Here is a 144,179-nt window from a genome sequence, read left to right as displayed (position 1 = left end):
AAATTTGTTGTATTATTCAGGCCATAAAAGCAGTGCAAGCGAGTCTAAAAGAGCAATAATTGGCATAATCTACGCGTAATGTTCAAATGCTAACTTGCAGGAGATTCTTTCCTTTGAGAAAAACCATGCAAATTGGACTAATTACCTCATTAATTAACTGTGGTAATCAGCATAGGAGAATGACCTCGGTAAACCTTATACAGCGACACCTAGATCAGTGCTCAGGTTTACAACAAATTCGTTTTATCTTCATTTAGAAAAATGCGAAATTTTTTGTCGTATCGAGATCCTGAGTTCTTTGCGTTATAGTTATTTGTTTAATCCTCGTGTATTTTTGTTAATTGCTCACTTTAATTATGTTTCAGCTTTTCTTAGCTTCATTAGTCAAATTGAGCCAAGCATCGTGTTTTCCGTCTCGTGTTTATCAAGCAGCATAGTTATGAACAATTTGTGCCATGTTTGCAAACAATGTTTTTCCTGTTTCTAAACATGAGACATATTTATACTAATTGTGACTCAAGTTTGTAAAATTCACCAAAATTGGTGGGACTTCGAAATCCCAAAAATAAATTAATGCACAAATTATTTGAGGGCCAGTTAAACAAAAACGAAATTTTTGGTGCTTGTAGATAAATTTCTCGCCGCCTCAGATGGAATTATGGGAACGAGTACTACTATTTCGGAGTTACAATAGGTACAGTTGGCACAGCCCTGTAGGCAGATATCCACAACAGAAACAGGATGGCATTTAAAGTGATGGGAGTATCCGGTATGTATCTCAGTGTAATGTGATTCGGTTTCTTGCAGCGGACATCACTTATGCATTTTCCTATGCCGAAAATACTTTCTTTGATCGTACACAAGAACGTATGTAACAATTATGAACTGGAGGACCAATGACACAGTGTACGTGGAAATGCTGTCAACAGAACAGAAATAATTTAAAAAGAAGTATTTGTTGGACTAGTGAACACATAACAGTTGCTACTTCTTTTTGAAGCGTCAATAAAATAACTTACTGTTTTTTTTTTTTTTTTTTGATAAACATATGCTGAATATGCGCTACCTTTCCTTCTCACAATTATCTTGGAAAACGGTATCTCTGTTGACTGTTTCCTTGTGATTTTGAAGCAAGTTATATTATTAATGAAAGATGAGATGTGCGAATGTATCCCCCAATTCACAAGGGTGATCAAAGAGTGGCACGATAATTGCAGACCGGTTAACTTACCTTCTATTGGGGAGTTGAGCTAAAGTCAGTAATGGAATAACTGGACTTGGGAGTTACGATACTGTCAGACATGCAGTTCTCCGATCATTCTAGACAAGTTGCAAGGAAGGCCCATAGTGTCATATCAATAATTTATTGAATATTTTCTAGCAGAGATAAGGACGTCATAATCCCATTATATATGACTGTTGTTAGACCATACTTGGAATACTGTGTTCATTGTGTGGAGACCGCACCTAAAAAAAGATATCGAGCTTCTTGAAAGGGTCCAAAGACGGGTAACTCGCTTGGTGAGATCGCCAAAAGCGCATCCATACGAGGAAAGACTTCGAATATGTGGGTTGCACAGCTTGGAAACTAGGCACCTTAGAGGAGACTTGATTGAGGTGTTTAAGGCTCTGAGTGGCAAAAGTAAAATGAATGAGGACGAAATTTTCACAGTTATAAATGATTCTAGAACTAGGGGCCGTAAATTCAAGTTACGGGGGGAGATATTTAGACTGGATTGCAGGGAATTATTATTTTAGCCAGCTAGTTATAAATAACTGGTATAAGTTATCTACAATGGGTGGTTGAGGCTGATAGTTTGGGGAAATTCAAAGGCCAGCTAGATAGTTACCTACGGAAGGAGGAAAATGTGCACAGATTGTCTATTTCCTTTTCTTTTATTATTTATTAGTTATTTATTTTATTTAATTGTATTATTATTATTATTATTTTACTCTTTTTTTTTTCTTTTTATTTTTGGCTGGTGCAGCATAAGCCTTACACTTCCTTGCACCATATGGCCATTACTAATACTAATACTAATACACTGAGCGGACAGAAATCACGAGATACCTACTTAGTAACGTGTAGGTCCACCTTTTGCCCTCATAAGGGCAGTCACACGGCGAGGCATTGAGTCCACTAGTTCAACAAGTCTCATTACTTCTCTCCCCCCCCCATATACAGTACTTTTCATTTATCAGTGTTAAACCTCATTTGCCATTTCTCAACACAACTACCTAATTTTGATAGTTCTTATCGTCACTCAGGTTTGACCATGAAAATAAAAATCTTTTACTGTCTTTTACACCTTGGAACCTGCACTTTGTAATACATAATTAACTGATTGTAAAGAATTGTTGGCTGGCTCGAGTATGACGTCATTTTTGCGAGTCGGACAAATCTCAGCATACTTAGGAGCATACACCCATGTTTCTTCTTACTACCGTTAAATCCACTCTCTTAAGCAAAAAAATAAAAAATAAAAAAAAAGCAGTTTTTACACCCACCTCGTCTTATTGATCATGAGGACAGGTCTAGCGGGTGGTGCAAAGGAGATTCATCCACTCTCAGTGGTTACTAAACTTTTGTCACCAGTCACTTGGCGTTAAAAGACACTATACTGTATTTGCGGCACACATAATGAGTGATTGCCATTGAATTCAGCGGAGCTTCCCTATCTGGTGGTATACTCGAAGAAGATTTTGGCAAATCAAGGTGCCGGGACACAGTCTGGGAATGGCAAGCTGTCTGTCAGTGACGCCAGTTATATATAATTCATATTTTTTGCTGACATTCAGATATTCGCTGACTTATTTGGACTTGCTTTCTGAACAAAATTACTGTTTCTGGGTAAATGAAGATATAACCTGGGAGGATAATCTACATTTTGTATATGTGTGAGAGAGCACTGCAGGCGACATTACTAAATGACACGCTTCTCAGTGACACATCCAACGGTTTCGAAGTAAACTGCAAATGATTTAGCATATTTCATTCTGCGGCCACCTAGATGGTTAACTTTGTACCCTGAATGGACAGAAATCATGGGATACCTACCTAGTAACGGGTATGCCCACCTTTAGCCTGGATAAGGGCAGTCACACGGCGAAGCCTTGAGTCCCCTAGTTCACGAAAGCATTCCACAGGTATTTCCATCCATGCTTGCTGCACCGCTGTCCATAATTCCGTCGCATTCCTGGGTGGAGGATCCAAAGTTCGAATGGACCTTTCCAGAGCATCCCAAAGATGCTCCACAGGGTTCATGCCCAGTGAACAGAGAGGCCATTCCATGGTGGTAAAATCTGCGGAATGCTCTTAGAACCATATTTTAGTCACCACGGCTCTGTTGGGAGTGGACTCTTCCAACATTGTCCTGCTGGAACGGTCCACTGCCCTGTGTGTGTACGATAACCATGAAGGGATACGGATGGTCTACAAGGATGGACACGTAACCTGGACGACCGTTCAGCGATGCGTCTTGACGTACCAGAGGTCCCGACATGTTTGTTTGTTTGTTATTTGGTTTTTAGGAGCATTAGCAACTAAAGCCATATTGCTCCGGGATATGCGGTGGTCATTCCCTGACCTTTCCGCATCCTCCGTATTTGGTGGTGACGGGCTCGAACCTCGGTCTAATCAAAAAGCGTGTGCTACGCACTGCTGCTCCTTCCCACCTGGCTACGGAGGCGCCGTCCCGACATGTGCCAGTTGAACACGCCCCACACCATTACCGACTGTCCACCTGCCTGAACAGTTCCTTGTTGACATGACGGTTCCGCGCGGTAGCACAGTGGTATCGTCACCGTCCTCCCTACACCGTGTGGAAAAGGCCGGAGTTCGAACCGCGTCGATGACGCGAGGAATTTTAATGGGCTTTTTTCACTCCTTAGCTGAGTTAGTCGATCTCAGGCGTAGATGTCAAGGTTTTTCCCCCAGAAACTGGGATTTTTCGTCTATCAAAACAGACAAATCGACCATAGAACCCGCGCAATTAGACATAAGACACACAGCACGGCAGATGAATTTAAATATTCTGGTGGCCTAATATAATAGTTTTAATAGACATGACCGTTGCATAGCTTCCTGCGATTTCCGCCAGATACGTACCCTCTCGCCCACTCGAAAAAACTGTCTGAAAAATTTTCTATCATACCTCCTTTAAAAATTAAATAGAAACTAAGTATTTAAATGTGCATGCGATGTGGTTAATGCATTTTGGCAGTACTGTGTTTATTAATGACCATTTATGAGTTTATCCCTTATTAATGACCACTTTTCAGTTTTCGCTTAATCCCCAGATTAAGCGAGATTAAACCAGGATTAGGGCAACTTGGTAACTTTAGTAGGTGCTAAAGCGAGAGAGAGAGAGTACTGTATATCTATAGATAAAAATTTATTTTGGAAGATATAATGATTACTGTGAAATTTGAATCTGCTTATTTTGCATAAAGATTAATATTTTTCTTTCATCACTCAAGGTGATAACGTGATTGTTCCTGGTTTTATGGTGGTACTAAGTTTTCACATATTTAAAGTAAACTGAAATGCTTGAAATATTATTGATTATTATTACTGATTAGTTTTATTGGTGAGTAAGTGAAAGCTATACATTTATGAATTGGTAATATTTATTAATGAATTTGTAAAGCTTATGACAAAAGCTTAGGACTTTGGGAAACGCTGCTATAAGGTAGCGTTTCCCAAACATTTTTAGTCACTAAACACTTTTGATCTCCCAACATATTCGCGGAATTACGAAATACAAGTTTAGCGGGAGCCAAAGAACTGTTTACTAATATTTTATTACATATGGCGCACTGTGCATCAGGAGCATGTTTATTTACAACACATGTACAGCCGAAATTCAAATAACTGTCATTATACTTTCGTTTTGGTCTTTTATTAGTTGGTTCTTATTTTTTCACTTCTGATTTCTGGGGAACAAAACGCTGTATTTTTCATTCTCACTTTGAAGTGTGACAGTATTGTGTTCGTTTTCATCGACCACAGTTGCACTACTAGAAGTATTTTGCTTCTCGTTTAAAAGTTCCTTTTTTCAACCACAAATCCATGGTCATTTATTTTAATAATAATATTTCAAAATACTAATAATTATCAAAAAAAATTATACGTTTAGTTATGATATCGGTTCGCTTCCTCCTCTCCTTCAACCCGTGTACTCAAGGCTAAATCGCATAGGAATGCCATACTTGCCATAAATCGCATAGGAATGCCATAGATCACTACATTGCTACCTTTTCGTAGGTGTCATTACCGCTAAGCATATTTCTCTATGCAAAGCCCGCCAAAATAACGCGTTCCGCGGTCTATGCCAGTATATTAATAACCGAAAAAAAAGTATGTTCTAATGATACAAAAGTGGTGTATGCTACAAATATGCAAAATTTATTTTATTATATTTTTTAATTATTTATTTACGATTTTTCGCGGAACACAGTTTGAGAAACGCTGCCTTACAGTATAAAGTGATTAATAGAAGAATCTATGATAATGATACGTCTCAAGTAAAGATTATGAATTTATGACTAAAACGGGAATTAAAAACCTCTAGAATAGTCGTATCCTTCGCATAAATGAATTGCGCATTTTGTACAGTTTGTAATAAGCGCTTATATTCAGTTAACATTCCTTCTGAATGAATTAATAGTTTGAATAATATTTAATAACAGATTGATTTCCCATAAATGAATTAATAAGAAATACTCTGTTTTCAGTACTGAATTTTATGCATCGCTCCTATCAGTTGTTATAGGCAGCACACTTTTTATTAACTGAAATTGAGTGTTGATTACTGACTTATTTTCATTTCATTTGAACCAGATGTGTTTAATGGTTGGTTGTATAATCATTAATGGTTGGTTGTATCATGTACACCGAAATTGAGAGTCTTCTAGATGAACAGAAAACTCACTACACTATCATTATGGGGGACTTCAATGCTAAGGTTGGAAAGAAACAAAACAGCACAGAAAGGAGAACTATAGGAAATTTTGGAATTGGTGAAAGAAATGAAAGAGGTGAAAGACTTGTGGAATTTGCAGAATCTCGAAGAATGTCAGTAATAAACACTTTTTTCAAGGAAAGGGTGAACAGAAAGAGGACATGGAAGGGCCCAAATGGATTAACAACTAATGAAATCGACTTCATCCTCACTAACAGATATATCGTGAATGATATTACTGTCCTGAACAAAGTAAATGTTGGAAGTGATCACAGAATGGTAAGATGCGCACTTGATATAGATGTAAGACAAGAAAAAAAAAACTGACTCGAGTAAATAATACGAAGATCTTTGAGATAACAGAAGAGGAGAAAAAGCAGTATGTACTGGAACTTAAGAACAAGTTCGAGCTTCTGCAGACTGCTCAGGGCCAAGATATCGACGAGGAATATTACAGCTTTCTGGAAGTGATAAAGCCCAAGAAACTTATAGGTAAAAAGAAATCCAAAGAAGAAAAAATTAGTCAAGAAACACTTGTCATGATGAACCGAAGACGACAAAGGAAGAGCAAGAAAAATACTGACAACGAGAAAATTGAGTATACTGAGTTATGCAAAGCCATTAGAAAGAGGCTCAGAGAGGACATAAGAAAATTTAACACAAGAAAAGTAGAACGAGAATTAAGGGAAAACAAAGGACTTAAATCAGCAGCCATGAGCAGTAATACCGAAAGATAAATGTTACTGAAACTGAAGAATAGCGATGGTGTACTTACAAATAGCAAAGAAGAAATAATTCAAATAGCAGAAGACTACTATAAACAGTTTTACAAGAAGCATACAAGAAGCAAGGGAATGATGCCTGCAGTATGGAAGATGGATCGCAAATTAGTAACACATACAACATACCTAATATCCTTCCTAATGAGGTAGAATATGCGTTGAAGAAAATGAAGAATCTGAAAGCCCCGGGGGAAGATGAAGTTACTGTAGAGTTGTTAAAATTGGGAAGAAGAGATATGACACAAAAACTGGCAATACTCTTCACAAAATGCAATCATAGTTTTGCTGCATAAGAAAGGAGATAATCAAAAATTGGAAATTATAGACCAGTTAGCTTGTTATCCCACATCTACAAGTTGTTCACAAGGGTCATTACTAACAGATTAGAAAGAATGCATGATGAGAATCAACCGAAAGAGCAAGCTGGCTTTAGGACAGGATTCTCAACTATGGATCACCTTCACGTAATATCACAGCTAATGGAGAAAACAAATAAATATAAAACACCATTATGCATGGCATTTGTGGATTATGAAAAGGCATTTGACTCCATACAGCATAAGGCAATGTTTCGGGCAATGGAAAGACAAGGCATAGATACCCCATATATTATGATTTTGAAGAAATATATGAGAATGCTACCTCCTTTATTAGACTAGAGAAAAACAGTAGTAAATTTAAAATTGAGAAAGGAGTTCGATAAGGAGACACAGTATCTCCGAAGTTGTTTACTGCTGCCCTTGAGGAAGCTTTCAGAAGATTAGACTAGTCGCAGAAAGGAGTCAATGTGAACGGAGAGTACCTAAACCATTTACGATTTGCAGATGACATTGTGGTCATAAGCCACTATCCCAAACAATTAGAGGAAAATCCTTACTAACTCTGCATAACTTTAATCAGTTATGCCGAGTTAGTAAGGATTTTGGATTAAAGATGAATATGGCTAAAACAAAAGTAATGATGAACAAGTATGCCACAGAAAGGGATATAATGATTGAAGGAGCAGTAGTTGAAAAGGTGGAGTCATATACTTATCTGGGACAAGTCATTAACTGTAATAATGATAAATGGCTGGAAGTCAAGAGAAGAATAGATTTTGGATCGATATAATTCAGGAAATATAGTCACATACTGAAGAGCAATATCCCAATTCGTCTGAAACGTAAAATAATAAACCAATGTATACTCCCCACCATGACTCTGGAAGTGAAACTTGGGTACTCACCAAAAGAATGGAAGAGAAACTGAGAACTGCACAGCGAAGAATAGAATGGAACGAATTATATTGGTAACCAGACTGTTAGATAAGAAGAGAAACACATGGATTAGGCAGCAAACTCAAGTAAAGGACATTCTTATCAAAACTAAAGAACTAAAATGGTCTTGGGCAGGACACATAGCTCGAAGACATGATGACAGATGGACTAAGAAAATAACAGAATGATACCAAAGAGCAGCTAGAAGAAAACCTGGAAGACAAAGGCGGAGATTGATAGATGAAATTCATGAGTTTGTGGGTAGTAAATGAATGGCCAGTGCTCAAAACAGAAGGAACTGGAAAGTTGCTGGAGAGGCCTTCGTCCTGCACAGGATTGAAAATGGCTGATGATGATGATGATGATGATGATGTATAATCAAATCTTTATTTAACTTGTTTGTTTCTTTTGTTTTTATTTTCCTTCTTTTTTTACTATTCCAGAATTACCGAATAACTGTAGTTTACTTGATGTTTCTTTATTATTCGAAAATAACACTGACCTTAGATGATGTCAGTGAAGAGATCAAGATATGTAAGATATAGCGTGTAATGTGACTCTCATTCTCGTACCATTATTTCCAAACTCTTGTATCTAGCTGAAAATGCTTGCTGATTGCTTAATATTCACACAAGTACAGCAAACTACTGATGGATTAAAATCTAAATTCCTACTTAAGTAACTAAAATCATTTAGGAATGAGTTTCCATTATACAGGGCTGGCTTTCCTGTATGCTCCATCTCTCTAACAACTTGCTATGTCTTAATCTTTAAGCTAATGGGTTTTCAAACGATTTTCGATAAATTGAGGTAAAATTGTTGATGTAAAGTAACGAAAAAAGAAATAAGTGTGACTGGAATGGGTCTCAGAACATATCATTATGATTATTACTCTGCTCTGCCGTCTTAATAGGGAATATCTTGCAATCATTCAAGCGTTTCGAGAATACAGTATGTATAATCGTTCGCGACTCGAACTTCCAGATCAATGACGATATGCTTATTTTATATACATATCTGCATGCACATGGTAGCATCCCGCGCAGGCAAAAATCATCAGAAAAGATCTCTCAAGATAATAAGGGATATCCTTTTCCTAACTTTACTTCGTTGTCATAGTTGTGCGTTTCCTTTAGGCACTACTGAACGATGGATCTAGCTAGCGATATAACGACGTCGTGTTCCCATCAGTACTTTTCTTTTTATTTTATTCTTTTTTCTTTTTTTTTTTTTAGCGAGTCTAATTTTTAATTTACAACGTTGCCACCAACATGGCTGAATAAATGTAGCAAATGATGACTTGTATTTCAATGCTTCTTCATTCGGGACTGTAGTTAGCCGATGTCAGGCAGCGACAATATGGTTCCCTAATGAGTTATACTGAATTTGTCATCCCACACAGCATGCAGATCATCTCGAAACGCACTTGAGACAGACATAATATTGTACACAAAACCCGCATGAATTACAGTACCATTGAAACTGGCACTATGTTCTCAGTAGCCGATGCCCAAAAAAATTCCTCAGAACAAGAACAAACTGCGCATCAATTCAGTTTGTTCTTATTCTGGGGAATTTTTCCGTGACATAGACGAGTACTCCGGGGCAGTTTTCAAGGAATTTGCTGTTTCTGGATAGCCAAGTGGCCAAAACAACACAACAGCACAACACATTATAAACACAAACTACACTAATCACTTATCTGACCCACTTACAGTTGTACTGTATCACTTCTAACATTGTAAAGTACTGTACTTCTCAGTGAAAGGGGGCAGATTTGTACTAACGTTCTAGGAGCCACCCTAACAAAGATACATATTAGATTTTGCTAATTGATATAAAGCAGATGAGCAGATAAATTGGGATGCTGTGTGTGTGTGTGTGTGTGTGTGTGTGTGTGTGTGTGTGTGTGTGTGTGTGTGTGTGTGTGTGTGTGTGTGTGTGTGTTCAATTCTCCGCAAAAATGGGAGGACGAAAGATTTAACTGACTTTTAACATGGCATGATAGCTGGCTCCTTTCGCGCTGGCATGCGTGTATCAGAAACTGCAGCCCTGCTCGGGTTTTCATGTACGACTGTGGCTCGGGTGTATAAAGTTTGATCTAATAACCAAAAGTATTTAGCCAACGGCAATCCTCTGGTCGGGAACAGCTCGTTCATGCGAGAGAAGCTGACATGGCTTGTACAAAGTAATACTCTTTATTAACAAAAAAAAAAAAAAAAAGCGTCCCCTAGCCAGAAACTAGCAAATCCGCTGGGTACATACATAGATATACAGGGTGTCTCAAAAATATTGGCACGAACGTTTAGGGGAGGTAGGCAACATCTAAAGGAATGTGAATCGCATAGGAACCCATAACTGGAAACTTCACCGTAAGTCGGTAGACGTCGCTGTTCATCAGTTCACGAGAGAGAAAATTTCTGGTTTACTCATTCAAGCAGTAGTCGCCGCACGAAGAGCATGCATCGATATACGAACTGTGAGCTGGCAGACATGCACCTAATGTATGTGTTAGCAGAGGGCAATGGACGAGCCGCTCAACGAATTTATGGAGACCGCTTCCCAGACAGACACGTACCGGACCACCCTTTGTTTGCGCGTGTGCATCAAAATTTGTGTGATTATGGGTCATTTAGAGGTAACAGGAGGTGCGGGCAGACCACGTTAGACGCGAACTCCCGCCATGGAACAAAGTGTGTTGAATGCCGTCCAGAATAATCCTACTACCAGGACATGTGCCGTTGCCTCTGCCTTAGGAGTGACTCGTTGCAGTGTACAGCGTGTCTGGCACTACGATTCCTTACGCCCCTCTCAACTCCAAAGGGTTCAGTTACTGCTCCCCCAGGATCATCCTGCACATGTGGTTTTGCGCAGTGGTTTCTCCAAGAAAGTGTCCAAGATTTGAATTTTCCAGCCTATGTTTTGTTCACAGATGAGGCTTATTTCACTCGGGAAGACTAATTCAATCAGCACAATGCTCATGTCTGGGCACACGACAACCCACACGGTGTGCGCCCCCATGTGGCACAACATCGCTTCGCAATAAATTTATCGGGAGGTATGGTCGGTGACTGCTTAGTCGGTCCATACCTGTTACCATCCCGCATGAACTCCGCTAAATATTGGATCTTTCTTGAACAAGTTCTACCAGAGTTACTTGATGATGTTCCAGCAAATGTGAGACGCAACATTTGGTTTCAACATGACGGAGCGCCTGCCCATTATGGAAGGTGTGTTCGTGACCAGGCGTTTGAACAGGCGTTTTGGGCGTCGATGGATTGGCTGTGGTGGACCCGTTGCCTGGCCCCCACGCTCACCTGATTTATCGAGCCCTGATTTCTTTCTGTGGGGGGCCCTCAAATCTATCGTGTATGAATCGCCTGTGGAGACGGAAATGGATCTCGTGCCGGAACTCGTCTGCGTTGCTGCTACTGTCAAAGAAACTCTAGGTGTGTTCGACCGTGTCTGCCATTCCATGCTGCATCGGTGTCACGCATGCATCGCGTCTCTTGGTGGATCCTTCGAGCATCTATTGTAACATCATGAAATGCATCGATCTCGTACTCCATTGTTAATATTATGTCAAATAAATGTTTGCCCCTGATTACTGTCTTGTGTCATTTCTGCTTCTTGTGCCCCTGCTACTACTTTCCCGTGACGTTTCCGATTATGGGTTCCTATTCGATTCGCATTCTTTTAGATGTTACCTACCTCCAATAAATGTTTGTACCAATATTTTTTAAACACGCTGTATATAAAAAGATATATATATGATACATACAATGATATATACATATAATCGTGTTAATTACAATGTTATAAGTGTAATGAACATGTAACATGTTCACACAGCAAATCACATCACGCAACTAATCAGAAGTATAAATTTTGGCGCAGGAACCACAAGACAGCAGTCTATTTTTGTCTTAGGAAGAACGAAACCCGCATCCACTAGAGGTAGTGCTATACCACTGGGTATTAGCTAATCCTGTATCCACAACTGCCTAAACTGGGGTACCAGCTTAAAAAAAAAGAAGTAATTGACACGCGATATCAGTTTTAAGAAATATCGATAGACATTGCAGTTATTGGATTGGTTCCTTGTTGTTGATATGTTGATAAACTTGAGAAGAGTTGCTTTCTTTTGTTGAAAACAGCAGAGCAGAGCAGAACTGTTGTAGAGCTGAGAACGATTGAGACCTTTCAGTCAGCGCCACTTCATTTCCTTCAGGGAAGTTGCTGACAGCAGCTTGTAGTGTAGATCTGTCATCGTGGTACAGGCTGCAGTGATACAGAATGTGCGTCCAGGTTTCCTCAACACACACACACAAGCAGAGATTGGTGTCAGACAAGCCAAATTGAAATAGTTTAGAGTTGATGGAGCCGTGCCCAGTAAGTATATACGATGTTCTTACGATGTTAATACCCAGTGTGTTAGGGTTAGAGCCAATAACTGCATCACGATTCTGAGCTGCTTGGGTGAAGAAGGTCTCCTTGTCTTGCTTGGAAGTAACTTTACTTCTGATAGGTGCTGATTTCATCCTCCATGCTCTTGGTTCAACTGTCTTCTTGGAGCTACTTTCAAGCCGCACGCTGTGACCATCAGATGTATTTGTTGCATTACTGTTCGTTGTTGTCGGAAGTAATGCTGTTGTACGTTCACTTCAGCAGTGTTTTTCTGCAGATAGCTTGATTTGGGCTGTTTGGATTTTTTGTAGTACAGTTCTGAATCTCTGACGGCCGCTTTAGTTGGTCTTCTGGTGTTCTGATGCATTATTTCTCCTTGTGCAGCTAGTAACTGGTGTGTAGTCTTGTTCGGTCTATTTAGCCGAGAGGATCTGTCACTTCTTAATAAGGAATCTGGAGTTTTTCTTTGTGTCATATTTTTGATAAATTCTATATAATCAGAGTTACTTAGCATTTCTTCAAGAAGACTAGAGACCTCAAGAGCAGGTTTATTATTATTATTAATCGGCACCTTAGGTTGCTGCGGTACAGTCTCACTAGCCGCGGAAGATACAGGATCTGACGTTTGAGTACCCACTTCCCTTTTGAGTATGGCTTCCTTTTCTTTAGTTGAGCTATTCGGGATTCTTAGGCAAGAGTATTGGCTATTCTGTTAATACCTTCAAGAATCATCTCAAATCCATTTGTTTCCTGCCCTTCTCTGTGCAATATTAAATCCTCAATTTTCTCGAGACGTTGTACCCAGTTTTCTAGTTTTTTCCCATTGGCCGATATATATATATTTTAAATTATTTATCTCGCTATACAAGTGGCATGCAATTCTGATTTTTTTCTTTTTATAACTCTGTTTTTTGCTACCGGGTTCAAAGATCGCAACATATTGTGGTTTATGGTCTTCTGTGTGGGTTGCTGCTCTGGGCCTCCTCGGTTCAGGTATGGCCGTCCGAATCAGGCGGTCCAATAATTGTAATGTTATTTCGCATATTCTTTGCTTTTCTAAGTGTTTTCTTCATTGTGGTTTTCCTGTACGGAAATCTAAAAGTGCCTGTCGGGGAGTTATTCCTAGAAACGATAGAGCTACATTTAGTTGGCTGAACACCTGAGGCACGTATTGGCCTGTCACTTAGACGTTTTAATTGTGCACATTCCTTTCGTGGGCAGGTAGCGGATTTAGATTTCTTCATTGTTAGGCCAAATGGAAATTTCCAAACAATTGTTTACAAGCCCTAAGGATACTTGTAGGGTAGATCTATACTTGGACGGAGTAAGAATTTGAATTGGGGGAAAGTTCCTAAGGGAATTGATTGAATTATCCCAACAGCAGGGTCGATACTAGCACTTTTGACCTTGGAAGTCTATTGTTCCAGAATTCTGGCAATCAGCAGTAACTATATCGGCCGTCTAATATTAATTTTAAAACTGAAAATTGCACTGTACCTGTTACTTGTGGAATGAAATGGAAAGGATTGATGTACACTTCCTGGATTCCGTAGATGCCAAATATGGATCAGTTTGGTGAAGATAATACAAGAACATAGTAACTAAACTGGTAGCACACAAACATGCGACCTGACGCTGGCAAGCAGTTTAAATGGTTGTACAAAGTAATAGAAAGACCAAAGTCAGTGAAATAACAACTCATTACAACAGTTTTAACCAAAGAGGAATTTCAGAGCGCAAATCATTGATAGTATCGCAGTCGAACTTGGTTTTTACTGGCAGTAGTGTAACGATTTCACTAGTGCCAGTAAAAACCAAGGAGTTATGGTTAATTGGACTCAAACACTGCAGAGTCAAGGATTAGAAAAACGTTGTCTCCTCTGACCAGTGGTGGATTCAGGGTAGGGACACCGGGGCACGTGTCCCCTGTCGTTTTCGGAAAATATACACCAATCGTTTAAATTACCTTTAGCTACAAAAAATTTTTTTTTTCTTTGGTAATATAGGATTTTATCTATTTTGCATTGTGGCTCAGTTATTTTTAAATGACTACACTTGGCAACACTGATGCTAATGTGATCGCCATTCTAGTGCACAAAATGGTACCCCCCTGTCACAAATCGTGCCCCTCCTGTCATTTTTTTCTGGATCCGCCACTGCCTCTGACCTCTGGTTCCTACTCTATCACGTTAATGAGAGGACCAGAATATGGCGAAGACGGACAAAGTCCATGGGCCTATTCTACCAGGTGCGACTAAAGCAGGCTGGCGGAAGCAGTGTAATGGTGCCAAAGAGTGTTTTCGTGGTGCATATTGGGCCTATTGACAAAAGAGGATCAATATTTAGTTGCCACAGGAGAAAAAAAAACTTGATAACCTCGCCTGAGACAGACTAACTCAGCTACTGTGTGAAAAAAAGATAAATAAAAATTCCTCCTATCATTGACAGAATTCGACCCATATCTTTTCCACGGTTTGAGGAAGACGGTGATTATAGTCACTGTGCTACCGCAAGGACCATGTCTAAGGTTATCTAGAAATTGTTTCCGACAGGTGGAATCCCTCATGGCCTGCAGTTTCTCCATTCACAAATGGGTTTTTCCAGCAGGATAATACACTATGTTACAAAGCTAGAATTGCAGAACTGTTTACAGTAATGTATGAGTGAATTTATCTTGCGATGGTCCTCCTCCAGTCAACAGATTCAATCTAATTGAGCAACTATGAGAAGAGGTGGAACGATTTCTTCGGCGCAGAGATTCGCACCCATCCAATTTGCAAAAACTGTGTGAAGCAGTTGAGTCAACATGAACCAGCATTCTCTGGCACGCTTTCGACACCTGGTAGCGTTCATGCCAGAAGCGATCATCCGGGCTCTCGCCTTCCGCTTCGGATAACCCAAGTAATGCTAAATCCCAGCCAGTAACCTAGAAACCTTCCCGAAATCCGGGCCAGGACACTCGAAACCTTCAATAAATTAGGTGTATAACCTGTTAGATACTGGAGGATAATGTTTTAAAGAAAGAAAACCGTAGAGAGCTCTTATTAGATGATGAATCTGGGAATGGATAGCTCCAACCTAGAGAACAAACAGTTTCCATAAAAATATTGATAAACTTCTCTACCGGAAGGCCTGGATAATACATAGGAAGCTAGCGCAAAAATACCAGTTGATCGAAGAAAGTGTACCGTATTACAAGTCTGAACTTCCAGGCTGTAGGCTGTATAAGATACCTCTACTCATAAACTACACTGGGACCGTGTCATAATAACGGACACAGTAATTCTACACAACAGACCAGACATAACCCTCCTCCACAAAAAGAAAAGGGATCTTTTCTTCTTGTTGGCACAACTATGTAGATCTACCTGATCTACATAGTTGTTGTGCCAACACCAGCAACCTCCAGAAAACCTACGAGGAAAATATCAGGAGGTATACAGACCTAAGACACGAAGTCAAAGAAATGTGGCACATGGAACAAGTAATGAATCCCGATCACTGTGTCAGCCACCAGCATAATGCCAAAGAGCCTCCATATGAACCTAGCGACGATAGACCTCCCAAAGAACACTTACATGGAACTTCAGAAGGCTACGATTCTAAACACATGTAGGATAGTAAGAGAGTTCTTCGACTAACAGTAATAACAATAATAATAGTAACAGGACACAACTAACCACCCCATGCACTTGGTACCAGTACCTGTCACCGGGCGGAAAAAAATCCCATAAGAAAAGGAGAAAAAATTTATTATAATAATAGTAATAATAAAAATACAATACAATTCAATATTTATTCCTCTTCATCAAGTACACTGCATCACAAACTCATTAAGGATTTTAGAATCGTTATCAACAAGTTATTGTTATAAAATTGCTCAAACACAAATTTGAGTATACAGTTCTCAGTCCCACTTCCTGAAACAAAAAAAGGAAAAGAAAAAAAAAAAACGCACGAAGGGAAAGGAGGAAAAAAGATCATACATTAGTTGATTCCACCAAACCAAGAAAGAGATCAAGTAACGAGAACAATTAAAATTCTAATGGTAACTCATTGAATTTTAAAACTCTTCGTAAATAAAATTTCATCTCAGTGCATGTCAGTCATTGCCTAATCTTAAAGTCCAACTCTGACAAACAGTTATTTATAATGTAATAAGGATGTCTTGTTCTATATTTATTTAATGGCTTAGGATGTTGGAATACATAAGCCCTTTTGTGACGTAAACTGTAATTTGTTGCTTCTAGAGAATTTCTAGCACTCTTTATTGCATTAAACTTTTTTAAAATCAGATTTACGAATAATTTCTGAGTAGGAAACAGTATATTATATTGTAATAAAACACCTTTCCTTTTTTTAGTGCCATTCCATATATCACTTCCAATAACTAGTTTTAACATCCTTTGTATAATTTTATTCATCATAAGTAATTCTGAAGTATTGGCTCTCTTGCCCAAATATTTACAACATAATTTAGAACTCAATCAACCAATGCAAAATATATAGATACTCGTTGCTAAAGTAAATTTATGTCTAATATGATTAAAAAATATATAGAGAAAATTTTATCTTACTGATCAAATAATTAATATGTGTATATTCCGGTTTAGAGAATGATCAATCCATAATCCAAGATATTTATACTCAGAGACAGTTTCAATAGTTTGACAAGAACATGATTCAAAGTCATTTTTATGTAAACAACAATATGAATGTAACTTGATAGCAGATGTGATACCAGGTAGTTGATGTGGGACATTTATAAGTAATAATGCAGTTTTAGAAAAGCTTATTGATAACTGATTGTTATGAATCCAGTTTTGTATTTGATTCAGGTCACATTACAAATCTGAATTCATTCTCTTTAAGTCTCCCAGTTGTATACAAAATTATATCATCAGCATGAACTTGGTTAAAGAATCTGAACAACACTAAATATATCATTTATATAAATATTAAATGATAGGGGGCATGTGTGAGTTCCTTGTGGAAGATTTCTTTTAATACCTACTTTATTACTGTTCTGATTATCAGTATTAACAGAAATCTTGCGGTGGTTCAAATAATAATACAATTCTATCCGAAAAATTTGTTTACAATATGTAAACTTGTTAAGAAAATTAAATTTCTTGACAAGTTATAAATCATCACATAAAACAGTTTTCAAAACAAATTTATTATTTAACAGAAAAGATAAAGAAATTATTACACATAATACATTCCACTCTGTAAACAGCGAGTAATATTTACAGATATTAATATTTACTCTAATCTATTGAATCATTTAAGTGTCAAAAATTTTCTTATTAAAATTTTCAATTTGAAAATAGTATAACTTCTCCCAAATCTTAAATCAAACACTTACTAACAAATTGTTAATTATATTCATTGCATGCCGTTCTCCAAATCTATTCAACACCCTAGGATGAGGTAAAACAATTGCTTTTGGATTCCTTAAATTATGTGAAAAATTCCTTTGCTCATTCAACTCATCAAAAATAATGTCCAAATTTTTCAAAATTAAATTTAATTTCAGTGTTTGAACTGGATAGAGCAATTTATATTTTAACAAAAATTTCCAAGTCATTTCAAATATTTTTTTCCCATTATAAGTCTCAAAATCCTGTTAATTAAGTTGTTTATTACCCTTACTTCGGATTGATTTGCTCGTGCCCGTGCCTCAACTAAATAATTGAGTTGGAAATCCACTAATGCATAATATAAGGTAACTTTTGTTCTAAGATTTAACTTATTCTTAATGTAGTAAAAAAAATTACACCTAAAATCTTATTTTTTTTACAAATTTATTATATGAATTGCCCAAATAAGACTGTAGTCAATCCATAACCCAAGGTAATGGATTGAGTACAATGATTTGAAATTTCTTCCACAGTTTGACATTCGCAATTCTGGAAATTCTGATCATGAAGGCGTTCATGTTTATATAATTTAATAGAAGGGTGCTTGTCTAAAATTTGATGAACAGGTTTAATTACCAAAAAAAAACATTTTTTTTTTTTTCAAAACTGAGTGCCAATTTATTGTCATGTAGCCAACTCTGCAAATCAATGAGGTCCTACTTTAAATCATATCATATATATATTTTTTTTGTTGTTCTTGTTTTTCAACTGTATATAAAGATTACCTCATCTGCATAATTTTTTATAAAAGATCTATTAATTACTTCAAATATGCCATTTATATAGATATTGAACATTATTGGCCCTGTGTGAGTGGTTTGAGGTACCCGTATCTTTAAATTAAATGATTTTTCTTTTATATTTTCTACTTCAACTGTTATTTTTCTTTTGTGTAAATAACATGCTAATAGATGATTGATTCTTCCCCTTTGACCATATTTCCGTAATGTTTTTTGTGATGTAGGGATATCAATTAAGCAATATTGGTCAAATTTACAAATAAAATCATGTTGAAATTATTATTATTTAAATGTAAGTTAAAAGAATCCATTAATTTGTCTAATAAGGTCTGTGTACTCCTACCCCTCTGTTATGAGAATAGAGAGTTGTTTAGCAATCCGTATTGATGTAAGTACTAAGGTATATAATTATAATAATCATCTGGTGAGCCTTTTTATATATTGGAATTACCCTTAATGAAAGTAAATTAGTTGTATAGCACCCTGTCTCTAACATCCGAGCTATAAGCTCCACTAAGAGTACAGCGAACTGTTTCTTATTCCTTTTAACTTCGGCTACTGTAATAAATACTACTGTAATAATCCAATCCATAATATTTCTTGTTCTGTAATAATCCAATCCATAATATTTCTTGTTCTGTAATAATCCTAAATGTCCTAAATAATAAGGTAACCTAAAGATAAAATTCAATCTATTTGAAAAATTAAAATTGAAATTTCAAATTATTATTTTAACGACACCGGAGGTTGTTGCTCATATCCTATCGCATACAATATGTATTTGTCTCCAGAAGTGTGTGTTTACTGGTTAATTTGTGCCGACTGAAAAACAGAATAACTCACTAGTTAAACTCTCCTCCCTTTCCCTGAGCTCTTTTGACTGCCTCGATTGAAGAGGATTGAAGACGACGATGTATCGCGTTGATTAACCTGTCATGGAGACCTGACCGACCTATTTGATAGGTGCAACTAACACTAATCAGGACTCACCTCCCAATGTCAAGTTTAAGGATGCAAAACTTGGAACTTCAGGATTTGTGACCCCCACCATTTAGTCCTTTGATACAGCGGACATTCAGATCGAAACAGCCTATCAATTAGCAAAATCCATTTAATGGAGATTAATGAAATAGCCTTAATTTAACTGCAGCTTGAGAGTAGATAGAGGTTATCAGAACTGAAACTGCCCCTTCAGGGATTTGCTGCCACGGACCAGCACAAGCATGTGTTGCTAGCTTTTGAACAGTTTGCTGAGCCCACTGTTGACTGACTAGCGGTATACCGTAGCTCCAATCTTTAGCAAAGTCTCACCATGACCGCTGTTCCCAACCATCAGACTTTCTACAGAAGAATCAGGACAAACCACAACTGTGATATGAAAAGAATTCTGTGAGGAAGAAGTTTCAATCCTGAATGCTTCATTACATCACCATTCGCAGCTGCTGGCAGGGGGAGGCTTTTCAATAGACTATGATGAAATTTTTCCTCATTGGACTAAATTACTTTCTCAGTCCGTAAGATATACCTCTGGACAATACATTTGCAATAAACGGTATTCTCTCCATCGGTTTTCAAAAAATTCATTTCGCAGAGAACGATGTACAGTGGTGCTGTTTATTTTATCACCTTCACAGTAGTTTGCTATAACTTGAGCAGAAGATTCTGCTGTCCCACTCATTTATAAAAATTTCACTGATCTTTGATTGTATATACAATATCTACACAAGTATATAATTATATTTTGGCCCGTCTCTGACAAGAATTTATCAATTCATCATCCACCATTCAGTTCATAGAAAACCCTGAGGCGTTATCTGATATATATGATTTGATTAAATCGAAATTTTCTATAGAGAAACCTTCCGGTGCAGAAAGATATGAGAGACACCCCGGGAAAGCCAAAGATATCAAAAGCTATGGCTTTCCAGGGGTATAACCTACCCGTCTCGGTTGATTGTGAAGAACTACAGACTGACAAGATAGATCATTTTCATCTTTCTCCAAACCTGGATTGAGAAGGAAAGGGTAGGGCTTCTTTTTTCGTATGTGATTTATGCGGCTGTACGACGAACGGACCATCCATTTGGTTTCTCCATTTCCCTGGCCATTTCTCATCCACTCATAACAGAACACTCGGAGGAAATGACGTTCGGGAGAACATTTGTCTGAAAGGGCGGAACAACGTAATAATGCCTATAGCCGTCAGAAACACGTGTTCATATGTCATACTTATCCTCACGACACCAATACCTCGGCCGAGTTGTCGTTTGTAGCTGCAGACACTGGATATTTTCAATAAATACAGTCTTTTCTCCATCGGCTGTCAGAAGATGGTGTATTTCGCTAGAGAAATATTGGCTGTACAATGGCTCTGTTTTATTTTATCCACCGTCGTAGTAGTTTCAACTATTACTTGAACAGAACGTTCTTCTTTCCCATCCATTCTCCCCCCCCCATCTCTCCAAAAAAATCTACGATATCTGAGATTAATCTCGAAGATTTGCACTCGAAGATATGCAAGCTGAAAGCCAATTTTTCTTAATTTCTTTCCCGAATTTTTCTAAAGCGATTTTAAAGTCTTGGAGAAATCACACGAATGAAAAATGGAGACCCTCGCTTTTAAAAACAGGGTCCATATCGCAAGTAAAATATTACTTTGGCAGTCAAGAGATCTTATTGAAGGGCTACACTGCAAGAATTATTGATTTTAGAAGTGCTTTATATACACACACACACGTCCTCCACGTTGGTATTGCCCACCCACTACTTTTATATGCATCTCTTTCCGGAGGAAGATAGTACAAGAAGAAATAGGTTTTTTCTTGTTGTTTTTTTCTTCCTTTTTTTTTTTCGTTCGTTAAATTGAACGCCACAAGGCGGTCAATAAATTGTCCACCTTGCAGCACTTATGATTATTATCTTTCAAAGAATCCAGGATGTTTCCTTAGATTAGGGAATAAATGAGATAAAATAGATAAATGTGTTTGATTAAGACGATATTTAAGTAATTGTAAAAGTAACTGAAATTTAACCTAATATATATATACACACACACAATAAAACTTTGACAGCATCCTTAATATTTCATCAGAAAATTTAGCCCATAAAGAAGTTTGGTACAAATACGTGAAATTTGGTTATACAGTATTCTTAAGTTCAAGCCTTATCTTGATATTTTTATTCATATCTTTCAATTTAATTTTTACTAATCTGTGCTAATATTTTTCTGTCGTTGTAGTATCCCTTCTAAAATGAGTTGAACTATTCCTTGCAAGCACTGCTTGAATTGAAGAATTCTCTGTTTACAGAAAAGCTTAAAACAATCCATATTATCACTAGGTGTCGCTAGTAACACCTTGCTTTTGACAAGCGCAATAATACACATGGCGCAAGGAATTTTCCAGTATTTCTTGTTAGTTGTTACTAAGAATAGCTGCACGGTAATCAGCCCTCATTTCAAGATAGTAGTTTGTTATTAAATTAGAAGCGAGGAACAACATTAAGTTAATGATTAAGTTCAGCATAATTAAATCCTCAAAGCGCGAGAGTTAAATGAGAAGTAACTTTGCTCGAATCAATTAGTAGGATTATAAAGTGTCATAGACAATATTTAGCCTTTGGCAACCTTCCTGTGGCACATCTGGGAGGTTGTGTTATTTCTGAAGACGAACTTTAAAATTACACTAATCGTAATATGGCGAGGTTAGTTCGGGAAGATTCGACTAGCGTGAGAATAAGGTGCTAAAATTAGAGGCCAACCTTACTTTTACATGGTGATACTTTATCCCTTCCTCCCGCAGTTTCAATCCATTTCGAATTTTAAAATTCCATTTCAAAATATAATTAATATACAGAGTGGTTATAAAGTCCTTTCCCACTTTCAGAAATTTAACTCAAAAGCTATAGATCGTACCGAAAAACGTCTTTTTGCATTGTGATCAGTTTTGCGGGGTTTTAATTTTTTTTTTTTTAACAATAAAAAGATTAGTTCGAAATGTAACCACTGCAGGGCTAAGCGAGTTATTCACAAAGTAAAAAAAAATAACTTGTGTTCATTATAAAAAGAAATGACTCTGAAATCGTTTAATTCAGTGTTTGCTTGTCTTGGTCTTATTAGTCGTCGTCAAGATGAAAAGCATGAAGCTATTGCCTTTAATTTGATCAGTAATCATATTCAGTCAGGTTCGTTTTTAAAATTTTGAGTAAAAGATAAAGCACTTTTAAAGGGCTTGTGACTGATTGGTCAGGCGCGGGGGTACATAAATACACGTTCTTCAAGTGACCGTGGTTCAAGCCTACGTGACTACTAAATACGGTGCTGTTTTTGTATATTCGTTGTCTTGTGAACTCCTCTGACCGTGCATCTCGGATATACTCCGGGCTGCACGGAATGATCTGGTTATAACCAGAAAATTTATTTTATTGATTTATTACAAGAATAATTATAATATCGTGGCAGTTTTGAAGCGTATCAAAAAAAAAAAAAAATCTAAGGCCTCCTTTTCGGCAAGAACAGTATTAAATATTGTAAGACATTTCGAAGAAGGCTTCGATATGATTCCATATGATAATCATATTATCATATGATTCCTAACTCTAGAAATGGTTGTCCGTCAGCATGACAAGAAGTAGAAATAATCCAAATAACTGATGAGGTGCAATGACATCATCATCAACTTGATAAGGGCAGATTCGGGCACTCTGAAGAACTACTTCTCCATATTTTCCTATACTCAGCCCTCTTCTTCATCTCTCCATATCCAACATTCCCTCTCATAGTTTTCAGTGCCTGGTTAAAGCAACTGGAGACTGGGTTAGGAGACCTTGGGAGGCCCAAAATTAATAGCATCTGATCATGAGAAACAAAACCTCGTTCTATTCTTTATCTAAATTTTTGTTTATACTCCGGCACGACAACCAAGTCAGTAGAGTTTACAATAAATCGCCAATACAAATATTTATCGTATTTAGTAGTCACGGGCTTGAACCCCGGTCTACTCAAGGAGCGCGTGCTATGCACTCTCGCTCCTGACCACTGGGCTACGTCAGGCCTAAAAATTTTCTGTTTATACTCCGGCACGACAACCAAGTCAGTAGAGTTTACAATAAATTGTCAAAACAAATATTTATCGTATTTAGTAGTCACGGGTTGAACCCCGGTCCACTCAAGGAACGCGTGCTATGCACTCTCGCTCCTGACCACTGGGCTACGTCAGGCCTGAGTGAAAGTAGAACATTGCTGAAATTTTAGTATTGATAAAAAGATTGTTTATAAAATCATAACCTTTAATAAGTTTACAAAAGTATGGAATTAATAAAGACGTTCACACAGAACATTCATAAGGGAATCAGCTATGTTATAACATTACACTATATACAAAGTCAGAACAGTTTCTTTCGAGTTTTTTGGATGCAAACTTATCAATTATATCATTAAAATCAGTAAGTCGCAGTTTATCATTTTCTATGCAGAGAATGCTTAGATCAGACAACCGATCTTGGGACATTGTTGACCGTAGATCATTCTTTATCCTTTTTAGTCTAGAAAATGATCTTTCGCCAGTACAGTTAGTAACCATTAAACACAAGAACAATCTGAAAATTGTTTCTACATTTGGAAAAGCTGTCCGAATTTTCTCCTGAAATATTATTTGATACATATATTAGTGACTGAAATTTCCTTTTTCATTGTGAGCTTGTTTGACGTACAGGTAGAAGTGCAAGAGTTCATCGACTAGACTAAGGTCAACATCCTTTGGATACTCTTGCATCAACATCTCGACGCCATTGTGAATCCGTTCCTTGGTTGCTTGCAGCTTCACCAAATATGAAAAATTGCCAGCTACACTCCTATACACTGTTGCACTTCTGTCTAGGTTGGCTTCAAGAGCATCCATGACAGGGATACTGTAAATAAATTCACCCTAACCTTGTCTCTTGGGAGAAAATTTGTCTAAGGCTTCGGGTGCTGTCCCATCATTGTTTTGTTTTTTTCGTACTCTCTGCCTTCTTTTGACAGTTTTGTACTCTACATCCGGTAGAGTAAATTTTGCTTGCTGTTCAATTTCACCAAAATTAGCCCGAGTGTTTGATACGAACTGCAATAGTGAGCTGTAAATATTTGCACCTGTGCTCAATGAAATTTGCGAACTTTGGAGTACCTTGTTAAACTTTATGAAATTGATCTAACAAATGTATCCAAAGGTGAAGCATGAAAATGAATTCAAATTCTTCCATTTTCTGCAGAAGATTTTCAGCCTGTCTGCTAGCATCTCCTTTTTCAGTTTCATCACAGTAAATATGACTGAGGGCTTCAACAATGTTAGCATAACTTTCGCTAATAGCTTTGGCGTGAACCTCCCATCTTGTGTCTGATAAATGTTCAGGAACTTTTGACTCAGGAGGCAAGGAATTTTTTAGCACTGCCCATCTTTTTGTAGAAGCTGAGAAAAAAACAATAAAGCTCATTTATCGTGCCAAAAAATGAAGTGAATGCACAATAAATAAAGCTCATGTATTGTGCATTCACTGCATCCAGGCACGAGTCAACTGCGGTTCTTCCAGCTAGATTTAGGGAATGTCCAGCGCATGGAATAAACTTTGCAAACTTGTTCCTTTCCAGAATTTTTTGTTGAATGCCATTATACTTTCCAGCCATATTGCCTGCATTGTCATGTGATTGTCCTCTACATTTACTGAAATCTATTTCAAGTTCACTGAAGTAGTTCACTATCAGCTCAGTCATACTTTCACCGGTGTGATCTTTCAGTTCAAAAAAACTCAGAAAGTGTTCAACTGGTAATCCATCACTAGGAGAAACATGTCTAACAGTGACAGTAAGTTGACCAACATGGGAAACATCAGGGGTTGAATCGACTGATAAACTAAAATAACTTGCTTGTTTGATGTCGCTCATTATTGATTCTCGAACTTTATTAGCCATCAACTGGATAACCTCTTCGCATATGGTTTTGGATAAGTACGATGGCTGACCAGAGCCTTTACCTCCATACTGATTTATGTGAGACACAGGAAGGAATCAAATTTGGCAATTAATTCAAGCAATCCAAGAAAGTTACCATTGTTTGGTGAACCAAATGTTTCATCATCTCACCTAAATACCAAGCCACGTTCTGCCAAAAGGGAAATCACTGCAATAATTCGCTGAAGTACGTGCCTCCAGTAATCCTGCTCTGCTTTGATTTGCTCTTTGAGTTTTGATGTGAGCGTTTGACCACACTTCCTTGTTAAGTATGTTAGCATAGAGTTCATATGAGTTTTAGTTTTCGTGGGTTTGAACAAGATAGGCGTGATGCCAATCATCAAATCCAGTAGAAGCTAAATCTGTAGTTGAGGTAGTTTGGTTAGAGAAAAGTTTACACACAAAACAGTACACCTTTTGTGGGAGAATACACTAGCCATTCTCGAGGGTAGGTTTCTCCATTTACTTTGGTGGAATGGAATAAATTCTTTGAGCAGAACCGAGCTTGGTTTTTGTATGTTTGCTTCGAATTGGTAAAAGGTCCATCCCAGTGCTGACATTCCGATGCACCTTTCTCAATCCAGAATGATATTTCCTCGTTATTCAATGTGGTCTATAAACCTACGTCATTGTCTCTGAAATCACTAGTAGCATGAACAGTTGCTATTTTTGTGTCTGCAATGCTAAGGTTTTCGCTGAGATCATTTGCTTTGTTTTCCAAGTCTTTAAGAAGATAGTGAGCTTGAACTGCTTCTTTTGGTGTAACTATCTCGTGGCATGTTCTTTCAGTGCCTTGTGTTAATTCTTTGGCTGTAGGTCCTGTCACTTCATTGTCACTTCTACAGAAGTTTCTGTACTTGTAGTGGTAGTTACTGACAACAGTTCTCCTTGAAGTTCTTGGGAAGCTGTGTTCTGTGTATAAACTGGTTGTTCTTCAGTCTGCTCAGCCTGCCCAGTGTAGTCTACTTGATTTTCTTCTGTTTATAAACACGAATGTGCTGTATCTGATTGATTATGTAGGGCTGTTTCTGCCTGTAATACAAAGCCATATGACGTGATTGGCTTTAAACGCTTGAGTATTTCCTTCTGTTATTTTTGTCGCTTTCGTTTACTAACACCACTTTCATATCGCTTACTCATTATTATTTTCACAAAAAGTCAAAATTAAATATAATTGTGATTCACAATGATATAAAAGAATCCTCAAAACGCACACTATAATGATAGACAGTGGTCTGAACACTTGTATTGCTTCATAGCTGACTTTATCATTTGATTCTGGGTAGCTTTAAAGCCTCCACGAACTTTACTAAACAGTAAGTACGCACTTGTGTAACTGTTATACAGTCATAGACTCATACGTTACGTGTTTAATGTTACTAAGCAACTGGGCCTAGATAGTAAAATCAAGGATTCAAGAGAGAGTGCGTTTCGGCACTCCCATCAATCTGTTCCTGAATTTTGGATTTGTGCTTACCCATTATTTTGGCCTAGATACGCCCCTGATTTTTATCGTTACAAATGAAATTAAATTAATGGTAAATGTTTTAAATTTGTTTTGGCAGGAGGCCGAGGCCCTGGACTGCAGCCCGCTCAGCCCATATGTAAATCGGTCACTGATAGTTTTACTGAGTTTCTGGGCCTCCTCCTTTCAGCTTTTCCCTCCATCATATCCTTAATCAATCCTTCACCTCACAACACATGTCCAGTTCAATTTCTCGTCCTTCTTCTCTGATTATTTCAGTCAAACACCTCGTCTACCCTTCTCGTAACCTCCTTTCTCATATCATCGACCCATCTTGTCTTTTCCGTCCTCCTCCATACCCACATTTCAAAACTTTCCAATCTTTTAATATCTTCTATTTTCAGTGCCATGTCTGTGCTCCATAAAGTACCACGCTCCATACCAGACATCTTGCCAGAGTTTCCTTAAAAAAAATTCCTAATCTCCCGCATAATATTCGCCATCGCTTCTCAAAACTAATAACAAGGCCGATCAAATTCGCAAGGATTATTTAGTGCCTGCTATATGTGTGGCGGACAGTATAAAATATGGCTAGGTTAGTTCGGGAAGATTCAACTAGAGTGAGAATAAGGTGCTAAAATTAGCACCTTAAATGTGACTAGTATTGCCTGAAGCACGAGGCATAAGGCCTTAAAGGTAGGCCTCCGCCTATTTCCCTACAAAACCAAACATCTAGGAACCACAAGACTATCAAAGTCGTTGTCATTTCGTTTAATGGATGATTAACGTTGCACGGCATTCAGATTAGTTATTTGACAACGGATGAAGTGCACCTTTACTTTGATGAATATGCTGAATCTGTGATTAGCTGATGCAAAAATTCTGTATCCGAAAGTTATTTAATGACTATCAGGTATGGGATATTTGCATCATTCAAGCGGAACAGTCTTTACTCTCGAAGCATTCCTTCGAGATATTAACCACAGAAAATGGATAAAAGGAGAAATTAAGGATATAGTTTATATCAGTTAATTGAGAAATAATAGAATAATAAATCGCAGTTGAGGTCATGTCTTACACGAACTGTTAAGTAGGTTTGATCAAACACCGTGTTATACGTGTCTTCAGACTGAAGGCACTGAGTTTGATAGCAGAGACAACACTAATTCACTAATATAAAGTTTTTCAACTTCCTGCTTCTGTTGACTTCCTCTTGAGAAAAATTCCAAAACCGGCTACTCTTCTGTGACCTCTTCAGTGATAATAAGAAGCTTAGTTCTTTTTATTTAGTACTGCATCACAACCATCCAAAGTAAAGAAGGTCATTATAACCCACGGTTGCGAACCACTATATTAATAATGCAACAGTTTCGCACTGGAAAGTCATGACGTCATTACTATCTATTACAACTAAAATATAACTCATCCGTTTTGTAGTAATTTCCTTTGTGTGGTATTATTTTAGATACTGAAAGGAGTATCGAATTTGATCGATTCTTATTGATAAAAATTTCATTCTCAAATCATTAAGGCCAACGTGGATATTAGATTTCCCCTTATTGTTTACGTCTACAGTAAGACTAAGAGAATCCAATAACTGGACACATCAATAAATGTTGAGCTATAGTTTTCTGAATGGCAAATAATCACCGACGAGACACTAAATTATAAGTTTCACATGAATCATTTATTGAGAGTATAGGAACTAATGCACTTATACAGGATAATAATTTTAAATGAAAATCCATGAAAATGCAAATAACTTCGAGGAAGAGTACTAGTCACATGAAATTTACAAGAACATTATTTTCTTTGTGCATTTTTTCATAATCTGTCAGCACCCTGTAAAACTACGAATGAGCATGCTCAGTGAAAGCAGTATATGATGCGGTGTTCAGCATACAGGAATATGCTTATTCATGGTGGAACATTACCTGAAAACAGTTAAGCACTCGTCATGGTTTTTATGGGCAGTTTCGATGTCTTAAGTCACCATGAAAATCGCAATATAGAAGCTTGTAAAAATGTTCAAATGTTCAAGATGGTTGAGTTAGTCAATTTCAAGGAATGGTTTTCACATGGTTTTTCCCTCCAGGAAACTGAGTTTTCTTCCAGCAAACAGCAAACCGATCGAAGGATACACGCTATTAGAGGCACAATATACTGACGCTTCATAGTTTTAGTTGCTTTGGCGCACTCCTAACGTAACATAACCTAACCACGGAGACTGGGAATGTGAATATTGAATCGCGTTGGCACATCAACTGTTGTAATTGAGTCCACATAATGCACTACGGAAACTTGTACAAAAAATTACACCTAAAGGAATGTCTTACGAGTTGGCAGCAGCGTTTGCCACCACACTGTGGAAAATGAAGCCATTACTGTGAATAGTTACTGGAAAAACTGGTTGAAGACTCTCAGATGCTAGATCGATGAGGTCTAGCATCTGAAGAGGCCCTGGTTTCATCTGAGTGGCTATGTAAACTCTCAGAATATTCATGTTTGGCGTACAGAAAATCCACATGCAGCACCTGAAGCTCGCCAGCACCCTGGGAAAATTGTGATGTGGTGTGCAATGACCAGCTGCAAGATTGGTGAACCCATCTTTTCACCAAAAAGAAAACCACTATTAACATAGTCCATGAATTCCTGATGAAGAGATTGTTATAGCGTGGTTTCAGAAAGATAGAAAAACAAATCACATCACATTCATCTTAGGCCAAGCTTTCCCCATTTTTCGAAGGTCACATAATTCGGAAAGGAAATCGCCTCCATGCTCATCATATTTGTTTCTATTGGACTTCTTTTTATGGAGCTGTATCAAAGAACATGCCTACAACAATAATCCTCGCACTTTGGAAGAATTTAAAAGCAACACATCTAACATCACTCTCGACATGCAACTGGTAGTGTTTTCGAACATCCTTCGTAGTGGTTAGTGATGTTCTAGTCACAGTAGTAATAATTTTCAAAATTTTTTATGATAAAGTAACGACATCTAATAATGTTACTTGTAAATATGTTCCTAGCACTCTTTTACTCAAAGTTATTAGCATTTAAAATAAACACCCTAAAGTGCAACTTATATAAAAGTTGTACTTCAGGGTGTTTATTTTAAATTCTAATAACTTCGAAAGAAATAAAATAATGGGATTACTAAGCTATTCTTTTTTTTTTTTTGGAGTTACGGTTAATTTATCTTGAATAACAGAATTTACTTCAAACTGTAGTAGTTGCGACTTTCCACGGGTCACTATAATAGGTACTTTGCAACGATCTTTGCAATTGAAAGATTGCACAGACCACTAGAATCACGAGGAAACAGTGACAAGGAATCAGACCGCCATAAATTATGATATAGCAATCTCGGAGAAGAGTGTATGGGAAGAACTACTGAGCTCAGTGAAGGTAAGGCTGCAGAAGAGGACGATAAACATCATGTTATACTAAAAAAAGCTGCATGTGAGCGCATCACTCCATTGAAAATGTCAGTATGATCACTAGACTCCCGGACGATCATCTAAACTTTGAGAAGCGTTGATATCTCTCCAATTCACAAAGATGGTGCGAAAGAAGTGATTAGCCTCTATATACTAGTGAGCTTGACTTCAGTGATGAATAAGATCGTGAAGGGTATCATTAAGGATATAATATAGGATCATAATCGATAGGAATGGTATCTTTAATGAATTAGTGATACGATTCCCGTGAATGACTATTAAGAGAAAAAACAATTCTTGTTTATGCTCCCTGGCACTACCACCACGTCTGAGGAGTTTATAATAAATCATGAATACAGTCGGTAATCGTATTTAACAGTCACGGGCTTGAACCACCATTCACTCAGAAAGCGTGTTTGCGCCTTTAAAAAGTCCTGGGATAACTCACAAGGAAAAATCTTATTTATTCCCCCCACCAAGAGACCGATTAACTGCAGCCTCGATTAAAAGCCTTTCAAGGATTTCACAAGCATCTGGTGGAATATGAATACAATTCTTTTCAAATGAGTGATAAGTGCCGCACACACTGTACCAAGGATCGACAACTTATGGGCGCCTCCGTAGCCAGGTGGGCAGGAGCAGCAGTGCGTAGCACACACTTCTTGATTAGACCGGGGTTCGAGCCCGTGCCCACCAAATACGGAGGATGCGGAAAGGTCAGGGAATGACCACCGCATATTTCCGGGGCAATATGGCCTCAGTTGCTAATGCTCCTAAAAAAAACCAAATAACAACAAATAACAACAACTTATGGTGCATAGGGCTCCGATGTGCAAGTGCAAGAAAAGATTTGAAATGGCACTTTCATCCATTCACGAAAATGCAAAACACGTGCATTTTTAAAATCATTTTGAAATGTTGAACTTTACCAAGCTCTCTGACTCGATTTAATCCAATTTATTTTAAACAATTTTCCCGATAATTTCCTTCAATGATCTACAATACATTGGCCAGTGATAAACTTCATGAGATCCAGCCTTTTGTTTACTCCTAAAACTTTATATTTGTAACCCGTGGTTCCTGTTTTTCCTACCAGTCAAAATATATCTCCCTCATTCATTTTACTGATTCCTTTCAGGAAATCCACATCAGATTGAGGTGCGTAAGGCCCATTAAGGCCTTATATATATCCGAGCCACAACTTATTATATCTTGTAATGTCTTTAAACTGTCCTACACTCTTTATTTTTATTTCTCCGAAATTATTAGGGCAATCCGAGGACGTAGGAGAAACTATTTCTTATCTATACCACTATTTTTCGCCTTCGTGGAGTTCAGGTTCTATTATTCCTACTCCTTTAGTTTTTCTTCTTACTATCTGCATGTTTCTCTATGCGTTAATTTAATTATTTATTTATTTTTACCGTATCCATCGCATAGGGGGCACCACATATTATTTTGACGACTATTACATTATGTCCTAGATACGGTCAATATGTAGTATGTATTATATATTTAATCTTATTTTAATCATTAAATTACGTTCTCTGTCGGGTCAACGATGATTAATATATGCTTACATTTATATTTTACTTATATTTCTTATCTTTGATTCTAATATTTCTAAATTTTCTTAACTTTTATCAACATTCGATTTATTTGTATTCGATTTATATTTGGTTTAGATTTAAATTACTTAGCATATATTGATCATCACAGAAACAGAGAACCTCTTGACTTCAGTGATTTGTTGGCTTCTGTGGTTGGCCCCAGTTGAAGTCATCTAGATTGTCGGTAAAAAGCGATAATAATTTTTTTTTTTTTTTTTTTTTTTTTTGCGTTTTGTTAGGTCCCTGATGGTATTATTATTGGATTGATTTACTTTTTCTAATAATTCTTTATATTATCCTTAATATTCTATAGACATTATGGGTGTATTGCATGATTGCTTTCAACTGCATTGACTCATAAATTTTAGTTACATATTAGTTACAGTTATTGTCGTTTTAACTTTCTTTCTTTACTTTTTTATCAATAATTATATATATATATCGTGTTCTTATTGAAGAACACAATATATTGCTAACTTGGTAGCCTGATCGATATACACCTAATTCCCTACAGATTAATAACATTTAATTAAATAAAATCGACCAATATATATAGTAGACTTTCAGAATAACGGCACCTTCTGGGAATGAAAGTGGGTGCCGTTATCTAGAAAGTTTTATTTTTAATATATTTAATGCAGAAATAGAGGCTAAATAAGAAATAGAGATTAAGAATGCAATTTTATTAACTGCCCATAAAAAAAAAATAAACATGTTAACGATCCAATGTTATAATCTGCCGTACACTCCTACCCACGCCCCGTTTGTCTACGCGCGTGGTACAGTAGCACAGCGGGGAGCACAGTGCCTTTTCCATCCGATCTGGGGAGCGGGTGGAAAAGGCCCGGGTTCGAATTCCGTCGATGACGCGAGGAACTTTTATGGGCTTTTTTCACTTCGTCGCTGAGTTAGTCGGTCTCAGGCATAAATAGCAAGGTTTTTCATCCAGCAAAACAGGCAAATCGACCAGAGAACACACGAAATTTACAGACACACAATGTAAAACCGGTATATGAATTAACTTTCCGGGTGAACCTAATCTAATAGTTTGGATTATATCAAGTTTGTCACTAAGCTTTAATGTTGTTGTTCTTTTCTTCTCTGTATGAGATGTATTAACTTTAGGAGCCATACCATAGTAAAGGGGTTTTTAATTTAAAATAAATGTAAAACAGCGGTATAATCAATGATATCAGTACAGAAATCACTTTAAAAATGGCGAACGTAAACAAATACAGTAATCACGTGACGCCGTTTTCTTGTTTTGCGGCACTGCAAGACATCTGCGCTGTATGCAAACGTTCCGATCTTAATGTGCCGTTAGCTCGAATGTTCCTTTAATTGGGATGCCGTTATTTCTACAGTCTATTTTGTGTATATATACATATATTAAATTTTTAAATTCGCACGTTCTAAGCCGTTCTTCATTTGGAGATCGATTAGCACCCCTCACAACTGATTGCCCTTTGAACATTTTATAGGAGCTCTTTGTCATTCTTCAAGTGTGGGATCCACACCTGAACATAGTATTCTAAATGAGATCTCACCATGTCATATATAAACGGACAATCTTTTTCCCTGATCACGAAGGTCCTATATATCTCAGATAGGACACCATTTTTTTCAATGGCCAATTATTATTATTATTACTATTATTATTATTATTATTTTCTTTTATAAAATGATTGTTGTTGTTCACTGCTACCCTACTGAAATCACGGGCGGAAATAAATCGCAACTTTGACTGCAATTTTCAGAAAATTCCAAATTCTAGGGTGTGTAAAGCGGTGATTAGTAGAACATGAAGACGACACAAATTTTTCATAAATAACAAACTTTTAATAAGCACTATATAACAAAATTTACACAAATAACAAAATTTTTTTATGAAACTTGTAAAAACCAAAATTTACATATATACATACAAATTCCAAATTAAATTTTTTTACATAAGTAGCAACTGTGATACAAGAAAATTTGCCATCTCACACACATCATCTACTCTTCTCAAATATTCCTCATATGTATACATTATTTTCTTTGGTTAACACAACCCTTCCTTTCCTCTTTCCTTATTGGTAATCTCTCATACACAATTTATAAATTTCAACTATTGCTTAGGAAAAGGTACTTCTCTTCCCTTACAGGTTAGCACCCCTCACACTGGTTGCACATCATATATCACTTTACATCAGTTCTCTTACTTAATGCGAATTACCAATGTCTATTAATTCACCTATCTTTCAAACCTTTTTTTTTTTTTTTAGGCTGATGCTGCACAAACTCATACATTTGCTTTCTTGCATCACATGCCACTACTACTACTACTACTACCAATTACTATTTTCATCACTTGCCTCATTAGTACTTATTAGAAATGACTTATTTCTATCAAATCACCTATCTATCAACACATATCAAGTCAATTACTATTTTCATCACTTGCCTCAGTATTACAAATCACTTATTTCTACAAAATCACCTATCTATCAACACATCAAATCAATTGCAGTACTATTTTTCATTGCCCTACAGTATACTGTACATACCGCCGATCACTTATTTCTATCTTAGTTACTCCCTTAGTTAGCATCTCAGTTACTCTCCCTTTCTTATCCCCCTTTCCATAAAAAAGAAAGGTTCCCCTTTTCTCTCAAGGTCTCTGAATACAATAAAATTTTTGTTCTTCCCTTCATACATTGACTCATTACCTAGAATCTTATCCGTTAACGCATTGTCTAGGATAATAATACAAATTATCACATTCTCATCCTTTTACGCTTATGATTTATTCTATTATTAATTCCCTTATATTCTTTTCTTATTTACCTCTTTAGTCCCCTTACATCATTTCATGATCATGAACTTTATCTATAATCTAACCCAACTTAGTAACTTAATTTTACATTACAAAAAAAAAAAAAATTATTTCCCTTTGAAAGAAACTATCTAATAATTTCTCACAGAGTTTAGCTTATCAGTCTATGAATTCGGGCTTCAGTAAAAACTGGAACAGACTTACGTTCCGAAATGGTCCCCTACTTTCAATTCTTTGCACCCTGGTTTCCTCCATGGCAGACAGGCTTCTCACATCCGTTTAAAATCTTTCTGGCGGTCTATCTCTTCTTCGGGGGCTCGTGGACTGGACACTCTTTTTCTCGTAGATTTCTCGACTCACATATCTGCATACCTGATCTAGACGCACTTAAAGGCATGACGTAGCCGAGTGGTCAGGAGCGAAATGCATAGCATACGTTCTTTGAGTACACCGAGGTTCAAGCCCGTGACTACTAAACACGATAAATATTTGTATTGACGATTTATTGCAAACTCTACTGACTTGGTTGTCGTGCCGGAGTATAAACAAAAAAATATTTATTTATTTATAGCTTCCTACCCATTTTTAACTTCGGAAATACAGCATGGGATTTCGTTGCTAGACACACCGATCAACCGACTGATGGCCAAATCTACTTTTTCTTTATACTCCAGTATGTTTCCCAAAAAAAAAAAAAACTCTCCACGTTCTTCCATAACTCTCTCGTTCTTTACCTCTCTTTTCTCACCTCTCTAACTCGAAGTCATCATGTCCTCACCTCTTATCGGCCTCGTTACGTTTTGTTTTCTTTTTATTTTTCATCTCGCTTCCACGAATTCCGAACGCTGAACTCAAAAAAAAAAAAAAAAAACGCTTACTTCAACTTCAGCTCACGACTCGCCCACAAAAACTTTCCCCCAAACCCTTTTTCCTCAGCAGTTTGAATCTCTTCCCATAGGACTGTTAACCAATCCAAATTCTCTACTAATTTCTCACTCTTTCCTATTTGTTAAAAAAACAAAACAAAAAAACCTACAACTCTCTCCCTCGGGAACAAACTCAAAGTATTGTATTAGGGCCACCCGTAATTTCTTACATATACTCATTTTATGTATTATGTCTGTAAATTGCGTGTGTTCTCTGATCGATTTGCCTATTTTGCTGTACGAAAAAACAGATTTTCTGGGGGGGGGGGGAACCTTCCTATCTACGCCTGAGACCGACTAACTCGGCCACGGAGTGAAAAAAGCCCATTAAAGTTCCTCGTGTCATCGACGGGATTAGAACCCGGGCCTTTCCCACCCGGTGTGAGGAGGACGGTGATGATACCACTTGCTACCGCGCAAAACTCTCCCGAACAAACCAAACCCCCTCTCTTGTAATTTTCTTGTTTACTACATTTATTTAGCTCTCCTACAACATAACCCTTTTATGTTAGCCAATTGCCTTCATTTTCGGGTTTACACCTACCTTGCTAAATATCGCCAACTTACCATAAAAATTGCCACACTGATGCTGTCTTCTTTTGATGAGAACGCCAGACTATGGATTCCTGTATCCAAATTCGGTTTAGATAAAACGTTCTTGATTACCTGTATCCACGGTTCCATTGTTTTGTCCTTAGTAACCCTTTCTCGCCCGTTCGAAAATGACCATTCCTTCCCTAGTTCTGGCCACTGTTTTGTTTACCCTCAGTTCACCCTCTTCGTATTAATTGTTATTTTTGTCTCCATGGCGCCTTCGTATCCAGGTGGGCAGGAGCAGCAGTGCGTAGCACACGCTTCTTGATTAGATCGGGGTTCGAGCCCGTGACCACCCAATACGGAGGATGCGGAAAGGTCAGGGAATGACCATCGCATATCCCCGGAGCAATATGGCCTTAGTTGCTAATGCTCCTAAGAACCAAATAACAAACATCTTGTCTCCATTTAGCTGATATTTACTTCACAAAATTATAACTCCTATTTCTAAAACCATTAATTTCGAACCTTAATATTTATCATATTCAAACTAAATATTCAACCTTAATATTTACCATATTCAAGCTAAATATTCAAACCTTAATAATTATTCTCACTTTTCATTGCCCATCATGCATTTATTTCACATAAATAATATTTTCGTTTAATTTGTAAGCGTGTACTCTTACACCACGAACTCTTGAATTTTATCTGTCCATCTCCGTTGATGTTTTCTAGGTTTTCTTTTAGCTCCTCTTGGGTATCATTCTGTTATTTTTTTAGTCCATCTGTCATCATGTCTTCGAGCTATGTGTCCTTCGCAAAACCATTTTAGTTCTTTAGTTTTGATAAGAATGTCCTTTACTTGAGTTTGCTGCCTAATCCATGTGTTTCTCTTCTTATCTAACAGTCTGATTCCCAATATAATTCGTTCCATTCTTCGCTGTGTAGTTCTCAGCTTCTCTTCTATTCTTTTGGTGAGTGCCCAAGTTTCACTTCCATAAGTCATGGTGGGGAGCATACGTGGTTCATTTTTTTACGTTTCAGACAAATTGGGATATTGCTCCTCAGTATGTGACTATATTTCCTGAATGCTATCGATCCAAAATCTATTCTTCTCTTGACTTCCAGCCATTTATCATTGTTACAGCTAATGACTTGTCCAAGATAAGTACTGTATACGTTGTGAACGACTTGTAGATGTAGGACAACAAGCTAATTGGTCTATAATTTCCAATTTATGATTTGTCTCCTTTCTTATGCAGCAAAATTGGGATTGCATTATTCCACTCTTTAGGGGTCAAGCCTTTTGTAATGTATTTTTTGAAGACAGTTTTCAATAGTGGTTCTCAACTGGTGGGTTGTGATAACATTTCCCTTCGGTGGAAGGGTCCCGACACAAAATAATAAATTAAAAACACAGACAACTAAGCTTGTTATGCTAGCTACCTAAAATCAAGACCATCTAACAGCTGAAAACTGATCAATATTACAAGTTTTACAAGATATCACTTTCACAAAACAGTAAAAAGTTGAAATTTTTTAAATAAATTTTTCCATAGCCATCAACATTTTTGTGCAGTTATAATTTATACACTTGATCAATTCAAGACCGTCAAACCACTGAAAACTGATACGCATTCCATCTTCAACGCCTTCTTTTCAGATGATATCATTTGGTGATGATATATCCTTACGATCTGAAAACTTGAAATTTTTTGGTATTTTACTAAAAAATACCTGTACGTTATACACCGAAAACCTGTATAACAAACAAAATTTTCTTCAAAACATTAAATTTTAATGCCACCAAGGCTAGAAAAGATTTTGCGAAAAACTATGGGAAAGCAGTTTTTCTGTGTGAATACGAACGTCATTCCTTTGTTCACACTTTGTAAGAAAATTTAAAAAAATGAAGAATTCTCCTACCATTTTACTCCGCCCTGGTCTCGCAAGCGGGACTCGACGTCCATTATCTCCTTGAGTATCTTTTTAGAGGTGAAAAAAAAAATTAATATTGCGAATTAGAAGAGAAAACAAAAATGAATATATACAGAATATTGCGAATTCTTTATTCGCAATATTCGAATACATATTGCGAAAAAATAAATATTTTCAAACTTTCACAGTCAGGAACTTTATAATTTCTCCACACATAAAGGAAGTTCATTAAATAGCTTTGAGTGAAGGTCAATGCAACAAGGCATCATATGTTTAAGAGTATAAATATTTTATGTACACCTTTTGGTATCTCTCATATTGTGTAATTATCTTCACAACTGGATTGTCATGTCTGCAATACCAGGGTACCTGCCCACCCACCGATGAAGGGCTAACAAGCTTTGAACGGCGCCGCCCGAGGGGCCTTATGGCCACTGAGGCTCCTCGAATGAGTAACAACAGACCCCCTCCCCCCTCATTGGGGAAGTGCTGCCCATTCGAGGAATATGAGATCACATAAATGAGCTGAAGAAATAACTGCCCCTTTTCTTCTTCATCGGCATCTTCTTCCTCTACCTCTCTTACTGTCATTTTCCTACCTCTTTATTGCTCTCTTGGTCTAATAGAGGCAGTGTGTAGATAACTGAGAATCTTTATCCCTTACCTTTTTTTCAAACGGTGTCGTCTGGGTGGTGGTGGTGCCCACTGAGAATAAGTAACAATAGTCTTCTCTTTTAGGGAAGCGTTACTTATTCGAGGTAGTGCAATACATGGCAACTCGTTGTGAAGGAGGAGCACAATATGAGATACAGATAAAATGATGCCTTTTCACACTACAACACGTAGTTTTTTCGTTTAAGAGTTTTCTGTGGTGTATTTACACCAATATTATATAGATTGAATAGCTTTAAAAAATAATGTTTGGAGAATATTTTTATTTTTGAAAGAAAACAAAAAATGAATATTTTCAAACCTCTAATGAGGAACTTCAATCATTTCTCCATCTCACAGAAAGCATGTTCATAAAAGTCAAAATTTAAAAAAATCAAGTTACTTTCCAATGGGCTCACAGCTATAGAGCATAGATGGGCAACCTTTGTAAATGGGGAGCCAAATAAAATGTCTGTGGGGTACACGCTGGTCAATTTTTTTTTTTTTTAGCTTTCCACGATTTTTAGGATTATTAAAATAGTGTATAATGAAAAAATGGTCGTAACACTTTTGTTATTTATTGTAATATTTATACATACACGTACATATAATTAATTTTATTAATAAGAAAAACGAAATACAAATTCAAGATAAAATTACAAAAATACAATTATAGTAGCAAAACACAAACACAATTCCAGTAACAAAAACTGCAGTATGACTTTTATTATATATATATATATATTTTGAAAACGGTCACGGGCTGGATTAAGCACGTTTGTGGGCCGGAGTTAGCCCGCGGGTCGAAAGTTGCCCATTTCTGCCGTAGAGTATGGAGACTGCAGATCGAATCCCACAAAAGTCCTGCTCCCTAGCTGGAGTGGGACACAATGGGGGAAGGAAAATTACTTCGAACCATAGTCACGTGACCCCTGGCAACATTGTTGCTGGTGACATCATCTCATAGCTGTTAAAGGATCGGGTTTTTGAATTAAATTAGTTTGGTTAAAACTAAAGAAATTTGTCTACTATAATTAAGAGTTCTCTTATGTCTCTAGCATGAAAGTTTTATTGACGCCTATCTATTAGCAATTCATTCTAATTTGATGCAGCTGGCAACAGCTTTTCGATCACGATTTCCATAAGTTTCTCCATCTTTATAGCAGCAGTGCGTAGCACACGCTTCTTGATCAGACCGGGGTTCGAGCCCGTGACCACCAAATACGGAGGATGCGGAAAGGTCAGGAAATGACCACCGCATATCCCCGGAGCAATATGGTCTTAGTTGCCAATGCTCCTAAAAACCAAATAACAACAACAACAACCTTGTGGCATGCAGTCATGCCACAAGTATTCAGAGAGACTCTCTTTCCTTATCGAGGCAGCAAGCCTGCGCGGTAGCACACTAGTTATAATCACCGCCCTCCCCCACACCGGGTGGAAAACACCTGGCTCCGAATCGCGTCAGTGGCGCGAGGAACTTTTATGGACTGTTTTCACTCCTTGGCTGAGTTAGTCTGTGTTAGGCATGGAGGAAGATTTTTTCTCCTTGGAAACTGGTTTTTCGTCCAACAAAACAGCCAAATAGACCAGAAAATATACGATTTATGGACATATTACACATGAGCAGTTGAGTTCTCGTGTGTCTCTAATATGACACTTTTATCGAGGCACCAAGAAGCGCTGAGGCTGTCGGAGTGCCTGGAAAAAACAGAGCAATTCAAAATATTCCCTATGTCGTGTTGTTGTGTGAGGGTTTTACACAAGGGCATCGAGGGCCAAGGTGTGCCTTTATTTCTTTCAAGGAAGGTTATTATCCTAACCGCTGATTTTGGAAATTTAAGATTTCCCTATGAGCTGATTTGCAGCATTCTGTTGCATCCCCGTGTAATAACATATCCATTGTTGCCAAGTGCTGTTATCATACAAGTTTTGAGATACCAGAGAAACTGTTTAATAGCTCTAATTTGATGACTAATAAACATAAATACTGAAATGTTACCAGTTGGGATATTTTTATTCCCACACATCTTCAAAAGATGAATGTAGTGTTTGGCGGTATTTTATAGTTATGAATTTATTTTTATATTTTCTGTCTTCTGGGGGCGGTATTACAAGGTGGTGCTTCAATTTTGCGCTTCTTGGTTTTTCATTAACAGCAAAAAAAGTTTTTTTTTTCTTTGCGCAGAGTAATTCATGCTCTGTTTTATATACATTTTTGAGTGTTTTAATGACGTCAGTTGCACGAATAGTGAGCAATGCGCATCCTTCAATTAATCTTCCGTATTCAGATGAACATGGACCAACCACAATAAGACAGTAATGCATCACGAACCGAATTTGTTATCCAACCACAGCGCCACCTGGCGGTTATCGATCACATCAACTCAATCCTCTCTGTCTGATGGTATCTAGGTAGTTTTATAGATGGTTATAACACTCAGTAGTTGTGATGTTTAAACACGAAAGACGCAGTTCCGTTCACTGTTAATCCATTATTTGTATAATCTGTAAAAGCTTCGTAAACTGAGCTTGTGTTATTGCCGTTTTCAACGATTCAAATGGTGGATAAGGACATTAAAGGGCAGAATTTATTATCTCAATTACAGATCTGTTGGCTCTGTTAAATAAAGTTCGCTCCATATACATTACTCGGAACAAATGGAAGGTTTGTGCTCGAACCAAGATTGTGATATGTTACCATAACAACAGCGGATGTTGCCCAGTGATGCCCTCGTACTTAGGCCTATTGTTAAGGTTAATTGCACGAACAATCGCCATAGATGCAAGCTTTGATTACCGCGTACACAATTTTCCGTCCACTCCTTAAATGTCTTTCCTCTATTTTATTATCGTCCAAACATTCAAACTTTAATTATTCCGTTTTCATGGCATGTACAGTTTCTCCCCAAGCCTTCCCTGCGATTAAACGCAGAAACTAACTCAACGCAGCAAGGAATAATTACCGTTGTTAATTTGCATGTTAATTTGACACTGTGACAACAACATCCATCATGTAGGTTCATTAAGCTAGAAATGAGCCTCCCTTTTCAAGATTTGTCGTCATTGGCTGCACATTTATTCGCCACACCGCGTGCTCTACTGACGTAACAATGGCAGTTGCTTGTAGCTCGCCATATCGCTCGCGCCGAGCCTACATACAGTGTTGTTATTGAGGTTGGAGCGTTATCAGGGAGAATTAGGCCTAAATTGCTGTCGCCAAGCTGGCAACTACCAGTGTAATTCACTCCTAACTTTTATACGGGTGACAGCAAAAATTTTCCCGCTCTCCGCTGTTGTTTTCAATGGAGTAATGTCAGAAAAGTGTTTTACTCTTTGCTCTAAGTGCACTCATTGGGGGTCATAGTTTGGAAATAAAAGAAGCGAGGCCTTGCAGTCCAAGGAATTTATTTTAGGGCTTCATTAAATAGCGGAAAGGGACATAATCTTCCCATTCCACAACTGTTAGGGTAGACACGTAATGGTAGAATGTGTGCCATATAAAAGAACACTTTCTTCAAGGAATTTACTAAGAAAAGTGCTTCTAGCTTGCCTTTGGCGCAGCTTAACTGAATACGATTTTGATATGGATGTCTTGTGAGAGGAATGAAGATGCTGAAGCATCTTACAGAGTTTTTTTTTTTTTTTTTTTTTTTTTTCACCGACTATAAACTCTAGTAACGATATAATATAATAAAACTCTAGTGACGTTAAAAATTATGGGTATACGTTTGTTTGCCCGTATTGATTTACTGTATTTTACACAGGTAATATCTTATTGAGTTTCTTATTAATTGTATTGCTCATTGATTAGCGTTACTACAACTTCAAAATATTGTAGCATCCTTTATTGGAATTTCATAATGCAAAATTTCGATAAGTACAAAGAAAAATATGGTAAGGATGTAAGAAGCGACATTGAAGTAGGAAGCAGCATGGACGAAAAGCATGTCAACAAGCTCTTTTCTTCAGAGTTTATGAAAGGGAACCCAGTAAAAATTAAAAAAAAAAAAAAAAAAATTACTTAACCATTCTTCTTTTCCAAATAGAAATTCTGCATATCTTGTTTAAGATGTTTTTAAGTCCTTTGTTACTACAAACTATTATTTCATGCCACAAGGACGGTGACTAATGAAGCAAAAGTGATATACCGGTATAACTGAAGTGAATTATGCTGATACTCTGCTCGAAGAGAAGTTAAGTGTTTCAATTCTTTATCTCAGATATTCCAGTTATTTAGGATGCATACAAAACTTATTTGTTTGTGTTGGGTGACGAGTCATTTCAAAAAAAAATAAAATAAAATAATGTCAGTGCCATTGTTAGAAAGGCGCTAAAGTTTCTGCGGTCGGACTTAGCCAATCTGAACGGAGGGAGTAGGGTTTTTTCTCCGTTAATATACAGTCCAATATACATAATACACTGACTTAATATGGCCTAAGATGCACCAAGAAACAAGAAAAGCGAAACCCCAACTTTATTTTTATTTCGCTACCAAGGCAAGTAGATTTTTAAAGGTTTCAGACAATACTTTTTTTTTCACTTATATATAAATATAATAAAATATTTTTCAACATTCAAGTTTTTTACTGCAAAGTGTCTCCTAAGTTTGGAACCATAGAGAAAAAGATGAGTCCGGATATTCTTTTCGTAGTAAATCGATCGCAGTCAGAGAGGTCGCCGCAGAATTTTACAGGTCGAATCCAGACTGCGAGCCAATAACAGAGCTGCGTTAGCAAACTTGTTGCAAAGTTTAGGAAAACAGGATCCATAAAGGATAACGTACGCAGTAGACTTTCGAAAAAGACCAACAATGACACAGCCACTGCCATCCTTACTCATTTATGCAAAATTTACAAAAAGTGTCTTCGAAGATTGTCCTCTGAGACAAGAATGTCGAAAAGCAACGTTCACTGCATCCATTTTTAATTTTTCCCTATCCCTCTGATTCCACACTTATGGGATGCCTTGTATATTAGTCCCAGAATTGGAAACCTATGGGATTGATGCCAAAGGCTGCACCCGAGAATGTCCTGAATGTCACCACGAGACCATTTCGTTTAATCATCCCGACAAGACATTGTCATGAAAGCCTCATCAGTTTGTCTCAGCTTAATCTAAGGATCTAAGGATCATTTCATTTTCTTGTAGAAAAGGATCTTCTTAGATCCTTTTCCACTGTAAAATGGAAAATCCTGCAGGATGGCTGCAGGGCAGGAGGTTGAGTGTTGTAATTAACGGTTATTCTTCAGGTTAGGCTAACGTAAGAAGTGATGTTTCCCAAGAATCGATATTGGGACTACGAGTACTCTTGTTTTCGATTTTGTTAAGTGGTATCGAAGGGTAGAGAACGTGACGTCAAAATTTGCAGCTGATATCAAGATCAGTGGTTAATGATCAGCGCCGAGCACAGCTTTTTCAGGACGACTTAGTTCAGAGATGGTCAGAAAAGTGGCAGCTATCTTTTAATACAATACAGTGGTTTCGCCGCTTGTTACTCGTTTAAGGTTTGGGTTCAATTCCTGTCTATGACTAGAGGAATGTCTGAAGTTCTCTTCATTCGAGGCTATAGTTAGCTAATCCCAGGCGTAAGAAGAATTATTCCCCGTGAGTTTTTCCTGGTTTTTCAACCAGCATAACATGCAGTTCGGCCCGTGAACACACCCTTAAAAGATATAATATATAGTGGCGCAATATGGTCTAAGTCGCTATTGGCCTGAAACCCAACATATATTACATCATGAAGTAATATTGAATAACTGCAAAGCACATTTGTCTTATAGCAGATAAATATCAAGCCATTTAGTAATTACAGTAACGCGCTCTCTCTCTCTCTCTCTCTCTCGAATTCCTATAACCTTACGTGGTCTTCCTGGATTGTAAACAGAAAATTACTTTAGTATGACAGACATGCCTTCGTTGGTAGTACAGTGGTTATAATCATCATTCTCCCATACAAGGTGGAAATGGCGTGGTTAGAATCCGGTCAAAGACGCAAGGATTTTTATTAGGTTTTTTCATAACGTGGGTGGGTTAGTCTGTCTCAGCGGGATTTTTCTTCCGGAAACTGATTTTTCGTAAAACAGTCACAACGAATCGACCAAACAGTAACACAGCTATAGATATACGTGTATTGACTCCTCATAACCTTAGTTTCTTTGGCATTTAGCCCAAGGAGTATGCTGAAGGAGGCTCGGTGGAAGGGATCGCGCAAGTATCTTGTTCAATTTTTTGGGATTTATTTGAGTCCCTTCTAAAAAAAAAAAAAAAAAAATTGTTGATAAAATTTTAAACTATTAACCGCTGACATTGCTTGCTGAAGGGTAGTTGATAAAATTGGTGATGGGTATATTGAACATCACTTCTGTGTACAAAAAAGATAATATATATTTTAAACGTGGGCGACCCTTAGCTGAAATTCTTATTGAGTGAATCCCATGTTAACAAATTGGCAGTGCATCCCTGGCTTGACCCACACTTAACATACCCAAGATAGATGTGGCTGTCCTATTAGAAAGGAAAGGCAACAGACAAGAGAATCTCGATAGTTACAAGCAATCTCAGTGGTATGGACATAGAAACTGGAGTGGGAAAAAAAAGTACTGTACTGTATTTGCTGTCTTAATCATTAAGAAGTAAAATGAAAATATAAATTAATTAGAAGTAGGAAGTGGCGCATTTAGATCACATGGAGTCCAAGCTGCTGTGTTTCGGGTTTCCTACTCATTGAAATGTTCTAATGGTGATGTTTTAGTAAAAATAATAAAATTCTTTGAGTATCTTTGAGAAGCGAGATCCTGAAACATGAGCGAGCCTAGTACGCCTATTAGTAAACAACCTACAGGATTAGGTAAATGTATACTAAAAATTACTCTTCTTGTTCATAGAAGAATGATGCTTGTGGTATTTGCAGTAAACAAGGCTCTCACACTGCAGCCAAAAAAAAAAACATTCTCATTATTAGAAATGTTTAAAGGAATAGTAAAATTTTCATGCTCTATAACTTCAACGCCAGGTTTTAAAGGATATGGCAAAGTATGATTGAGAATATGGAGAAATGGCAATGGCGAGAAAGCAGCTAATTAAAGTGAATGTGGATGAATAAGGAACTAAAGGTTCATAATATCTTCCACCATTCGAGTATGGAATTATACAGTTCCCTACCATTAATACCCGTACACACTACCGTTGATCGTCAGTCACTTTCTACCCAAGCACCGTGTCAGTCAGTACGTGACGTTTGAATATCATTAAAGATCCCTAGGTTGACGGCTGGTGATGTAACCTGCAAATGGAAGTGGACGGTGCTGAAACCGTCACGAAACGATCCGGAAAACTTCCAAAGCTGACGAAAAATGACAGGTGAGCCCTGCAAAAAAATCGTCCGATCGGAACGCAGGTCCACGTTGTCGCAGCACACAAAGGCCCTCTGTGAGACTATTGGGGCACATCTTAACACCAGTACACTGCTCAAAAGGCTACATGATAATTAGTTACCACAGTTGTGTAGCCACCCATAGGCCACAAATCACCCCGTCTAATGCCAGATGCCCGTCTAGTTTATGTAAAGCCAGCCGTTCTTGAACTATAGAGAAATGAGAAACTGTGTTTTGGAGTGACGAGTCACTGTACATGGTCTACCCGTCCGAATGTCGTGCCTAAGTGTGTCGGATGCCCGGAGATAGCTACCTGCTGGACTGTATCGTCCTAAAAATGAAATTTGACGGAGGTAGCGCGATGGTCTGATGCAGCGTTTGTTATAAAAAAGGAATGACTCTGAGTTTAGATAATTCCGGTGTTTACTCGTCTTGGCCTTCTTCCCGTCTTTAGGAGAAGAAGCTTGAAGCTGTAACCCTAACTTAAACCAAATCCAGTCAAGTTTATTTTAAAATGTTTCCTAAAGATAAATCGCTTTTAATTAAACTTTATTAAATGAATAGCAAGTCTTCACGGATAACAGAGCGGTTATCACCGTCCTCCTCACACCGGATGGAAAAGTCCCGAAATTCAATCCCCTCGATGACACGAAGAAACTTTATGTGCTTTTTTCACTTGCGGCCGAGTTAATTGTTCCCAGGCAAGAATAGTAAGGTTTTTTTCTACCAGAAACTCGTTTTTCGCCCAGCAATACTCAATCTATAAACATAATACACACGAATAGATGACGTAATTTTCGGTGGCACTGATTATGTGTTTTCTTTCTTTCTTTCTTTCTTTTTACCCGAATGGCAGTAGTGCTATTGTAGCCTTTAGAGAATATCAAAGACAGAAAACTATCTCAAGGCCTTCTTGTTAGAGTGTGTGTGTTAAGCGCGAGAGCACTTGAGGCATGAAGTATCAGTATATCTTGTCTGTAACTACTACTACTATTATATTTGGGCCACTCGAATAATTAAATTCATTTGCGGTGCTGTGTCTTATGTCTGTTAATTGCGTGTGTTCTATGGTCGATTTGAATGTTTTGCTGGACGAAAAACCCCAGTTTCTGGGGAAAAACCTTGTTATCTACGCCTGAGACCGACTAACTCAGCCACGGAGTGAAAAAAGCCCATTAAAGTTCCTCGCGTAATTGACGGGATTCGAACCTGGGCCTTTTCCACCCGGTGTGGGGAGGACGGCGACGATACCACTGTGCTACCAGCGCAGACTATCTTGTCTGTAAATGTGTATTCTATGGTTTATTTGCCTGTTTGTTGAACGAAAAAAAAACAGAGAAACACAAGCATCTCTCGCCTGACAATATCTAGTACGCTGTGGTAAAAAGATAACTGGCGTTATTGACGGGATTCGAACTGAGATCTTTACCAGCCGGTGTGGGAAGAACAGAGATTATATCAACTGTACTGCCCATGAGGACGATGCAGTTCGTCCGAAAGATATTTATTGGAGGTAACACGACCTTCTAACGGTATGAGCAGTCCCTACCAACAGAACTAATCCATATCATGATACCTGCTTCAATCACTTGAGTGGTGGACACGAGACAGTCTGGATGCATGGTTTTCATGAGGTTCACGCTACACTATTGATGCCAAAAAGTGTAAATCGTGTATATATTATGTCTGTAAATTGCCTACTTTCTGTGGTCGATTTGCCTATTTTCTAGACGATAAACCTGAGTTTCTGGGAGAAAAATCCGTGCAACCCTGACACCGACTTACATATTTCAACCATATTGTGAAAAAAAGTTCATAAAAATTCTTCGCGCCATTGACGGGATTTGAACACGGGCCTTTTGCACCCGTTGTGGAAGAATAATGATTATAACCACTTTCTACCGCGAAATGTTGAGAAAAGGCACGAGTTAGGATTAAATTGGATAGTGTTTACAGTTATGCTCTCCCATTGATGTGCCTTCCATCTTAATTCATTCGATGGGACACACACACACATCCTGTTTGGCTGTATTATATGCCGTTTCAGACATCCAGAACTATCGAACAAGTAGCACATTGTTTAAATCCAAGATTCGTAGAACTGTCGCATTCAGGTCTTCTCCAAGCCACAACTCTCCTACTTTGCTGCTCTAGTCTGAAGTTTGATTTCCATTTAAATTAAATTTAATTTGAGAATAACACTACTCTATTCACAAATTTTGCAGCAGTGATATGTTAATAATACGATCAAGTTACGATATGCATACAGTATATATCGCACTACTAATTTATTATCTATTACGCTATAAAGTTATGTCCGTAATGTTATTAACTTAGTTTATAGACTTAGTAAGAATTTAGTAACTTCTAATAATAATTGCACGCTTACGGAACTACCCGAAGGAATATTAATACCGATATGAAAAGGAATAATAAATATCGATGTGATTAACACTGACAGTGGCGACCGAATTCCCTTCTTCGACTCTCGTTTTCAAACAATTGCTGAGGTCAAATAAGAAACAATTTCGCCTCTTTATAAAATAAACACAAGTAATAACTGCACTAATAATTTAAAAATAATAATAATTTTTAGTAATAAAACGTCTCCTTAGCGCAGCTCAAATAATGGTGCATAATCCGTAGGTACTCTCGAAACAGAATGTCAAAATTCGTAATCAACGAAGATGGGATTTTATCGCTTTAACCACTCGGCTTGTGGTCAATACTATGACAAGAGTTCCACTCTTGTCATCAAAGAACCGAGTTACAAAGTATGCTGGTTTTAATGCCGACGAGTAGGCTCAGGAACACCAATGATGGACAGCGGAAGATTGGAAAAACGTTGCCCTGTCTGAGGAAACCCGGTTCCTGGTGTTTTGTGCTGATGGGGAGAATCAGATGGCGAAAACAGTACGAGTCCCCAGACCTATTTTGCCAGGTGTCAACAGTGCAGGCTGGCGCACATTAAACTTCTTGACACCAGTGGAGAACCCTTTGAGTGACCCAGGTTATTTATAAGTTGTTTCGACCAAGCGCATCGCTTCAAGGCTGCAATGCATCTCTCTGCGAATCTATTCTTCCACAGGATAATGCGCCGTCACATTCACTCTCACCTTAATGGAACAGAACTGGTTCCATGCAGGTGTGAGTGAATTCAGCCTAGTGCAGGGCCTCTTTGACCTCAATCCAGTTAAGCATCTGTGAGATGAGATGGAACGAGCTCTTAGGATTAGAGATCCCTAACTGTCCAATTTGTAAGAGCTGTGCAAAGCAGTTGAGTTAACATGGGTCCCCGTGGAACGCTTTCGAAACCTTGTTGAGCCCATTACATGAACATTCCAGGCTTTTCTGAACGATAAATGGGGGTGGGTTCTACTCGCTAATAGGTGGATGTATCTAAAAAAAGTGGAAAATGAGTGTATTCTATGTAAAAAAAAACATCTGCATCAATTGGAAACACAAGATCAATAAACCGTTATGTTATCGCCCAGTGGATGAGAAGGTTGCGCAAGATCTAGAATAGTTATTTAAAATCCTGTGGACGGACGATATGCACTTTCACCTTGATGGTTCTTTCATACTCACTGATTGTCGAATCTAAACCAGAGAAACCGTTATGTTCACGTTGATGATTAGATTTGTATGTGTTAAGTGTCAAAGAAACTATGGCTATATGGCGTCAGTATATTGTGTCTGTAACTATGTGTGTATTCTTCGAACAATTTGCTGTTTGAAAATTTACCCCCAGGGGCTCACATCTGGTGAGTATGGGCTTGGCACACCCAGGGTCTTGAGCTGGATATCATCATTCTTCTCTTTCTTGGTGATTCCTTTCTCTCTCTCTCTCAGGGTAATAGGGAAAATTTTTTTGGCCGGTGCAGCATAAGCCTCAGGCTTCCTTGCACCATATGGCTATTAATAATAATAATAATAATAATAATAATCAATGTTTCCGGGAGAAAAAACCGTATCACTTTCTGGCCGCCGTAGCCTAGTGGTCAGGCGCGCGAGTGCATAAGTACACGTGCCTTGAGTGACCGGGGTTCAAGCCCGTGACTACTGAATACGGTGCTGTTTCTTGTATTCTGTCTATCTTGTGAACTCCTCTGACCGTTTGGTCGTCCCGGAGTATAAATACAAAATTTATTTATTTATTATTCTCCTGAGCCGACTATCTCCACGTGATTGTGAAGAAGCCTATAAAAATTCCTGGCGTCTTTAACAAGGTCTTTTCCATCTGATGTGGAGAAATTGTGATAATAATCACTGTGCTATCGCAGTGGCCCACGTTGAAAAATCACTGCTCATTAAGGGTTACAGTATGGTGTGGATTTACAGCACAAGCTATTATTGGTCTCTTTTACTCTGAAACTACACTGCTCAACAAAATTAACGAACACGTAGAAAACATGATGTAAATAGTGCAGCTTGCGATGAAGGGGGAAGAAATTTGGTATGATAGTGTACTGTAGAATAACAATGAAACGAGGAGACAGCGAGAAACTTCGAGGAAGTATAAGGGACCTTTATAGGGGTTGTATAAGAATTAATAAAAAGGTCGCATTACAAAGTCGATACAAGATGTTCGAAAATATGGTCACATGACATCAGTACGGCGTATGATCCACTCCAACGGCTAAACAGTCCTGATAGCGGCGAACCGTGCTCACTATAAGGTGTGTCTAAGATTCTGTGGCAACAAATCCGTCTTCCACCTGCGCAGAATTTAGCTCACCAAGTGACCGAAGAGTTGACTGTTGGCATGCAACGCGACGCCCAAGAGCGTCTCACACATGGCCGATTGCATTTAAGTCTGTGATCGTGCTGGCTACGGCAGTCGTTGGATATCTTCAGTTTCAAGATTTCTCCACCATTTTAGCTCTATGTGCAGTGGTGTTCGTGCACGAAAAGAAAAACTGGGCCAACCGCACCCCTAAAAAGTCGCACATAGGATTCGAGGATCTGTTTTCGGTACCTTTGCGTAGTTACGGTACCCCTATCAAAAACACGAAGAGGGGTGCGGCCGTTGGTCATTATTCCGCCCAACACGAGAACACCGCCTCCACAGTAAGTGGCCTTTCTCTGATGTTGGAAGGATGGTACTGCATTCCTCGTTGTCTGCAGATGAAACAACGTCTGGAATCTGTTTAAAGACTAAAATGGGACTCATCAGAGAACAAAACTGTACCCCATTTGTCGGAGGCTCCAAGTCACATATTCATGTCACCAGTTTCGATGAGCTCTCGGGGGTTTAAGATTAATGGGATACAAATCACTGGCTTCCTTGCGTAAAGTCCACTTAAATTGAGCCTTCGTAAGAGTCCGGTTGGAAATGTTTTTAACTTTGGCCGCAACAACCTCAAGAGACAGTTGATGACAGGAAATTATAGGGTTCCATCTTGCTGTTAGAGCCAGATAGCGGTCTGTTCTGGTTGACGTAACCCTTGGGCGATCTTGGCCAGCTCTACTTGTAATGGTTTCCATCTCCTGAACTGCTTCCATAGCGTCGAGACGACACTGCATGACACATTAAGCCAACATCTGAAGCCTGCGACTGCCCGGCTTCAAATCGTCCAACTGCCCACCATCTCAAAGAATCTTCTAAACGACGACGACTTGCCATTCTGAGTACTGGAGACAGTGGCGTATGCAGGTATCATCGTAAGGTGGGGGGGGAGCATGCTGACCAGGCTCTTGAGTTTTCTTTTTTTTTTCCCCCTTTAATTTCAAATTTTTGGTTAAGGGGGCATATGCCCCCTTCTGAATACGCCCCTGACTGGAGATGTGGCTAACCCCACTGAGCAAACCAAAAAAAAAAAAAAAAAAAAAACATAAAAAAAACGGGAATGATGTGATGTCGCAACCTGTGTTTTTATAGACATGAATAATTTGCATAATGAGTGGCGCTGTAAGGTCGTAGATCGATTTCTATTGGATACTCGGAATTTGCATTCCAGGATGCCTATTACATCAAATATTCGCCTTCGGCGACACTATTCACAATAAAATATTCGTGAAAAACATTTTGTTCTGTTAATTTTGTCGAGCAGTGTATTAACAATCGAGGACATTTTGAAACAATTGCCAAATAGCCTATTGCGGATAAATTATCCCAGAGGTTAATGAACATGATTTGCGTGGAAGAATAATTTTTATGCAGAATGGTGCTACTTGATATTAACAATAATGTCAACAGTCCTAGAAGAAACCTTCACTGAAAAACGAATTATCAGTCCCCATTTTCCACATCCCTTCCCTGCAAGATCGTCAACAGTTGTGAGAATCACTTGAAAAACTGTTTACAGTGAATTCCCTTGAACTCTTCCAGAATTGAGGGAAATCAGTCCGTCGGGAGATAGTGAATTAAAAAAAAAAAAAAAAAATATTCCATCTGAAATTTTGAAGGTAGCTGTGGAGAACACAATACCCGGCTTGATTGCTTATTAAAAATAATGGTGAGAGAGGCATGTGGAGATCTGAACAACAGATATCGATGAAACCTCTACCTTTGTTTTATAAATTAGCCACTTTGCGCCTCTGCAATGGTCAAATTTCGAGCTAATTTTGTTGTTTAAAATATTCCACATGTCCTGATTACAATGCAAAACGTTGGTTATAGTTTCAACTTATTAAAAGTTTTAAAAGTGAAAAAAGACTTCATAATCCTGTATTTGCCGTTGCGCTTTTCCGATCTGGAGAGTTCGTCGGTCAGTAACGCTTGCGATCGATGATGAGCTTCCCCCACATGTGATTTTCTGAGCCCTATTGTAACTACCAGTCTCCTCATCTACATTTCACTGTATGCGTGTATCATATATTGTATAATAGGCATGTTAGGCGTAGTAGAGCACTTTCACGAAAATTCAAAACCATTTGTTAATTCTGAGTCATATAAGATCAGTGATGAATCATATATAACAGTTAAGTGTCTACAATATTGTACAATTAACTGTACAGTATTGTACAGTTAAGAGCATTGTGCGCAGGACGATTGTTGTGAAAATTATCATCAGTTCGCCATTTTGTCATCACGGTATTCAAAGAGTATCTGACACAGGCAAAATTTATTATGCAAGAATTCACAATCAGTAATGAATTGTAATATCTTTTCGAGTTTTCTTTAATTATCTTTTATTAATTACTGAACTTGAAGAAAATAAGAATAAAAGAATTGTCTCTGAGGTAAATTTACCTGTTAAAGAAATCCCAGTGTTGTCCAGTTTTTTCCTTATTTTTTCATTCGTCTAATGACTAAAATTTAAAGAGGAAGGAAAAAAACATTAAGGTATTATGTGGCCATCTAACTTAATGCTATAAAAATAACCGAAGAGGAAGGAGGAGTCGGAAATTCATTTAAACTAATGTCAATTCATAATTTCATTCCGACAAGGAATTAATGGGCAAGATAATTTTCAGCAGCACAAATGGCTTACTGTCCTCTCTAAGTTAGTGTTGGCAGTCTTGAAGGAAAACGAGGTCGTTAATTAAGAAGGAAGTAAGTGGCTGAACAATTAATGGGGTAGTATCAATAATTTATCACCCACGACGAAAATTAGTTTTAGGGAAAGGGATAGCTAATCGGAGACAGGGAATTGGAAGAACTAAACGATTAAAAATCACTCACGGCGCTAAACATGACGAAGAGCGAATTAAAAGTGCTGCTGATTAAATCACTTCATCATTGGGCCCTCCGGATACACACCAAAACCCGATAGTTTCAATATATCTTGTTCACCGGGCCTCCTTTGAAAAATTAAAACCAGTAATTAATTCTTCGGCCCTTCTCCTTCAGACAATTGATTTTTCGTCACGAAATGAAATCAGAACTCGCTTGTAATTATCTCATAATGGTAATGGTATTGGGCTAGACACTAGCGACTCCAGCGGACAGAAACCGAAATAGGAAAAAAAAAAATAATAAAAATAATATTAAATAAAGAAATATATATACGAGTATTTCAAGAACTATTATCCGTACATTAAGCAGTTGATTATTTTAGTGGTTTTTGAAAATATTGTCTAAAATATAATAACTTACTTAACCGCTAGATAGTTTCCATTTCTACAAGTCTCACTCCAGCGATTTATTTAACTGCTTGAGGAAAGTGAACACCTACTTAGACACTTACTGAATTTTATATACAGGGTCATCGAGAAAGATGTCCGTGATTTCTCTTCTAATTATCTTCGGAAATATTTGATCGATTGGTGTGATCGTAGCACCAAACAGTGTGGTAACTCACTAAGTTTTATTTGATACCTCAACAATGACCTTGGCTGCGCCGTAAGCGTGCGCAGTGACTCCTACGCGCACCGCCTCAGCGTATCAGTAAGATGGCTGTGCAACAGGAAGCACAGTGTGCGTTGTGACGCGTTGCACTGTTATGACAGATTTAAATTCAGCATACCACAACACACATTGCAATTTCTGTTGCACGGCCATCTTACTGACACTGACTGAGGCAGTGTGCGTGGGAGTCATTCTGTGCACACTCACGGCGCAGCCAAGGTTATTTTTGAGGTGTCAAATAAAACTTAGTGTGTTACGAATTTGGAGGTGTTATCATCACTGGGTTCCTCGAACAACTGATGCACAGTGTGGGCCCGATGACACGACGCATCATCGTCTTGGAAGATCCCGTTTCTGTCCGGAAAAAATTCAACATGGCAGGGTGCACATAGTCTACTAGGAGTTGCTGGTAGGCCTCACTAATGAAATGTTGGTCCATACGCACCAGGAGTCCTAGGTTTTGCTAGCAAAACATACCCCATATTAAGCAACCACCACCTGCCTGAATAGTGGGCACCATGCACGATGGTTCCATGAAGTCGTGTTGCTTGCACCACACACGAAGGCATCTGTCGTCGTGTTGCACCAGGTATTTGGACTCATCCGACCAGCCCATTCGTTTGCCGTCCTCCAGTGTGCAACCGGCGTGTTGTTGACACCACAGCATTCGCTGTCGACGATAATCAGTGGTGAGAAGAGGGTATCTCTTGGGTCGTCTGCTGTGGAACCTCATACAACTGAGTGTGCTCATCGTCATTTGGGACATTGCTCTTGCAGCCTCTATATATTGTATTGCGATGTCAACTGTTGCACAGTGACCTGCAGTTAAGTGCATACAACACACCAGGTGGACAGGAGCAGCAGTGCGTAGCACACGCTTCTTGATTAGACCGGGGTTCGAGCCCGTGACCACCAAATACGGAGGATGCGGAAAGGTCAGGGAATGACCACCGCATATCCCCCGGAGCAATATGGCCTTAGTTGATAATGCTCCTAAAAACCAAAAATAACAACAAGCATACAACACGCTGTGCCTTTCGCTCACCACGAACATCTACCCTGAATAATCCTTTATAGTTCTGCCTACGAGAGGTGGTACAGTTGCGCTTTGACCAGTTCGACACCATTCTTTGTACACCTTAAACACAGTGGGCCGTGAGCAACCAACAAGACGTACCGTTTCCGATACCGACGCACGAGCGTCTCTCATAGTCATGCCTTCTTAAAACTTCATGATATCATTACTACGTCCCATAACTGCTATTTTATTAATTTGACTTACTTGCACAACCAGATCAAAATTACCACTGCTCTAGCGGGGGAAGCTGTTCTGTCTTTTATACTGCGAGCTATGCAGCATAGCCCATTACGGATGGGGGTGGTCACAATTCAGTGATCACTGAGCGTATATATACTATGTACGCTATATTCTACATGAGGTCATTTTAGTAATCAATCTGTTTGTGTCTTTGCAGCAAAAAGTGCTACGTTCTTGATGAGTGATGGATGATTTAATCACCAAATGAATACTTCATGTTCTGGGTTGTTTGGTTGTGTTACAGACATATTATATACAGTGCAACGTGGCGTTGCATATATATAATATGTCTGTGAATTGCGTGTGTTCTGTGGTCGATTTGCTCTACGAAAAACCCGAGTTCCGGGAGAAAAAATCATGCTAGCCTCGTCTGAGACCGATTAACTCAGTCACATTATGAAAAAAGGCCCATAAAATTTCTCACCTCTTTGACTGGATTCGAACTGAGTTCTTTTCCACTCGGTGTGGGGAGGACGGCGATTCTACCAACTGCGCTACTCACGAGAGCTTCATGGTGTAATAGAGCCGGGAAATATTCGGGTAGACTGCAAAAATTGAAAGAAAAAAGACCGGGAAACACTGAAAACAGTGGTACGCAGATCCCGAATCAAGCATCATCGAATACTGTCAACAAGGAGTTCAGGGAATACCTTGGAACTGATATTAATACAAGGGAAATGCGTGGAGAGCTGTATAGAATTAAAATTTAGAGAAGAGCTGCAGCACACAAACCAAAGATCACTGCACGCAATGCACACCCCTCTTAATCGAGTTGGAACATTGAAAAGCTGTCTTATGGACATTGTGATCGTTTAGAAGCATCACAACTTAGGCAATGTTGCTGGTTGTGTATTATGCTTATTCATTCAAGTGTGTATTCACCGGCCGATTTTCATATTGTACAGGCTAAAAAATGTGGACTAACTCTCTTATAGATTAATTGGGTTGGGCTAACTACAATTCGCTTAAGCTATTATTTCAAGCAAAATACTGCTCGGAATAACTCACAGGGTAAAGTTGTTGGGTTTTCCCCGTGAGACATTCCAGAATTTTTTTCAGCTCGCACAACAAGCAAAATAGACCACGAACATTCATTTGTACAGAACATACCGCTAAAATGTAGCTTAAAATATTGATGCGCCATAAAACCACACATCACTGGTTTCGAGTGCTTTATACTTAAGTAACCGATAAGCTATAATTTAATTATTTTAATCTGAATTACTTATAAAAAATTAATAACTCTTAAGTAGGAGTTTCTAGAAAGAGTAAAAGCTTTGTTATCCGGCACGCGGGGAATTAGGGCGTCCCGGTTATCTGAACACCTAGGAGAAACTAATAGTAACAATACTAAAACTAAAATTTTGGATATGCAACAGTGTAAACCATAGGTACATACAGTATTTAGTTGTTTGTAAAAATTCGTTTACTGGCAGATTTTGAATGTTAAGCAGACTGAAAAGGGCAGAAGTGAACTGAACATCAAAGTTTCTGCGGCCTATTACTTATAGTTCAATTAAGCACTGGAAGGGAAATTAGAGATCCTTTATTACTGATGGATTTCTCATCAGACAGCGGATTAGGGTCTCTTTTCCATTATCGAAGTATTAGGTAATTTGTAAATAATCAGTAAATATTGTAGGTGATCATTATTTTTACGCGAGGTATAGTGTTAAAGCAATATGATGTATTATGGATGTTATGATGTGCCCTGCTAGCGAAAACGGCTGTCCAGGAGCAAATGTAATCTAAAAGTATTAGTAATAATAATAATAATAATAGAATAGAATAGAATACAATGTTTATTAGTCTTCATCAAGTACATTACATCACAAACTCATTAAGGTATATAGAATCCTTATCAATGAGTTATTGTTATACTATTGCTCAAACACAAATTTGACTATCCAGTTCTCAGTTCTACTTCCTAAAAAAAAAAAAAAAAAAAAAATGCAGGAAGAGGAAGAAGAAAAAAGATCATAAATTAGTTGATTCAACCAAACCAAGAGACAGATCGAGTAACAATTACAATGAAAATTCTAGTGGTAACTCATTTAATATTAAAAATCTTCGTAAATAAAATTTCATCTGAGTGTATGTCAGTAATTGCCTAATCTTAAAAGTCCAACTTTGAGAAACAGTTATTTATAATGTAATAAGGATGTCTTGTTCCATATTTATTTAATGGTTTAGGATGACAGTGAGGTTCAGTTTTACTGAGAAAATATGGAAACAGGTTTATTTTCTCAGTAAAATTGAACCTTATTAACATTATGAATCTTGAGAACTGAGGTCTCTTTATCGTTTAGGGTTTAGGATATATATATATATATATATATATTTTTTTTTTATTTTTTTTTTTTTTTAGGGAAACCCCAAACACGAGAGGTATCAGAACCGATAGTACTCGTGCTTGGGTTGGAGGTTGAGAAGACGAGAGAAGATATTTGTTGACAATAGACTTGAACTTCTGTAAACTGTAATTTTCAGAAAAGATATGTGAAGGAAGTTTGTTCCAGAAAACGGCAGTTGAATGAATAAACAAGGAAGATGAGAACTTGGTTCTGTGAGTTTGAAATTGGACAGTAAATGGATGTTGTCTGGTGGCGACACGTTTTCGGACTGTTTTGAAAGAGAGAGCGGGAATTATAGAAGCCAATTCAGAAGAACAGTTCCCATGGAAGTATCTGTAGAAAAGGCATGCGGTAGAAACAGTACGTCTATGAGACAGAGAGTGGAAAGACTCTGTTAGAGAGGAGTCATTAATTAACTTAACTGCCCTCTTCTGAATGGAATCTAGAAGCCTGAGAAAGAGATTTCGGGGGCGCCGCCCCAGATGTGGGAACAATATTCCATGGTAGGGCGGATTTGCGATTTCTACAGAGTGAACAGCTGTTTGGAAGAAAAGTAACTCCAAGAGCGAAAGAGAAAACCAAGTTTTTTTGATGCAGAAAAAGAAGCAATATTTGTAATGTGCTTGTGCCAAGAGAGAGGTTAGAAGTCAGGGTTATCCCCAAAAGAGATACAGTATATCAACTTGCCTAGAAATCAGTGTCACAAAAGATAAGTATAGGAGCAGAAGAATCCTTTTTGCGAGATATAAGACAAGATTGAGTTTTAGAAGGAGTGAAATCAACTAAGTTGTCTTTACCCCACTGGAGAATTACCTGGAGATCGGCATTTAAGGAATTGTTAGCGAATATTCGAGAAGTTAAAGCTGATTGAGCAGGGAAAGGTTTCTCAAAATGGAAATTTCAATGCAATGTGCTATCATTAGCAAAACTATGGATAGGATTTCCAGTCAATGGAAGAAGGTCCTTAATATACAAGAAGAAAAGAGTGGGGGAAAGAACTGAAACTTGAGGAACACCAGCATTAGTGGAGAACTTAGAAGACAGGGAGCCATCTACCATCACCCTCAGTGAGCGGTCAGAGAGAAAACTGGATAACCAATTGCAAAAAACAGTTGGAAAACCATAAGATGGAAGCTTGTTTAGAAGACCTTTATGCCAGACACGATCGAAAGCCTTTGAGATGTCTAGAGGAACTGCTTGTGTTTCACCGAACTTTTCCATTGAATTTGTCCATAAATGGGTAACATAAGCCAGGATATCACCAGCGGATCGACGTTGACGGAATCCATACTGACGATCGTTAATCAGACGGAAGTTTTCTAGGTGGTTTAAGGGTTGGCGGTTAATTGATTTCTCCATTAGTTTAGAAAGAGTAGAAGTAATTGCAATGGGACGATAATTGGATGGGAGGGATTTGTCACCTTTTTTTAGGAAGTGGCTGGATATGAGCAACAGGAGTAACTTTGGGAGCACAGGTTTTGAGAACAAGTGGAGAAATACTATCAGCACCTGGAGCTTTCTTAGCCTCAAGATTCGTCAAAATCCTTCTGACATCCTTTTGACGGAAGACCACAGGGGGTATTGAATGGAGCGTGTGGGAGGTGTTTTACCAAGATCATTAATACACGAGTTGGTAGAAAAATGGGATGCTAGCATGTCAGCTTTATCCTTGGCCGAAATGACAACAGAACCATCTGGTTTTGACAGCGGTGGGAGCAGAGATGGGCAAAAGTTGCGGCCAATAGCTTGGCAAGAGACCAGAATGCTCAGCTACCATTAGGGCAAGAAGCAAGTTTTCTACTCTTGGCCTGTTCAAAATCTAATTTGGACTGATTAATAACTGCTTTACAACTGTTGCGAGTTTTGGTGAAGGCAGAAAATGAAACTGAAGAATTGGAAACAAGCCAATTGGGATATGCAACATTATTCTCCTGAACGGCCTTAGCACATTTATTGGAAAACCAAGGTTTAGACAAAGGACGAGATTTTAAAGTGGAATGTGGGATAAAGGATTCCATTCCTACAAGGATAATTTCACTGACACGATCTGAGCAAACGTTGACTTCAGAAGTTTCAAAACAATAGTCGGACCAAGGAAAATAAAAAAAGAAATCTCGCATGTCATCTCATTTTGCATTCCTGTGATGCCAAACAACACGAGGTTGGGAATTGCCATGAGATAAAGGCTCCGTTGGAGAAGAGACAATAACCAATTTATAATCTGAGGTGCCTAAAAGACCACTCACTTCAACCGTGTACTTAGAAGGGTTGTATGTGAGAAAAAGATCTAGCATGTTGGCTTTATGGTTAGGAGTGTCCGGTATTCTTGTAGTTAAATGAACAATCTCTGCAAAGTCATTAGTAATTGCAAAAGCCTCAGCATCTCGACCAGCTGCATCGGTGTGAGTAGAAAACGGAAGCCAGCTTTGAGTTGTGAACATTAAAATCACCAAGGATAATTATCTCACTGTTAGGAAAGTTGGACTGGAGAAAGTCAATTTGTAAAGAGAGGAAGTCGAATTGCTCCAAGTGATTAGTGGAGTTGGGAGAACGGTAGAGACAACAGATGAATTGGACACAATGAGATAGAGAGATTTTAAGCCAGAGAAGATCGAAAAGAGGAGATTCCAAATTACCAAGTCTCTGACAGGGAATATCGGAACGGAAATATGAAAAAGTATCACCTTTGAGGCGAAAGGAATCATACAGTGAATAGGTTGGGCAACTGAGATGAACGGTGGTTGAATTAACCGATAACTGATATTTTGTCAGAAAAAGTACATGGAGTTTGGCAGACTGAAGTGGAAATGGACATCGTTGAGATTAGAATTGAGACCACGTATATTTGTGAAATGAACTAGGAAGTGTTTGGGAGGTTTAGATCTTTTCGCAGATAAGCTTACTCTATTAGTTTGACAATTCATGGTGTATTCAATAATAAGACAAGATGGGTGGGGGACATGCTGTATGAAGCAATGAAATTTTTGGATATTGACACATGGTAAGAATATACCCAGATCCTTGACATAACGTGGCCTCGACAATGCCTCCCCCCATACACATTACTCGGACTCCCTCCAGTCACTGTTTGATAGAGTACAGGTAGCAAGATTATACACTAGCTGATCCGGAAGCCTCCTAAAGAGTTACCAATAGGTTCGGTCCGGTGTCCTAACTAGCGCCCGGCCTGCTATATTGGAATGCATAAGCCCTTATGTGACATAAACTGTAATTTGTTGCTTCTAGAGAATTTCTAGCCCTCTTTATTGTATTAATTTTTTTTAAAAATCAAATTAACTAATAATTTAGGAAACAGTATCTTATATTGCAATAAAACACCTTTCCTTTTGTTAACGTCATTCCATATATCACCTCCAATAACTAGTTTTAGTATCGTTTGTATAATTTTATTCATCATAAGTAATTCGGAAGTATTGGCTCTTTTGCTCAAATATTTAAAACATAATTTAGAACTGAATCAACTAATGCAAAAAATATATATGCTCTTGTTGCTAAAGTAAATTTATGTCTAGTATGATAAAAAATATATATACAGAAATTTTTATCTTACTGAATAAATAATTAATATGTGTATTCCAGATAAGAGCATGATCAATCCATAATCTAAGATATTTATACTGAGAGACAATTTCAATAATTTGACAAGAACATGATTCAAAGTCATTCTTATGTAAGCAACAATTCGAATGTAACTTGATAACAGGTGTGATATCAGGTAGTTGATGTGGGACATTTATAAGTAATAATTTAGTTATAGAAAAGCTAAATCCATTTATGAATTGTTATGAATCCATTTTTGTATTTGATTAAGATCACATTGAAAATCTGAATTCATTCTCTTTAAGTCTCCCAATTGTATACAAAATTATATCATCAGCATAAACTTGAATAAAGACTCTGAACAACACTAAATATATCATTTATAAAAATATTAAATATGTGGCCTGAGTAAGTTCCTTGTGGAAGACATCTTTTAATATATATTTTATTACTGTTCTGATTATCAATATTAACAGAAATCTTGCGGTGGTTCAAATAACTTACTAATAGTTTATGAATATTTCCTCCTACACCATATGAGAATAATTTATCCTGTAGAATTCTTAAGCTGATTAGGTCACAGGCCTTTGACAAATCAAAAAACAACATTAGTATGAAATTATTGTTTTCTGGTAAGAATACAACTTCTTATTTAATAATTGATACTTGCTGAAAAATTACTTAGATGAGAGATCAAGTAATTCTCAACTATTTTGCTCAAAACTGATTGCAAAGAATTGGCCTATAATTATTATAATGTGTAAACCGACCTTTTTTATAAATTGGTTTAATCTTAAATATGATTAAAGCTGAAGGGTATTGTCCTAAACGAATCATTCTTGAGATCAATTAGACTAATAACAAAGCAAATGATTCCTTATTAGCTTTTATTGTTTTGCTAGTGAGACTATCAAAACCAATGGATTTACTATTATTCAGCTGATTTATTATTTTTAAAATGTCATCATAAGATGGGTGAGGAATTGCAACTGAATTACAAAGTTTAGGCATAACATTTATAATTGGAAATATCTGTAAACTTATTAGCAAAATTATAAGCTAATTGCAATGGCTTATTACTACCAGGCATAGTGAGCATAAACCTAGTTAGCTGATTTGCCTTAGTAACTCTACTTCTTTTAGTTATTACCTTGTTAATTAGATCCCATTTTTTCTTTAAAGATATATTCTTGTACTGAAATTTAGTTTTATAATAGGAATTTTTTTTTGTTTCTCTGTTAAGCTGTTGACATTGTTTCTAAGAATTTTGTATTCTTTGTAGTAACATGTTTTTGAGGGAGAATTCCTGAATTTTCTATAAAACGTATCTATTTGTGAGATCAAATCTTTAATTTCCTGATATATCCAAGGTTTATCTGGTTTTCTAGAAGAAACATTTGATTGATCGGGAAGTAGATTTAAAGGTGAGCATTTGTTAACAATGCTACAATTATTAATAATTTGTGAAAATTTATTATAAAGATCATTAATATTGTCAAAAATATTCACACTTCCTTGCACTATAAAGTTAGTAACTCTTTCATAGAACAGTGTTGGTGAAAGATTCCTTGGAACTGGTAAGATGTCTTTGGGATTAGCACATGATCTACATGTCAGAATGATATGCACAAATAGTAGCACAGTGATCTGAAAAAGTATTTTGCAAAATGTAAGAAGTAACTTGAGATAAAATAATATTAGCTGAAATATGGTCTATACATGAGCTTACAAAGCTATTTAACAATTTTTGTTGTCTTGTTATTGCAAATATTACGTATTGAAAACCATAGCTATTCAATGTTAAGCAATAGTTATTTACTATTGGATCTGCAGAATAATTGAGTAGGTTAATATTAAAATCACCAACAAAAAATGTACTTGAAGATATCAGCCCATCATCACACAGAAAAGGTTTTTCAAACTCTTGAATAAATTGAAGATAATGAGGGAGGTCTATATACAGCACAAACAGTAAAATTGTCCTTAGAGTCATTTCCTAATAACTGAAAAGTGCAGTTTTCACAATAGGTAATGTTGCGATTTAATTCTTTCAACAAATATGTTTCTTTATAGAATATAACTAAGTTCTATAAATTTCTTTATAGAATATTTATATATTTTTCCAAACCCTTTTATATTATAGTTGTCAATTTCATTCAGATTAATATTCACTTCTAATGATACAAAGCGAGAAACGATATCTTTCAAGTGCTCTATAGTCTCTAAAAAATTAAACCAGTGCTTTCTTAAAGATCTTATATTCAAGGCAGGTACTACAAAAGAATTGCTAATTTTATTTGTATAACTTTCATATGTTATTCTGCAGTGCATCATGAGAAGTAAGTTTTCACTCTCTAGCTTTCTGCATCCATGCTTTCTTCGTAGAATGATTCAATAACTTTGTTATTAAAGTTGATTTAGTGGGATTTCTTTTATTCACTATTTTCGATGAATATTGAACAATGTCATATCTCTCAATTCTTGATTGGAACAGGAAGCCTAGTTGTTGTATGACATTCTGCTGATTCACATTGTTTATATTTAAACCAGAAATTTCAATGTTATTGGTAAGCAATGATTGTTCAATATATTCCAACTTTTTACTATTGTCTCCAATTCTCTTTTAATGATCTTGCACTGAAGAATCAAAATGGATTTTAGTTTTTTGTTTATAGAGGTAGTTGTGTTCTGTAGTATTGATATATTCTTCTGCATGCTTTCAAATTTATCAGACATAAAAGAAATTGATTTGCTTAATCTCTTGTAGCTCCTTCTTCATAGGGGTTATTTCTTTTAACAAATCCAGTAAATGGATTTTTTTTAGTTAAAACAGATAATAAATTGTCTTCAATAGGCGAATTTTGTGAGTTGGATGAAATAATGACTTCTTCAGTATAAGATTAACTTACTTGACTGGACGAATCTAATTGAGACACTTCTTGTCGAAAATATTTTTAAGTCTTGTAATTCTTCTGATTCTTTATTATTACATTCTTTCTTTTCCTTTCGACAAAAGGAGCAACGCTATTGTTGTTGTTTCTTATTCTTAGTCATTGCCTTGTAGGAGGTCTCTTGAAAAGAGCACCTATAATGAAATTCAAGATGGCAGCCATGGCACGTGACTTCTTGAATTTGTAGAATTTGGTTACATTTTCAGCAATTACTTTGAATATTCTGTAGCCATCTTTCAGAATTCTAGACACAGATACACAAAACTAAAAATAGCACTAATAACTATCAAATAATACTTATCTTCTGGAGAAAAAAGGCACTGTATTCATCGTAGCTATTTCGAAACACGTCTTGTTACTTGCTCCCCTTGGGGAGTAATGATGATAATAATAATACAATACTAATATTTATTAGTCTTCATCAATTAAATTACATCAAAAATTCATTAAGGATTTCTGAATCTTTATCTGTCTGCGCGTGTAGCACAGTGGTATCGTCACCTTCCTCCCCACACCGGGTGGAAAAGGCCGCGGTTCGAATCCCGTCGATGATGCAAGGAACTTTAATGGACATTTTCACTCCGTGGCTGAGATAGTCGGTCTCAGGCGTAGATAGCAAGGCTCCCCCCCCAGAAACTGGGGTTTTTCCTCTTTAAAACAGACAAACCGACCATAGAACACACGCAATAACAGACATAAGACGCACTGCATGGCATATGAATTTAAATATTCGGATGGCCTAATATAATAGTTATTAAACAAAAAAGGGGAAAAAATGAAATTAACACACAATACATTCCACACTGTAAACAGAGAGTACTATTCTCTGTAATAGTACATTCCACACTATAAACAGAGTACTACTCCCTGTACAGAGAGTAGTAAAGAAACTCTAATCTACTGAATCATTAAGAATCAAAAATTCTCTTATTAAATATTTTAATTTTAAAATAGGATAACTTCTCCCGAATCTGAAATCAAACACTAGACAACAAATTGTTGATTATATTCATTGCATGCCTTTGTCCAAATCTATTTAGTACCCTATGGTGAGGTAAAACTATTGCTTTTGGATTCCTTAAATTATGTGAAAAATTCCTTTGCTCATTCAACTCATCAAAAATAATGTTCAAATTTTTCAAAATTTAATTTAATTTCAGTTTTTGAACTGGATAGAGGATTTTATATTTTAAATTTTTAATAAATATTGCCTTCTCTTATTCAAATCATTTCAAATATTTTTTCCCATTTTAAGTCTCAGTCCTGTTAAGTTATTTATACTTTACTTCAGATAGATTTCCTTGTGCCCATACATTAACTAAATGATTAAGTTGGGAGTCCATTAATGGGAGTACATTTTAACGCATAATATAAGATAACTTTTCTTCTAAAATTTAGCTTGTTTTTAATATAGTAAAAAAAGTACGCATGAAATCTTATTTTTTATACAAATTTTATATGAATTATCCAATTAAGATTATAGCCAATCCATAATCCAAGATTTGAAACTATTTCTACAGTTTGGGTGGACATTTGACATTCTGATCATGAAGGCATTCATGTTTATGCATTTTAAGAGTACGATAACTATCTAAAATTTGATGAGGTCTAATTAGTAAAAATGTGTTTTTTTTGTTTTTTTTTTCAAAATTGAGTGCTAATTCATTATTTTGTAGACAACTCTGCAAATGAATAAGATCCTGCTGTAAATCATAAATCATATTTGTTAAGTTTTTTCCAACTGTATATAAGATTATATCATCTGCATAAACTTTTATAAAAGCTCTCTTAATTACTTCAAATATGTCATTTATATAGAAATTGAACATTATAGGCCCTAGATAAGTACAGTAAACTATTCCTTATTCTTTCTTTTTAACTTCGGTTACTGTAATACAATCCGATCCATAAGATTTATTGCTCTTTAACTGTTCAGTAATCCTAAGAATCTCAGTAAGTACAAGAATTCACAATTTGAGGAAAATTATCTTGTTTAAAAAATTTTGACAATAATGATAACGAAACCTATTTATATCTAAAATAGCCTTGTCGAACTTATTTCCAGCCTCATACTGTTTATTTGTACAATAAATCTGTTCTGGTACAAATAGTACTTTATTGTACAAATATCAAATATGTACAATTATCTGGTACAAATAATAATGCATTATATTGAAATTCAACTTTTATTTTTTTAAATAATGCCCTAAATACTTAAAAAAATTAGTTTGATTATACATTCTTGAATTTTAGTTTTTAAAAATTCGTGTCGGCAAGACACCGCGCGATCATGTATTCTCATTTTTTCATTTAAGCTTTTAATTTAACAAATTTATTTATTTGAACATTGTTAAATTTTTAAGAAATATAAAAATTGGAGGATGGGATATATAAAAATTGGATATATAAATGTTCGAACTGAATGGCTCGCATGTCTTTGTAGTTCTTTCCTTTCTTGGACTACATTCAATCCATAACAGTGGAAGGAAATGGGATTCTCTTCTGTATAATTGTCTTTAGATAATCAGCAAACTTCTTTACTCTTGCATCAGATGGAATGATTTCCATTAAATCAAATGCGAAACTGTAGGCTACTTCATTTGGCTTTAAAAACTGAAGTATAAATACATATTTCAACCATTTCCCATTCTCACTTTCGTCATTTTGATTTGTCGAAAGACCGAGTTGTTTAATATTTCGGTACCAGGACTGTCCCAAATAGAAATGATATCCAATTTAGTTTATCTACAAACAGACATTATAGCTTTGTGAATTGTCTGTTTTTTTTTCGAAATCCAAGATTATGAATTTTCCATGTTGAAAACATTTCTTTTTTAATAGTTTAAACAGGTTTCATATATTTTTTGCTGTTTATTAAGCAGCAAATTGAAAAACTAATGGAATGTAATGCCATTATTGAAAATGTACGTGGTGAATAGTTGCAAAATAGAAGTTGCATAGTAATGAATGGTCTCGTCCATAAAGATCCTCTCACTTTCGCACAGTTGTCGAATATTAAAGTACCACAATATTTTTTGTCTTGATTGCAAATAAATAAAAAAATCTTCATTTTAAATGTAATCTTCATTATCTCAAAATAATCACTGTTTCTTGAGTAATTTTTGGCTGTGATGCAGATTGCATTCTTCTTTTTTCGCTTTTGATGTTGTGTCGATGGGCGCCTGATTCACCACCTATTGATTTCGAGGTGATACAACATTTTTTAATATTTTCATTAGTTCATTGAAACATGGCCGCCGTAGCCGAGTGGTCAAGCGCGCGGTTGTATTAGTACACGTGTCCTGAGTGACCGGAGTTCAAGCCCATGACCTCTAAATACGGTACTGTTTCTTGTATTCTCTCTATCATGTGAACACCTCTAACCGCGTGGTCGTCCTGAAGTATAAACAGAAAATTTATTTTATTTTATTAAAACAAATACAATTTCTACAAAAAAATTCTACACGAAACGTTGTCTCGGCTGTACATATAAATCAAAACTTGACTCAATTAAGATATTGCATGTATTGTATCTAAAACTTGTTAAACAAAAACATTTATTCCCACATGCACCACCTTGCAAAATATTCTGCCGACGCCCATGGTTGTGTCATATATTCAATGTTTTTAATTTAAAACGATTCCATTTCTTCTGTATGTTTTCTCAAAGCGGAACAAGTCACTAATATCTTTTGTAGCTTTCCTCTTCATGTTGTTACTTATTTTTTTAAAAATATACCTAATTTTTTAATGTTATTGACTGACAATTTTAGTGAATCGGCAAAAGAAGGACTTGTATCCTTAAAAATTAACCGTTAGTTTAAAATAACAGAATCATAAATACAGAAGTGACCGGATCGTTAAAACAGTTAACCATTATTGTACACAGTAGTAACCATTTGGCAATTCAATTTTTCGATATCCTTTTTATGATTGTCCTTCAAATTGCTTCTTGTTATAATTTCTTTTCTTCCCATCGTAAACATTTTTGAACTACAACTTCTTACTGAACAGCGCCAAGTTGTTTCGCCACTTTTTTAATACTTTGCATTTTGTATTTACAAAGATTATTAGTTATTAATATTATATATTAATATATTAATAATAATTTTATATGTTAATAATTATTAATAATTTTATATATTAATAGATTATTATTATATATTACAAAAATTTCTTTTTCACGTTCACTCAAATGTTTGGACACTTCCATCATGGCTGATAGCGAGAAAAAAAAAAAAATAAATGAAGATAAATAATACATTTTTTTCTAATTTAAAAAGTGTATTTTTAAGGGAGATAATAAACGGTAGTGTAAACAGTTTAATTGCGATCACTTAGTGCACAATTACTGAGTAGTCGTTTCAAAATTCGTACATCTCTTTTCAAGTGGGGGGGGGTTCTTTTTAATAATTTACTTCTCGGTAGATGCCCAATTCGTACACGAACGAAAATTAACTTATTTGGCTCACTGAAAATGCCAAATAAGTCGGTGGACTACCCAATCAATTCTCTCCTCCTGAAATCGGTAAATACAACCTTGATTGAAAACGCCTTAAGAATTCTTCCAGACTCATAACCACATGTTTTGACAGAAAGCTACCGCAAAGGACGGTAATAGCGCCTGGAAAACAAGATGCTGGGGATTTCAAGAACTGCAGTGAGTCATCATGGAACAAGTTACCCTAACACATGGGCAGTGTTAGGGTAACTAAGAGTAAGTTGTTTGGTTTTTAGGAGCATTAGCAACTAAGGCCATATTGCTCCGGAATATGCGGTGGTCATTCCCTGACCTTTCCGCATCCTCCGTATTTGGTGGTGACGGGCTCGAACCCAGGTCTAATCAAGAAGCATGTGGTACTCACCGCTGCTCCTTCCCACCTGGCTACGGAGGCGCCAAAGAAGAGTAAGGAACAGGTACATGTATACTTGCGTATACACCAATGCTAGGAGTACAGTTAATAAATTTGATCAATTTGAAGTGCTGGTCAAGACATCAAAGGCGAATTTTGTTGGGATATCAGAGACGTGGTGTCACATAAATATAAGGAATGCAGAATTGAAAATATTTTGGGAGTACAATGTGTACAGAAAGGATATACAGGGTTGAAAAGGAGGAGGGGGGTTATGCTGTTTATTAAGAAACACATAAAATCTGAGGCAGTGCATCCAGTTGACATGAGTGGACAGTGCAATATTGAATTAGTTTGGTGTGACATATGCAAAAATGTGTGTAGGAATGTGTTATAGGCCTAATGACTCTGATGAATATGCATAGGGCAATCGAAACAAGTAAAATTTAATAATAATCATCACCATGAACTTGGTCCGGCTTAGGTCTTTTAAGACCTGTTCCGTTGTAGCTCTTGGAGGTGGTCTTGATCTCGCCATCGTTTTCTTGGTCGACCCACATCTCTCTTGCCTATAGTGTTTGTCTGCGTGGGTAGCACAGTGGTATTGTCACCGTTTTCCCCACACCGGGTGTAAAAGGCCCGGGTTTGAATCTCGTCAATGACGCGAGGAACTTTAATGGGTTTTTTTCACTCCGTGGCTGAGTTATTCGGTCTCAGGCGTAGACAGCAAGGTTTTATTTCCCCAGAAACTGAGGTTTTTCGCCCAGCAAAACAGGCAAATCGACCAGAGAACGCACGCAATTCAGACATAATATATAAACGGGTATATGTAAGAAATTACCGGTTGCCCTAATATAATAATTTGAATTTGAATTTTGCCTGTAGTTTTGTAGTTAAAGGGTAATTTTGAGATCCGGGCTGGGTTCATTCTTTCTATGTGGCTGATCCATTTTTTCTGATACCGTTTTATGTCATTTACTATGTTATATACTTTTAATTTCTCGCGAATATCTAAATTTCTTTGATGATCTAGTCTTGTAAAGCCTAACAGTGGTCTCTTAAAAATCTCATTTTTAAGCTTTTAGTGCTAGTTTTCGTGCATCTTTCTTATTTATGACCCAAGTCTCACAACTGTAGAAGAGGGCTGATTTTGAAGTGATGTTGTGCAGTCGTAATTTTGTTTCAATTGTCATTTGTTTTCCGAAGTGGTGTTTAATCGTTCCATTAATTTTATTATATTTTTGTAGTTTAGTCCGAACGTCTTTCCCTTCATTTGATATTAAATTTCTCAAATAGATGAAATCAGATATTTGTTCTATTATTTTGTCATCAATAACAATTTTGACTCTTTGTATGCTTTTTCCACATAATCCCATTGATTTTGTTTTTGAGGTGGAGATTTTCATCTCGTACTTTTTGCCTATTTTATTCAGTTCATTAGCTGCTATTTAATCAACTTGATTAAATTTTGATTTTGATTTTATTTTAAAAAAGTTGATTTTTAGTCAACTTTTTTAAAATTAAATAAGTACAGCTTGGTGCTAAGTAATTATTTTAGTTTTGCATTTCTGTAAGCTCCCTTCAGTGCCGTAGTTGGAATTTTTGGTCCCCATGTCAGTGGTCTCCAAACGTTTTTGGTCACGCACCCTTATTTTACTTAAAAGGACTAGCGCGCACACCCCGGAAAAAAAAATTAAATATATAAGTTTAATGTTTTTAAAAAATATATAAATCATTTATATGGAAGGCATTATATCTGAAATCATATTTATAAAATCACATAATTTTAAAAGATCAAAAATAAAAAAATACAAAACAAAATTAAATTGAAGTTAAAGTACAAAATTATATGAAATCATTAATGTAACAATTAATGTAATGTAATACTATTTGTTTTATTTTTATAATTTACATGGTATGCATTATATCTAGAATCGCATATATAAAATCACATATAATTTGAAAAGATCACAATCTAATTCGATGCAAAAATACAAAACAAAACGAAATTGAAATAAACATACAAAGTGGTATAAATCAAATCAACAGTATTTTTTTAGTGGGAACAATATTTGCTTGATTTTTCAATTATTGCTCTGTATCTTGGTTTCATATTTTGGGACACAGCTACCCGAAGATCTAGTTCCAAGTTAAGTTTATTTCTAAATAGTCATTGCAGAGAAAGCCACCTCACATAGGTACATTGATCCAAATGGAAGGATTGCATCGCTCGCTCTGCTTACCAAATCGCCCCATGGATCATCTCGCGCTTCCCACTTTGGAGACCACTGCCCTATGTAATGAGAGCCGAAGGGCCTACCCGCTCTCACTGCTTTTATTTACGCTGCTAATCCCTTAAGGACTCGTAAAAATATTATTTATAATTCTTATTTTAAATAATATTCAACAAACCAAACTATAAATAACTTTTAAAAGATTAATACATCAAAATAAGCAATTTAATAATCTATAATCTTATCTTCTTTATCTTCGCCTTCTTCCCACGTTTATATGGGGTCAGCATTTCCATCCTTAATTCTTTTCCTCCCTATCCTGGGCTTCCTCTCTCCTCCATCCTCTCTCTTTTAGGTCCTCTGCCACGTTGTCCTTCCATCTCAGCTTAGATCTCCCCCTCTTTCTCTTCCCTATCACCTCCAACTTTTCACACCTCTTTTCCACATAATCCTCACTTCTTCGTTCCACATATCCAAGCCTCCTGAACCTAGATTTCTGCATTTCTTTTACTCAGAGGCCCACCTTAACCGTACCTCTGATGTAATCATTTCTTATCCTGTCCTTCCTCGTCACACCACACATCCATCTATAATCTTATAAAAAAATCCATAATCTTATAATTAATTTAATTTATAAATTTAATTTTGTTTAAAAATTCTTCTTCCTTGCTTTTATATTTGCAAAATCACTAATTAGTTGAATCCACTTTGGCTGTTTTTTTTTTTTTTTTTTTTTTGTGTTCAACATATATAGCGATCAATTAATCTGATTAGCCTTATAGAATTTCTTTTGTAGTCCCTTATTATTTTTATTTTCCTATATAACCTTTCAAAACTAGACACCGTTACCGGAAACGGAAGAAATAACGCACTGTATAATATATATATATATATATATTTATACTGTATATATATATATATATTTTTTTTTTTCTTCTTTCCTTATCCTTTGCTAATTCTTGTACTGTGGTGTCTACGCGTTTGGTTCCTTTAACTTCACGTGTGACTTTTAAAAAATCGATGAAACGTTATATTGAATCTACCTTTCTTCACGTTTTCTGTAATATGTAATAAGTAAGTGTTCTGTAATGAAAGGAAATGAAAATATGTCATCATATCTTTATTACTTGACGTTTTATTAATATTATGCCAAAAACAGATCGGACCTCGAGGAGGTAAGTTTTTCTAAAGACATCGAAGATAACTTCTACAGTTGGCGATCTCTCCTTCTTCTAGAACATGAATATGCCGGTTACTAGAACTTTTCGGTTAACTGAGTACTGAATGAACGAGTTAGTTTATGTAGTGCTTTACTTTTCAGGCGCGTTCGCGAATATTAATAATCCATGATTCATAACAAATAATAATAATAATAAAATTAAAATATTTCAATGCGCGAACCTAGAACATTTTGTTTCTGCTGATACGCCACATTGCCCCTTCATTCCTCCAGCCAGCGCATGGCAAGAAACAATATGCAGTGATTCAGCTACAATACGCCTTATATGGACAGCCTGTGTGATAGGAATAAAAAACATAAATAATAATTGCCGCATTTCTATTGGTCCGATTTTAATGCAATTTGGGAAGGCTCAACAACTCTATCTGAAAGGTCCAGATATAGAATTTCATGAAAATCCATCCACTAGCGAAATTACTTGCCGGCGGACAAACAGACGAACGCACAAGGTGAAGACAATAGGCGCATTACAAATTTGTATGCACGTACACTCCCACCTAGAAGTTTGGAATCACTTTTCGTTTTTCTTATTTTTTTTTTCTTTATTTTTAATTTTCGAAAGAAATAAGGAACATTTCTTTTTATGTTTATCACCATGATTATAGCTCTGTATAAAGGTATAACCAGGTATTTCATTTCAAGTAGTAAAAACTACCATTCGACGATTCAAGGAGACTAGCAATTTAAAGGACAAATCACGAACAAGACGACCGCGCGTAGGAACTGAAGCACAAGATAAAGCCATTACACTGGTTTCTAAACGCAGTCTGCGAATTACTGTACCTGAAATCCGAGCTGACTTCGATAGGAACAGGGAATCCCCGTGTCTACATCCACTGTAAAACTCCGTCTTAAACAAGCAGGACTTCGTGGTCGTGTACCAGTCCAAAAACCCTTATTAAAACCGGAAAATTGAAATAAAATTGGCTTGCGCTAATAGCCATCAACATCGAACAACTGAAGAGTATAAAACATATACTGTACTGTGGACGGATAATTCCAAATTTGAAATTTTTGGATCCAAGCAAAGAGTTTATTATGCAATACGATCAACTGAAGGTAAAATTACGCCACGTTGTTTAGTGCCTACAGTCAAGCACGGTGACGGTGGTGGTTCAGTCGTGATCTGGGGTTGCGTATGGGTTTCCGGAATGGGTAGCATCGTCAGAATTCAAAGAATTTTAAGATAAAAAGGCCGCCGTAGTCGAGTGGTCAGGTGCGCGAGTGCATAAGTACACGTACTACGAGTGACCGGGGTTCAAGCCCGTGACTGCTAAATACAGTGCTGTTTCATGCATTCTGTCTATCTTGTGAACTCCTCTGACCGTTTGGTCGTACCGGAGTATAAACAGAAAATTTATTTATAAAAACATTCTTCAGCATAATACAATATCATCTGGACTTTGACTTTTTAAATAAAATTTTTTTATTACATCAAGATAATTACCCGAAGTACAGTTCTGAGCTGTGCAGGGACTTCCTAGCAACCTACCAACAGGAGGGATATATGGTGCACGCGAATCGCCTGAATATCATTCACCCATCGTGAATGATAACGGTAAGGAAAAATGGCGTTCTCGAAACATTAGATGAGTTTTTAATTCCTACATGCCGTCACATCCTAAGTTTTATTTATGGATTGCGCTGAACAACTCTGAAAAATTGTTTCGGTATAAATATATTGGGAATTGTGTATTTTTAACGCTAATTTCAATTGTACAACCCTTTTACCGAGCCCCCACGGAAAGATATATCATACTTTAACTTATTCGTACTTAATCCGTCTATTCATATTATTTTGACTGCTGACTGAGAAGTTCTGGAGTCAGGAGTTTTCTAAATTTTACTGAAGTGGTCAGTTTCTGCCGTTGCTATGCTATTCTGCTTCCTCCTGCTTCCTGCTTGTTAGACGGGTATATAAAACAAGCCTCCCAGACCAGTCACAGTGAAAAACTATCAGTCTTCGTTGGTACAATTGCCGTCCTCCCCAAACTGGGTTGAAAAGACCTTAGTTCGAATCACGACGATGACGTGAGGAATTTTTATGGGCCTTTTTCACAGCGTGGTTGAATTAGTCGGTCTCAGGCGAGGGTACTGTTGTTTTTTTTTTTTTTTTTTTGCCGTAAACTCGGGTTTTTCGTCCAGCAAACGAAAAATCGACCACAGAACACACTCAACTGACAGACAGTATATACGGAAAACTACAGACTTAGTCGTTCATACCCCTAAAACATAACTACTTTTTTTTATGAAAACCCCAAACACGAGAGGTATTAGAACCTATATTACTTAGTACCGTGTTTGGGTTGGAAGTTGAGAAGACAAAAGAAGATATTTGTTGACATTGTACTTGAACTTCTGTTGACTGTAATTTTCAGGAAATACGTAGTAGTAGTAGTGGCATGTGATGCAAGAAAGCAAGTGTATGAGCTTATGCAGCATTAGCCTTCTAGCCACTTGCTGTACAGGGGTTGAACCTTGTGTTAATAAACTGTTAGTAAGTAAGTAAGCCAAAAAAAAAAAAAAAAAATCACACCATTCCCTCCAAATGCCTGTCCAGTTCCTCCTTAAATTTATTCAACCTATCAACTTCCACAACGACAGTTGGAAGTTTGTTCAAGCAATTAACTACACGCTGGCTAAAGGCAAATTTCCGCACATCTGTTCTACATCTGTCTTTTCTTAATTTGAATTTATGCCCCCTTAAAAAAATAAAAATAAATAAATTTTCTGTTTATACTCCGGGACGACCAAACGATCAGAGGAGTTTACAAGATACACAGAATACAAGAAACAGCACCGTATTCAGCATTCACGGGCTTGAACCCCGGTCACTCAAGGCACGTGTACTTATGCACCCGCGCGCCTGACCACTAGGCTACGGCGGTCTTACGTTCGTAATCTGAACAAGTGGAAGGATCCCATCAGAATTCGGCGTGCTCAACCCATTCAAGGCCTTATACACCTCAATCAGATCACCGCGCAGGTGCCTAGTCCCCAGCCACTGCAATTTTCAGAACTTAAGCCTCTCTTGGTAAGAGAATTCCTTCATTTCCCTCACCAATCTTGTTGCCCTTCTCTGTACACACTCAAGCAAATCTACATCCTTCCTAAAATGAGGCCTCTAGACCTGTACGCAGTACTCAAGGCATATTAGGCTTATTACGAATGAAGGAAGGTTGTTCCAGAAAACGGCAGTCGAATGAATAAACGAGGAAGATGAAAAGTTGGTTCTTTGAGCATGAAGTTGGACGGTAAATGGATGTTGGCTGGTGGCGACACGTGTTCGGACTGTTTTGAAAGAGAGAGCGGGAATTATAGAAGCCAATTCAGAAGAACAGTGCCCATTGAAGTACTGTATCTGTAGTACAGGCATACAGCAGAAACAGTACGTCTAGGAGACAGCGAGTAGAGAGACTCTGTTAGAGAGGAGTCATTAAATAACCTAACTACCCTCCTCTGAATAGAATCAAGAAGCCTGAGGGAGGTTTTGGGGGGCACCGCCCCAGACGTGGGAACAATATTCCATGATAGGGCGGATTTGCGATTTGTACAGAGTGAACAGCTGTTTCGAAGAAAAGTAACGCCGAGAGCGAAAGACAAAACCAAGTTTTTTTGATGCAGAAGAAGCAATATTTGTAATGTGCTTTTGCCAAGAGAGATTAGAAGTCAGGGTAATCCCCAAAAGAGATATATCATTTTGCCTAGAAATCGGAGTGTCACCAAAGATAAGCAAAGGAGCAGAAGAATCCTTTTTGCGAGATATAAGACAAGACTAAGTTTTAGAAGGATTGAAATCAGCTAGGTTGTCTTTGCCCCACTGGAGATCGGCATTTAAGGAATTAGTAGCTGATATTCGAGAAGTTGCAGCTGATTGAGCAGGGCAAGGTTTTTCAAAATGGGCAGTGGAATGCAATGTACTATCATCGGCAAAACTATGGATAGAATTTCCAGTCAATGGAAGAAGGTCATTAATATACAAGAGGAAAATAGTGAGCATTAGTGGAGGAGTTAGAAGAAAGAGAGCCATCTACCATCACCCTCAGTGAGCGATCAGAGAGAAAACTGTATAACCAATTACAAAAAACAGCTGGCAAACCATAAGATGGAAGCTTGTTTAGAAGACCTTTTTGCCAAACACGATCGAAAGCCTTTGAGATGTCTAGAGCAACTGCTTGTGTTTCACCGAACTTTTCCATTGAATTTGTCCAGAAATGGGTAACATAAGCCAGAATATCCTCAGTGGATCAAGGCTACCGGAATGCATACTGGCGATGTTTGATCAAACGGAAGGTTTCTAGGTAGTTTAAGTGTTGGCGGTTAATTGATTTCTCCATTACTTTAGAAAGAGTAGAAGTAATTGCAATGGGACGATAATTGGATGGAAGGACTTGTCACCCTTTTTAAGAACTGGCTGGATATGAGCAAATTTCCAAGCAGAAGGAAAAACACCTTTGCCATAAGAAAGTGAAAAAAGGCGGCAAAGAACAGGAGTAAGTTCACGAGCACCAGTTTTGAGAACAAGTGGAGAAATACCATCAGGACCTGGAGCTTTTTAGCATCGACATTCGTCAAATCCTTCTGACGTCCTTTTGACGGAAGACCACAGGAGGCATTGAATGGAGCATGTTGGGAATGGTGGGAGATGTTTTGTTAAGATCATTAATACATGAGTTGGAAGAAAAATGCGATGCTAGCAGGTCAGCTTTATCTTTGGCTGAATTGGCAACAGAAACATCTGGTTTTGATAGAGGTGGGAGCAGAGATGGGCAAAAGTTGCGGCCAATAGTTCAGGCAAGAGACCAGAATGCTCAGCTACCATTAGGGCAAGAAGCAAGTTTTCTGCTCTTAGCCCGTTCAAAATCTAGTTTGGACTGATTAATGACTGCTTTACAATTGTTGCCAGCTTTGGTGCAGGCAGAAAATTGAACTGAAAAATTGGAAACAAGCCAATTATGATATGCAACATTCTTGTCTTGAACAGCTTTAGCATATTTATTGGAAAACCAAGGTTTAGATAAAGGACAAGATTTTAAAGTGGAGTGTGGAATAAAGGATTCCATTCCTACAAGAATAATTTCACTGACACGATGAGACCAAACGTTGACTTCAGAAGTTTTGAAACAGTAGTCCAACCAAGGAAAAGAAGAAAAGAAATCTGGCAGGTCATTCCATTTTGCATTCTTGTCATGCCAAACAATACCAGGTTGGGAATAGCCATGAGATAAAGGCCCCATTGGAGAAGAGACGATCACCAAGTTTTGATCTGAGGTACCTAAAGGACCACTCACTTTGACCGTGTACTTAGAAGGATTGTTTGTGAGAAAAAGATCAACCGTGTTGGCTGTATGGTTAGGATTGTCCGGTATTCTTGAAGGTAAATGTATAATCTGTGCAAAGTCATTAGTAATTGTAAAAGCCTCAGCATCTCGACCAGCTGGGTCGATGTGACTAGAAAACGGAAGCCAGCTGGAGTTGTAAACATTAAAATCACCAAGGAAAATTACCTCACTGTGAAGAAAATTGGACTGGAGAAAGTCAAGTTGCAAAGAGAGGAAGTCAAAGAGCTCCAAGTGATTGGTGGAATTGAGAGAACGGTAGAGACAGCAGACAATATTATCTGACAGGGAATATCGGAATGGTCATATGCACAAGTACCACCTTTGAGGAAAAAGGAATCATAGCGAATAATTTGGGCAGCTGAGATGAGCAGTATTTGAATCAACCGATAACTGAGATTCTGTCAGAAAAAGTACATGGGGTTTGGCAGACTGCAAGTGGAAATAGACATCGTTGAGATTAGAATTGAGACCACGTATATTTGTGAAATGAACTAGGAACTGTTTGGGAGGTTTAGATCTTTTCGCAGATAAGCTTATTCTATCAGTTTGACTATTCATGGTGTATTCAATAGTAAGAAAAAATGGGGGACATGCTGTAGGAAATAATGAAATTTTTGGTTATGGCGTACACATGGTAAGAATATACCCAGATCCTTGACATAATGTGGACTTGACAATATCCCCCGCATATACATTACTCAGACTACCTGCCGTCACTAGCTGGCAGAGTAGAGGTAGCAAGATTATACGCTAACTGATCCGGAAGCCTTCTAAAAAGTTACCAATAGGTTCGGTCCGGTGTAGTAACTAGCGGCCGGCTTGCGAACTCAGTTTTAGAGCTGTACTCTCGAAATGTAAGGAAGATTGGATCTCGCCATGATTTTCATCATAACCTCAAAAGTCACCAGTCATACTACATGATTGAAGAGGTGGGAGAATAGTTGATCGGAACTTAGCTCTGAAGACTAAACATGGGTTCCACCATTTCAAGCCTCCAATAAGCAAAGTGGTGGTTCTGCACCTGTTGATGAGAGTCATCTACCACCTATTATTGCCTGGTAACACTGAGGGGTGGCATTCCTCCATGTGGTGTGGGAGTCACAGTGTGCTTGTGCATGGAGGTTATACCCAGGATTGCTAACAGTCTCACCATGGAGAAGGTGCAAGCAGAGGATTTTGTTGTCACAGACCGTCCGGATTTCCCCGATATTGGGTCTACTTGACTTGAATATCAGTTCCATCAGCGTTTTAGACTCCCATGTAGCTAGTACAGCTTGTCTGGGATATATGAAAGAATATCTATGACACCCTCAAGAACTACGACAACAACGAACCTACCCGTTCCTCTTCCTCAAAAAACCTGGTCATAAGAAGGGGAAACCACAGATGAACCAATGGAAACAGTCCATACGAGCTATGAATAATATTAGGAATAACAATGCCTAGATTCCAACAAGCCTCATCTTATAACTAAAAATGAAATAAACGGTCGCGCGCGCGCGTGCGTGTGTATGTGTTTTCAATCTAAGTCACAGGCAGATCTTTTGGCTGAAGGAATGTAATGCAAATAGATACAACTGTGTTCTGTATTTCGTAAACGAAAAAAGAGCTTTCTTCATGTTTTGTTTTGGAAGATTTACTTTGCTGCAGTTATCAATGTTACTGTATTATGACTTTCTGTCCTTATGGGATTTTTTTCCCATTCCGTGACTGGTACTGATATCAAGTGGTTGTGCCCTGTTACTGTTATTTTTATTAGTCGTATGTTGGTCTAGAAACTGTCTGGCTATCCTAACGGTTTTCAGGATCGCGGCATTCTGCAGTTCTACATTAGTGTTTTCTGGGAGGCCTATTGCTGCTAGGTTCTTATGGAGGCTCTTAGGCACCTTGCGGGTGATTGATACGATGATCGGGATAGTCATTACTTGTTACATATGTCATATTTCTTTGACTTCCTGTTGTTATTATTATTATTATTTCCACACCTGTGGGCAGTCTCCCTGGTACAGCCTGGATGCTGATGGACTACTTGATATCCTCTGAAGATAACATAAACCAGAAGGATAGAGGATTTTTGTCGACTTTTCAAAATTACGTCTCAAAGCTCTGCTATTCTACAATGGAAAGCTATATCCATCTATACCAGAGGTTCCAAATGTGCGACCGGCGCTCTGGTGTGCACACTTGGTTTTTGGTGGGTGATGCCTTATTTTTATGAAGTGCCTTTTTATCGAAATGTGGACAAACTATCCCACAAATCTAGGTATGAAGCGCATTTCATTTCAATTTTTGAGATTAAATATACTGAAGTATATATTAATTTATAAAAGTATGTACTTTCATGGCTAGATTTTATGTGAAATCTGTGTATTTGCACTTGTTCTGGAAAAGAGTGGACGTGAATTTTGTGAAATATTTTAAGGGGGCGCAAGATATAAAATCCACATGAAAGAATTCTAGAAAACATGGAACTACTCTTACTAAAAGCACAGTACGATACATACAAGCGGCACGTCTGCAGAGATTTAAAAGTCTGCGAGATCTTTAGGTCTTCAATCTGGCTATACAAAATATTGTTGCTTTTTGTACGAGTGGACAGTCGAGCAAAACATCATTCATTACAAGACGAAAATTTGTTACCCTCTCATTAATCTTGCAGCTGGAAAGAAAAATGTCCTTTATAAGGCATTAATTGATAAACAAATTTTTATTACAGCTTCATATAAAGTTAGGTGGAGCGAATTTGGAGAATTTCGTGAAACCTACAGATGGGGATAGCTTTCACTATTTAAAGCTAAAGTTTTCACTCATGAGTGATGCCTAAATCAAAAGGTATATTCGTCATTTCGCAGATCAGAGAGTTACTAAAAGATGAACTTTTTGAAAGACTGTTAAAACCTTTAAGAAAGACTTCGAACAGTTTTTGGGAAACAACAGACAGTCATGAAATCTGTTTTCAGAATTTATTACAAGCCGACTAAAATCTCCATTGCAGTACGTCTCTAAAATAAACTTCCTTCACTCCCATATAAACTTTTCTCCGGCTAACCCTGGCCACGTTAGTAATGAACATTTCCAAGAAGAAATTGCTACTATGAAGGACCGTTACCAAGGGAGATGAAGACCAGTGTGTTGGTAGACTATTGTTATGCATTGATCAGGAGGCTCCTGATCATTACAAAACAGAAAGCAAACGAAAAACAAAATTGATCGAGTGCATTTTTCATTTGCTGTGATGCGTGTTAACATTTCAATAATCGTAACCTGCATTCCTCTCCAAATCTGCTTGCTGTACCAGGCAATAAAAGATAATATTTAACTGCAAGGTAATTAAAGGTAACTAAAAAGGTATAATATTTTTAGAAGAATAAGAGAAATTTACCTCAATATGATACGTTGAACACTTCCGTATCATACTCTCCAGAAATTAAAACGAATATAACATTAACGCAAAATGATTATAGTAAAAAATAACTTACACAATTAAAAAATCAATTGAACACAATTAAAACAATTAAAGATTGAATTTTAAAAATTTTACAAAATGTTTAACGGAAAATTTGAAGAATGATTTTCCGTTCTGAAGCTGACAATGATTTTCGGCAGTATGTCGTGATCACAGGAAAGAAAATTACGGAGTATATGTGAGCATGAATCCCGAAGAGAGATTATTTGTCTTCGCGCATGCGCTTAAAAGACCACGAATTGGAGATTAGATATGGACAGGGACCGTTAATAGAATTCTCATGTAATTTAATTTTGACGGTTTCTGCAATTAATAGTCACGTATAATTATGTTGGACGCTAAGTATTTTGGTCTCGTTGAATAAAAAAGCATTTTTCGTTAACGAAAGTTAACGAATTAGCCTTTCGTTAATGAAAGGCTAATTCTGACACTGCTGAACGACAAGTGCGAACTGAGGACGCGTGCTGTTTAACCCGAATATTCAGCGGAAACCGCGTCGATCCTTGGTAAGACGAGTCACAATCACCACAAGAAATATTGTATACCAGGTCATTTATTTGTGTTGCGAAAGAGGAAAGGACTCAGCGATTGTTCAGTATAGCATGTAATTTCCTTACTGGTCTGGCCACAATCTTAAAGTTGGTATCTTTATAGAATATATTAAAGCAGTTTGCGCCACTGTTCAACGTGTGGGACAGAAATAAAGTATTTTTCGATGTTACTATTGTTGGTTGATGTAGTTTTTTGTATCCTATCCTTAGCTTGTAGCCTAATTCGGTTTATTGTAGCACGGGGGTAACCCTTGTTTAAGAATCTGCTGGTTAACATCTATATTTCTGAGTCTAAAGCAGATTCCGTCGTTGAATATTTATAGTCATTGATAAATTAATTAAAGATAATAGACCTTTTGTAGGTGAACGGGTGATAGCTGTTACAATGCAGAAGCATACCGCTGGTTGTTGGTTTACGATATATTTTAAATTGAATTTTATTCGAGCCCCGAGTAAGCGCGAAATTTAGAAAACTTAATGACTTAGTGTCGTATTTTCCCTTTCCAATGTAAAATTGAGTCTAGGATGAATACTGTATTATTAAACGAATGTAAAATGTCTTGGTTAGTGTTACTATCAGTAATAACAAGAACGTCGTCTAAATACTTCCCATAGTATGTGAAATGGGGTAGAAAAAGCGTCAATTAACCGGCTAAGAGTCAATCTCATTGGCAAATGAAAATTTGTTTGCATACTTTGTCTCGATAGGTGATATTGTGGCTTCGACTAAGAGTTTAATTAAGTGAAAAATTTCTTTAATAGGAAGCTTCATATAATTAATCGGTATAGAGTTATTTAACACATCCAAAAGAATATCTAATATGTATTCAAATTTACATTCATATATAACGAAGTAACATCTAGTGAGAATAAATTATCATTATCGCTGCGTCTACAGTTCTTAAGGATGTTAATAATGTATGTGTTAGTAAATAATGTATCGTAGTTTTTTTTATCCCAAATTGTATCGCCTCTCTAAAGTATAATACTTTATACATATGTGGTGGGCGCCTCCGTAGCCAGGTGGGCAGGAGCAGCAGTGCGTAGCACACGCTTCTTGATTAGACCGGGATTCGAGCCCGTGACCACCAAATACAGAGGATACGGAAAGGTCAGGGAATGACCACCGCATATCCCCGGAGTAATATGGCCTTAGTTGCTAATGCTCCTAAAAAACCAAATAACAACAACATATGTGGCTAAATATGAAAATGCCGAGTTCCTGTAAGAAACAATGGGCTGAATATGAAATCTGTTTTATGCATTTTTACCTGACCGAAAAGTTCAGGAATGTTTTATGTTCAGAATATTTATGTTCTTCAATGCCTTTAACTGAGACATGGTAATGTAGTAATTTTTAGATACGTGGTTGATGTTTTATTGTTCTGATTGACCAAATTGGTAAATAGTACCGGGTGTACTTCAAGATAGTGGAGGTATCTGATATAGTATCTGATACAGTTGTAATACTCGATAAAACTGATTATACACGGTGTCTCAAAAATACACGGCATAACATCAGGAATGAGTTCCTCATATGTAGCCAATAAAAATATTTTATATCAACATAGTTCCGGAAATGCTTAGTTTCCGAGTTTTGAAGGTCTGTCTATGACACTTAACTGTTCACACCACCTTATAGTAATTGTTCAAAATGTCCACGTTCTGCCTTAATACAGGTCTCACATCGACGTCTCATGGACTCGCGAAGACGATGCCAAATTCCTGGAATGTTTCGTATTGTCTCCCAACCTGCCACAATTCGATTGCGAATACACCAATGACTTTAAATGGTCACACAAGAAGAAATCTAATGGGTTTAAATCAGTGAGCGTGGAGGCCAGGCAGTTGGTCCACCTCTACCTATCCACCGACCAGGAAACCTTCGATTCAGGTAATTGTGGGCTAGGTGGCTGAAATGTGCGGGAGTGCCATGGGCATGAAGTGTGCTTGTTGACGAATGATGAGTGGCGTATCGTCCAAGAAATCAAACATGTTGTTTTCCAGAAAGTTTCTGAACGCGTGCCCTGTGAGTTTGTTTGGAAGTACATGGGCCCAAATAACTTATCACCAAAAACACCCGCCCAGATGTTGAGGCTGAACCGATGTTGGTGATGTGATGGAAAAATTGCATGTGGGTTTTTCTCAGCCCATACATGCTGATTGTGAAAGTTTTGGATCCGTCTCGTGTGAACTGTGCTTCATTTGTGTGAATATCACTAAGGCAGGAAAGTGAGGAGTTGTGCCACACTGCTGCAAGAACCACTGGCAGAACATTACTCGCGCAGGGTAATCTGCTGGTGACAAGGCCTGTACCCGTTGCAGGTGGTAAGGATACAGTTGCTGTTCTCGCAACACTCTCCAAATAGTCGAACGTTGAACAGCCATTGCATTGCTTTTCTGCGTGTGCTGATTCCAGGAATGGCATGCACAACATCCAAAATCTACGACTCCTGAAGTAGAGGAGGAGATTTTGGTCGGCCGCACGAGGTGTAAAGGTCTCATGCTCACAAAGGTGGCGATGGATACCTTCAAACGTTTTACTGTCTGAACATCTTCGTTCTGGGAACCTTTCGTGGTACAAACCACGAGCTTCCAGAGCATTGTCGTCCGCCAAACCGTACATAAAGTGCATATCCGCTTGCTCCTGATTTGAGTACATGGTCGGAATGGAAAACCACCAGATTCTGTCAGTACCTTGTGATGGTCTTCGCGTGGAGCACAGTAGTATCGTCACCGTCTTCCACACACCGGGTGGAAAAGGCCCGGGTTCGAATCCCGTCGATGACGTGAGGAACTTTTATGGGTTTTTTTCACTCCGTGGCTGAGTTAGTCGATCTCAGGCGTAGATAGCAAGGTTTCCCCCCCACCCAGAAACTGGGGTTTTTCGTCCAGCAAACAGACAAATCGACCATAGAACACACGCAATTAACAGACAAAAGACACAGCACGACAGATGAATTTAATTATTTGGTTGGCCTAAATATAATAGTTTTTAGTACCTTGTGATGAAGGAAATCACCAACGGGAGATAAGACATTCCGGTTAATAAATCGGGAACCAAGCATTTCCGGAACTATGTTGACATAAAATATTTTTATTGTCTACATATGAGGAACTCATTCCTGAAGTTATGCCGTGTATTTTTGGGACACCCTGTATAATCAGTTTTATCGAGTATTACAACTTTATCTCCTTTGTGGGCTCTCTGAATAATAATATCTTTATTTTCCCGAATTTACCTAAAGCTGAACTTTCATGACTATTCAATTTAGGAATTCGCGTTTCTTTTATGTTATTCACCACTTGGTTAACTTGTTGAATAAATAAATCTTTTTGTGGAATATTACGAAGTCCAAATTCAATATCTATTACGACCTGTTTTTTTGGTAGCTTGCGAAGCGGTAAATTATAATTGAATCCATTGGATAAAAGTGAAATCTGGTCCTGCGATAGCGTATACGAGAAATTTGACGTAGCCCAGTGGTCGGGAGCAAGAGTGCATAGCACGCGTTCCTTGAGTGGACCGGGGTTCGAGCCCGTGACTACTAAATATGATAAATATTTGTATTAACGATTTATTGTAAACTCTACTGAGTTGGTTGTCGTGCCGGAGTATAAACAGAAAATTTATTTGTAACTTGTTGATATGTTAGGTACGTTGCTCGTTCGACGAGGGGGGGGTGTTCATGAACTCGCTGAAGCGTTCTGATTGTGCGCTAGCACGTTGAACGTATGTGGGGTGGGTTGTCATCAACGAACTCGTATGCACTTGGTCAAAAGCTAGTGACAATGGGTTTGAACTCGTTTCTGGAGAGTATCATAGGGAAGTTTTCTACGTATCATATTGAGGTAAATTTCTATTGTTGTTCTACAAATGTTGAAATCAACGTAGAACGTATTGGGCAACATAGCTCTGGTTTATACTGTATTATAATGTAATATAATATTTATAAAAGGTAATATTTAACTGCACCAGGCAATAAAAGATAAGCAGCAGCCATTATCAATCCACTGCAGTGGAAACCATATCAATTCACGTTGAGGGAAATTGGCCATAATCTGCCATGCTGGTCGGCAGATCGATCGTATATATATATATATTGTCCTTGTTTATATTCAGGCACGACCACTAGGTCAGTGGAGTTTACAAAAAATTATCAATACAAACGTTAATCGTATTTAGCAGTTACGGGCTTGAACCTCGGTCTACTCAAAGCGCGCGTGCTACTGCACTCACTGTTCTGATCACTCGGCTACGTCATGCATTTAGTAGTCGGGGACTTGAACCCCGGTCCACCCAAAGAACGTGTACTACTGCACAATCGTTCATAACCACTCGGCTATGGAAGCCGTTCAGATAGTGCACCAGGCAATATCTGACTTCAAATTTTGATTTATCTCATCAAATTCCGTGAGGTGTACCATATTTCTGAAGAGAAAATCAGAACATTAAAACACCTGAAAATACTCTCTTGTAATTATTCAATTAGCCATAAAAAAACAACAACTTTATTCTGCAGGTATTCATTTCCATTGAAGCGTGTACGTTAACGGGCCAGGAATGATACCTTCTCTCAAGTTAAAAAATAATAAAAATTAATAACGGAAATTAAATTTTATTAAAAACTAATATAATTAAAGATTTACTTTCAGAGAAAATGATTTATGCGTTTTCATCTCATAACTCGCTTTGCCGATAGTCTAGAAATATGAGCCAAACACCACCATCCCCTGTGAATAAATTAGTAAATATCGCTTTCCTGGTCAATCACAAGTGCAGAGACAGTACGTGTCGAACGGGAAAACAGGTTGACGCAGTAAAACTTTGTGGAAGTTTACATGTTGTACTGTCGAGGTAATTTGTATGCTGATATAGTCCAACTTCAAATATTTAACACACTCGCAGCAGAAGCTGCATGACTTTATGAATAAATCTGGTAAATTGCGGACTTAGTGTCGCTTAGAATTCACAACACTTTCTGTTGTGAATTCTAAGACCAAATCGGGTTTTGTTAAGGCTGTCGAAAGTCTGCTAGCTCCAAACAGAATTCATAGATAGTAAGTTGCTTAAATGGGCCTGGGTGTGGTTTTAATTGGAAGGGATAAATTAAATATTATTTAACTTAAATATAATCGCATTTGGCGAAACATTTCGTCATCCAGTAACGCTATTTGGAGAACAAGTTTGAGCCAAGTTGGAATAAATCAATTTCGCAAAAAAAAAAAAAAAAAAAAAAGTTCCCAGTATCACTTAAGATAAAGAGATAGATATTTTGCAGAGCTGTTCGCTCAATTTCAATGTGAGAATCTACCAGACGCTATTACGAAAGAGGAAAGGATTGCTACTTGATTAGGAAACTGAAGTGCACAAGCAAGCATGAAATATTGTATAGCTTGTTATACAGTATTATGAAAACAAAAAAAACTCGAATCTACTCTTTTTCGATGCAATTTTGAAAATGCCCTTAACAAACAAAGTCTGAACAAGCAGTACTATTCTTATAAACAAAATTTTTACTCAAACGTTCCTGAAGAGATGAAAAGTCGAAGCGATCATAATCACTTGATGTCTAATAGACAATCTACACAGAAATTCACAGACTGAAAAATGTTAGTAAGTTTTAAAAACATACTCTACCTGGTAAAGAATCATATGGCTGTAATTTAATATAAAATTTGTATTTTGTCAGTGAAATTTAATTTATAGTGCAGTGTGGATCTTAAAAACCTCCTGCTGTTTTGTCAAGAGAAAAATAGCAGATTTTCTTTTAAAAAAAAAAATCTGCTTTTGGGAGGAACTGCTTTTCCAAAAAAAATAAAAACTGCTTTCCTCCTGTGGAAAGCAGTAATATAATTTGTAATATAGATTGACAACTATGATATTCATGCGATTAACGGTTGATTAGGCCTGTAAAAAGCTGTCTTCTGTAAATTTACAGTAATTTGAAGGCAGAACTGTTTCGCGAACAAATGAGCCCAAGGACATATTTATTGTATTCTTGCGTTATCTAAAGATGTTTATTCTCGTTTTTTGCTCATCTGCTGTGACTAATTGTTCAAACCACCAGATCTCTGTAGAATTTCAGGCGTCGTGAAAGATTCTACTAGTTGAAAAATGATCGTGTTAGTTTTCCATAGATTGAGCTTTTGATAGACCCTAGTACACGTTTCTTGCGTATTGTTGTTTACATTGCCAGTTCAACAACAGAGTTGGGCTTTAGCGAGACTGAATCTATTCCTGTGATAGAGGCATGTAAAACAGGGGGCCCGCAGACAGCATGTAGCACCCGCCCTTCCTAAAAGTATTGTTAGCTTTCACAGGTTAGCAATACAGGTTTTAAGGTTAAAAGTTATAGGAAAATAATGATAAGAGATGATTCTTAAAAGAGATATATACATGTATAAGATTTAAATAAAATCATAATTTATGCGAATCTTCAAATATGTTTTATGAATTTCTCGCAAGGGAAAATACTTAACCATTTATGTTTAAGTTATTTCTCTCGGTAATGTCACTTGTGTGCTGTCTGCAAGTAGTAAGGCTTGTGCACTTTCCGCTCCCCCCCAGAACTATTTGTGAGGCCCTCTAGCTCCCACAATATAAATAACTTTGTGCCATTTACGAGCACTTCCGAGTTTGACATCCCTACTATACAGCGATTATCGCTTCCGATAATCCCTATAATACCATTGCTTCTCTACCGCAAAATAATTTGAAATGGGTCGTAAAGGGATTTCAATTAAGCCCCAAAGCTTACGCTTTAAGTTTGAAAAAGTTAAAAATTGAAGTTTTAAGCTGGCTAAAAATATTTTCATACATGACAGTGTAACAAAAAAAAAAAAAAAAAAAAAGGGTCCTTTTTATCAAAGAACTTCTTTATATATCGAACGAAATACGGTGTGTGTGTACAGATGGCTGGACATGTCAACTATTTTTCCACAATTTATTTAGATATTTGTCATGCGTACAATCAAGTTTTCTGTGCTAGTGCTGTAAAAGCTGCATCCTGCATAATCTATGACTGTGCTCCATGAGTGATCCTGTAATGTTAGTTATTTAATAGTGTAACACTTGAAATATCTCTTCTAGTCTGTCCGTGTCCAGCTAAGCTTGAGGAATTGATTGCTCTAGTTCGAGTGCTGGAATACAGAAAAAGAAATTGTGTTATTGTTTTTGGTATTCGCAAATGGTGCATGCGGAATGCTGCCATATTTCCAATTCTCCCTGCACTAGCTGTCGTGGTGAGGAGATCTGAGAAACCCCATTTACCAGAAGAGTTATGCTCTCTGGTTCTTTGTAGGACCCCACCCTAGCCAAACTGGTCAAAAGATTGGTGCGAAACGAAGCGAGAAACCCTTTAAATATAAAATTAATGCTACCGAAAATTAAAGGACATAAGTCGGACGGACAATAGAGTTGATTAGGAACATGGAAACAGTTGGAATATGGATTGTGAGGCAATTAATGGGAAAGAAGTATGGAATAAATCGGTCAACTACTGAGTGCCGGGCACTCAGGATGAACGATTCATAGTCACGAATGGTCGTTAGTGTAGTATCTCAAATAGAGAGCTTTTTGGTAACTGAAAAAAGTTTCTAGTACCCCAGCTTGGCCTAAAACTGAGCCGACTTCTTCCTGGAAAAGCGATTAAAGTCTTAGGGGTGGGGGGATAGCGACTGGTAGGTGAAGGCCGTGAAGCCCTCCGCGCAGGTGCCTCCCCACCACCGCCGCCTCAACACTGGCTCTCTGAGTACCTTCTTGCCGGGACAACTCCAGCTTTGAAAATTGTTAAAAAATACTTCTCGTCGAAAAATTTATAAATGACCTTTATAGAATTATTAACTAACTGTTTAGCAACCTTTTTTGTCACCAAAAGGAGAGTTACTTAGTACAAAGAAGCGCGCTATCGAAGTGCAATAAAAATTATTATTATTTTTTTAATTTTAACACAAAGTAAATTATCAATTTCAATCTGAATAGTTTTCCCTAGATAAGCATCGAATAACGCATAGCTAATGTGGCTGTTAAATTTTTAGCTCCATTAGCGACGGAAATAGAGGGTGGACACGAAAATTACTTACATTTTCCTGTCTGGCGCCGCCATTTTTAATTTTAAAAATATTTTAAAATTATATTTTAAACCTACTCGTTGAGCTGTGTATAATGAGCTATTGGTTGTCGACAACATTTTTGTCCCCCCCCCCCATACGCACACATATTTCTCACACAAATTTTTGTCAACAACGATCAATATGGCGTTATGTTGTCCCACATGATTACAAACTCATGCAAAATTAAGTCAGTAGGTTGAGTGGTTCCAGAGATACAATGCTGTGACAGACGGACAGACAGACAACCGAGTGACATTATAAGGGTCCTTCGTTATACTACGCACCCTAAAAAAAATAAAGGGAAATGTTTATTATTATATGGGTGGGGGGACAGAAAATTGAGAGCTGCTAAATGGGTAGGGATTTAATACATGAATCAGTGAAACAAAAGATAGAACAAACCAATATAATCTAGAATAAGAAAGAATACTGCATGTAAAACTGAAATGGAAAAGAAAACATTAAAATACAAGAATTGCCCAGAAGAGGTGAGAACTGAAAAAAAAAAAAAAAAAAGAAATGGATAAATTCCATAATCGATTTCAAGATTTAACTAATAAGATAGATAATAATTATGAATTAGTAATGACAGCAGGAATTTTTCAACATATCGTGAACCAAAATGGAAATTAATTATTAAAATTCTATACAGATTGTGAATATAAAATCGACACTACTTTTTTTTAATATAAAGAACAACTTAAAATTACATAGACAAATAATAATCGTTATAGTAAACCAGAAACTGATTATTTAATCACTAAGAAATATAAAATCTTAAATTATAAAGGATTTAAAAAAATACTATCTATAGATATTGGAAACGATCATAAATTAATAGAAGGAACATTCAGATTTAAAGGATTCTTTAAGAAAAAGCAAAAAATGAACAAAGATAAAGAAACAAAATTCAAGATTGAATATTACAAGGAATCTGCAGACAATATTTAGAATTAGAAGAGATTATATATTAAAAATCAGAGGAATAAAAAAAAGGAAAACGATAGAAAGCTATGTAAATAAAGCAGCATATCAAACTTTAGGATAACAGACTATAAAAGAAAACAAAAATTGGACAATGGTATTCAGATGAGGTGAAAGATCAGGCTAAGATCATAGCGAAAACATTTAAAAAATATAACAGTGTGATGCACAGATATATTAAGGATAAAGAGAATCGAAATAAAATCAGTGCAGAGATAGGGCGCCTCCGTAGCCAGGTGGGAAGGAGCACCAGTGTGTAGCACACGCTTCTTGATTAGACCGGGGTTCGAGCCCGTCACCACCAAATACGGAGGATGCGGAAAGGTCAGGGAATGACCACCGCACATCCCCGGAGCAATATGGCCTTAGTTGCTAATGCTCCTAAAAACCAAATAACAACAACAGTGCAGAGATAAGAAGAGTAAAACGAGTATTGGAATAGGTTTTGAAAAGAGTTGGAACATTATTTTTACAGAGCACAAAAAATGTGGAATAATGCGGAATCAAAGAAAATAATTAAATGAATATGTTAGAATAATAAACATAGACAGATTTATTGTTGTTTTTATAGGCGCAGCAATGACTTACACCATATTGCGCCATTATATACACTGAGTGATCACTGAATTATAACCACCTACCTAATACCGTGTTGGGCTATCGTTTGCACGAATAATAGCGGCTATTCGCGTAGGCCTTGACTCTACTAGATGTCTGAAAACGACAGTAGGGGTCTGCGAGGCTTTCCACGGTATAGTTGACAGTTCGGAATAGATGACAGTTGCGTGTCCATACGCCTCACTTCCAGTTTCAAAACATCCCACAGGTGTTCAATTGAAGATTGAGGTCAGGCGAATTTGGAGGCCAATCAAGGTGGTTGATATGTTCACTGTTTTCCTTGAATCACATGTGCACAGTGCGGGCCCGATGTCAAGGCGCATTATCGTCTTGGAAGATCCCATTTCTGTCCGGGAGTGTCGTCCATACGCAAGCAGATTCTAAAGTTAAAAAAATATAAACTGTATTAAGACTTATAATAACGTATTCAGCTGAGACCATAAATACAACAGCAAAAATAAATAAAATAAAGGAAAACAAATAAAAGAACAAATAAAACCTTAAGAGATAAAGTTAAAAGGAAGGAAATTAGACAAAAACGTAAAATACAATCTGTTAATGAGCGTATATGTAACAGGAAAAAAATTGGAAAACATAGGATGGAGAATAACAGGTGGATAAAATGTTAAAGAAATAGAGCGGGGGGGGGGAACTGTCATATTACGGCCATCCAGGAACTATCATATCTGCCGATGTTTATTATGCCTATAAATTGCACGTGTTCTGTTATTGTTTTGCTGGACTAAAAACTCGAGTTTCTGGGAGAAGGTTACCTTGCTATCCAGGTCTGAAACCAAGTCAGTCACTGAGTCAAAAAAAAAAAAAAAAAACCTATAAAAGGTTTCTCGTGTCATTGACAGGATTCCAATTGGAGGTCCGAGAGAGAGAGATGGCCCAATATGGTCTAAGTCTCTCATGTGGCCTAAAACCCAACAACAACCTACCCCCTTCACAATTAGGCGCGTATTTTGAAACACTGGTTCTCAAACTTTATTCACGCTCTACTCATACCAGTAATGGACACGTCTTACTCACTCAATTATTTCTTCTTTTAATGATGATTTTCAATGTCAAATGGCGCTGAATTTGACACACATAAACAAAAAATTATTACACAGCATGTGAGATGTAAACCGAATGTTGTTATCAATTTTCAAGGCCGTTTATAACGACCGTCGTTTATAGTGAACGTTAAGCAAGTTAGCTGAGATCCTTGGAAATGGTGTTGGTTTCTACATTTCGCCATGTGAGGATTGTGTTTTTGAAGTCCTCGATCGAATAAAAGTACTGAATGCATTACCATACAGTACCCCACTCGAACCCTTGCTATCCTTCCACGCTGTGCGGAAAAGACCAGGGTTCAAATCCAGTCAAGACGGATTTGAACCCAGGTGTTTTCCGATTCGAATTAATATTAAATCGATTTTTCATCCAGCAAAACAGCCAAATCATAAAACCCGTAAAACTAGACCGTAGAACGCATTCAATTTACAAATGCAGCAAACTGACACATATAGTCTAAGTTACTGTGGTGCAAAAGCATACAACAAAGAAAAATAACCACTTCACTTTAAATGTCTTTGCCCACCGCAGTTTGAAAAAAGCTGTCCTAAAAACCTAAGCTAACTCTTTTTCGGCTCTTAATTCTGTTTTTCTTATTCATTAGTTGTATTTAATTTTCTTTGCTTCCTTTCTGAGTCCTCACTCTCTTTTTCTTGTGTTTACTTTCCCATCTTTTCCTGCTTTCACTTTCCCAATCTGCCTTCCAACCTTTCCCTTTCACTTTCCCAATATCCTTTTCCAACCTCTCCCGTAAAATGCAAAACCAAAACGCTACATAATGCAAGAATACATTCTTTTAATATTTTCTACACATTCTTTTGAACTAATGTTACCCCTCTCTCTCTTTATTTTCGTAACTTTATATTTTCTTTTTATTTAAACTAATTTTTCTTCACTACGTTCACTCACGTCCCTTTCCTTATTTACTTTTCACGCATAATCGTCAAGCGATAAAATTTCTGTTTAAGAGTCATCTAAATGCAAGGTACACTTCTAAACGTATAAAAGCATTACAGCCATAATTTATATATGACTTTTCTAATTGTTTCTAGCAATCGGTATCGATATGCTTTGTGAATATCCCTGCAGGTACATCTTCGCTGTTATGTATTGCGAGCAAATGCATTTCCTCGCTGAAGGAACTTGCCACATCGTACACACGTGTGCGTATTGAAACATCAGTGTTTGCAGTTAAGGAATCGTAACAAAATAGGGCTCGTTAATCTTTTTAATGACGCTAGTGAAATATCGCGTGCCTGGCGCTAACGCGAAACGGTGCGCGCGCATGAATTCAGAGAAAGAAAGGGAAGGAGTAATTTATTATTAGGCAGCGAGCTTCGAATAGCTTGTGCACTTTGTCTGACAGCTTGTAACGCATGTGGACAAAGTTAATTAAATCTCCGACTGTCTGGAAGACGACAGTTTGCATTTGTCCCCTTTCCCCGCCCTTGCCATCAGTGAGCACTACACTCAGGGAAAATCGTTGAGGTAGAGAACTTCATCGACACAGCGTTGGCGATGCGAGACAAGCCCAAGTAATGAAAGATGAAAAACACATTAATAAAATGATAGGTAGCGAAACTAAATTACCAGAACACCGATTTTTTCCCCCTTTAAAGTCATTAGCAGTTGATTTAAAATAAACATGATTTACTGGGATTGGGACAGTCGACATTGGGGGATTAGAAAATAATTTTCCTTTGGGACCCGCAGGCTGATTACTTATTTGATTCGCGACTCTTGGATTTGCTTCAATTTAATCGTTCATCTGGAACTACAGTTTAATTTAGAAGCGACTTTTACCTGGGGTCACAGAAACTCTGAAAAGAATTGAAAATAAAGCACACTACAGAAACTTCTACAATATTAATAATAATAATAATAATTACTAGCTAAGATTATCATTTCCTAATAGTCTGTGTTTGGTTGTTTAGACTGGACGACAAAGCGGCCTTTCTAAACAACAGATTGTTTGTATTACATAATCCATTTGCGTGTTTTATGAGGTGGAAAAAAAGTTTGACTTTCAGCAAGTAAGTGACATGCCATTCTCTTCCGAGATTGACCGACTCGTCTGTAATGTGATAAAACCTATAAAAGTTTCTCCTGCCCATACGGGAATCGAACCAACGTCTTTTCCACAGTATAGAAGAATACACAGTATGGTAGTAGTACCAGTCTCAAGCATTTATTTTGTATATTGGTATGGTTCTCATTTCCCCACCCCTTTTTTTCCTATCTTTCAGTGTGTGTATTCCGATCTTGATCTTCAGATAAAGAAAATTGGAGGTCACCCCTAATTTCTGTAACCATATTAGTAATATTCCTCAAGCTTTTTTTTTTTTTTTTTCTTTTTCGGATTCTTTTTTCTGTTTTTTTTTTTTTTTTTTGCCCCTTTCTTTAAATATCTGTTGATTTGTCACTTTGATTTCAACCTTTTTAATCCACGTGCTACAGTTTACAATGGGTCTTTGTAGGCGGCACGTGTTTCCACGGTCACTTATCGATCGTGCCCAACAGACATAGTGGTGCTTGAAACTGTAGAAAGACTAGAGTGGCAGTAAGACACCTATGACGGATAGGTCACGGCGGATCAAATGACTTGCACTTGCAGCAGAGCGAAATAAACGACATCGATCTTGAGCAGGAACGACCCCTCTGTTAGGGAGATAGACATAGCTATAATCTCTTATTGTCTCCTTCTAAAAGGTATCGGATGGTCGCAGATGCCATTTCCGCCCTCTAGGTCAATAACATGAGATTCCTCCAGACAAATGTATTGCTTCGTATACTGGCAAACACGCTGGAACATGCGCCGTGAGCATACACGTTTACGTAACCATGCTGGTGTTTATTTTACTATTTTTAGATATATAAATTTTTCGTCTTCTTCCTTTCTTTCCTTTTTTTTTGTAATTTTTTTTTTTTTTTTACCCTCTTATTCTTGTTCCGCACTTGTTTTTTTTTTTTTTTTTTTTTTCCGCGATTTCTGTTCTTGGCTGATACTATTTGTTTCTTAGCTTTGGCACGGATTCGATAAAGCTGCTTAGTTTCTGTTTTCCCGTGGTCCTAGTCGTGTTACTTTAAAATCTTCTTTCGCTCTGGAAGAACTATAAATAAAAATTCAAGAACAATCTTATCCGGAGTTCTCAATCTTTTACTTTGTTTTTCGAACTAAATTTTATTGTAATCTGATTCAGAACCTATCCGTTGATGTATGGTTTCCAAAGTTTCATTTTTACATGAAAATGATAGTAAGGTGTCAAGGACGCTTTGCCTATAGGCTGCAGTTTCAGGAAAATATTCTACTGCGCTGTCATTTTCCTCTCGTATTTCATTTTTTTTTTTTTTTTTTTTTTTTTTTTTGCATGTTAAGATTTACATGACATTACGTATTCCTCCAGAAATCTTGCTCGAATTTTTAAAATTCGAATAAGATTCTATTCTGTTCTTTTTTGTATAATAAAAAAATGGAATATGCAACTTAAAATCACAGGAAGTCAAAAATCGATTTTTAAGAAGCACGCAAAGAAAAAAAATAAAACTTAGCAGAACAAATACGGTGAAACTTTATGAGAAGATAACTTGAACTAATCAAACATACAAAGCATATCTTTATGGAGCATCTTTCAATACAGGAGTCTGTGTTGAAATCTAAATTCTTTGCCTAGACAAATGCTAATCGACTTTCGACCAGTATTAATGTAGAATTATCTACATTGATACTGGTCGAAACTTGCGTTTCGAAACCCTATCTCCCGGATAGATTGTTTTAGCTCTAGCCCCATGAAGATATTGATCATTACAGTGTGTCTTTTAATTTCTGTCGTATTAATGTATTTAATGCCCACCATTAATTTATAAGTAAAATAAATTTTCTATTTATACTCCGGTACAACCACACAGTCAGAGGAGACTACAAGAAACAGCGCTGTATTTAGCAGTTATGCGGATTTGATCCACAGTCAATCACTCAAAGCGTGTATACGTATACACCCTCGCATATAACCACCCCTCCAATTAATCATTATTACATTAATCATTACCCATAATTTAACTTTTATTAGAAATAATTTGATATTCTATTCTCTTTTGTTTCTTTTCATTCTTATTTTTCTGTTACCTTCTTTGCTTGGCAACCTAGTGAACACTACACGCTTTCCCCGATGCATTCTTATATTTGCATATACACTGGTATTCAAAGAAAGTGCGTCACCTGGGAATTTCACATTTCTAATCCTTTTTCGCGATGGTATGTTAGATTAATGACTAGCATCAAAAATAGAAATATAAACAAAAGATATTTATTAATAGTTAAGGCAAAGCGAACTAATATTTGCTCTTAAAATATTCCAAAATGAGCATTTGCAACTTTTATACAACAGTTTTTGTAAACACTACATTTTTGGCTGAAATGTTATCAGAAGCCCTCAATTTGCTTCAGTTTATCATTTTAAATGGAAAACAAAATGAAAAGTCCACCAGGTGTAAACTGATATTTAGTTGAACCACCTCTTGCCCTGATGACAGCAGCACACCGTCAAGGCATTGACAAGATCAATTTCTGAAGATAATCAACTGGTAGTTCGTGGTTCCAAACATGAATTATAGTTCAGGAAAGGTATTTGCTTTCTTTCTGGCAAATGCAGATTCCACACGATGCCAACAGTTTTCTATAGGATTCACGTCCGGCCGGGTTGTTTCCTGGCCAGCTAACAGTTGTAATTGTAAACCTCAGGTGACCTATTCCGCGATACGAAATGCACCCCCATATCATTTGGCTGGTAGGGAATTTCACTGTAGACACCATACAGTCTGGATGGTATTCTTCATCACGTCTACGGCGAATCGTTTGTCTCCCATCAGAGTCATGCAGGTTGGATTTCTTCTCATCCGAGAAAATAACTGACTTCCACTGTTCGGGGGGTCCAGTTGACATACTCCTTACACCACATTAATCGGCCCTTTTTCGTTTTTTTTTTTTTTTGTGTGAGGAGAGGCGTCTTCTGACTGTTACACACTTGCTACCACTCCTGTATGTTCTTCCCATTATCTTTTCAGCTCAGACGAAGGAGCTTTACGGTTTTTAAGGCATAAGCTCATCAAAACGCGGTCCTGTTTTGGCGTAGAGACTCGTTTGCGTTCGGTTCCTTTTTTTCCTATCAGCAGAACTAGTATCCTTGAGTTTGGAAAGAAATCTACTCACTGTCGACTGATTACAAGACACTCTATAAGCAATATGACGGGAAGAACATCCTTCCTCACGTAAAGCAACAATAGCACTCTTTCTTCGTGGCATCAACTGCACGTAACTCGCCGAATATAGTAGATGGGTCGAGGCGTTGAGTTTAACTGCTTTCAATATGGGTATCATCATAGCATATTAGCAATCAATTTGTTCGTGCCATCACAATAAAACTGCAATGAATGCTATGCAGTACAATTGCTATGCTGGACTAGAGTTCAGGGAGGGGGGGGTGCAAGAATTAATATTGTGGAAGAGGACAGTAAGGAGGATTCTCCTTGCTTGGGGTGAGAGCCCGTCTCCCTTTGTTGGTATTTAGAACCCTTTTTTGTTCGGAGCTCGTGTGTATTGCATCACCATCCCCCACCACCACCACCTTAGGACCGGTTCTGTTCTGGACTCAGCTTTTCCTACAGTATGGCAGCAGCGCTAGGTCTGACCCTCTTCTCTTTCAACACGAAAATGCACTACATCACACTGTACAAAAAAAAAAAAAAAAAAAAAAAAAACAACACTATTATTTTTAGGCCACCCGAATAATTAAATTCATCTGCCGTGCTGTGTGTCTTATGACTGTTAATTGCGTGTGTTCTATGTTCGATTTCTTTGTTTTGCTGTACGTAAAACCCTGGTTTAATGTGAAAAAAAACTTTGCTACCTACACCTCAGACCGACTAACTCAGCCACGGAATGAAAAACGCTCATTAAAGTTCCTCGCGTTATCGACGTGATTCGAACCCGGGCCTGTTACACTCGGTGTTGGGAGGATGATGACGATACCACTGTGCTATTACCCGCGCAGATCATCGCATTGTACAGCCTGTAGTCTTTTTTTTTTTGAAAATATGGTCGTGCAAATGCCTCATTTACCTGTCACAGAGACTCGACCTTAATCTAGTTGAATGCCATTGTGATGAACTGCAACTGTTGGCTTTAGACCAGGTCAACACGCTGCAATCAGTAGCTTAATTGACGGCTGTTTTGAATGGACCAAAATAAAACTTTTTATCAAATAAAGGTTCAGAGTTCACCGAGAAGGATACAATGTGTAATTTTAATTACGTAATTGTTAATTGTAATTTTAATAACGTTTTAACGTTATTAAATATGACATCATTAACAATTCTTTGAAACATGCAATTGTTTCCCGTTTCTTTTTGGCAATGTAGTACTCGGAGAATCCAGAAAAGATTTGTATTCATCCAGAAGTAGTTTTGATAGAACATTGAAACAAACACCATGCATTACACTTTTTCAACATAGTCACCAGACAAAATGGCACATTTTTGCCACCTCTCAATACACTTCCGCTGTCCACTTTTGTAGAAGTCCTCTGACTGCCCTTCAAACCACAACTCGGCAGCAGAAATCAACTCATCATCAGCACAAAGTGTTTTCCGCGAAGAGAGGATGTAAGAGCAGGAAAGAGAAATAAATCCAAGGTACAAGGTCAGAGAATAAGGAGGATGCAGCAATACTTCAAGCTGACATTCGTGGGCACACCTCACTGCATTATGCAAAGAATGCACAGGGGCATTACCGTGGAGCAGGAGCACACCTTCTGATGACTTCTCCCGTCTTTTTTTTTTCTTTTTTCTTTTAGAGCATAACATAGTAGCTTAATGAGAAGGTTGAAATATCACACTTCGCAGTCACAGTACAACCCTTTGAAAGTAATCTGTTGGTATGACACGATGCTGATCCCAAAAAAACTGACAGCATCACTTGGTTGTCCCTTTGCCTTTTTTGTTTGAGGGGAGGGGATGATTCTGCGTGCTTCCATTGTTTTGACATTTTTTTTAATTCGTAGTGAATGGATCCAAGCTTCACCCAATATGACTAACGGTTAAAAAAAAACTCCTCTTGCTTTTCCTGACTCATCGACAATATTTCCTCTGCTCATTATGCCTTTGCTTCTTCTGGTAAAGGGTCAGAAGTCTGGTAACCCCTCTAGGAGACACTTTACTGATATGCAACTTTTGGTGGATGATATTCGCCACGGACTCTACACTAATTTGGAGCACTGCAGCAAGTTCTTTGACGCTGATACGGCAGTCTTTAGGATTAATGACTCCATTTTTGCAACTCTCTTCTGTTACAGCAGTTGCTGGGATTTCTTCATCGTGCACTGAGGTTCTTCCATATTTGAATTGTTTGTGGCAATGTACAATAACACCGTGACCTGTGCAGTCTTCTCCATTAACAGCAACCTTTTCTTCGTAGATTGTTTTGAGTGTTTTCCCTTGCAAAAAGAGGAGCTGGTTCACTGATCTGTATTCCATTTTCTCCATTGTGACACCTCACTTCATTCAGCGCTGCAAATAAAAAAAAAAAAAAAAAAAAAAAATGAATAGTCAGATCGAAACCAAATTTTGTGTTTGCTATAACATTTCAAGTATCAAACAAAAAAAAAAAAAAATCATCATTCTATCACAACTACTTCTGGGCAGATTATACGCCGTACACCCTCTGGATTTTTTTAGGTGAATAGCATATACCTTCTGGTTTTTGAAAGAATTGAAAAAGCATATATTATTAAAATATTTACTGAAAATTAAAAAAATAAATTTATTAGAATTTGATTCTTAGGCAATACTTATAGTTTTATTTATTTTTAATATATATATATATATATATATATATATATATATATATATATATATATATATATATATAAGTAAGTAAGTATGCCGTGTGTGTGTGTGTGTGAAGTAGACTCTCGATTTTCCGGGATAGATGGTAAAAATAAATTCCCGGTTAATCCAAAAATACACTGTCCCGACATACGTAAGAGTACGTTACAGGTCTTCTTACGTAAGTCGAGTTTTACGAACTCGGGAATGACTAATATAATATTGCTACTATATCCCTGATATGCCAAAATTACAAAAACCCCATAATATCCTCAGAAGAATGAAGAAAAATAGTTATATATTTTTAATTAGTTCAATTAAATTATCTGTGGACAGCGGTGAAGTAGCCGGAGTGGCACATAAGAAAACAAAACATAAAGGAAGAAAAACGCATGTTATTGTACTGTAAAAATTGATATGTGTTTCGTAGCCTTGGTTATTGTAGTTGACTTCATTGGTGCCGATCCTTTCATCGCTTCTCGTATTCTGTCTAACGTAACGTAAGTCCGAAGCTACGTAAGTCTTGGACTTACCGTATCGAAAAATGTTCAGCAACTTTCGTAAAAAGTATGGCGATAGATAAAAACGAAAAAAACTTACCACGCACTACTCGCGTGTCCAATACGATGCTTCCCTTTATTTTTTATGATGTCCATTTTAAATCGAATAGCTTCCCTTTATTTTTTACAGTGTCGCGTATGGTTTAGTCACCAACGTTATAATGTTCATTAGAAACTTTTGAATAACTTCAAGTTCTTGTTTTATTGAAAGCACAACTCTTCCGTTTGCCCATGATTTTTGTGATTTCTAAACAAAACAAAAAAAAAAAAAAAAAAAAAATTCCGACATTCCTGACATAAATAACGAAACAAAATTTGTCCTTTTAAGATAATAAAACTAAAGATAATAGGTACACTAATCTCCCAATGATTGCCCATAACGGCGCTTCTTTACGACTTGCGAAACATCTGTTTATACCTATTCTAGTTATTACTTGAATTGAATTTTATGATTTCTGGTTGGATTTTTTTTTTTTTTTTTTTAATTTGGAGTCTTGAAGTGTCCCGGTTAATCCGATCCTGGTGAATAAAAAATTTATCCCCCCCCCCCAGCTTATTTCTGCTACGCATTTCTTGAAAACTCCAGATATCGTTCAATTCTTATCCTTTCGGTTTCGTTTTAGATTTGTTTCTCGGCATGTTTCGACCTACATAATTTTTTCTTATAATACAAGCATTTGGTATTAGTTCCTTTTTATACTAACGCTTACGTATGCCAGAGCCCTTACTATAAGGTTGGGCTTCACAGCCCCAGCAAGCTCAGTGTTATTTAATAACTTTTTCTTTGCTTTTTATCTTTCTGCTGTCATTTCTACCGTTCTTCCCGTTCGTAAAACTATTAGTGTATACGAGGGTGATACGAACGTTTCTACTGCTATTGCTATTTTCCGTCTTTATTTATCTAAAATACTCCCTTTTCCCTTCCCTTCCTCATTTAGTACCTCACCCCGTACCATGTGCTTGTTCCAAATTTATTTATCGAACTATTGAATTCCAATTTACACAAAATTACATCCTTTAAATCCCACACTAAATTCTACATATTTATACTGACCATATTTATTCTAACTTGATTCTTATTTTCACTTTAATAAATTACACTACATTGGGACGACCTTGTCCATACAGTATTAGAAAGTGCTAATTTCATTTTCGTTGCTTTTTGGCCATTCACTTTTCTTCTACTACTGTGGACAAGTATAGAAAGCAGTTCCTAATACATGTTCAGGTGTAGTCCCCTGATGAAATACCTGATCATGTATCAATATTTGTTGCAGCTGATCTGATGTCAGCTGCAACAAATCAGGCACTTTTCCCTACTTATATTCATTTTCCCCCCCACATCTTATGACAGCTGCACCAGTTTCTATTTTTATTTTTGTTTTATTGGTATTTTGCTGTACTATTTTTTCTTTACAGTTCTCCAACCTTCTATTGGCTTGGTAACTTAGCCCATAATTTTCTTAATTCATCATAACTTTTATGATATTAACATTCTTTTACCCTTCACATATCTACTACACTTCGTTTTCAACTATCCTCACCCTTCTGGTTACTGGCACTTTCACATCCATTTATTCACACTTTATTCAACATATTAATATAAACTTATATATACTCTTGCATCCTTTAATGCTGCTTTGCGCTTTTAGGTGCATCTGTCATACTCGACTCATTAATCTTTCATTTACTGAAACTATTTCATCAGCTGACTACCTTTTTATCCTATGTAACTTTTTAAACGTCACCTTTAAGGGGTTACATATAATATTCATTTATATATACACTGGTGTTCAAAGAAAGTGCATCACCCCTTAAAATTGTAATTGTCGTCCGAATAACCTAAGTATATGGCAATACTTCGTACAGATTGCATCAGATAAGATTGACACGCATAGGTGATGACGTAATATTGCATCAGCTGTTACTTTCAGCTGTATAAGCACGCTCTGCAAGAGTTGCTGTCATTCCTTGCTTGTGTCAGGATGGCGAGTTACGTGCAGTTGGCGCTACGAATAAAGAATGCTGTTGTTGATTTACGTGAGGAAGGATGTTCTTCCCGTCATATTCCTTGTAGAGTGTCTTGTAATAAGTCGACAGTTAGTAGATTTCTTTCCAAACTCAAGAATACTGGTTCTGCAGATAGGGAAAAAGGACCCGGACGCAAACAAGTCTCTACGCCAAAACAGGACGGCGTTTTGAAGCGCTTATGCCTTAAACACCGTAAAGCTTCTTCTTCTGAGCTGAAAAGAGAATGGGAAGAACATACAGGAGTGGTAGCAAGTGCAGTAATAGTCAGAAGATGCCTCTTCAAAAATGAACTTGTAGCCTGTTGTCCTAAGAAGAAGCCCCTCCTCACACAAAAAATTAAAAGGGCCCGATTAATTTGGTGTAAGGAGTATGTCAAATGGATCCCCGAGCATTGGAAGTCAGTTAATTCCTCGGATGAGAAGAAATTCAACTTGCATGGCTCTGATGGGAGACAAACGATTCGCCGTAGACGTGGTGAAGAATACCATCCAGACTGTATGGTGTCTACAGTGAAATTCCCTACCAGCCAAATGATATGGAGAGTGCATTTCGTATCGCGGAGAAGGTCACCTGCAGTTTATAAAAGGTTCCGTAAATGCCAGTGGATACCTGGCTATATTGGAAAGCAAATTGCTGCCTACTATTAGTGACCATTTCAACCTGCCGAGTAACTACATCTTTCGGGACGACTCTGCTCCTTGCATGGGGCGAAAAGTGTAAGTGTAATGCGGCACTTCTGTAGTTACTTTAGCTTCATTTCTTTATTAGAAGTTCGATAGTAATGTGTTTACATTTGTTACAGGTGAAAAAATGGTTGGAAGAATGGTCCATTACAACTGTTAGCTGGCCAGGAAACAGCGCGGAACTGAATCCTATGGAGAACTGTTGGCATCCTGTGGAATCTGCAGTTGCTAGAAAGAAACCAAAGACCTTTCGTGAACTTCTTGAAGCCATAATTCGTGTTTAGAACCACGAACTATCAGTTGATTATCTTCAGAAATTGATCTTGTCAATGCCTCGACGGTGTGCTGCTGTCATCAGGGCCAGAGGCGGTTCAACTAAATATCAACCAGTTTGCACCTGGTGAACTTTTCATTTTGTTTTCCATTTAAAATGATAAACTGAAGCAAATTTAGGGCTTTTGATAAGATTTCAGCCATAATTGTCGTGTTTACCAAACCTATTGTATAAAGGTTGCAAATGCTCATTTTGGAATATTTTGAGAGCACCTGTGAAATATTACTTAGCTTTCCCTTAACTATTAATAAATATCTTTTGTTTATATTTCTATTTGTGATGCTAGTCATTAATGTAACATACCATCGCGAAAAAGGGTTAGAAATGTGAAATTCCTAGGTATTGCTCTTTCTTTGAACACCAGTGTTTGCATATATCCGATTATCAATAATTAGCCGCATAATCATTATTTTTTTTATTCTATTTTATACTTTTATTCTAGTGCTAATTATATGTTTATTTCTGTGGTATAGTAAAGTAATCCAACACAGTCTTTATAGGTTCTTTTAGCCTTATGGCCCGCTTAGTACTTTTATGCTAATATTTTAACACACTTTACCTATATGGTACCAATTACACTCTTATAGTAGTAATTAGATTACAGTCTTCTTCTGGGTGATACAAATCCTTTTTGAACCCCCCGTACTTATATTTATATAAATGTTACATTATTCTTTGGTGTGAGGCTTGTTTGATAACCCACTCTGTAACAGTAAACTCATAAAAGTCACAAAACTGCATGGATAGAAAGATCAAACTGTTTTGAATGTTTCATTCAGGTATATCTTTTTTTTTGGGAGTCGCTAGCCGTTAAACTAAATTCAAATTTGATGCCTTTTCTGGAAGCTTCTTACGTCATGTGGCGTTGGCTTCAGTACAGAATTATAAGTTCCTATCTTTGCTCTGTAGTCAGATTTCTTCTTGGGCCAAATGATTGTAGGTGTTAAAAATTGTCGTATTTGAGCCAACCGAGAATTACCTCATCTATCCGTGTGTATTATGTCTGTAAATTGCGCGTCGCCTCCAGTCGGTTTGCTAGACGAAAAACACGAGTTTCCGGGGATGAGGAACCTTGCTATATTAGCTTGAGACCGACTAGCTCAATTACAAAATGAAAAATGAAAAAAAAAAAACCCTAATTGAGGGATTCGAAGCTGAACCTGTTCCACTCGGTCGGGGAAGAACGGATTATAACCACTGTGCTAAGCACCTATAATATCGCGAATATATTATAGGTGTTGGTTAGACATGTATGGTATCTTTAGGGCAGCGCCGCCGTTGTTCATTGTGATAATGCAAAACTCTGTAAAACCAGAAATGTATGTGTGTGTATGTTGTTTCGGACCACTTTGCCACCAGGAAGCAATCACTTCGAAAGCCTACCCAGTACCTGTCTATACTACGAGGAGGTGGGCCACAACTAATAATTATTATAGGCGCTTGTCAAATAAAGACACATTTGTCATCTTATAGTTGCATTCTATTTTACATTTCTTGTAGTGTCTTATTTCTGTGGGACTTGTTTTCACAATATAATAGGTATAGGTCGATTTATTGAGCATTATAAGCTGTGAAGGTGTGTGATGAGAACAGCCTCCAAAGCGTTGTAGGTTGTTTTTGAGCCTGCTGAGAAGTAGCTGGCCTGTGTTCGTATGCTGTTTACGTGCAAGGCGACATGTCCATGTCATCCATTCGTGATGATTCCGGTAAATATTAAGCCAGCGTGCTTCGATTTCTGACGCTAAAACGTGTTTCGATTTAGGTTGGAGAGCGTTACGTGTTTACATTCATATTGGAGAACACGATGGACTTGGAATGGTTAATATAGGTTTCCAGCTATTCTATTCAGTCATCTTAAAATTCAATGATCTAGTCCCAGAAAATTTGTTCAGATATGTGGTGGGGTAAGAGACCCAAATGACCGAGCAGTATATGAGGACCGAGCAGTTTTGAAGATATTGGTTCATCCACCAGAGGTGGATTTGGAAAGCGGGCCTTGATCTCCTTGTGTTTTAACTGGTGGGACTCCATCATCCTCAGATATGTTTGTAAGTTTTTCCCTCGGTTATGGCTTCAATCTCTTTACCGGTCTTCAGCTGGTAGATTCGTCCGTCTAGATGTCCTTGACGCAATTATGAGTTTTGCATTTGTCTAGGCCAAACCGCATCCTGATGTCAGTGCTGCACTGTTCGGTGATTAGGCGTAGGGCACTGCTTTTTCGATCAGGTAGGTAGCCATTTCCTTCTTTCCAATGAGGGTTAGGTCTAGTTTTTTGTGCGGGATCATCTTGCCCGTTATGATGGCACGATCCCAGTATAGTGTGTGAGTAGAGGTCTCCAGTACAGCCTAAGACTCGTACTTGTAATACATACTGTAAACTTTCTTTGATCAGCTGGTATTTTTGCGCTAGCTTGTGATGTATTATCCTGGCCACTTGGTCGTGTTCGCGAATGTACTCCGTCTTGATAATCACACTGCACCCTACAGTGATGTACTGGAATGTTTCTGCGGCCAGGTGGCATTGTCAACTTATGTCAGTTGTTACTCTGGGGTCTTTGGCAATATATTTCTTCAAGTTCCTGGTGTTGATTATCTTGTCTTGGATGGCGAGCATGAATCCTTTGATGTCGGGGAAGAGCCTTCCGTTCGTGAGCCAAGCGTATGAATCTATTATTATTATTGCTCTCATATTATTTTTCCCTGATTGGGGGATTCCACTCCGTGACGGGTACTGCTACCAAGTACACAGGGTGGTTGTAATGTCTGGTGTTACTGTTGGTCGAGGAACTTTCTGACTATCCTACAGGTGTTCAGGATTTCGACTTTCTGGAATTCCTTGTAGGTGTTCTCTGGGAGACCTATTGCTGCTCTGCTATATAGGGTCTTTGGTACCATACAGGTGGTTGACACGATGATCGGGATGGTCGTTATTTCTTGCGTATGCCACATCTCCTTAATCTCATGTCTCAAGTTCGTGTACTTCCTAATTTTTTCCTCGTGGGTTTTCTGGACATTGCTAGTGTTGGGCACCGCTATTTCAATCAGGTAGGTTGGGCACCGCTATTTCAATCAGGTAGGTTGGGCACCGGTATTTAAATCAGGTTTCCATCTTGTCCACAAGGATTATGTGCAGGATAGTCTTATCCGTTATTATTGCGAGGTTCCAGTACAGTTTGAGTTCCAGTACCCCAGGTAGTAATAGAGACTCCAATTGTACAGTCCAGTACAATTGGAGTCTCTATTACTGCCTGGGGTTCATACTTGTAGTATGGCACACTTTCTTTGGTCAACTGGTATTTCCTTGCTATCTTGTGATGTATTATCCTGGCTATCTGATCGTGTCTATGAGTGTACTTTGTCTGGGTGATCACCTTGCACCCGCGGTGATGTGTTGGATCGTTTCTGAGGCCAGGTGGCATCGTCGACATGTGTCATCTGATATTCCGGGCTCCTTTGCGATGTATTTTCTACAGTTTCTGGTGTTCATTACCTGGTCTTGGATGGCCAGCATGAATTCTTCAGTCTCGGAAAAGAGCGTCCCGCTTGTGAGCCATGCATTGGAAGCAATGTTATCGATGTGATCTTGATTGTTGTTATTTTTATTATTATTGTATATTATTATTGTTGCTCTTATATATTTCTCCCTGATTGGGGGATTCCATTCCGCGACGGATACTTCTACCAAGTACACAGGGTCGTTGTACTGTCTGGTGTTAATGTTGGTGGAGGAAATCTCTGACTGTCCTTCAGGTGTTCAGGATTGTATCTTTCTGGAGTTCTTTGTAGGTGTTCTCTGGGAGACCTATTGCTGCTAGGCTGGCTGCTATGTAGAGTCTTTGGTACCATACCGGTGGTTGACACGATGATCGGAATGGCCGATACTTCTTGCATATGCCACATCTCCTTGACCTTATGGTCAAGGAGATGTGGCATATGCAAGAAGTATCGATGTGCAAGGAGATGTGGCATATGCATATGCAAGGAGATGTGGCATATGCAAGAAGCATGATGTGGCATTATTATTATTGTCGCTCTTATATTATTTCTCCCTGATTGGGGTTTCACCCTCATCACGGGTATTTCTTCCAAGTACACAGGGAGGTTGTAGTTATGTCCGGTGTTACTGTTGGTCGTGGAACTCATTATCCTACAGGTGTTCAGGATTGCAATTTTCTGGAGTTCCTTGTAGGTGTTCACTGGGAGACCTATTGCTGCTAGGCTGTTATGTAGAGTCTTTGGCACCATACCGGTGGTGGACACGATGATCTAGATGGTCGTTAGTTGTTGCATATGCCACATCTCATTGATCTCCAGTGTCAGGTTTGTGTACTTCCTGATTTTTTCCTCTTGGGTTTTCCAGAGGTCGCCAGTGTTGGGCACCCCTATGTCAATCAGATAGGTAGCCTTTTACTTCTTGTCCACAAGAGTTATATCCCGTTATTTCTGCGGGATTGTCTTATCCGTTATTAAGGCGCTGTTCCAGTACAGCTTATATGTACAACTTCCTGGTCGTGTGGGTCGGCGTATCTAATACTGCCTGGAGTTGCGCCGGTAGCACAGTGGTATCGTCACCGTCCTCCCTACACCGGGTGGAAAAGATCCGGGTTCGAATCCCGTCAATAACGCGAGGAACTTTAATGGGCTTTATTCACTCCGTGGCTGAGTTAATCGGTCTCAGGCATAGATAGCAAAATTTTTTCCCCAGAAATTGAGGTTTTTCGTCCAGCAAACAGACAAATCGACTATATAACGCACGCAATTAACAAACATAAGATACAGCATGGCAGATGAAATTAATTATTCGGGTGGCCTAAAATATGAGTACAGTACACTTTCTTTAATCAGCTGGTATTTCCTTGCTAGCTTCTGATGTATTATCCTGGCTACCTGGTCGTGTCTACGAGTGTAGTCAATCTGTGTGGTCACCTTGTATCCCGCAGTGATGTGTTAGATCGTTTCTGAGGCCAGGTGGCATCTTCGACATGTTGACACTCCGGGCTCCTTGGCGATATATTTTCTATTGTTTCTGGTGTTGATTACATTGTTTTGGATAGCGAGCATAAATCCTTCAGTCTCGATGCAGAGCGTGCCGCTCGTGAGCCATGCATTGGAAGCAGTTTTATCTATGTGATCTTGATGGAGGTCATTGTAGTGTCTGTCATACAGTGTCTTCTTTGCTCATCTTTCTAGCTTCTTTTGTGTCTGGGTCCTTCGGGGAAGCGTCCCCTCGCTTAGGTTTTAGTGAGGTATACCGCTTGTCTGTCTGTCTTCCTTATGGCCTGGTAGAGTGCTGCTGTGTGTTTCTGGAAGTAATCCTTCAGGTTATCAATCGCTTTGTTTTCTGTTGTTCGATGAGGTCTATTAGGCCACTTCCTCCTCCCTCTTTCCGAGTTATTGTCAGTCTCTCCACAGCTGACTTCGGGTGTTGTTCGCGGCTCTTGATCATCACTGTCCTTGTCTTTCTCGTGATATCCTCCAGCTCGGTGTTAGTCCAATCTATAACCCCGAAGGAGTATGTTAACACTGGGATAGCATAGGTGTTTATGGCTGTAACTGTGTTCCCTCGCTCCAGCTTTTCTTTCAGCAGGCTATTGAGTCTCTGATGGTATTTTTCGGTCAGACAGACTTTGATTTTCTTGTGCTCTAATTGCTGAGCCTGCATTATCCCCACGTATTTGTAGGTCTCTTTCTCTGTCATGGTTTCGACTAATTTTCGCTTGTGCAATCCGTGGGTCTTGCACTTGTCTAGACCAAATTCCATCCTGATATCATTGCTGAATTATTCGGTGAACTGGAGTAGTTGCTGGTGTTGCTTCTCGGTTGCCGCGTACAGCTTGATGTCATACATATACATCAGGTGGGTGAGGGTGTACGTGTTCTTCCTTCCTTCTTTGAGGTTATATCCGTACTTGATTCTGTTGATCATTTGGATAGCGGGTTAAGTGCAAGACTAGGGTTGGGGATTGGTCTGGTTGTGATGTTCTCGACCTTAATGGTGGTTCTCCATTTCGCCATCGTTGCTCCTAGGAAGTTTGTCACTATGGGATTTACTTTGTAGATGTTCAGGGTCTCTATTAGCCAGCTATAAGGCACGGAGTCGAATGCTTTGCGATAATCGATGTAGGGTGTGTAGGTTGCGGCGCTTCTTGTAGGCTTGCTCTTTAAACGCGGAATCTATGGTTAATTGCTCCTTGCATCATTTGCTTATCCGCTTCCATCCTTTCTGCGTTTGGTCATTATGTTCTGGCTCTCAAAGTGGTTTGATCGTCTGCGCTTGTAGCACAATCGTATCGTGACTGTTCTGCCACACCGTGTAGAAAAGGTGTGGGTTCGAGTCTCGTCGATGAAGCGAGGAAGTTTAGTGGAATTTTTTCACTCCATGGTTAGTCGGTCTCAGGCATAGATAGCAAGGCTTTTTTTCCACAGAAACTGGGGTTTTTTTTCGTCCAGCAAAACAGGCAAATCGACCTGAGAATACATGCCATTTACAGACACAGATATGTGTTTATGTTTTTAAATTACGGGTAACCCTAATATAATAATTTGATTTTTTTGAAGTGGCATGATAACTTCTTGGTTATGCAGTTGGTCAGGATCTTGTACATCGTTGGGAGGCAAGTGATTGGCCTGTATTTTTCCGAATTTCTTGTATCTTCATCTTTAGGCTTCAGATATGTGACTCTTCGGAATTACCTGGCAGCTCACCCGAATGATAAGGGACCCAGAGGGTCCCTTATCATTCGGGTGAGCTGCCAGGTGCTTGTGTGTGTGTGCAAGTGAGCTTCTTGTACCAGTAGTTGTGGACGCTATCTATTCGTGGGGTTCGCCAATTGTAAGAGTTCCTGATCGACTATTAGGAACTCCTCCCTTTACTTCTTCCTCTCGAATCTCCCACTCTCTCATCTCTTGTACGTCCTTAGTTTCCTCCGTTCTAGTTCTATCCAGGGGACTTGGCTGTTATGTCTTACTTTCCTGCTCGATATTTTGCCCCAGAACTCCTCAATCGTCTTCTGCTCGGGTGGTCCGTTCCCTTTTTTCCCGTCGTCTCTGAGACTCCTGTATAACGGTGTTTGGTCCTCATCGAAGATTCGATTGTTTATTTTGCTCTGTGAGCTCTCTTTGTATCGGCGTAGTCGTTTGCTGAGTACGAAGAGGTTCTGCTTCAGTGTGTCCAAATATTCTCCTATTCTCTGATTTTTGTTTTATTTTGCTCTGTGAGCTCTCTTTGTATCGGCGTAGTCGCTTGCTGAGTGCGAAGAGGTTCTGCTTCAGTGCGTCCAAATATTCTCCTATTCTCTGATTTTTGGTCTCTGAGACTCCTGTTGAACGGTCTTTGGTCCTCATCGAAGATTCGATTGTTTATTTTGCTCTGTGAGCTCTCTTTGTATCCGCGTAGTCGCTTGCTGAGTGCGAAGAAGTTCTGCTTCAGTGTGTCCAAATATTCTCCTGTTCTCTGATTTTTGGTCTTGTGTTTGCTGTGGATGCAGTCTCTCTTTGAGGATACTCTTCACTTATTATTATTGCTAGCTACCTTAAAAGCTGGAAGTGGTTTGGACCTTTCTGAGAGTGCCTTCTTAACACAAGCATCGTACCTTATTAAAAACATTTGCTTTTCCAATACAGCTGGTTGGTTTCACTGAATGAAATGCATGAAGCCACTTTTTAATTTTGTTTTTCTTAGTCTATTTTAACTTTTCTTAGTGTGGCTCAACAAAATTAATGGTCCTTGAGAAAATAAAATTGTGCCCCACTAAACAATTTCCTGCAATTCTTACAATTCCTGAGACAATAGAATCATATATATATATATATATATATATTTTTTTTTTTTTTTTTTTTTGTGAAACATTAAACAGAAGTGGAATTGTTGCTAACTCTAGCAGTACGTGAAAATACAAACATTCTTGGCCGTGAAGCGGACACTTTTGTTTAGTTATATATTATTTTTATATGCCTATTCCAATTGGGCGTTAAATCTATATGTTTTTTCGTATATCATGAATATATATAGACTATCACTGGTATGAAGAATAAACGTTGTCAGTTTTGCTGAAATTGTAAGTGTTGTGTGCATTTTTAATAATGGAGCGTAATCCTTAGTGGAACGGGCCCTACACCATTTAACAAGTACTGTATATTTAGTACATTACATTGTTTTTGTAGAATTCATTGTGCTTAGAGAAAATACGAGAATGCATTAAAAACTAATCTGGCCGGCTTAAGCCCATTTTTATTATCGACGGAAATACAGTTGCATCTTGACTTGTTTATTTAAGCCAAACTAACGCAGGTGGAGGGAGGAGAGAATTTTGCTTGTAGAAACTTAAGTGCAACTGCTGGGCCTAATCGTTTAATTATTCAGCGCTTCTAATATGTAAAGTGTAATTACTGGCGAGTTCGCTGTGTTAAAATATTAACGGACATTAATGCAATTTTGATAATGTATATTATTTCAATAGTTTTTTCCTCTCTTTCTTTCCCTTTAGTCGTATGGCTAGGGAGTAAGGGAGTACTACTCTCTCGTTACTTTGCTACTTAGCGACATTTATAGCCATCCCGAGATAAGACAATCGATGTCATAAAGTAGACGCTAGAGACATCGCGAATACTTTCTTTTCTCTGATATAGTTTTATTGCAAAAAGCCATTACATCCGCGGTGATAATTCAAATCAAAGCTGAAGGTGTAATAAGTAAATGAGCATCTCTGTGTGTGTCTCTCTTATTTTTATTTCTATCTCCAAGGTAAAGTTCCTCATGACCTATGGTACTTTAAGATTTTCCTAAGAACGCTACAATAAATATTTCCCTGGTACAGTGCATTAAAGTGTAGTTTTGTGTGCCTGATGCTTCGAATAAATTTCTCGTGTCAGTAACGATGGAGTAATATCAAATGAATAATGTGACAGGGTACGATATCATAGGTTATTAGACTGCTGTACTCGAAAAGAAGGAAGTGTACATGGTAGATCCCATTATTGATTTTCGGAAATGGCACCCAAAAAATAAAATCAATTACTGTATGTATATTTTGTTTCATTATATTTGGCTACCAAATATTGTATATGTGGTTTACATTTCTATACGATAAGGTTATTAGTCTAACATTTATAAATACTACATCAAATGAGGAAGGTTGCAGAATTTTTTTACTGGTTTGCTTGTCTCATTAAAAATCGCCCTTCTAAAGATAAGGCCGATGAATCACAGTCTCGGATCTTCCAGTATTCGCTATAATCTGTAACAGTGAAATAAGAGTTAGGATACCGAGAAATCAATTTACGATTGCTGAAAAATTATAAGAAAAATATTTGATTTATTTGTAATAAGCGTATAAATTTTTGCAGAAAACGTTAGCATTAATTCCTAATAAGCTAAAAGCTGTCACACTTACTGTTCACTTGGTGTATCTGTGTTTAAATGTGTACAGCCAATAACATCTATTTCTGCTGCACTAAATTACTGGTAAATTCAAGTGAATTATTCCTCTAAATTTATTAATAAAACTTCACGACATTGTTTAGACCTAGTCATGTCCAATGCACATTTAGATTAAGCTGTACCGACGTTACTTGGATCTTGAGTAAATTGACTATACTTGTTTAATCATAAAATCATTCATTCGTTAAAATGATGTTTTATCTTCGTACAGGGCACTCGCCATGTTCACAGCGAGTTGCCTCGGTATTACACCTCTTCAAATAAATCAAAATTTGTACAATTTCCCCTTCGTCACGAGTGTCCTTGGTATTACACCACTTCAACATTTAAAATGACGTTTTAATTAGGGTATACATGGTTTATTTTAACTTAATTGACAACTTTAATGCGCTCTTACATTCAGAGCGGTGTAAGTTGCCTTGGTATTGCATCATTATCTGGCGCACTATGGCCATAGACGCCCATGCGCCAAAAAAAAAAAAAAAAATCCACAAACAAACAAGCATCATTATCCCCATCTATTTTAGGGTAAGCTGTACATTGTGACTTGAACTCATTGTGTAATAATGGAGACTGATTTACCAATCGTTTCAGTGGGTATGGGATTCTTTGGTGGGGGATAATGTCGAATGCAGTCCCCCCCACACTAGGAGAGCTGTCATAACAGTTGTCTCAGCAAGGTGGAGAATTTAGGGGACTAGTCTGAATTTGTCGCTTTTTAGTGACCAACTCAACCCGTCGACTGTTATTATAGATATCAAGTGCACAGTATGGTTGACTCCTTTCCTTAAGCTAAAAATAATTCTTTTTTTTTTTTTTTACCATGCCTAATTTATATTTTTACTCTAGGGTTCCTGAAAATTTATAATCATCCTATGCATCTTTGTTCTCTATCGCCAAAAAGTTGGTTCTGAATCCATTTTTGTCTGTACCTTTCTTTAGTATAAAAAGTTTAGTAACTTCCAGCAGAAATGCCTTGAGTAATGTCCATTTAGCATTTGTGTTTGTTGAAATTATCATTTTCCTCCTTAAAATAACTGAGAAGGTTCTAAGACCATTCTAGTTCCCCCTCCTTGTGAAAATAAAAACTCTTCGCTCTAATAGTAGTAGTTTCTTTGTATGTGTTGGAGCACTAAAGCAGCTAAGACTGTGAGGTGTCGTGTCTCTTACGTATATCTTTCGGTCGGTTTGCTGTTGCTGTACGAAAATCCAAAGTTTCCGGGATTAAAAAGGTGCAGCCCTCTCCTGAGACCCACTAATTTAGCCACTTTGTGAAAAAAATCGCCCCCTCGTCGCGTCATTGACGGGATTCAGATTCAGGCCTTTTCCACCCAGGATGTATTTTTTTTTTTAATTACTCCCATGTTAATATACTGTGATCGCTTCTTGCCATTGGTTTCTCTATTTGAAAATTCTTATATCAGTAAATAAATAAATATCAATTTATCAGTTGCTTCAGAAAGTTACATGACAATTATCTAGTGATAACTTATCCTGTACAGTGGAAACCAGCAGGCAAAAAAAATTGCATAAATTTTGCCCATTATCAAGAGCAAGATTTATGTAATTTAGCCGTTGGAGGGGATCATACCTTGTGCTGATGTCATGTGACCATAATTTGGAGCATCGTGTATCGACTTCTGTAATGTTGAGACCTTTTTGGTAATTCTTATACAACCCCTATAAATGTCCCCTACACCTCGTCCAAAGTTTCTCGCTGTCTCCTCATTTTTTCGATATTCTATGTTACAGCACAATACCAAATTTTGTCCCGCTTCATCACAAGCTTCACGAGTTACACCACATTTTCTACATGTTCTGTTAATTTTGCCAAGCTGTATATGAAGATATATTTAATTTTAATAGATATTATGTTGTGCCTTGCTAGCCAAACAGGCTGTTCAGGAAAAAATGTACATTGACATGGAATACAATACTGTACAATATAACTCTGTATTGCTTCTGAAAGATACATAATAATAACTTATTAAGGAAATCAGATTCCTTATCAAAAAGGTATACACTGGTGGGCAAAACTTAAGGACCAACACTATTTCTAAAGGTTTACAACCACAAAATCAAACGAAACAGCCTGTGGCGATTAGCATAACTGTCCGTTCAGTAGAAAGCTGGTGCACATGCAAAAATTTTAATCGTGATGAGAGGGCTGACATAAACAGATAAAAGCAGCAGTTCAGCAGTAATGTGAAAATTACCGAATGGTGAGCACGATTGTTACAGACGTTCGATTGGTTTCATACAGTGCTACAGACAACGAAATGCCCAGTAGACAATATCTGGGTGACTTTACCCGGGGTCGAATAATTGGGAAGCTCGAGGAAGGTCGAAGTGCGAGGAGTGTGGCTGCAGAGTTCGGTATCGCCCGTAGCATCGTCTCACGATGCTACGGGTGATACCGAATTCAAGGCTGACCACGATGCGTGGTCAGTCTTGAGAACGACAGGTACAACTGTACGAAGGACCAGTTGTGGGCGTCCACGAAAAACAACGCCCAGTGATGACCGCTATATACTCCTACAGGCCAAGAGGGACCAACACTAGACAGCGGGATCCATTGCACACCAGCTGCACAGGACGCAGGAAATCGCGGTTTACTGTGGCCAGGCGACTCCACAAAGGTGGACTGTTTGCCCGACGGCCAGTACGCTGTGTCCCTTTAACACCTGCCCATCGAAGACACCGTTTACAGTGGTGCATCGAACACAAGGACTGGACAGAAGCGCAATGGAGTAAGGTACTCTTTACTGATGAGAGTAGATTCAGTCTCAGCAGCGATTCTGCACGTCAGCCAATCTGGCGAGAGGTTGGCACACGGTATCACCCCGCAAACATCACTGAAACGGATCGATATGACAGTCGAGGTGTTCTCGTCTGGGGAGGCGTTATTTTGGATGGACGTACACAACTCCATATACTGGAAGGCGGTACTGTAACCGGTGCACGCTACTTTACTGAGGTAATCCTTCCCCATGTGCGTCTGTTCCGAGGTGCCATTGGCCCCGAGTTCGTGTTTATGGATGATAACGCCACACCCCATCGCACTGCAGCTGTTAATATGCTTTTGGAAAGTGAGGACGTTGTTCTTATGGATTGGGCCGTTCTACCGATCTAAATCCCATCGAACGCATATGGGACGCTCTCGGGAGACGCCTAGCTGCACGTCCACACCCACCAGAAAATGTCCACCAGCTGAAGATGGCGCTGACAGAGGAATGGACGATGTTACCGCAAGAACTTATCAACAACATTGTTCTAAGTATGGACAAGCGGTGCCAAAGCCTGCATCGACATTAGGGGTGGCCATATCTTCTACAGAGGACCACCTCTTCCCTTTGTTCCATCTTTGGCAGTGTTGCATCTGTATCATGGCAGGCAGTGCTATGTTGCCATTTTTGAATAAAGTCCCTCTGTACCGTTTTGTTTGCATAGTTGTGTCGGTGTTGTTTCCTTCATCATTTCTGTACCTCACGAGGTTCCTTTGGTATGCTTTTCCTATATCCACGCCACTGCTATGAGAAGCTACAGGTGAAAACCTGACTGGTCTTTAAATTTTATACATCAGTGTAATAGATACACTAATGTCCCAATGTTGACTTATAACGCCGGTTCTTGTCGCTTATTTACAACTTGCAAAATATCTGTTTATACCAATTAGTAATACTAATAATGGTAATAGTAATCACTGCATGTGATGCAAGAAAGCAAGTGCATGAGCTTATGTAGCCTCAGCCAAAAAAAAAAAAAAAAAAAAAAATTCACACAACCATTCCCTCTAAATGTTTGTCCAGTTCCTCATTAAATTTATTTAACCTATCAACTTCCACAATGACAGAAGGAAGTTTGTTCCAGAAATTAACCACCCGCTGGCTAAAGGCAAATTTCCGCACATCTATTCTACAGCTGTCTTTCCTCAATTTGAATTTACGCCCCCTTAGGTTCGTAATCTGAACAAGTGGAAGAATCCCATCAGAATTCAGCATGCTCAACCCATTCAAGGCTTTATACACCTCAATCAGATCACCTTGCAGGTGCCTAGTCTCCAGCCGTTGCAATTTGCAGAACTTAAGCCTCCCTTGGTAAGAGGATCCCTTCATTCCCCTCACCAATCTTGTTGCCCTTCTCTTACATGTTCAAGCAAATCTATATCCTTGCTAAAATGAGGCCTCCAGACCTGTACGCAGTACTCAAGGTATGATCTGACCATTGCCTTATACAAAGGGACAATCACCTCCTTTTCCCTGCTAGCAAAATTCCTGTATATCATTGACAAAATCCTGTGACCTGCTCTTGCAGCCTGTCCGCATTATTCAGAAAACTTCAAATCTGACTGCACAATTACTCCCAGTTCTTTTTCATTTTCTAGCACCCTAAGTGTAGTACCACACAGTTGGTACGTTCCTCTGGGGTTACTTCTACTAATATGCAGCACTTTGCATTTGCCAATGTTAAACTTCAGTTGTCCCTTCTCAGGCCATCTTCCCAAATTTTCCAGATCCTGTTGTAGTAGCTAGCACACTGCCATTGCTGTCATTAACAACCCTGCCAACCCTGCACGTCCACACCCAACAGAAAATGTTCACCAGCTGAAGATGGCGCTGACAGAGGAATGGACGATGTTACCGCAAGAACTTATCAACAACATTGTTCTAAGTATGGACAAGCGGTGCCAAAGCCTGCATCGACATTAGGGGTGGCCATATCTTCTACTGAGGACCACCTCTTCCCTTTGTTCCATCTTTGGCAGTGTTGCATCTGTATCATGGCAGGCAGTGCTATGTTGCCATTTTTGAATAAAGTCCCTCTGTACCGTTGTTGTGTCGGTGTTGTTTTCTTCATCATTTCTGTACCTCACGAGGTTCCTTTGGTATGCTTTTCCCATATCCAGGCCACTCCTATTAGAAGCTACAGGTGAAAACCTGACTGCTCCTTAAGTTTTGCACACCACTGTAGTTAGGTTTTTCTATGAATGTTTAGACATACATTAATCACAATAACCTTACACATTAATAGAAATTAGTTAATTTTAAGTCCCCACAAAAAGGGGATTTTATGAGTAAAAATTTGAATTTATAATATAACACATTTTAATGAAGAAAATAAAAAAAAAAATAAGAAAACAAAAAGAAAAGAAAAGAAATACATTTGTGTATCATAATTCCACCAACCAGTGACAGTATGGGTTACATCTCATTAAAAACAATACTTTTTCTACACAGAAATTTAATGTGAGACATTCTCTAAATGGACCTGATTTTAAAAATCCAGATTATACAATATGTTGTTTAATAATGAAAAGTTATGCCTTGCCCCATATCTGTTCAGAATGAGTGGATGATCAAATAGATATGATCGTGTGTTTCTGAAGTTATAATGGGAGATTTCAGAAAAATTTCTCATGCCTAAAATTCAACTTAAATTTTTTACAAAAAAGGTGATATTTCAGCTTCTGTCTGGAAGAAAAATATTTCAATAACAGGAATATTCTTTTAGAAAAATCACTCCAAATTTCATTGCCAAACATTAATTTCAACTACCGAATTATCAAATTATTGATTGGCTTTAATTCAAAAAGATTAGACCTGGTCCAGATATCAAAAACATAATTTATAAAATTCTTTCAAAGTAAAATAGATTAAGTATCCATAAGATTTTTAGTATCCAGATTAATACTTTAGTCTAGATACTAAAATGTTTCTCAGATAATAAAATAAATAAATAAATAAAGAGCCTAAGTTATTAAATAACTAATTTGAGTGGACCCTAAGAGAATAGTGAATCCAAAGACCAAGATATTCATGCTTGGATACAATACCAATGCGAGCACATTTGCAAATATTCAAACTGCATAAGTGTAGACATTGATAAGTGTGAAATAATTCATAGGATAAATTGTGTATTTTTATGTGAAGGTCTTGATTTTTGTTTATTTTTTATTTATTTAATTTTTTTTTTTAGTTTTAATTTTTTGTAATTCAAATTTTATTGTTATGAGTCCATAACTGTAAATTTAATAAGTTTTGCTGAATTAATAAGTTCATTGCGTAAAGATCTTTTCCCATAATATAAATTAAAATATCATCAGCATATACTTTAAGAGAAAGAAAAAAAAATTATATTATTATTATTAAAAAAAAAAGCTTTTTTTCCTTTATTGGATATTTTCCGCCCCATGACCCCTGATGGGTACAGGACAGAGGTCATAGACTACAGATTCTGTTAAAGAGAGAAGAACTTAATGGAGGCTTCTGCCTAGTATTTCTGGTGGGGGGGGGATAACGGCAAATGCCATCCGATCTTATTTGATAATCAATAATACAGATGGAGCCTGCCAAAATGTTTCGATATGGCAGTCAGTGGTTAACCTAACGCAGCTTCTTCAGTGGCCTAATTTACATTTCCAGTAATTATGGCAGTTAGGGCCAGATATCGATCAATTGATGTTTATGTTCTGTCGGTCTTGTATACCTGCTACCTCTATATTTGTGTAGGGATTCATGATCCCTTGTAGCCTCCATCTCTAATTAGCCAGCATTCAGTCCAGTTGACCGCTATCCACTGCAGTGAATTTACTAATACATCGTTTCTGTACCATTTTATCACGAAACGTTGCCACATTTTATGACAGTGTACCACACAGTTCGATTATACAATATAATCATTCCTATCTCCACGAATAAATATATTCCACAGGAGTGACGTCATCGACCAGCACAACATATATAGTTCGTCAGTACGAAGTCCGTGCAATGGAAAAAGTTAAGGACCTAACGGAGTTTGAACGGGGAGTAATTTTCGGCACCAGGAAGGTGAGAGCCAGCACTCACCAACCACAAGGCATTGTCGGTTGTTCTTGTCGGTTGTCCGTAATGAAGGTGTGGCAGGAATGATCCGAAGAGGGACGCACAACCACCCAACATGCCGGGACGATAAAACCATCTCTGGTTGATAGTCAAGGTGAACAGCACGTGCTGTCCGGGACAACATACGGCTCACGATCCCTCAATTAACGGCAGACTACAACCACAATGAAACGTTTTCGAGTACACCATCCAGCGGATAGGCCTACGAAGAATGCGACCTGTTCGTGTACCCATGTTGACCGACCGTCATCGACACCCCCGACTGCAGTGGGCACAGGAGGAAAGTTCCTGGACATTGGACAGCTGGAAAAGAGTCGCCTGGTCTGATGAATCAAGGTTCCGATGGACTGGTGCATATTCGACGTCTACAAAGTGAACAGCTGCAACCAGACGACACGGTTGGGCAAAAACTGGCAGCCAGCAGTGGTATCATGGTTTTGGGGATGTTTTCATGGACATTACTAGGTCCCCATTGAACACACCCTCACTGCGAGATCGTACTTCGACAGTGTTTCGGACCAAATTATGTCCTACATAATTACCGTATATCCATATTGCACTGGACTCGCTCAACAAGACAAAACCCCGTGTTACAAAGAACGCATTGTGCAGAAATGGTTCGAGGATCATACCCAAGCATTTCGTGTGCTCCCATTGCCGCAGAATTCCACTGCTCACCTTGGTCGTAATGCTTTGGCTCATGAGTGTATAACACCGTCACAGTGTGTACAGAACATTGGTGTTTGCGCAATTTTTACTGGGTGCGTGTGCAAACTTATATTTTGACCACCACTGCATAATCATGAATTTTTAGGAATTCTTAATGTCCCTTCTTCGGAATGTACTTGAATTCCCTGTCACGCGTCATTCGTGTCCTTCCATACACATATGGAAAATTATACGGTACTAAGCTCAGGTGCGAAGCCCTCGTGGGTAACAATACAGTTGGTAGAATCACCGTTCTCCCACACAGGGTGAAAAAGACCTCAGTTCGAGTTCTATCGATGACGGGAGGAATTTTTATGGGCCTTTTTGACAAAGTGGCTGAGTTAGTCGGTCTCAGGCGAGGGCAGCATTGTTTTTTTACCCTGAAATTCATGTTTTTCGTCCAGCAAAACAGAAAATTGACCTTAGAACACATGCAATTTACAGACAATATACACGGAGCAATATGGCCTTAGTCTGATGCTCTTAAAACCCTACTACTACAACAAAAGCTCAGGCCGGAGTGCGAGCTCTGGTTGTCCTTATTGAGTACGATATGTTTAGTGATCCCTTGTAACCTGTAAGTCCTGCAAAATCACACCAACACTCATTGCATTTGGTAATAAGTCTCATGACGAGTAGTGGTTTTGACCATTTTCTGAAAAGGTGTAGTCTTAATTTAAAAAATTAATGAAATTTAGTTTTCACTGTTGTTAAAACTTAATTTCATACGTTTAAATTGATTTGTGTGAATTTTCAGATTGTTTTTCAGTGGATGGCAGCGGATCTTGCCAGAATTTTAATTTGCTAATTTCTTATTTTTGATTGACCTCGTTAATGCAGTAGAAGGCTCTGCAGATTAAGGCCCTAGCTGTGGCTATTTTCTAGTGAAATAGATTTGCTAAGTAACCGCATTCTTCGAACTGGTCAGCACGCATTCATTTTGTGTAGACCGTTGTAATAAAATCATCTTGGTTTTTGCTAATTAAAGCATTAATTAATTAATTTTAATCCATCATTTCTTCGGAAAGAAATATTCCGAAAGTTTCGTGATTATAGTTTTCCATTAGTTACATTTTATTGCCGCATCCAAATTGTCAGCTATATACTGTATAGATATTTCGTTGATGTTTCTTTTCCAAAAAATATATTTCGATGTTAGCTATAAATTGTTGCTTTAACGTAATTTTTTCCCCTTCTTTAGATTGATCTCTCGTCGCCCTATGGCATGAAGCTTTTAATAGCCGTAAGTCAATAATTTCTACAAAGCCTTTGTGATCTTTATTTGATGTTTGCTGCCAAAAATTTTGAAACTTTCTTTATACAGAAAAATTATTTATTGAACAACAGTGTTTTAATGCTTGTACACTTTTAAAATGATTATTTTTCATTAATACAGTTTTTATTTTTAATTTAAACCTTACGAAACGAAATTTTTCATTTCATTAGCATGCATAAGCAAGTAGTAAAGTGCAAAATATCGAGAGATTCAAGAAGTGAAACTATTAAGCAAATTAGTTGATAACTGCTTGTCTTTATCACATTAATTTTGAAATTTTAGAATCACGGAAATTGACTATACAGATAAAATTTTTTATAAATTGTGGAAAATTGACCAGTTCATCTCCTTTGGTAAATGACAAATATTAACGATTGAATTCAGTATTATACGAGTTAACAGCTGATTAACACGCACGTACAGTTACTGGCTATAACTGTATTTCATTGAAACAAAAAAGTAGGGGGAGTTTTCATCCATTTTTCTTACACAGTATGAAATACAGGTAACATTTAAACCGTAATTGCACTAGTAAGAAACGCATGCCCACCTCTGTCAGAGGATGGGGAGTGGGAATGGTGAGGACTGAATAAAATAAATGTTTTCCCCTCTCTGAGTTTATCTGGGTTTATTTGTGCGTTATAGCAACACTCCGCCTTTTCGTAGCTGTGGATAAATAGTTCCATAAATATTGCATCCAAATATGATAGCGTGGATTTCTCTACCGTGATCGCTGCGCCGTCTGTGATTTAAGGTGAGCAACAGAAAGTAAACGGGCAAGCTCACATAAGCACAGTAGGAAGAATAAAGTGCAATAATGTTAAACTCCTTACGGCATATTTAAGATACTTTGCTCAGGTTTAACTGTTAATGTTCTCCATCAAATCGGTAATGTGTTATTGCATCCTAAACTGTCGCTGCCCCGGATTATATTGCGTCGTCGTGGGACGACCGGTGTTCGAAGGGGGCATAAAACACTGACGGCAGAGTAAATACGGCCAGTGTCGAGGCATGAAGTGAATACCATTCGCGTAACATTTAAGAAAATTGCTCTCCATCTCTAAAACTCCATTAAAGCGAACAGTGGTAATGTGTTTCCCGGCAGGTTTTAAAATCTCTTTACCCCCTCCCCCCACACCCTGCCTTCCTCCCTTGGTGTCCGTGCGCTAGATACCCTTATTGACGGCCATTTTTGTCATTTTATTACCAGTGTTGTTCACTTGTGAAAATAGCTATCCTATTTCCTATGAATATTTATGAGGGAGAGATCATTAAACCCACATTATAAAGGGGAAAGAAGAGATAGTCGTTCTGCATGGCCAGACCACGTAGCTCTCAATGAAAACATTCATCCCCACCCCATTCTTTCTCCATGATGCTTAATATTTCTGTATTCGCTTTTACGGATCCAAACAGTTTGCCATTCCTTCACATTTCATTACATCTCTCTCTCTCTCTCTAAGGATTTTGATTTTTCCTTTTGTGATATAATAATATTTAATGATTGATGGATTGGTTACTTTAGGAGGGTGTTAAGCGCCAAAGCAACTATGGCTATGAGGCTGTAAGTATATTGTTTTGTAATTGCCTGTATTCTTAGATTTACCTGTTTGCCGAGGGAGGTTTTTTCATCAGTTATAATTACTGTCCTTCCACGCGCTGTGGGAGGACAGTGATTATGACTTGTATTATGCTGCCCTCGAGAGTAATTGATGGATTGCTGGTGGTAAATGATAAACAGTTGAGAAATAGTTTTACTGGATAACTTTACCAGCATTAAATAATACTGACTTAATAACAGCAGAAATGTTACCTTGGTCTACTCGTGGTAGATCGAAAGTTTCATTTTTACGTAACCGAATGGCCAAGGAATATAGTAGTACATGCGTTTGAGTTGACCGTGGTTCGAGTCCACGTAACTATTAGTTACGTGGTGATTAGTGATTAGTCCTAAATCCCTCTGACTCAACCAATGTAGTTTGCCGTAGTATAAATTGATTTTTTTAGTTCAGTTTATTGCAGTCATCTAAGTCTAACCCAAGAATTCAGAGTATAAATGAAGGAGGATTGGATAAAGGTATTTAGAAAAGTTTTACTTGCACCTGTTATATTCCCTCGTAAATATACAAGACTTGTTCAGAAGAGTAATGGAAACATGGATATTACAAAATAATAATAATAATAATAATAATAATAATAATAATAATAATAATAAATATAAAATAAATTCTTTATTTGGAAGTCTTTGACGGTTATGTTCCCTCCGGCCTTCTGCTCAACTCGATCTCAGTATGCGGAAGGCATGTGATACCATCAGCAGTTTCGGTTTGTTGAACAGTGGCAAGAAAGCGATTGTCTGCTTTCTTGCCGTACTCTTATTATTTTACAAACTTAAAATTAAGAAAAAATAGCATAAAAAATTCAATACATAGACGGTAAATCTCACTGCATGAGAAGCTAAAGAACAAAAACAAGAAAAAGTTCTATGAAAATTAAAAACAAGTCAATTAATGTACAAATAAGGACTTTGTATATAACCTAAAACGATGCCGCCTTAAAAATTTTCTGTTTATTCAGAAATGGCTGTGTATTATGATGCTAAGGCACTTTATACATACATAGTCCAAATTTGTTCGTAGCTTGAGGCTCTAGCCCTAAATGCGCCTTAGTCTATATACAAATAAGTGAAATTTCAGGCGCGTTAGTGAATAGTAATAATTCATGATTAATAGCAAAAAAAAAAAAAAAAAAAACCGAACAAAAAGCAACGTCTTTTATTTACGAACCGAGAACATTTCATTTCTGCATATCCTCCACATTGTCCATTCGTTCCTCCAAACCAGCGCATGGCAACAAACCTAATATCCTATGTGCTATGTATGAAATAATAATAATAAATAACAATATCCGGAATTCAATTAGTCCAATTTTCATTAAATTTGGGAAGTCTCTACAAATTGTTCTAATAAAAGAAAATATAAAATTTCATGAAACCCATGCACTAGGAGCCGAATTATTACAGGTGGGCAGACGGACATACTGGCGGACATGATGAAGCGAATAGGCGCATATATGTATATAATAACGCGCCTAAAAAGATTCAAACTTTTTTTTTAGATTGAAATTAAACGTGATCACGCACTGTCAGTTGTCAACCTGCTGCTCTTCTCGGTGCTCGTCCGTACCACTTTCCAGAAAATTCTATCACTTGGAACTGAAGTTGAAATTGTGCAGTCTGCTAATGCGAAGAAACCTGGGGATAAATAATTTCGTGTTCTCTCCGCACTTAATAGGTTTTGTTTCTTGACAATAGGAATAGACGTTTAAGTACATTTTTATTTCCACAATGACGATTGCTCTAAAATTTTCTATTTAAAGATATGCTACAATAGAATCAAATTCTTGCCAGGTCGAGTTGGCTTCAATGCTGCTAAGTGACCTCCTAACAAAAACAGGACGTTTATTTGTTTCACATATCGTAACATCTGAATTGAAAATGCACACCAGAGTATTTTTAACTGGCAACCAGACCAGGTAGCAATTTTTCAGCCCTCTACTGGCCAGTGTTGGCGTTTGTGAGCCCATTGTAATTGTACCTTCTCGCTTTTGCTGAGAGGAGAGCAACTTGATTCGGTCGTCGGCTGCAATACCCATCTGCGACAAGGTACGACGAATTGCGCATTGTAAAATGCCTCTTTGGTTACCAGTGTTGTTCTGGGTTGTTATTCGACTGATTGTATCCTTTCTGTTGTTCTGCCCAAGTCTTGTCAGCCTTCGTTGTCATCTCTCATTAATAAGCTGCTTCCGATCACAGGATCGCCCTGGTGCTATTGTTGTTTAATTATTGATATCACTTCTCGATACACCAAAGACACCGCTTGCATCGTACTTGAAAACCCCAGAAGAGTTACAGTTTCTGATATACTCATACTAGCGCGACTGTCTCCGACTACCATGCTACTTACAAAATTACTTGAATTATTTTTTGTCTACCCATTCTTGCATTGGATTGCACACATGCAGAATACTACAAATCTGCTAACCCAATTTAAATCGCATGGTAGGAACATGGGATGCCGTTAATGAAGGAGCGCTTCTCAATGTATTCAACATGAGCTTGTCTTTCTTCACAATAATAGACTATCCTACAGAAAAGAGTCACATAAACTCTTCACTATCCATTTTGGTCCATCGTCCTAGACGAGTTCCTTGGGATGGACTTGGGGATGACTCAACCCCTTGCGTTTGCTGACGATTTGGTTTTGGTGGTGCATGGTGACACAAGAGCTGATTTAGAGGAGAGAGCAAATTGTGCACTAACTAAGCTCCAGGATTGGACAGCCATTCACCGACTAAAGATCTCGGGAGAGAAAACCAAATCTGTATTGCTCAAGGGAACGCTCCAACTACGAAGACCACCGGTTATCAAAAATGACAACACCTCCATAAAATTATACCCAGAAATCAAGTATTTAGGAATCGTCTTAGATATGAGGCTAAATTTCCATCCTCACTTGGAATATATGTCACAGAAAATAAAAAAATACTCGGCCATGATCATCCGTATAAGCCGTGCAGACTGGGGCCTAAAGCGCCGGGCTCTGGCCCTCATCTATAATGCCATATTCGTGCCAATAGCTTGCTATGGAGCCTGAGTATGGTGTATTAGGGCCTCCCTCGACCGAAATCGCCGTAAACTAGACTCCATACAGCGTTCTATGCTCCTTGCCGTAACAAGGGCGTGCCGTACAGTAAGCACCCCAGCTCTGCAGGTGCTAGCTGGATGTATACCCCTACACCTAGAGGTAATAAGAAGAGGATTATATCAACGATTGAAGAAGAGTATTCCCACCGAAACAGCAGGCATCACTCTTAACCTTGATAACAACCCCAAACAGGAAAGGAAGAGAATCTCTGAAATTATGTAAGAGACATGGGACACCACCAACAAAGGATTGATAACCAAAAAGTTCATTCCCTCTGTGAACCTCATCAGTCCAAAGCCTCCTCCCTGGTACTCACCAGGCCTCCATACTACATTTCTATTTATAGGCCACGGACCCTTTAAAGCGAAGCTAACATCCCTAGGCATAGAAGAAGATCCGCTGTGTCACTGCGGGGCTGAAGAAACGTGGGATCACGTGATATATGATTGCCATGAATATGACGAGTTCCGGCTAAGGTTTGCCACTAAAATGCAAGGAAATCCCCGGAATTGTGAGCACCTGATTATAATGGAGGAGCAGCGCTATGCCACCTTTACAGAGTTTGCGCAGTCCGTCTTCACTGCTAGACGGGTTAGGCACCCAAACACCACCCATTGAAGATCAAAGTAAGAAACTTCCTGGATATGACAGTTCTCTCAGGAGAAGGAAAAAAAAAACACTCCTTCCTTCCTTCGTCCCAGGAGTGACAGAACCTACACCAGCACAGCTCAGCTGCTGCCTTTAGGCCTCCCTAGCCACGCTCCCTTGCGTGGTCCTTTGCCTCCACTCCCTGGCGGGAGGGGGAGTTCATCCCTGGTGTCCTCCCCCCTCGCCACCCCTCTTTTTCACTCTGGTGGGGCATGGGCCTGCTCCACTGACTTGGGGTCATCTTCCCTATGGACCCCGTATCTCTGTCTTTTAGCCCCAGTCTTCAGTCTCCCTCCCCTTCTCTAACTTACAACTAGTGTCTGAATCAACTCCAAATTGTTTGAGCCCTACATCCAAAAACTTAACAACATCAAATCGCCCAACTAGTACTCCCTTTGTTTTTGGCTGACCCCTATCTATAGCGTGTTTTTTTTTTTTTTTATTTTTTTTTAAGGTCCTTGCCACTGAAATCTCAAGAAATTAGGTGGCAAGACCTGCCAGAGTAAATAGCCAAGTAGTGTACCTGGTCTGCCTCCACGGGGCGGAGTGGGGCAACGTTGGGTCCCATTAGGGGCCCAGCGGCTAAATGACCAGATGAACAACGGTACACGACACTACACAAATACAAAATCCATATACTTTTAAACCTCTGGCATTGACAGTGTTCTGTTTCACACCCACAATGTATAGCACGCGGAGATGGGTGTCAAACGGCACCCCTGGTGCCGTTTGACACTAAACACACTACACTATCCAATGATTGGAAGTAATCTTGTTTTATAAACAGTCTGGCTAAAATAATACAGGCCGAAACTCAATATTTTGTAAGGACCTCTATGCCCGAGTTACATCTTTCGCTTGAATTCGTTTTGGCATGGATTCGATGTCGTTGTTGTGATGGAATTTAACGACACATAGGCTGCCAAGGCCATACATGCATGGATTCGACTAATGACCAAAAGTAACACAGCGATTATAATCACTGTTTTTCTACACCATGTGGAAAAGGCTTCAGTTCAAATCTCGTTAATTACTCCAGGGATTTTGATTGACTTTTTCATACAGTGGCTGAGTAGAATCGGTCTTAGACGAGGGTTGTGTGTTGTATCTCCCTGAAACTCGTGTTGTTCGTCCAGCAAATAACCAAGCGGACCAGAGTATACACGTAGTTTACAGTACAGAACAAGGAGTACTGTAAGTTTGTAACAGAGGGATCAGAAATGGGAAATTAAACCGGGAAATGTTATTTCCAGATTTAATTGGTTATTCCATTTTGCTTTTACCAAAAGTTTATTTTATTTTATTTTATGATTATTTTTTTTTTTTTTTACCACAAAATTTAGGGAAAGCATTGACTTTTTTGATTTGCATTAAATTGAGAATATCACATTCGTTCCAATACATTATAATTAATTGCCCAAGCTTTGCACTCAAGGCATTCAGTGCAAAATCAGTTATTACGTCAATATCCTTTTTAATCTTGACTGATAAATTATGTACATTTAGTTAGTGCTTATAATTAACAAAAATGTTTGTTTTGAATAATTCTCTTTCAAGTTATATTTTATTTTTCGCAAAAGTTCTTTATAGAAATGTATATAAGCGTAATATTGAAGCCAATACGTAAAATGAATAAAATGACAAATTTGCTTATAAAGTAGTTCGTCTGAAGCACACACTAATCTGGACTGTTCGTTTTCCTAAGAGAAACTGATACCTTTTTCCAAGAAAGAAGAATTACCTGCACTTATTTTAAATAAAAATCTTATTTTCGTTCAAGTTTTTCCTTTGTTTTCCAAGAAAAGAAATTGTGGATAGAAAAAAAAAAAAAAAAACTCGTTTGACATTTGCATTGCAAATATCGAAAAGTTTGAGGAATCATCTTTAGCTGGTGTTTTTGTTTCTACAGTCCCGAGAAACCATTAACGACCCATTAGATCAATGCATGCGACAATATCAGTATTTCCAGCAACGTAATGGCTTGTTTGCCTGGTGATAAGGCACCTCATTCTACACACAACATTAAGCATAATTTACATTCAAGACAGAAGATTCCTAATCCGTTAAGTTTAATGTACCAGGATAAGTAACAGTTATTGTTGGACATAACGGAGAAAACATTACTAATGGATGTTGCTTTCCTGATGGGATACAGTCTAGTTTTAACCAATATACGTACCAATCAAATCAGCTCCCTCCCCACCACTCCTCGCCCCTGTAGTATTACCCTTGTCGCTGTACGGAAGGATCTATTTTAGGGTATGTTTTTAGTTATAGCGAAGAAGACAGGGACGGGGAATCTTAAGAATTCATATGGAGAATCAGGATAGGTTTGTAAACAATCTGAGAAATGCGAAAAGTGATTTACAAATGCCATTCAAAGCGCATGAAAATAGGCAAAAAAAATCCCAACAAGTTAAATGTTTTTAATTTACAAATAAATGCTCACATAAGCGCATGTTTGGAAACAGTCAACTGTCTCGTACTTAAGCAATTAACAATTTATTGAGAAATTACATAAAAGGGAAGCTGCTTTGATGAAGTGGCCATGCATCTCCTCTTGTGAAAACATTTGCACGTACGTTGATCTAATTACATTTCCGTTTTTTTGTTTATTTCCTAAAAGTTTTAATGGAAACTGCTTTAATTATCTTTCCTTGTGTTGATGGAAATGCTTGCTGCGGATCCATCCATCCTCATTGTACCAGATAGAATCTCATTGCTTTAACACACTCGATTATTAATAATGGTTCAATGATATGGTTAAACAGTGCTTGCAGATGCTTGAGAAAACCACACTATATATAAGGAAGACTATGAATTATCCTCGCATGCCATTAATAATCCCTTGGACGTAGGTCTATTTTTCTGTATTACATAAGGAGTATGTTGCTCCTTCCTTAAGTAGATACAACTTATGGTTGCCAAGACAACCATACGTTGTATCTACTGTGGCTATCTCAACCAACCATGTCAGAATGATTAATCTGAAAGCTACGAAGCAGCGATAAGAGGAGAACGCAGTTAATTCTTGATTGGTAATTAATCGATGGACTCCTAATTAATCGGTGAATTGAACATTAATTGCAAATAAATTACTAAGTCGGCTCACATAATTAATCAAATGTTAAATGACAGCAGAGAGTCAATACCATCATTGAGGAGAAATAGGATTCTGGCTATAAGAAAGTCCCATTCTAAAGTGCCGCAAAAAAAGGGGGGGGGGGGAAGAGAGAAAGAAGAAGAAAAAATAATAAATCGTACAGAAAAAGAGGAAAGGAATTATAGCTTATTACAATTCGATAAAACTATGATTAACAAAGCCACAGTAACAGTAAATGTTCTTATTTGATAATATTAGCTGATTAATTTGATATTGGAAAAGTGACTGCTGTTCAAATTTAAGTCGCAAAATGAAAAGTAGACCTACATTTGCTAAAACTATTTAACATGCATGGCTTCTATAGTGCTAAACAGCGTTCAATATCTTCCATCGACTCTAAGCTTTTTTAAATCCAGTAATAACTTGAATGCTTGTGGAACGATGGCATTAATGTGAGAAGAAGGATGAAAATCATAACGGATGTAATGCCAGGTCTTTAACTTGGTCAGTAGATTCAGTGGACCCTTCTGAAACTAAATAATAAAATAGTATTGGCAGTCTTCTGCGGAGCTTAGAATAGATCCTACATAACTTGCATATTTTTAGATTCAGTGCCATATTATTCCTTCTAGCCAGATCGAAAATTATATAAAACAGACTGCATATACCATGCATCAGACAAGGAATGAATCGTCGAAATGGTTAGTTGTAAGCTCCGGTATGTACTTGTCTTGAAATATAAACAGAACTTTTATTACCTTGCATACAACTTTTTACCTGTTGAACTAGCTATTTTACCTCAATAAGAAATCGATGGTAAGCCTGTTGATTGTAACGTATCAATTTTAAATCAGTAAAGCAAAACAGGCAGAATTCTCTGACTCTGCTATACATAAGATTATCCCTACAAGTAGAGGAAGTTTGGTAGTTCAAAAAATGTGCATAGGTCTATCTTTTGTCCCTCGAGGGATATAAATAAGTTCAAGGAAAAAAGAGTTATGTACTGTGTCAGCTGACAAGTAAACTTGATTGATTTCATTGTTTTTCATTGGCTTTGATATTAATTAACTTCAAGGTGGGAAAACTACCATACCGCCACAAATAGACGGTCAGTTTTGTCTATTTGTTAAGGAATTTCGGGGGCGGGATCCGTTCATGAATTTATAAATAGAAGAACTATTTATAGTTCTTCTATTGAAAATAACATTAATAGTAATTGAATCAAGAAGTGCGAAGATCTCTGTGGATTCTTTTGACAAATATCATAAATATCGAAATAAGAAAAGGGAAAATGTAAAGTAAGTTGCTTCAATTTTGAATCCGAAATTGATAAAAAAAAAAAAAAAACGTTGGAAATCTCATAATTTTAGTAAACTCAATAAATCTGAAATATCAGAAACTGGAGCTAGTGAAGTGTAGCATTCATTCAACTGCAGAACATTCACGCCCATGAAGGATAAGCTTCATGGGTTTTTTCTTTTGGATAAAAATTTTCTCATTCACGATCTGCTTGTCGTCTTTCTTTCTCTCCTCCTCACAAATTACTACACAAGGTATACATGAAAACAAGAGCATTACCTCATCGTCCGGTTCCATATCAAGAACTGATTGTTTACACGCAGACGCCTTTATACATTTGTCCAGAACAAAATTGATGAACATTGTGGGAACAATTATCCAAGGCATAATCCGCAACAGGGTTCTGAACACGAACATTTAGGATTGTGACCCGTTTGTGATATTATTTATGCACTAAGAGCCCTGTCTACCGTCCTACTTAAAATTCCACTATGATGAAAGCAAAACTTGAGTAATCCCGAATTGACTACCGTTGTACGTTGATTATAGCCGAATTTCTATTAAGAATACGAACTGAACCAACTGAAAGTAGGGCTATGTTGGTTTGACAAGAATTCTGAGCCTCTTTCCCTATTTTTTTTTTTTTTTTTTTTTTTAAGCATACTGAATGCTTGCACTACTTTTGCTGGTACATCGACCTCGGTGTAACTTTTCAACATGGTTTGAAAGAGTCCGTTTTCCTAAACAACGTAAATTTTAGCGTGCAAAGGGACGCTAATAGGCATAATTAAATTTCTCTTTCCTCTTATTTCAGAGACAATTCTACACAGGAAACTGCTTTATCTCATCCCCCACCTCATATTTTTCTCTACTTTTTTTTTTCTAATTGTTGTCACCGGGCATTTGCAACACTAATTAACAGTAAAGTAATATTATAAGCAGTCTTTTAATCCTAACTTCTTCGCTCCATGCAGACTTGGGTACACAAGCGTTATCTGGGAATTAGTAGAGGAACCGTCTGTCGTAATTACCGTGATTGTTCGTCTGTGTGTGCGTGTGTTTGTCGTTCTCTTCATTATGTCACTTATTAACCACTCGACAAAAGCGATGTTCTTCTGTCTTCACCGGTTTTCGGGGCTCGACTGCTATTAGCATTTAATATTTATCGATGGCTTTCCGGACGCCTGTTCTTTTGTACATTGGCGGGGATTGCGTGTTGGAGCAGTTTGCCCTGTGATTTATGCGGCACTTTTAAAAGAACGCTCGCTCTTCATCTCTTTATATGTGTTGTGTGTCGCGTTTTCTTCCCCCTCTTCCCCATCCCCTCCGTCCTCCTTCTGGTACCGTGGTGTAAAGGAAAAGGAAAGTTCGTTAGAAAATATGACTTAATTTAACTTTTGTGCGGTCGATTTGGTTGTGTGTTACCGAGTTCGTTTGCCCGCTATCGCGTAGTCGTTTCCTTTCATTATTGTTAAGGTCGACGTAGAACTACTCTCGGACCATATTCAGCCGGTGAAAAACGCATTAGTGTTATCGGCTCGAAGGCATTTAGCGCGAGCGGTGGTCGCGTGGAATCTTCTGATTTGTGTTCATTTTCGTTTCAAATCGAGGTACAAATAATTAAAAGATAAGAACAATGCTTTGTATCAGACGTTTCTCTGGAGGTTCCGTGAAACTGTCGCTGAGTTAATGGTTATTTAGTGCCGCAGTAATTGACTTTCATGTCTCGTGACGGGGATTAGCTCACTTTTAAAGAGAGGGGTGATACGAAGAGAAAGGCGGGATTTTTTTAGACAGCTACTTTTTTTGTTTTGAATTTTTAGGGACTTTGTTGCGATAAAAATGAGTAGAAAGTGCAGTTTATAACATTAAATTCGCCTAACTGCCTCACATAAACATTTATATATATTTTATGTTCCCACCACTTTCTTGTGATTGGTCAGATTGAAAGTTTTATTAATCTATTAAAATAATATAAAAAATTGTTAATTTCCAGTTTAGCAAACAATTGCTTGGTAGATCTGAATACTTTTGCGAGAAAATAATACTTTTCCACTGATGTGTGGTAATCGAAAAAATAATCAACCCATATAATGGGACTGTTTTATCTTATCGTGTTCAGACCAATCGTGTATAGACAGTGTTAGAGTGAGCGAATAAAATCATAAATAAGTCCATTTTATCAGTACGAATGTGATTATGTAATGGTATTGCGATATAGCGGACAACTTTATTTCTGGATAAATTAAATTTTGGGAAAGCCAAAAATAAGACATAAATCCTTTTCACTCGAAGTGGCGCCATCTTACGAGTACATCATGAACTATAGTTTTATTATCATTTTTATCATTGTTGTTGCCATTGTTGTTGGACGTCTTGGTGCGCTTCATTAGTAAGGTCAGCGTTAAGGATGGGTGAATCGTGAAATCGTTCGGGTCACCAATGTACTAAAGCATCATTTAGGGGTTACTTTCTGCAGAGGCACCATTTTAAGGATGGTTTTCGCCATTACACTATTCAGATTGGCGTCGGCTTTGTTCATGGGCAAGTATACCTTATATATCCAGTATGCTCATAACAAGTGCGCATGAGTGGGCATAGCATATATGGAACAGGCCTGCTAACTGCACACACGCAAGAAATGAGCAGAGCTCGTACAAAGTATGTGCATTCGGTACTGGTCCTCGCTTAATCAAATTACACTCTGTGTAATTTATTTTAACTTAATTTCAATCCCATAATTCTCTATAGTCTTTAAGACACCTATGTCGGAGCTAGAAAAATGGTCCTGGAGTAGCGCACGTGGACACATTAAAAGCGAGGCTGTATCCTCTCCAAAATGTGCACGGTCCATTGTTAAGTGTTGTCAGAGCTATGCTAACATGGAAGCGGCTGCGTTCATGCACTAGCTATAAGGGGTGCCAACACAGACTTTCTTCATGTTTGAGTAGGAAGAGGGAATTTTCTTGTTTTCATCGAGACACTTACAAATCTTGACCTCACGGCATTATCGTTGGTATATCATCTGCAATGAAACGGTTACAGTGAAGTTGTAAATTCCTTTGACCCCGGGGATCATACCGTCTATAATCGGAAATTTATTTCTTAATACAAATGTGTCGTATTTTTATCAGAATGTGAGGCGCATCAAAAATAAAACTGAAACCTTAGAATAATCTCTGTTTTCATCTCGTTTCGTTCTGGTTTGAAATTCGCTTATGCTGTAGTCGTCGGCTATAATGTTGTTCTGAATCCTCGAGAAGACAGAAGAGGCGGAAGAGCCAGGCTGTTCTGCACAGCCTCACTGATGGTAGTCAGTTCTACTTGACACTCTGGTAAGTTTGACGGGCTTATTGCTGCCTGCCACTTCAGCGTCATTCGCATTGATATAGCAATCATTTAGATGCCTCCTAACCCGATGTTGATAACTGGCCCATTCACGAGCTTCGTCCTGTTATTCACCTAATCTGTAGCGATTTCAATATCCCCTAACAGTTTCTCATCTTCAAATAAGACTATTTAGCAATCTTCTACCTCTGGAATCCGACTATTCTGTAACTCACCGACAAGGACGTCGTTCTCTCATCGGACAACCGCTGTTTTGAACTCACAGCAGAAACCGCTTTTTACTGTGACCACATATCACTCTTTATTAACCTCAGTCTATCAAGTCTAGTTTCTCCAAAATTTTGCACAAATCATGGATCCAAAGTTTACTAACGTCTATCCAAAGTTTATTTTAGATTAATAAATTTTAGTTTATTAATCTGCTGTAACTGCCTTAAGCCGCTAGCACCATCTGGAATCTATGCTTGGCAAGTGATCACAATCCTGTCCACAGAAACAACGTGACTTCCCATCACACATTGATCACAAAGTCTGGAATAGAAGTCATAGCACTCTTTAAAAAGTCGCAAGCAAAAGAACTGTGATGGACTGGTCGCTGATGGCGTGACACACTCAAATATCAAAATTCGTATTCTTTACCTGTATTACGGAAAGACTTTCTGCTCTCACGAAGTTAAAGCTTATGTTCAACTTAAGGTATAAGCTATAGACTACAAAAGCAGCTCCACAAGAAAATCACTATGAAAGAAGAAATATTTAAAGAGTGGGTCGAGCTCACTTTTCAACAGACTTACCAATCGCATTCACAGCTACCCGTAACGCTTTCTAGCCTTCTATGCAAACCGGCAATATCACTCCTAACCATAACCCGCAGCTATCTGATGGAGATTGTCAAAAAACTACCACTGAAAGCCGTAGTCGGCCCTGCGAGATTTCCTCTGCCTCTAACAAAAATCTGTAGTACATATATTATAGAAACCTTGGTACATATCTTCAATAAAATTATTGAAAGTGGAAAGATCCCAAAGATTTGGAACACGTATTTTGTCCGTCCGGTCCCTAAATGCAAAGACTCCAAGCGGCCACAAGATTTCAGGCCTATTGCCATCACCTGTGGGTTCCTTAAGATATTTGAAAAAGCAATTCAGCCCTCCATTGCAGACCACTGTTCCAATCATCGGTCCCCGTACCCCCATACCGTGATTAAGGGGAGATCTACAAGTAGTAACCTCATGGACACCATTATCAGAATCCAGAAAGCTCTCAATGACAGGACACAGCTAGACGTTATTTTATTTATTTTATTTTATTTTTTGATATTAAAATAGCGTATGACAAAATAGATATAACTTCTCTAATCACCATTCTCCAGCATTACTTCAACTTTACAGGAAACTTCCGGATAACCATTACTAATAACAGTATCCCACAAGGGGGAGTCCAATCATCAACCCTATTTGCTGCAGTGCTAGAGCCCTTCCTGGCATCCCAAACTGATTTCCAGTCATATGGGGGCTTAGTGGGGAACAGGAATTCTGTGCGATATCAGACATTCAGTCCAAAACACTGCTGGATCCAATATCTTTCTGTTTCAGAAGATTTAGAAGTCCGTTTGGCCTGCCTCCCTAAAATCCATTCATGCACACCTTCTCGATGGTAAACTCTGTTACGTCACTTAGGTGGCGACGAACGTGTAGAGTGGTTCTCGTCAAGACGCCTGGTCAGCGTGAAGAGTAAAAGACCAAACCCTCCAGCACATGACAGCACGACGAAACAAATGGCATTCAGTGCCCAGCGGCTTTCACTCCCCCCCCCTCTTACGGTAGCGAGAGGATCAGAGGGTGCTAAGAATCTCTGGATACGACTAGTCTGCCATGCACGGAAACTGAACTTGGCCTGTTACAACGTAAGATCGCTCATCGGTGAAGACAGGATAATAGAGCTCTAAAAGGAATTAGAAAACGTGAATTGGAATATCATCGGTTTGGCTGAAACAAGAAGAAGAAATGAATCACTTATAAGTTTATCAAGTGGAATTCTGCTGTACACCAATGGAAACAGTGAAAGGAGCGAAGGTGGAGTAGGCTTTCTGGCCCATAAAGATATAAAAAAACATTTTGGAATACAAAAGTACATCACCAAGCGTGTCAAGACTACTACTCAGGATTTCTAAGAAGTACTGTACAAACTAAAGGTTATAATCATTTATGCACCAACATCAGCCATGGTGATGAAGAGGTTGAAGAAATGCACACAGAAATTGAGAATCTTCTAGATAAGCAGAAAACCCACTACGCTATCATTATGGTGGACTTCAATGCTAAGGTTAGAAAGAGACAAAACAGCGCAGAAAGGGGAACTATAGGAAATTTTGGAATTAGTGAAAGAAATGAAAGAGGTAAAAGACTTGTGGAATTTGCAGAATCTCGAGAATTGTCAGTAATGAACCCTTTTTTTTCAAGGAAATGGTGAACAGAAAGTGGACATGGAAGAGCCCAAATGGATTAACAACTAATGAAATCGACTTCATCCTCACTAAAAGAAGATATATCGTGAATGATGTTACCGTCCTGAACAAGTAAATGTTGGAAGTGATCACAGAATGGTAAGCTGCACACTCCGATCTGTGGCGTCTCAACCACGGACCTTACAGGAGTTAAAGGATCTGCTGGTTACGTGTTGGTTCCAGGTACCACAAGACACATTTAGAAATCTTGAAGCGTCCATGCCTCGCCGGGTACGAGCTGTTTTGGCTGCACGTGGAGGACCATCATCGTATTAGGAAGGTGGTCATAATGTTTTGGGTCATCGGTGTATATTTAAGAAGGGCATTTTAAAATGTTTAGTATAGAGAGGATTGGGATGAAGTGTACCTGGTGTCTACGAGCACCAAACAAGAGTACCTATCTACGAACACCGAAAGATAGCCTGCATTCACATCAACAAGTTGTCTTCACGCCACATGACTTCCGTCGGCTGGACGTTTTCTCGTTGTTTGACCATATAGCCAATAATGTATAAGTTAAACTCAATGCAACAAGGCATCACAGGTTTAAGAGTATAAATAATCTATATAATATTGGTGTGCATACACCATAGTTCACTCTTAAAGGCAAAAAATTACGCGCGACACACACACATCACCTGCTTTATACACTATACTGACAAAAGTAACCGGACAACTGCACTTGCTCTCGTGAGTAGAACAGCTGGTAGAATCGTCGTTATCCCCATACCGGGTGGAAAAGACTAGCCCCCCGTCGATGACGCTAGGATTTATGGGACTTTTTCATAACGTGGCTGAATTAGTCGGTCTCAGGCGAGTGTAGCATGGTTTTTAATCCCAGAAACTAGGGTTGTTTTTTTTTTTTCCAGCAAACAGAAAATTGACAACATAACACACGCAGTTTATAGACAGTATATACGGAACAATATGGCCTTAGTCGCTGATGCTCCTAAACCCTATTACACCAACACCTGTACGTTCTTTTTTTTTTTTTTTTTTTGTTTGTTGTTGGGGCATCGGCTTCTCTAGCCATAATGCACCCCCCAAAGTTTTTGCATTTTTACTGTGATCCAAGCCCGAGGCGGGATTCGAACCCGCGACCTTTGGGTTGTCAGGCAGGCACTTTACCCACCTGGCTATCCCGGTCGGCCCTGCACGTTTCAAAGGGCCTTTTACTGATACAAGCTTTAATATCGTATCGATCCATCTTTGGTTTTATTTGTGTACAGTGTCCTTGTTAATAGACTAAAAACAACTTTATGTTATTTGGGCCTTGAATGGGTTCAGCACGCTGAATTCTAATGGAATTCTTCCACTTGTTCAGATTACGAACCTGAGGGGGGCATTAATTCAAATTAAGAAAGGACAGATGTAGAATAGATGTGCGGAAATTTGCCTTTAGCCAGCGGGTGGTTAATTGCTGGAACAAACTTCCATCTGTCGTTGTGGAAGTTGATAGGTTGAATAAATTTAAGGAGGAACTGGATAGGCATTTGGAGGGAATGGTGTGATTTTTTTTTTTTTTTTTTTTTTGGCTGATGCTGCATAAGCTCATACATTTGCTTTCTTGCATCACATGCCACTGCTACTACTACTACTACTACTGTTTCAATATTTTGGCATTCAGTATTTTCATTCATTCCTCCTTTGGGAATCTCGTGGTAGCACAACTGGTAGAATCGCCGTCCTTCCCACACCAGGTGTAAAGACATGAGTTCGAATCCCGTGGTTGAGTTAGTCAGTCTCAGGCGAGGGTTCTACAGTTTTTTCTCCAGGAAAATGAGGATTTTCGTCCAGAAAACGGCAGAGAATACGCAATTTACGGACATATCATATACAGGATGTCTCAAAAATATTGGTACAAACGTTTAGGGGAGGTAGGGTTGTCGTGAGCCCACACATGAGCATTGTGCTGATTGAATAAGCCTTCCCGAGTGAAATAAGCCTCATTCGTGAACAAAACATAGGCTGGAAAATTCAAGTCTCGAACCCTTTCTTGGAGAAACCACTGCGCAAAAGCCACACGTGCAGGATGATCTTGGGGGAGCAGTAACTGAACCCTTTGGAGATGAAAGGGGTGTAAGGAATCGTCGTGCCAAACAAGCTATACACTGCTACGAGACACTTCTAATGCAGAGGCAACGGCACGTGTGCTGGTAGTAGGATTATTCTGGACGGCCTTCAACACAGTTTCTTCTATGGCGGGAGTTCCTGTCGAACGTGCTCTGCCCGCACTACTCCTCTAAATGACCCATAATGGCACAAATGTTGATGCACACACGCAAACAAACGGTGATCCGGTACAAGTCTGTCTTGGAAGCGTTCTCCATAAAGTCGTTGAGCGGCTTGTCCATTGCCCTCTGCTACATACACTAGTTGCATGTCTGCCAGCTCACAGTCCGTATATTGATGCATCCTCTTTGTGCGGCGACTACTGCTTGAATGAGTAAACCAGAAATTTTCCCTCTCGCGAACTGATGAACAGCGCCGTGTACCGACTTACGGTGACGTTTCCGGTTATGGGTTCCTATGCGATTCACAATCCTTTAGATGTTACCTACCTCTGGTAAACGTTTGTACCAATATTTTTGAGACACCCTGTATTATGATTTTGAAGAAAATATATGACACTGCTACCTCCTTTATTAGACTACACAAAGACAGTAGCAAATTTAAAATTGAAAAAGGAGTTCGACAAGGAGACACAATATCTCCGAAGTTGTTTACTGCTGCCCTTGAGGAAGCTTTTAGAAGATTAGACTGGTCGCAGAAAGGAGTCAGTGTGAATGGAGAGTACCTAAACCATTTACGATTTGCAGATGACATTGTGTCATAAACCACGATCCCAAAGAATTAGAAGAAAATCTTAATCAGTTATGCAGAGTTAGTAAGGATTTCGGACTAAAGATGAATATGGCTAAAAGAAAAGTAATGATGAACAAGTATGCCACAGAAAGGGATATAATCATTGAAGGAGCAGTAATTGAAAAGGTGGATTCATATACTTATCTGGGACAAGTCATTAGCTGTAATAATGATAAATGGCTGGAAGTCAAGAGAAGACTAAATTTTGGATGAATAGCATTCAGTAAATATAGTCACATATTGTGGAGCAATATCCCAATTTGTCTGAAACGCAAAATAGTGAACCAATGTATACTCCCCACCATGACTTATGGCAGTGAAACTTGGGCACTCACAAAAAGAATGGAAGAGAAACTGAGAACTACACAACGAAGAATGGAACGAATTATATTGGGAATCAGACTGTTACATAAGAAGAGCCTAATCCACTTGGATTAGGTAGCAAACTCAACTAAAGGACATTCTTATCAAAACTAAAGAACTAAAATGGACTTGGGCAGAACACATAGCTCGAAGATATGATGACAGATGGACTAAGAAAATAACAGAATTGTACCCAAGAGGAGCTAGAAGAAAACCTGAAAGACAACGACGGAGACGGACAGATGAAATTCATGAGTTTGTGGATAGTAAATGGATGACCATTGCACAAAACAGAAGGAACTGGAAAGTTGCTGGAGAGGCCTTCATCCTGCAATAGATTTAAAATGGTCTATGATGATGCTGATGACGAAATTTTACATTACATCCTCTAATAAAAAACAGGTTCTTGCCCCTACTCTGCAGGCAAATAAAGAAATCTATCAACTTGAACCATTTCTGGCTTCGATTGGTTTACAGATTAACCAAGCAAAGACAACCCAAATGTCAAGTCACCCAATAATATCAACGTTACCATCAATGGATCACCCATTAAAAAAGTTAAAATGTTCAAGAATCTGGAGTCAGTATTGGAAGAAGGTCTGATATTCCAAGCGAACCTCCTGAACACGAAACCAAAAATGTATTCTGCTATGTGGGCAATCCGCCAGGAACTAATGGGGATACACAATGCTGAATTGGTCAAGTAATACGTCCTTCGATGTCTCTACCCTATTCCTCTTTATGCAACAACTATTTGGCCCTCGCCTCCTACAACACACTTCAACAAGTTCATCAGCCTGGAATACTGACTCCTGAAATGGTTCAACTGGCGGACTGGCAACCAGTATACTATTTCTAGGGCCTAATTCTACATCAATCTCGAAGTCACACCATGGAAACAACGAATTGTGGCAGCTAACCTTCTTGCACTGGCCAGACTAATTACAGGACGACTTGACGCCCCTGATATCAGTGACCTAATAAAAACTCGCCGAATTACTGGAAGAAGTCAAGTGGACACAAGGCCCCTGCTGAGTATCAGTTTCAGCAACCTCAAAGGCCTGATACGCATGTTCCCAGGAAACACGGTTGATTTGATAAACAATCTAACCATCGACCTCGATAAATTCTGCCAGCAGCACTCTTACAGACGCCAGAAACTAATGGACACGTACATAAATCTACCGTTGTGATTCTCAGGAACACCACCAGAAGGAAAATATGGACTGCCTCAACTAAGAAAATACCTGCATGTACATATACTTCATTTTTTATCCAGCACATATGATCAAATATTATCTTGTTTAGTTTTGGATACTACGGTATTCCACAATTTTCAGGTATGTAATTAAAGAATTCTGTAAATACTGTTCCTTTCAGGTGTGGTATGGGGTTTACATGTAACCCCAGATACATATCCGTGCCTTAACTTGTAAATATAATAATCATTCCCCCCCTAGCTTACTGCTGTCCAGGGTTGGCTCTAAAACAGAGCAATAAACAGATATTAATAATAATATATGTTATTAATAATAATAATATATGCCATAAATAATATGGCCTGCTGTCTTTAAATTGGAGAGCATCACCAGAATATGTGAATGTACTAATACAGTACGTTTAAAAATCTGAGACTCCGTCGGGGCAGCTGTTTCGAGGCTTACTGGCTTCTTATCAGCTAGTTCATGGTCTCTTATTAGTGAAGCGTATGCCGAACTGTGAATAACGCACTTTGTCTAAGTAAACAGCCAAGGAGCAGCTAGTTCATGGTCTCTTATTAGTGAAACGTATGCCGAACTGTGAATAACGCACTTTGTCTAAGTAAACAGCCAAGGAGTGTATGGAAGTAACACTTACTTTAATGACATAACAACTGTTGTCTTTAATCTCCAGAATCGCACAGCTTTTCCCTATTTAAAAAAATAAAAATAAAAAACAAACTCATATTAGGGGCCACCCATAATTTCTTATATACTATATGCAGTATGTCTGTAAATTGCGTGGTTCTCTGGTCGATTTGCCTGATTGCTTGGACGAAAAAATCCCAATTTCGTCCAAGGTCTGGGTGGGGGGGGGCCTTGATATCTATGAGACCGACTAACTCAGCCACGGAGTGAAAAAAGTCTTATTAAAGTTCCTCGCGTCATCGACGGGATTTGAACGCGGGCCTTTTCGACACGGTTTGCGGAGGATGTTGACGATACCACTGTACTACCCACGCAGACTTTTCTTTATAGGATATTTCAGGCTTATTTCGAAACAGTAGATGAAGACAAACGAAAATTCACGGTC

The sequence above is a fragment of the Mastigoproctus giganteus genome, chromosome 7 (assembly GCF_048544385.1).
Source record: "Mastigoproctus giganteus isolate SK-2022 chromosome 7, ASM4854438v1, whole genome shotgun sequence".
Classification (NCBI taxonomy): Eukaryota; Metazoa; Arthropoda; class Arachnida; order Uropygi; family Thelyphonidae; genus Mastigoproctus; species Mastigoproctus giganteus.
This window is presented reverse-complemented; position numbering follows the sequence as displayed.